The sequence below is a fragment of the Carya illinoinensis genome, chromosome 5 (genome assembly GCF_018687715.1).
Source record: "Carya illinoinensis cultivar Pawnee chromosome 5, C.illinoinensisPawnee_v1, whole genome shotgun sequence".
NCBI classification, from domain to species: Eukaryota; Viridiplantae; Streptophyta; class Magnoliopsida; order Fagales; family Juglandaceae; genus Carya; species Carya illinoinensis.
In genome coordinates, this window is record NC_056756.1 from 16,106,683 (window position 1) to 16,224,927 (window position 118,245).

Below are 118,245 nucleotides of genomic sequence, written 5' to 3' on the forward strand. Positions count from 1 at the left end.
AAGAAGTTTTGATTTCATAAGTAAAGGTTTAGCGATTAACTGAAACTTTTTAATTAATGATTTAGTTAAACCATTTTGAGTGTGTGTGTGGGCAACTGGATATTCAACATCTATTCTTATTGACATGCAATAGTTATAAAAAACTTGAGATCTAAATTCACTTGCATTATCCAATCGAATGGTTTTAATTGGATAGTCAGGGAATTGTGCTCGTAGTTTAATTATTTGGGCAAGAAGTTTAGCAAATGCAATATTTCTAGTGGAAAGTAGACAAACATGTGACCATCGACTTGATGCATCAATTAAAACCATAAAGTATCTGAACGGTTCACTTGATGGTTGAATAAGCTCATATATATCCCTATGAATCCTTTGTAAAAATGAAGGAGATTAAAAAACAACATTTGAGATAGATAGTTTGATAATCAATTTACTCTGAGAACATGCAGAGCATGGATATTCATTGGGTAAGATAATTTTCTGATTCTTTAGGGGATGCCCATACGAATTATCAATTATTTGTCTTATTATTATTGATCCTAGATGTCCAAGGCGATCATGCCAAGTCATAAATATTTTGGGGTCAATGCACCTCTGGTGCATTACTACATATGATTCAATTGTTCTCATTTCTGTATAATACAATCTAGATGAGAGAGCAGACAATTTTTCTAATATGAACTTTTGGTTCGAAATTATTTTAGTAATGAGAAAATACTTTTTATTGTCTTCGTTGGTGGTTTCAATATGACAACCATTATGATGTATATCCTTAAAACTCAATAAATTTCTTCTGGATCGTGAAGAAAATAGAGCATCATCAATACAAAATTTGGTGCCATTAGGTAACACAATATAAGCTCTTCCGAAGCCTTCAATTAGATTCAATGAACTAGATATGGTATAAACATAGGTTTTACTCAATGTTAGATTTTGAAAATATTTTTTATTTTTAAGAATTGTATGAGTTGTAGCACTGTCAATAAGACATACATCTCTATTATTCATCTCAGAGATAAAAAGATCATCAGTAAAACTCATGATTTTACAAAATATATAAAACTTTCATTACTACAAAATATTGCAAAATTAAAAAAAAAATATTACAATAAGATAAAGAAAATACATTAATTAAAAATGAATACTTCCATCACCAATCAAATGATCAACTCTATTACTAGAATTCTCAAAGATATCAAAAACATTAAGACTTGTAATATCTTCTCCATCTATAGAAACTAAAGCATCTGATGGATCAACAAAAATTGTTTCAAACTTTTTTTGTTTTTTCTTTTATAGAAGCTTGGTATAAGTCAACCACGTACTTAGTTGTACGATAGGTACAAGACCAATGTCCAGTCATATCACGTCTATAGCATCCATCTTCATCTTTATTTAAAAGTTTATTTTGAGGACCTTTACTTTTCTCTGAGTTGAACCACTTTTGGTGATACGATGTATATTTATTATTATCCCTTTTAGTGTCGTCGCTTCTAGGACCTCTACTTCTATAGTTTTTCCTATCAAGTCCACGCCCTCGGTTTCTTTGAAAAGATGCACAATTCGCTCTTGAGAATTGTGTAAATCTAGTACCATTCACTTCAGAAAATGATATAGAACCAGTAGGACGTGATTGATGATTTCTTAACAAAAATTCATTATTTTGCTCAATCACTAGAAGACAAGATATAAGTTCAGAATATTTTTTGGACTTTCGCTCTCGATACTGCTGTTGCAGGAGCACATTCGATGTATGAAAAGTAGTATATGTCTTCTCTAACAAGTCATCATCAGTGACTTTTTCACCACATAATTTCAATAGTGAGCTAATTTTAAAGAGTGCGGAATTATACTCACTAGCACTCTTGAAGTCTTGAAACCTCATGTGCATCCAATCATGACAAGTTTTTGGGAAGATTATAGTTTTCTGGTGCTCATATATCTCCTTTAAATCATTTCACAAAATAAGAGGATCTTTCACTGTGAAATACTCAATTTTTAATTCTTCATGAAAATGGTGCCGAAGGAAAATCATTGTCTTAGCGCAGTCATGCCGGGACCCTTGATTTCCTTCTTTAATTGTATCTCACAGGTTCATCGCATCCAGATGGATCTCAACATCAAGGATCCAAGATAAATAATTTTTTCCAGAAATGTCAAGAGCAACGAATTCCAATTTTGTAAGATTTGACATTTTCTACATATATAAATCAGGAGCATAAGTATGTTTATATTATAAATAAAAAATACATTCACAAAATCAAGAGAATAAATATAGAGTTTCATTAAGTAATAATAAGTAATGTAACATTTCATATTCATTTTGGAAACTATAAAAATATATTGAAAAATTTACTTGAAGTAGAAGACTACTAGCTTCAAAATCATTAGAACTTTCATGCTGATAACGTACTGTTATGAAACTAAAAGAGAAATGATATTGCAAGATAGAGATGATATTGAAAGAGAAAGAGTTGTTATTCAAATGTAAAACTTGATAATATACAAGTGAATGATATCCATATATATATGAGTACAAAGGAGTAGGTATAGCTTAAGTCTTAATTGATGGCTAAATATAGGTCTTAATTGATGGCTCAATGGTCTTAATTAATGGCTCAATTGTCTTAATTAATTACTAAAAATTAGTCTTAATTGATGGCTAAAGATAGTCATACAAATAGGTTTATAACATCATATTTTTTTTAGCCTATAAGTTAATGATTTATTGATATTTGGTTCTAATTTACACGTCATAGATGAAACAAAAAGCATACATAATAACCATTTTGATATGAAAGATCTTGATGAGACTAATTTTATTTTGGGAATGAAAATACCAATACATATTATGCTGTTTTTCTTAATCAATTACATTATGTAGAAAAATTATTAAAGAAATATAATTATGTTGGATGCAAGCATGTTGTTACTCCCTTTGGTCCTAGTATTTATTTATTTTTTTATTGAAAATGATGATGATGTGGTTAATCAAAAAGAATATGCTAGCATGATTGGAAGTTTACGTTATGCAACTGATTGTACTAGACCTAACATTGCTTATGCAATAGGAGTACTTAGTAGATTTACTACGAAGTTTAGAAGAGACCAACGGTTTGCAATGGATCGGATAATGAAATATTTATCCAATACAAAACATTATGGCTTATTTTATAAAAAGTATCATGCTGTACTCGAAAGTTTTAGTGATGCCGATTGGAATACTTTCTTAGGTAATTCTCTTTCAACTAGTGGTTATATTTTTACCTTAGGTGGTGATGCTATATGTTGGAAGTCTAAAAAACAAACTATTATTGCTAACTCAACTATGGAAGCTGAGTTTATGACTTTGGCTTCAGCGAGTGAAGAAGCAAATTAGTTAAGAGATTTATTATGAGATTCCCTTATGGAAAAACTGGCTCTACCTATTTTAATTCATTGTGATAGTACTGTTACAATTGGTAGAATACAAAACCGTTATAATAATGGTAAATCCAAACCATTAAGAAGAAAACACAGTACTATGAGATCTTATTTGACTGATAGTGTTATTAACATGGATTATGTTAAATCTTGTGATAATTTTGCAAATCTACTAACCAATGCCTTAACAAGAGAAATGGTCTGGAATACATCGATGGGAATGTAATTAAAACTCATAAATTCATGACCCATGTATGGGGATACCCGACTTACGGATCAGAGATACTGAGAACTGGGTTCAATGGGAAAAATGAATCATATGATGGTCGTAAGAAATGCACTATTTACTTTAATTGAGATTTTTCCACTCATATGGTGTAAGTGCATTCATCCTGTAATGATTAAGAGGATGAGTTTTTTTTTTTTTTTTAAATACTCTTAATGAAAATCTGTAGCTCTTATGAGTAGGGTGTCAGAGTTACAAGAGCACCCCTTGAAAAATTTCACCTATGTGAGTATGGAAGTGGGGCCGCTCTCTATGAGAATTGGATTTTTTCTCAAATACACTCATAAAACCGGGAATAGCACAAGCCCGTAATGTTGTCAACACCTAGACTACTATGTGTGAACACTAATTTTTTTTTATTTCTCTTTAGAAGTTATAGTTCAAGTCTGAGACTACTACTAACTCTAAAGTGAAAATTATTGTTTCACTAAGTGATGGATATTCAAGGCAAAGCATACATTTGTCATCAAAAAAGCATAATAATCTTTATTTGTCTAGAAGTATCTCTTATATTTATATATTTTTTTATCATTAAAATATCGTGGGGAATGTTGGTATTTTTTGATAGATTGTCACTACAACAAAATTGAGATTTAGTGACGTTTTAGAATTGGTGACAGTCCACAAACTTTTGTGACGGTTTATACAAACCGTCACTAAATCTAGATGAGAATTCGTCTAACGTTCGAATGTAGGCAAATTTATGTTCGAACGTTACATGAACGTTCGAACATTAAAGATTTTTACGTGCAAACGTAATATTTTTTGGCGCCAATGTTTGAACGTTAATCAGTGACGTTCGAACGTTAATCAGTTACGTTCAAACGTTAGTGGGTGAAGTTCGAAAGTTAGATAGAGTACTTAGTAAATATGACTATAATTTAAATTTTATGTAGTTTTTAAATAAAATAATGCATCTTTTGTGAACAATTATTACAAATTTAAAAAAATTAAAATTTGAAGCACAATAATTTAATATTAAAATTGGATAAGCTAACTGTAGTATATTATATACTATATATAATATATAATACACTATATTATATACTAGTTAAATATATAATATATATTATATATCTAGTCTAGTGCTATATACTATACTATATATATAGTCTAGTGCTGTGACGCCCCCAAATCCCCACGCCCGAACACGGGGAAATCGAGACGTCCGGATGGTGACAACCCGGACCACCATCCTAACGACGTGTGCCAAGTGTGTGCAAGAGCGACAAAGTGCACAAGACAAACGCAGCGAGAAGCAAGTCAATAATTAAGTACCAGAATTTTTCTTAATGTAATACAAACTGTTTAAAACATACTTAAATAAAATATTACAAGAAACACAAATACAAGTTTGAAAACAGATAAAAAGCACAGCATCAGCAACCCGGCGGAGCCGCATCCTCGGGCTCAGCCTCCTCCTCCTCTTCCTCGAACTCTGCACCAAAAGCTACGGAACCAAGAAAGGTTCCGCAGGTAAGTATGACCCCAAACACTACCAGATGAAAATACATACAACCCAAACAACAAGAAAACAAGATCAAACAAACACACGCCCCGCTACACATATATTTTAACACGCACGCCAAAACCCAAAAGGCCCACCAACCTCCATAAAGCCACACCTCGCCATTATCCCAGATAATGGCCCAAACCACCATTTTTCCCAGAAAATGGATCATAACTGAAAAACCATACCACAACCCGCTCCGTATGCACCATGATCTCCCCTAGGGATCATCCGCACACCCTGGCTCAGTGCCACACCGTAAAGAACGGCTACGCGTGCGACACCTAAACGAGCGATGCCCAGACTCGTGCCATGCACGTACCGGGCCGGGCCATCCTCTAGCCCTCGCCAGCGAAGGGCCACGGGATCGGTGAATAGAGCGATGCCTGGACTCGTGCTCAGCACGTACCGGGCCAGACCCATCCTCTAATTTCCGCTCCCGGAGTCAGTGAGTAGAGCGATGCCTGGACTCGTGCTCAGCACGTACCGGGCCAGACCCATCCTCTAATACTACTCTGTCATCGCGCAGGGCCTCAGAATCGGTGAATAGAGCGATGCCTGGACTCGTGCTCAGCACGTACCGGGCCAGACCCATCCTCTAGTACCGAACTCGTCAGCGCCCAGACGACTACTCAGGGGATGTCACTCAGTATTGACCGCTCCCGAGTGACCAGAGGAGCTCCACCGTGATAATAACCCATCACGGCTTGGGCTCGTGAGACACACGCACCCAAACGCCAAAACGCCGATAAACATGATGCACATGCACGCGATATGCAACGCACACAAATAAAATGCAACGCACACCACACGGCCCAATCGAAACAACCAATAACAACCAATCAAACAAACACTCCGTCCTCAATCCATCCAACCCCCGAAACTCCTCAGACTCAGTCCGGAATCAACAACCAACAACAAACAATTAAATAAATAATTAAATAAATAAAACAATTGAATGAGCAATATATATTAAAATCTGAAAATAGGGTTTGGAAAATACTTACAGCGCTATACGGTATTTTTAGAAAGCTCGCGGCGTTGCTAACGGCGGAAAAACAGCAACGTCACAGTGAAAATTCACTGTGGCCGTGGGTCCGAAAAACCCACTTTTGAACGGGGACAAACTAGGACACGAGATTGATAGGGAATGGTCTAGAGGTGGTTGTGAAGCTAATGGAAGCGACGGACGGCCGTGGGTGGCGGCGGAATGGCCGGAAATGGCCGAAAATGGCAAATCGGAAAACAAGCTCGTGGGAGCTGCTCCGGTGGTCGATGGAGGCCGGAAATGGGTGGGTTAGGACGGCAAGAGGTCGGTGATGAAGTGGTGAAGAAATGGTGGCCGGAGGTGGAGCGACGGCGGCGGATCGGAGTGAAATCCGTGCGCCCTTTGGAAGCTTTTTCCGGCCAAATGGCCGGCCGGTTGGGGGTGGTTTTCGGTGGGGAGGTGCACCGGAGGGAGGGGAAGAAAATGGGACCGGTGGGAGGTCGGGAGGTGGCCGGACGGCGCTGGGCCAGAGGAGAGAGAGAGAGACGACGCGGGAGAGGGAGGGAAGAGAGAGAGAGCACGGGGGGGCCGATCGGGGAGAGAGAAAGGGAGGGAAAAAAAAAGAAAAGAAAAAAAAAAAAAAAAAAAAAAAAGAAAGAAGAAGAAAGAATAAAAAAGAAAAAGAAAAAGAAAAAAGAGAGGAAAAAGGGAAAAGATGTAGGGAAAAGATGAGGTCCAAACCTCATTCCGGAAAGCAAAACTAACCCGCCAAAAAGATTAAAAAAACACAAAACAACTAAATAAAACACAACACCAAATGAAATAAATTAATTTAAAAACCAACTTTAAAAACGCAAATAAATTAAAATAAATAGCTAATATATTAATTAAAATAAAAACAATTATTTCAGCGAAAATACACTCAAAAACGGGTCATCACATCCTCCCCTCCTTAAAAACAATTTCGTCCTCGAAATTGCAAGATCACCACCAACTTAAACCAAGCCACACAAACGCACATGAACCAACTGAGACCAAGATTAAAATACATACCTTCATCATTCAAACAAATATGGATACTGCTCCCTCATGTCTGCCACTCGCTCCCAAGAGAAGTCTTGTGCTAACGGATCTCCCCAAGCCACTTTAACCAACGGTATCGTCTTGGACCTCAATTGTTGCTCCTTCCAATCCAAAATCTGCGACGGAACAAATTCATAAGTGAGATCCGGTTGCAACTAAATACTTGCTGGGTCGACGAAGCGTGGCTCTTGCTGTCCAAAGCTTTTCTTCAGGGATGATACGTGGAAGACATCATGAACATCCCCAAAATAATCTGGCAAAGCAACTCTGTAGGCGACGGACCCTACTCTCTCCAGAATCTGAAAAGGGCCGACATACCTTGGATCTAGCTTCCTCTTTTTACCAAAACGCTTGACACCTCTCATGGGAGAGACTTTAAGATAAACCCAATCACCAACTTCAAATGACAATTCTCTCCTCCTGGTATCAGCGTAGCTTTTCTGGCGACTCTGAGCTGCCGCCATTTTATCTCTGATGATCCGGACTTGGCTTTGCATCTCTTGAATTATTTCGGGTCCAATCACCCTACTCTCCCCAACTTCATCCCAACACAAGGGCGACCTGCACTTTCTCCCATAAAGAGCTTCGTAGGGAGCCATCTGAATGGTCGCATGGAAGCTGTTATTGTAGGCAAACTCAATGAGCGGCAAATGATTTTCCCAACTCCCTTGTAATTCCATGACACACGCTCGCAGCATGTCTTCCAAAGTCTGAATGGTGCGTTCTGACTGGCCGTCTGTCTGCGGGTGATAGGCAGTACTGAACTTCAATTTAGTACCCAAAGCTGCCTGTAAACTCTTCCAGAACTGCGATGTGAACCTCGGGTCCCGATCCGACACTATACTCTTTGGTATGCCATGTAGCCGCACTATCTCCTTGACATACAAACGGGTTAACTTACCCAAAGAGTCGGTGTTATTAACAGGCAGAAAATGAGCACTCTTCGTTAATCGGTCCACAATCACCCAAACAGAATTCTTCCCACTAGGCGTTCTCGGCAAACCCACAACAAAGTCCATCGTGATGTCATCCCATTTCCACTCAGGAATAGGGAGGGGTTGGAGCACACCTGCAGGTCTCTGATGTTCGGCCTTTACCTGTCGGCATGTGTGGCATTTTTCAACATGTAAGGCGATGTCCTTCTTCATTCCATCCCACCAGTAATTCTTCTTCAAGTCCCGATACATTTTTGTACTGCCTGGATGAACAGAATAAGGGGCCGCATGAGCCTCCGCCATGATCCGCTCTTTGAAATCTGAGTCCTTTGGCACCACTCTGCGATCTCGGAACCGTAATATCCCATTACTATCCAAGCTATAGTGCAACGGCCCTCGAGACTTTCGAACTCTTTTCCTGATGTTCAGCAGCTTCGAATCCTTTCTTTGGAGAGCTTTCAATTCTTCAAAATCGGTTACCCGAATATCAAGAACTGATGATAAAATCTCCACTTGCTGCGAACTCTCTAGTAGGAGCCTTCTCATCCCACAAAGTAACGAATCCACTTCCGACGGCTCAGCTTCGTCTTCCAAATGTGACTTCCGGCTCAAAGCATCAGCAACTATATTAGCCTTTCCTGGATGGTACTTGATCTCACACTGATAGTCACTGATTAGCTCCAGCCACCGCCTTTGCCTCATATTCAAATTTTTCTGGGAAAACAAATGCTTCAAACTCTTATGATCAGTAAATACCTCACAAGCTTCCCATACAAGAAATGCCGCCAGATCTTGAGTGCAAAAACAATCGCAGCCAATTCTAGATCGTGCGTCGGGTAATTCTTTTCATGGTCCTTAAGCTGACGAGATGCATAGGCTACAACCCGTCCTTCCTGCATAAGGACACAACCCAACCCAAACTTGGACGCATCGCTGAAGACTACGAAAGGCTTATGCGGTTCAGGGAGTGCTAACACTGGTGCCGTCGTCAACCTGTTCTTTAATTCCTGGAAGCTTCTCTCACATTTATCTGACCATACAAATTCTGTATTCTTCCGAGTCAAGGCTGTGAGAGGTCCGGATAGGCGAGCAAAACCTTCTACAAATCTTCGATAATAACCGGCGAGCCCCAAGAAACTCCTGATCTCCCGTACTGTAGTCGGGCGTGGCCATGACAAAATGGCTTCTATTTTACTAGGATCAACTGCCACCCCGCCCCTGGAAATTACATGCCCGAGAAATTTAACTTCTTCCAACCAGAACTCACACTTGCTAAGCTTGGCATAAAGCCGATGTTCTCTCAATCTTTCAAGTACCAGACTAAGATGATACACATGTTCTTCAACATCTCGAGAATAAATCAGTATATCATCAATAAATACCACCACAAAAGAATCCAGATAAGGTTGGAACACCCGATTCATTAAATCCATGAAAGCAGCAGGAGCATTAGCTAGCCCAAACGGCATCACCTTAAATTCATAGTGTCCATACCTCGACCTGAAGGCAGTTTTAGGCACATCCTGCTCTCTGATTCTCAGCTGGTAGTATCCCGACCTCAGATCAATTTTAGAGAACACGGCTGCTCCCTGAAGTTGGTCAAATAAATCATCTATCCGCGGGAGAGGATATTTATTTTTGATGGTCACCTTGTTCAACTCCCGATAGTCAATGCACATACGAAGAGTTCCATCTTTCTTTTTAACAAATAAAACTGGGGCACCCCACGGCGACGTACTAGGCTGAATAAATCCCTTCTCTACTAATTCTTGCAACTGAGTCTTCAACTCTTTCAATTCAGCCGGTGCCATGCGGTAAGGAGCCTTATGCACAAGAGCCGCTCCAGGTTCCAAATCTATAACAAACTCCATCTCTCGCACGGGGGGTAGTCCGGGCAAATCATCCACAAACACATCGGGAAACTCTTCCACAACTGGAATGTCTGCCAATGACTTCTTCTCAGACGGCGTGGATACCATCTGGACCAAGAATGCATCCGCTCCCCATGCAATTTCTCTTCTTGCCTGTATCGCCGATATAATCATCGATTTTTCTTTCAATTTACTCCCCGCGAATTCCAGACAATCACCATCCGGAAGCTGAAAGCTAACTGTTCGACTTCTGCAATTAATAGTCGCAGAATATCGGTATAGCCAATCCATCCCGAGGATGATATCAAAACCCAACAGCTTGAACACTACCAGATCAGCATCCAAAAACCTTCCCTCAAAATTTAACGGGCATCCCGAAGCAACTTTGGAACACCACACCCTCTCACCATCGGGTAGGGCCACTACCATAGCCTTCGGCAACGGTTTCGTGACCAAGTTACACACCCGAGCAAACGTGGAAGACACAAACGATTGTGAAGCACCGGAATCAAACAAGGTACAAGCATAAAACTCATACAAACGAACTCTTCCTGAACCAAACACACAACCCATGAAATCCAAAAAACAAAGAAAGAGCCAAATGCACCAAAAATTAAATCCAACTTAAAATTAATTTAATCCATACCTGTGATTACTCCAACATCATGGGTCGCTGGTGCCTCATCATCTACCTCTCCGGGTGTGACAGCATAAACCCGGGCTTGCACTGGTTGTCTCGGGTTGGTTCTTCCACCGCGCCTACCTCCACGGTTCCCTTGAACCATTCTTGGACATTCTCGGGAAAAGTGGCCCGGCTGGCCACAAGTAAAACATCGAGCTCCACCAGAAGAGCACTCGCCCGCATGAGCTCTATTGCAAATTCCACATACAGGTACACGTCCTCCCATGCGAACACTTGAGGATGCTTGCGATCGAGTCCCGGACCGCTGAACAAACTTCTGGGGCGAACCCGAGCTACTTCCTTCACCAGAAAAACTCCGCCTCTTTTGTCCTGGAGGGGAGCCTATACCCAGATTATTTTCCCGCTCTATAAGGGTGGCCACATCCACTAACTCCTGAAAAGTGGATATCCGGTGGCTGACCACCAAACGGCGTATATCAGGGCGTAGTCCCTCCTGGAAACGCTCTGCTCGCAACTCCTCAGTGGCAACAAGATGAGGAGCGAATTGCTCAAGTTCTATGAACCTCCGGGCGTATTGTTCCACTGTTGCGCCCCCTTGGATCAAACTAGAGAATTCTCTTGCCTTTTGTTTTCTTACCGAGGCGGGAAAGAAGCGGTCATTGAACTCCTTCTTGAAACGCTGCCAGGTCACTGCAGCGAAAGATCCCAACTCAGCTTCCAGCATCACCCTCCTGGTATCCCACCAATCAGAGGCGATACCCTGCAAAAGATAGCTGGCGTAGAGTACTTGCTGAGCTTCAGTACATCCACACACCTCAAAGGTTTTCTCCAGGTCTCTGATCCATCTTCCAGCCTGAAGAGGATCCTCATTTCCAGTGAAGTGTGGAGTCCGATGCGCTAGGAAGCGCTCATAGGTGCATCCGGCCTGCACCATGCTACTTGACCCGCCCGGATACATCCAAGGCCCTCCCTGATATGGCCAAGGACCTCCTGGTTGTGGCCAATACACTCCCTGTGGCGGACAAGGCCCTCCGGGTGGTGGACAAGGCCCTCCTTGTGGTGGCCAAGGACCTCCTTGTGGTGGCCAAGGCCCTGTCTGTTGTGGCCTAATATTCTGTTGCATAAACTCCGTCATCTGCCTTATTGCCTCGGCTATGGAGTCATCTCTGGAGGTATTGTCCTGCGGTTCCTGAGTATTTTTCCTTGGTCTTCCTGGTCTTCCCATTTCCTGTCACAACACCACACTTGACCCTCCTTTAAGAAAACAGATAAAACCATCACAAAACCAACATAAACAAAAACAACACAACACATCAAGAAACAAAAGAAACCGGCATGTTAAAACATAACTAAATAAATAAAAACAAGCAAACAAGCTCAAACAAATAAACAAAGGAAACAACTATACTTAACATAATTTTTAAAACACAACTTTAAAACATTCTGGTACTACCTGCGGGACATGTGGTTTTACCCAGAGCCAAACCGCTCTGATACCACCTGTGACGCCCCCAAATCCCCACGCCCGAACACGGGGAAATCGAGACGTCCGGATGGTGACAACCCGGACCACCATCCTAACGACGTGTGCCAAGTGTGTGCAAGAGCGACAAAGTGCACAAGACAAACGCAGCGAGAAGCAAGTCAATAATTAAGTACCAGAATTTTTCTTAATGTAATACAAACTGTTTAAAACATACTTAAATAAAATATTACAAGAAACACAAATACAAGTTTGAAAACAGATAAAAAGCACAGCATCAGCAACCCGGCGGAGCCGCATCCTTGGGCTCAGCCTCCTCCTCCTCTTCCTCGAACTCTGCACCAAAAGCTACGGAACCAAGAAAGGTTCCGCAGGTAAGTATGACCCCAAACACTACCAGATGAAAATACATACAACCCAAACAACAAGAAAACAAGATCAAACAAACACACGCCCCGCTACACATATATTTTAACACGCACGCCAAAACCCAAAAAGGCCCACCAACCTCCATAAAGCCACACCTCGCCATTATCCCAGATAATGGCCCAAACCACCATTTTTCCCAGAAAATGGATCATAACTGAAAAACCATACCACAACCCGCTCCGTATGCACCATGATCTCCCCTAGGGATCATCCGCACACCCTGGCTCAGTGCCACACCGTAGAGAACGGCTACGCGTGCGACACCTAAACGAGCGATGCCCAGACTCGTGCCATGCACGTACCGGGCCGGGCCATCCTCTAGCCCTCGCCAGCGAAGGGCCACGGGATCGGTGAATAGAGCGATGCCTGGACTCGTGCTCAGCACGTACCGGGCCAGACCCATCCTCTAATTTCCGCTCCCGGAGTCAGTGAGTAGAGGATGCCTGGACTCGTGCTCAGCACGTACCGGGCCAGACCCATCCTCTAATTTCCGCTCCCGGAGTCAGTGAGTAGAGCGATGCCTGGACTCGTGCTCAGCACGTACCGGGCCAGACCCATCCTCTAATACTACTCCGTCATCGCGCAGGGCCTCAGAATCGGTGAATAGAGCGATGCCTGGACTCGTGCTCAGCACGTACCGGGCCAGACCCATCCTCTAGTACCGAACTCGTCAGCGCCCAGACGACTACTCAGGGGATGTCACTCAGTATTGACCGCTCCCGAGTGACCAGAGGATGGGCAACACCGTGATAATAACCCATCACGGCTTGGGCTCGTGAGACACACGCACCCAAACGCCAAAACGCCGATAAACATGATGCACATGCACGCGATATGCAACGCACACAAATAAAATGCAACGCACACCACACGGCCCAATCGAAACAACCAATAACAACCAACCAAACAAACACTCCGTCCTCAATCCATCCGACCCCCGAAACTCCTCGGACTCAGTCCGGAATCAACAACCAACAACAAACAATTAAATAAATAATTAAATAAATAAAACAATTGAATGAGCAATATATATTAAAATCTGAAAATAGGGTTTGGAAAATACTTACAGCGCTATACGGCAAGAGGTCGGTGATGAAGTGGTGAAGAAATGGTGGCCGGAGGTGGAGCGACGGCGGCGGATCGGAGTGAAATCCGTGCGCCCTTTGGAAGCTTTTTCCGGCCAAATGGCCGGCCGGTTGGGGGTGGTTTTCGGTGGGGAGGTGCACCGGAGGGAGGGGAAGAAAATGGGACCGGTGGGAGGTCGGGAGGTGGCCGGACGGCGCTGGGCCGGAGGAGAGAGAGAGACGACGCGGGAGAGGGAGGGAAGAGAGAGAGAGCACGGGGGGGGATCGGGGAGAGAGAAAGGGAGGGAAAAAAAAAAGAAAAGAAAAAAAAAAAAAAAAAAAAAAAAAGAAAGAAGAAGAAAGAAAAAAAAAAGAAAAAGAAAAAGAAAAAAGAGAGGAAAAAGGGAAAAGATGTAGGGAAAAGATGAGATCCAAACCTCATTCCGGAAAGCAAAACTAACCCGCCAAAAAGATTAAAAAAACACAAAACAACTAAATAAAACACAACACCAAATGAAATAAATTAATTTAAAAACCAACTTTAAAAACGCAAATAAATTAAAATAAATAGCTAATATATTAATTAAAATAAAAACAATTATTTCAGCGAAAATACACTCAAAAACGGGTCATCACAAGTGCTATATACTATACTATATATAGTCTAGTATATATTATATAACATATATAGTATATATATACTCATTATATATTATATATATAGTCATTACATATAATATAGAATATATAATATATTATATAGTTAATATATATAGTATATATTATAGTATATAGTTAATATACTATATATTATTATATATTATTTATAATAATAGAGTACATTTCTTTCACATACTTTCGAACGTTAGTGGGTAAAGTTCGAACGTTAGATAGAGTATTTAGTAAATATGACTATAATTTAAATTTTATGTAGTTTTTAAATAAAAGAATCCATTCTTTGTAAACAATTATTACAAATTTAAAGATATTGAAATTTGAAGCGCAATGATTTAATATTAAAATTGGATAAGCTAACTGCAGTATATTATATACTATATATAATATATAATACACTATATTATATACTAGTTAAGTGTATAATATATATTATATATATAGTCTAGTATATATTATATAAAATATATAGTGTAACAGCCCGCTAGAAATTTAACAGTGAAATTTCTATTGGTTTTAGGAATCTCGTAAAGACCCGATAAGTTTTCACTAATCTATTAATCGTATAGTTGATGTTATTACTCACTATGGTATCAAAAGTAGGTTTCGATTATTGGAGATAGTTAGAAAGTTTTAATAGGACACATGAAAAGATTTTAGCCACCTTACTCTTTCAAGTATACTCTCCATTTTTGGAAAATAGCCTAAGCTGATTTTGTGGATATTATTGAATAAAAATAAAAATAAAAATAAATATCTTGAGGTAATTTTTGTGAATATTATTGGGTAAAAATATTTTGAGTTGATTTTTATAGATATTATTAGATAAAAATATCTTAAGTTGATTTTTGTAGATATTATTGGATAAAATATTATGAGATAATCTTTTATAGATACTTTGGGTAGGAGAAAACTACACTCAACTCTCAACTCCAGCCTTATCATCTTCCTTATCTCGTCCATAAGTAGCTCCAAACTTATCTTCATTTACATGTTCTTTTAAAAGAATATCAAATACTTTCTCTCGGACAGATTTTAGAAGTTCTTTTGCATGCCCATTTCGAAGCTTTTGTAAGTGTTTTATCATAAAGTCTCCTTCATATAAGTTGTTCCTTTTTTAGTTTAGTTTGGATATCTTATTTGCCCCATTTGAAGATCCTTTGGTCAGTCAAATATTATATAAACTATAGAAAGGTCATTCTGGGAGATAAACTGGAGAATATGTTATAATTTGAAATTTTTGACCAAGCTAATGGATAGATATTAGTCTGAAATTTTTATGGAGTATTGTTAACATGTATATGTGACTATTGGTTGAGGAATTTTGCATGATTAAAGGTTTTGATGAAAGCTTTTCTTAGATTTAGAAACTTAGAAACTGGAAGAAGAAAAACAGTTTCTGTTTTGAGAAAGTTTAACTCTTTGGTGGTCTAAACCTATTCTAATGACTTTGATACTTTTATTGGAGGATTTTAAGCATCTTATATACATGTTATATTATTATTTTGAAAATATTTAATGTTAGTTTCAAAGATATAAAATTTTATGCAAAGAGATATTCAGATAAGCCAAAGTGTAGATATTCTTGGCTAAATTTATGTTTTGGTTAATTTCTAACCATGTGATCTTGAATTAGAAGCTTATATATGTTTTAGGACATCTTTTTAAACCATGTGATGGTTTGGTTTGAAGATCATACATTTATAAGTCATAGATCAAGAGATTTATCAAAACTAGTTGAGGAAAAAGTTTCTGTTTTTGGACTAAGTGTAAAACCAAAAACTCCAAATGTTATTTTGTGATTTGGTAACTTTAGTTTGATGATTTAAAGTATGGTTGATGTTAGGATGATATTATGAATATGTTAGAAGTAAGATTTGATTTTTGAAATTCTTGGAGATGTTTTGATTTAAGGTCAAAACTTGTGATTCAAGTGCTTGGATCTTTTTACAAAAAAAGTTTGGTGTTGATTATTAGCTTTTTCTAAATGGATGTTTTAAGTATGGTTTTGAACTTAGGATTGGAAGATATTTGCTGCAAAATTTTGGTTTAAGCATGAGTTTTGAAGTTGGAAGGAATTGTAACAAAAATCAAGGGAAATGACCTATGGATGTTTCGGCCATAGTGTGTTTTTCATAGTTGTATTTTGTTTTAAATTTTTCTGAGTTGATATTTAAGTTTAGGACAAAATTTACATGAGGAATGTAAATTTTGGAAACTTTTGGAGTAAGTATGCAAAATCCTTAAGTTATGGGTAAAACGGTCATTTTCCCACATGTAGAGAGTAAAAATGAAAATTTTACTCTTTAAGTTAGTATTTTCCTATATTTCAAATTATTAGTGATTTAGTTCTAACTTTTAGAATCACTAATTACAGTTCCTCGTGATCGCGCTTAAGGTTTTATAAGAAACGCGGAGATCGAGGTAAGTTAGCTTTTAACTTACTAGCAGTCTACTGTGTATGTGTGCTAAGTAAAGGAACTACAGTGTATATATGTATGTTATCATATATGTCATGTCATGCCAAGTTATCACGTAATTGTCTATTATACAGAATTTATTCTGTCATCAATTTTTATCTGTTACATAATATATTCTATCATGTATTACTGTACATTACAAGTATGTCATTTTAAATATATTGTCTATTATATGTTCTGTCATGTTACAAAATGTTTCTATCTCAAGTTGGTCATGTATTTCAAGTTATGTTTAAATCACGTTATGTTACGTCAGGGCTCCAATCCTTTCGTATTCCAGTCACGTTTCATCTTGAGTACATTCAGTTTGTGTAGAATACATGGGGCCACAACAACTGTGGAGTATGTATTTAACTGCATTGTGATGTGTAGAATACATGAGGCCACAACAACTTTGGAGTATGTATTTTACTGCATTGTGATGTGTAGAATACATGGGCCCACAACAACTGTGGAGTATGTATTTTTCATGTGAAGTCAAGTTTGCATAGAATACATGGGGCCACAACAACTGTGGAGTTTGTATTTACACGTAGAATACATGGGGCCACAACAACTGTGGAGTATGTATTTTTCATGTTAATTCAAGTTTCAGAGTAAGTTCATACTAAGTCAAGTTTCAGATCAAGTTCATATCAAGTCAAGTTCAGTTCATGTTTCAATTTAAGTTATGTCAATTATGCTATGTTGTACGCCAAGTTATGCTTTAATTACTTATGAATTTGATTATGCATTTATACTTTTACTGTCATCCATGCATCATTAGCATGTGTGGAAGTGTTTTGTTAACTTGCTGAGATTTGTAATCAAATCTCACTGTGGTAGTCTCAACTACCATTCCTCCCGAATGGTAGATCTTGTTACAGGATCAGGAGCTGACCAACTAGACACAGTCGACTGAACGACGGTGCGTCGTTAATGTTAATATAGTAGTTAAATTACTACTTGTACGATGGAGTTGCATCTCCAGTACTTTTGGATCATAACTATTCTGGACTAGTGTTGTGATCTTAGTTGTTCAATAGGTTTTTATGTATGAAGTATGTTTTAAGCATTTGGGATATTTTCAATTTGGTGCATAGTATTGCTAAAGAAAAAATTTATCCGCTGCGAATATTGCATATTGTTAGATGCATGTTAAGAGCATTGCATCTTATATGTCATGAACGGGGGTAGGTAACCTTGTGTTGCATGTCTTGACGCTTCAAATGTTCGTTCAATCCCAAACGGAATTTGGGGGCGTCACATATAGTATATATATACTCATTATATATTATATATATAGTCATTACATATAATATATTATATATTATATAGTTAATATATTAATATTATATGGTTAATATATATAGTATATATTATAGTATATAGTTAATATTATATATAGTCAATATACTATATATATTATTATATATTATTTATAATAATAGAGTACATTTCTTTCACATACATTCGAACGTTAGCGGGTGAAGTTCGAACGTTAGATAGAGTATTCTGTAAATATGACTATAATTTAAATTTTATGTAGTTTTTAAATAAAATAATATATCATTTGTGAACAATTATTACAAATTTAAAAAGATTGAAATTTGAAGCGCAACGATTTAATATTAAAATTGAATAAACTAACTGTAGTATATTATATACTATATATATAATATATAATACACTATATTATATACTAGTTAAGTATATAATATATATTATATATATAGTCTAGTGCTATATACTATACTATATATAGTTTAGTATATATTATATAATATATATAGTATATATATACTCATTATATATTATATACAGTCATTACATATAATATATAGTATATAATATATTATATAGTTAATATATATAGTATATATTATAGTATATAGTTAATATTATATTAGTTAATATACTATATATATTATTATATATTATTTATAATAATAGAGTACATTTATTTCACATACTTTCAAACGTTAGATAGAATATTTGGTAAATATGATTATAACTTAAATTTTATGTAGTTTTTAAATAAAATAATGCATTCTTTGTGAACAATTATTACAAATTTAAAGATATTGAAATTTGAAGCTTAATGATTTAATATTAAAATTGGATAAGCTAACTGCAGTATATTATATACTATATATAATATATAATACACTATATTATATACTAGTTAAGTATATAATATATATTATATATATTCATTACATATAATATATAATATATTATTTATAATAATAGAGTACATTTCTTTCACATACGTTCGATCGTTAGTGGGTGAAGTTCGAATGTTAGATAGAGAATTTGGTAAATATGACTATAATTTAAATTTTTTGTAGTTTTTAAATAAAATAATGCATCTTTTGTGAACAATTATTACAAATTTAACGATATTGAAATTTGAAGCGCAATGATTTAATATTAAAATTTGATAAGCTAATTGCAGTACATTATATACTATATATATAATATATAATACACTATATTATATACTAGTTATGTATATAATATATACTATATATATAGTCTAGTGCTATATACTATATTATTTATAGTCTAGTATATATTATATAATATATATAGTATATATACTGATTATATATTATATATATAGTCATTACATATAATATATATTATATAATATATTATATATTATATAGTTAATATATTAATATTATATTGTTAATATATATAGTATACATTATAGTATATAGTTAATATTATATATAGTTAATATGTTATATATATTATTATATATTATTTATAATAATAGAGTATGTTTCTTTCACATATGTTCAAACGTTAAATTTTAACGTTTGAATGTTAAAATTTAACATTCGAATATTACTTTTTAAACGTTGGAACTTATATGCATATACGTTCAAACGTGAAAAAATGCGGGAAATTTTCACTCATTTTTAAATAACGTTCGAACATTAAAATTTAATATTTGAACGTTACTTTTTAAACGTTCAAACGTCATATCAAATCAGAGTGGTTTTAATAAATAAACGCACGGGAGGAAGTAGAATCATTTCTTCTGCTTCTCCCGTGCGTGAAAGAGAGAGTGAGGGTGAGAGAGGATTGTGAGTTAGAGAGAGAGTGTGTGTGCTAGAGTGAGAGAGGGTTAGAAAGAGAGAGTAGAGTGAGAGAGGATTAATATTTTTGCTCTTTCCATTGATTTTGATAAGGAAAAACTCTTTTTTCCTTTAAATATTTTGCAATTTTATGATATTTATTTTGTGTTTATATATATATATATATATATATATATATATATATGTCTTTAACTAACTAGTGTTGTGATTTTTTTGAAGGATTGGTTGTTGTGACTTGTTCAAAACTTATGATTTGCAAGAGGATATTATGAGTGATAGGTATATTTCTAAACTTTATTAATATGTTTATATATTTTGTTGTGCTTTTGTTGTGGATAATGATGAATATTTTGATGTGTATAATGTGAGTTGATTGTGGATTTTGAAGGATTAGATATTGATATAATATTGTGAGTTGAGTAGTGAATTTTAATTGTATATATTGTGAATCTGTTTTGAATTGGATATTATTGATGAATTAGAAGGAATTGAATTGTTTATGTTGATGAATTAGAAGCAAATCTTTGTGATATAGATTATGTAATATGATGAATTAAAATGAAAAATTGTGTTGTGCGTATACTTATTCTTAAAATGAAAATATAAATATTTGTGTATATTTATATATTAAAATGAATATGTTTTACAATTGTGTATGTGAATTTGAAACATATGTTGTGGTTATTTTTTGTGACTATGTTTTGGTATTTGTGAATTGGTTATTATTGTACATATGTATATGTGATTTGTGAATTAGTTTAGTCTATAGGGAATATGTTTATATATTGTGAATTTGTGTATTACAGTACTTACTAAAATTATTGGAAATATATAAAATATTGTAAATTTAGTTGTGAATATGTTTATATATTGTGGAAATATATGATATCATTTTGAATAAATTTCTGAACTTTTATTGAATATGTTGGGAATAATTTATTAAATTATGCAACATGTTATTAATTTAATTTTATTTGTATTTCTTTTAAAATGTTACTTATTTTGCAGCATTGTTTTTTTTATCAAATGAGTATATGAGATCAAGACAATAAGAGTTGAAGTCTCTCTTAGAGCAACAGTCTGATTTAGAGATGCGTTTGCAGGAGCAACATAGAGACCATGAGAAAAGAATATCCAGTGAAGTTTAAGAACAAGTGCAGAGGGAGATGAGAGTCCAGATAGGGCGTGTTATGTCACCACAGTAGAATCGCGGTGGGCGAGGAAAGAAGAAGAAATAAAATCAATTCAGTTTTCTCATTGTATAGAACCTTTAATATCTAATTTTACAACTATATAAAATATTGTTAGTTGTTAATTTGATAGTGTAATATGATGATACAATTTGTATATTTTTTAATTTTATGAAAATAGTATTTTTGATCTATACGTTCAAATGTATATAACAAACGTTTAAATGTTGGTTCACATTAGAACTAACGTTCGAATGTAATTACACAGAATTACAAAATAACGTTCGAATGTACGATCCAATGTTCAAACATATTCACTCTCAAAACGAACACAACGTTCGAATGTTTAAACGATTTACGTTCGAACGTTTTGTTTGACGTTCCAACGTCAATATGATACGTTCGAACTATAACCAACGAATGTCAAATTTTCTCATTCGAATGTCAATCAGTCAGGTTAACGTTCGAACGTTCTGTTGGACGTTCGAACATTATATTTTGTGATAGATTTCAACGGTCACAAAAAATCTCACGTTCGAACGTGACATCAAACGGAAGACCTCCAATCGTCACTAAAAATATTTTTTGTGACGGTTGAATAGTAAATTGTCATCAATTGTTTTCTGTGACACACATTAGGTGACAGTAGTCGTGACGGTTTCGATCCGTCACCAAATGTTTTTAGTGACATTTTGGTCATTTTTTGTGACGTTTTTCTTTGTCACAAAAGACCAATTATGTTGTAGTGTGTATTTGTTAATAAGATTTTTTTTGTTAAATTTTAAACGAAATCATTGAAGTACCGATCAATCTGATAAAAATTTTCAAGATTGTTTTTAACGGGTCAGTAGAAACTCAGCTAGCCGTTTGTTTCTCTTTAGTTTCTAGAATCTAGGAGCAAGATATGGCATGCATTAACGACACATAATCTGATGGTAGGATCCGCAAAAACCCACGTTTAGTTTTTGAAGGGAAAAGAAAAGGCTTTAAGAAGTGGTACTCGGGTGTAGGAAGTAGAGAGAGAAAAGTTAGAAGCCATGTTTTCATCATTGTACCTAGTAAGAAAAAAATAAGATAGTACTGAGAATTTTTCAGATAAAAGGGTGGTGTTATTTTGAGAGGAACTTTTGGACTCAATAACTTGTACAGAATAAATTTAAACTATACAATAATCAGTTAGACTATTAAATTTTAAAAAATATAAGTTAAGAAGATGTTTACTGTATTAATTTAATTGAAACTTTATATACCAAAGAGGAATTGAATATTCTTAAACAAGACGAGATTTTCATATCTCAATTCACGCCGATTTTGTTTGAATTTTTTATTTTATTGTAATTTTTTATTATATCATTATATATTTCAGTAACAAAATTTTCCACCGTTTATGGTCCGTGGGGGAGGCCGATATGGCCTACTTCTTTTGCACGAGGGATATATATATTAAAGGGGAAGTCGATTTCGACAACCGCGGGATTTCAATTTTGCATTTCTCTTCATTTAAAGATGTGACATTTAATATTGATTATTAGAAACGATTTATTATGCTTTACTTATAGATTAATTATTTAAGATGTTGAGTGGATAATATAAAATAATAGTGATAAAATAATTTCTTCAATTCAAAATGGGCAGCCTTCGTATCCTGACAATTTTATGGAAAAAGAATTTTCTAGCACTTATCACTCGCCAAGCTCACGGTCTTCTGGTCCATTGTGTTCCTGGGCTTGATCTTTCTCTTCTTCTTCCGATCCCCATCTTCTTCACCTCTACCCTCCGATCCTTTTTCATGCCGTTTTCTCAAGACCTACAGCTAAGGTCGACTCGCCTGAGAAAAACCGAGTCTGCTCATCCATCCGAGTTTACTCACGTAAGTACGGCATGTCGATGCTCATAACAGGAGATGCTTAGGTTCTTTAGAACGCGTGTATCCACCGCTCAAAAGCGCCGCGAAGGAGGAGACATCAACGATTCAACACTATTAAGCTTTTCGAAGCCGACCGTTGCATTTACCCATGTGATGCATTTGGCTGCTCAAGCAGTAGTGAGGTATGCCATGGAAAAGCCTGGCTTGTAACATTGCTGGTATTGTTAAGACGTGTTTTGTAATTACCAACACCCTCAACATGCAAAAGGGATAAAAGGGGGTGGTCGGGTGTGTCCGGGACACTGATGTCTAAGTCAGAACGTTTCCATCCCTATAACTTGGTCGTTATGATATTTTTTGGAAAAGTAAAATTATCTGTAAACTTTTCAATAAAAATTTTAATTTTGTACTTTTTATATTAAAAAAAAATGACTATCGGTTTTTTAAGTGTTTAAAATATTTTTATAAATGAAATATTTTATTCATCACCTACGTCACAAACTATACATGATTTTTTTATTTTTTAAAAAATTTATCAAATATATTATTTTTATTTAAAAAAACTTTTAGGCTGTTAAAAGTATTTGTTAATTTCCAAACCGAACCAAACAGTCACTACATATGCATTTCCATTCCCGTTTCCTAGTGAAAAAGTGCCGAGTCGCAACGGTTGATTGACAGTTATGACCGTTCGTCAGTTCAGAATTTCAAATGTCATGTCAACTATCGTAACCGCTAAATCTATATAAAATAAAAAACAGAAGATCCCGCAAGAACGTCTTACAAATCACTCTCTTTCATAATTCCAAATTCCCTTTCAATCTTCATTGTCTCTTCTTCACCTTTGCTATTCACAAAGCTCGTTAATGCAGCAATGGAACCCAACCCCGAAGCCATTGGAATCAAAATCTACACTACTACTCCACCAGAAGAACCTACCCAAATCCCTTCCTCCCCACAGGCCGCTCCTCAAGTTGGGAAGAAAAGGCGAGCAGTTGCCAAGGGAGTGCAGAAAACCATATCCAAAACTTCAATGCTCGTTAACTTCCTTCCAACCGGAACCCTTCTCACGTTTGAGATGGTCCTCCCCTCCGTTTCCGGCAACGGCCAGTGCACGCCTGTTAGCACCCAAATGATCAATGCCCTTCTGGGCCTCTGCACCCTCTCCTGCTTCTTCTTTCACTTTACCGATAGTTTTCGAGGTCCCGATGGGAAAGTCTACTACGGGTTCGTGACCCCGAAAGGTTTGGCGGTGTTCAAGGCCGGGCTTGGCGTCGAAGTTCCAAAGGACGATAAGTACAAAGTTGGGTTATCGGATTTCGTCCATGCAATCATGTCGGTGTTGGTTTTCGTGGCGATTGCTTTCTCGGATCATCGAGTCACGGATTGTCTTTTTCCTGGGCATGCCAAGGATATGGATGAAGTAATGGAGGGTTTCCCTCTAATGGTTGGGATTATCTGCAGTGCCCTTTTCTTGGTGTTTCCAAATACTCGATTTGGCATCGGCTGCATGGCTTCCTGATTCTTATTACTGCATGGGTTTGATCTGCTGCGATGGATATAATTGTTTGTTTTTGTTCTGGATCCCTAGTACATATGTATATATGTTCGTGTATCAACTTTTGTAGGCTCCACAGTATTAGCAAATTAATTAATCAGGATTTGTGTAATCTTTTTGTTTTTCTTTAGTTACTCATGATATCTGAAACATTGCGATCTCAGATCTCTTGTACTAATGAAATTTCAGTGTTTTTTTTCTTTTTTTCCAAATATGGAAAGAGCAATTTGAATTTAACTAAATATTATTTTAAACTCTGTGAGTCAAATGCCCAACTATTAATCTAAAAATTTTAGAACTGTTAGATACTAACTTGGTTAAGCCTTTAACCCTCGGGATCATAATACTTAGGACGGTTGACGGCTTCACTCATTTATTAATATTCAATTATATACTTAACATCATGCTCATACATATATAGTATCAAGACATTTTAATTCAGTTTATAAGTCGCCCTTTTTGTGAATTAAACTCATGACATAGTCCATATTTTGATACCCATCGTTAAAAACCTAACCATTGATCCAAAAATTTTATAACTATTAGATATTAATTTAGTGAAGCCCTTAGACCTAAGGATTTTAACACTGTCGCACATTTGTGGCATATTGCAGGAAGGAATCACATGGTGAGAGTCAGGAGAAGTACTCAGGACTAGTGGTTCTCCTTGTAGTACCGTAAGGAAATCATATGATTAAGAAACGCTTTTTGACCAAATTATATCGAGAAATAGTTTTTCGAAAAAAGTATAGAACATTTTTATCTCACCATATTTTTTCATATATATATATATATATATATATTTTCGAAAAATTATGACACTTAATTGCCTCCATGATTTTGTCTCTTCAAATTAGTTACCTCTCGAGTATTTTAATTTTTAATAATTAAGGAAATGATTATTAATGAAATAATACTATATTTGTTTTAGATATTTAAAAATATGTTTGAAAGAACAAAGGGGAAAAAATGTAATTACACTAGTAATAAGTTTGAGGGAGTAAAATCATGGGACCAAATAACATACCTATATATTTCCTTTCACATAATGTATTGTGGAAACATATATATAATATCTTTTAGGGCTATTCATCTGGTCCGGATTTTTATCCGGCCCAAACCGGAATCCGGTTCCAGTTTTCGGTCCGGATTTGATCCGAGCCAGAACTCGGATTTGAAAAACCGGATTAATACGGTTCGGGTACCGGATTTTAAATCCGGGACCCGGGTTTTATAAACTGAAAACAAAAAACCTAATTCTAGCCGCCGCCCCCCCGACCCATTTCAGATCTCTCTCTCTCTCTCTCTCTCTCATCCCTTCGAGCACTTTCTTTTTGTCTGGAACCCGACGCGCGATCATCTCCTTTTGTCCTCAATCCCTGATCTCGCCGATGACTTTTCGGTAAGTCTCTCTCCCGATCTGTGAACAATCAATGTAAATATGGTAGATCTAGTGATTTGATGAACTGGGTCTCTCTGTGCTTGGATAGAACTAGGTCTTTCGGCTTTGAAGCATTTTTTTAGGATTTTTTTTTTCTTTTATTACTTTGTTGATTTGAGGAGTATTTGGGTATATATTTGGGAATATATACGACAATCTAGTAAACCTGTGTCAATCAATAAAAATGCAGTCAGGGGTCTAGATCCAAACTAGAGATTTGGGTGAAATTTTACGGTCATTTCATCTACGACTGTGACATGGCCACGAATTCTGTATGCTCAATACTTCACCGCATTTTAGTTTTGAATTTATGCTGTTCTAACAAGGATTATTCCAGAGTAGCATATGTTATATGTACAGATCAGGCGTAAATTTCTGGTAGGATTAAGTGATGATAAACGGTGAATTTATTTTGCCTGCCTGCCAAGGATTTGTGGCTATTCTCAATGTTTGGTGTATGCGGATGGTTCTGAAGATATGAATCTCAAATTTAAATGTGTTATCTTACTCCCCTGCTTGACCTACAACGAATCATGGGCCAGAGAAATCAAAGAACTCAACTTCAGTTTGACATGAAAGTCTTTTGTGCATTTTCTTACTTGGTTGAATGCTTCATCTTCTTCACCAATTTAAGGAAAGCTTTCAGATTGGTTATATGTGTGATGTGATCGTTATCAGGACTGTATTGGTTATATATGCTGTTAAAGATCAGAGAGAAATACTAATGGAAGGTTGCTGAATTCTTTGTAGTTTGCTGTTCTTGCTGTACTTTTTAGTTCACCATTTGGTGCGTTGTTAATGATTTTGAATAATGGTTTTGAATATAGACAGTTGAAGAATGTTTGAGGAGAGGGTTCTCTCTTTGTTTTGATGATAAGATTCAACCTCTTGAGTACTAAACTCATCCCATTAGATTATATCTTATTTTTTAAAATAATAAATTCAATTATAAGTATATAGATAATATCATGTACTGGTACTTGTGTGTGAAGTAGGCTGGTCTGTAATTGGTATGTGGGCATGTGTGTTGGAGTTCTTACTGGACTTCTTGAAAGATAAGTTTTTAAAGGGTTTGAAGTGGTTGTTTGACTATTATCCTTTCTATTAATTTATCCATATATATGCACTAGATACATTCTATATTTATCTATTTATAGTGCCATTTTCTCGTTTAAAGTTTCTTCTCTGAAGTTCATTTTGTTATTGCAGCTCTTGGAGATTGTTGTAGACACATTTGATACATTAGTAAGTTCATGCGCTCATTTAGACAGAGTTCTTCCATATGTTACAAATTTCCAAATCATAAAGTTTTTGGAAAGCATTGAAGATATAGTTCCAAGATAATGCAGTGATCGACTTCATGGGCAGTGCTTTGTCCTTAGTGTTCCAGATAAATGAAACAGGCTCCTGCAGTAAAATAGGACAATTAGATATGTAATTTTCATATATTGTAGTTGTGTATTGTAATGTAATGTATAAATATCAAATAATGTAATTAGTTAAAAAGGTAATTAGTTTTATTTTATTTTATTTTTGGAAGGAGACAACACTTATAACATTAACCAGAAATATTTTTTGTTTTATATATAAAAAAAGATGCTTTTCAACATTTTTTCTTGAAGAAGTTGTAATAGAATATAGGATTTTAGTTTTTAAATAAAAAAAAATTATGCCTTTCAACATTATCTTTTTCTAGAAGAAAAAAACATATTAACATGTAATAAGCTTTTGTGTAAAAAAAAAAAAAAAAAAAACCGTGTATAGCACGGAACCCGGATTTCCGGATTGTAAAAACCCGAGTTCATCCGGGTTCCGGCCCGGATCATAACCCGCATTAATCCGGTCCGGAATCCAGCCCGGATTTGAAACCCGGGTTCCGGGCCGGGTATACCCGAATTCTCGATCCGAAACCCGGATAAACAGTTCTGATATCTTTTGCTTTAAATAAGAAATGGATTAACGCGTCTAAAAAAATGGAACTTCATTAATTCTTTATATAATAATGATCGACATCTGTAATTCAAGGATTCCTTTTAAAAATAAATTCATACTTTGGGCTTAAAAACGTTTTATACTGTATATACTCGACACTAAAGAAAAAATCTATTTATCATCTATATTTTTATCATCCTCACATTATTTCATGACTTGGCATAATAGTATTAGATAATAGGTTCACAAGTACTGAAATATAATAAATAGTCTTCAATCATCTAATACTATATCATGAAATGATAAGAGAATGATGATTGATAAGAATTGAGATAATAAATAACATTACTCTCTTTAAAATGATATTAATTATTCGATTTGCCTTTATACTGCAGGATCATTTCACACGTACGTGAGAATTATTTCGTATGTACAAAAGTGTTGCAAGAGTGTTTTTAAAGGATAATGATATACCATCAACTATATTAATACAACTTAACTATTATTATATATTAAAATATTAATATTTTTTACTTTAATTCAAAATTTTTGTACTTGCTATTTCAAAAACAAATTGTACTTGCAGCAGTTCAAATTAAGTAAATAAAATATTAACTTTTTTATATTTAGTTGTAAACAAATTTTAGTATAGCTATTCTTATATATCATTTCCCGTTTCTAAATGCTGATGTGTCATTTACTAGCATATTGGAGTTTGTTTGTTTATCTGTCTGTTTTATTTTTTGAATAATATTTTGGTTTGGTTTTATTATCGAGAAAAGGCAAGCCAAATATATATATATATATATATATATATGAAACTCATTCTAAAAGTCTGGGTCATGGATAGGATTGCAAATGAACAGAACAGCTCATGAACAGTTTGAACTTGGCTCGTATAAACTTAATTCGAACTCAGTTAATTTAATAAATGAGATGTTCGTAAAATATACTAATACATATTCGAATATTAAACGAACAAAACTCGTATAAATTTAGCTCAATTCGATTTAAACTCATAAACAATATTTGTATAAGCTCAACTTAACTCGTTTGAATTCATTTTGAACTTCGTAATATGTGTTATATATGTATATGTTATACTTATTACATGGTATTTATATTTTATATACTTAATTATATATTATTAATGTTTTTATAATTTATGCTATTTTATCTATTTAGTATGTTCTCCAAGTGTGTTTAGGATAATTTATATAATAATATATGATACAATTGAACTTTTAATTTATTATATTATCTAAATATATTAAATAGTTAAGTTTATTGCATTTTTCTTATGTGTTATTATTTTTAATTATAACCATAAGTTAATTTACTTTTATAAGAAGTTATAGGCATAAGAATTTTTTAATCAAAACTATTTGGTTGAATAGTTAAATGGTTAGTGATTTTTTTGTTAAATTAAATTTTTTTTATTAATCAAAAGATAAGATTTAATTTTTTTTTTAAATAAATTTCGAGTTTGAGCTACTTAAACTCGAGTCATTTGTTTATTTTTAATTGAATTCGAGCCGAATTTGAAAAATATTAATGGTTAACAAGTCAAATTCGAACTAAAATATTCGTCAATTCAAGTTTTATTGAGTTTGAATCAGTAAACATACTAATCAGCTCATGTACTCTTAATCGAATTCAACTCAACTCTATTCGTTTGCAACTCTAGTCATGGACGGTCTATACTAGGTGATTTAGCAAATTGAGATCCCGTAAACTCCTTCCAAAATTTATAGATCATTTCAGATAGCATAAAACTAGTGTGCCGCCTGGGCAATACTGCTCAAATGTACCACTAGGTATTTTTTTTTTTAACTTAATAATTAAGAAATTGATTTTAAGTGTATTGGTGTATTTTTTTATTTTTTAAAAATATTTAAATATATTAAAAAATATGAAAAATAAAAATTTTAAAAATTGAACGGCACACCCAACGGAAGGGCTGGTGGCACAGTAGCGCGACTGATTCGTATAAAACGTGTCTATCGGCACCTAGAATACAGACTAACAAATTTTAAGGTTGACACAGTTTTCAAGCCCAGTGAAAACTCTAGGCTTGCAAACCATTTCCTGGCTGCAACATTGAGGATTTACTAAAACCGTTTCCTGGCTCTTTGCTGATGAACCGGTTGACTCTCTTTGGTTGATTCAAATCATTCTTGTTCTATTACTCATCTCATGGATTTGTCAGGCAGGCTGGCAAAACTAATTACACAAGCATGTCCCTGTATGAAGTGAGATACAATGATTGAAATAGAAGGAACTGTGAGTGGATTCGTACAAAAAGGGGATCAACATTACAGAATAGTACTTATGATCCTAAAACTGAGTGGAATCTGTACAAGCCGCTCTCTCTCTACACATAATAAAGATCCTCTGGTGCGAATTGCGCATCTCTACAAACTCTAGACTTGGTATTTCTAGTTTACAGCCATGGTAACGCCCCTATCCAACCCTCCTCCCCACCCACCCAAAGCAAAGAATGGATAAATAATTTTCTTCTTTCTTACCCTCCGTGATCTGTTGAATCTCCATAAAATCTCTCTACGGTTATTGTCTCTGGCATCAACTAATGATGCTCATGGATCACCACAGCACCTAGCACCATTTCCTTCCTGAATTTTTTGCCATAAACAGAGCATCTCCCTGGGACCTTGGTAATGCGCCACAACATAACCATCTTTGCACCCCTCATTATGGATCCTCTCATCATTCTCATACCGAACTTTCAAAATTTCCTTCATCTCTGCAATCCAGATGCCCATTGCCACATCCTCTAGCTTGAACATCTGTGACGTCACATTCGTTTTGATCAGATTGTGAACAAATGTTAAAACTACATGTCACATAAACAACTGGTGAGTCCAGTTTTAACAAACTCCCCACCTGAAAAAGGTGCTACAAAATGGTAGATTATCTTTACCATACCTTTAAATTTCCTTTTTGGTATCTCCAATAGATTTCTTTTGCAATGTCATGTGACACCACATAACCAGGACCGTGTGCCCAAGCAGGATACCTCTCTTCAGGCCATTCCTTCAGATGTTTAGACAATGGAAATAGACAGAAATGAGAAGCAAGAGGCTGACATCCAAACAATGTATATACTTCTAAAATCCCAAGTAAATTAAACTTAATCCCTATTTTTAAGCCTTTTAAAATAAAGGCCAGCCAAGAGAAATCTGATTATTTAGTAAAGTTGGTAAATAATTGCGGAAAAATATGATTGGCAAATTGTTCACATCAAGGAATTGGAGTTTTGACGCTAACTCGCACACAAAAGATATATAATGCTAATTGTTTCCCTCCCCCCTAACTAAGTGTGTAGCAAGCTTACATGGTACTGATGCTCTTACTTCTCTTTATTACCGATGTGCTTATAATAAGAAAAATTCTAGAATGCCAAGAAGTTCTACACACCCAGCAAGATCAAATAGCAAAGATGAAACCACTAGAAGTAAATTTTTTTTTTTTTGATAAGTAAAAACCACTAGAAGTAAATTACTAAAGCAAACATGAGCTTTTCAGACTTAAGATTTACCTCAGGACTGATATACCACTTGCTTTCAGGATTGCGATGTGGCCGGGAATCCGAGTTTATGAGCCCATAAAGCAACCCTAGAGTCACATTGATCCTATTTAGAGAAGCCAGCACTTCATCTACACGTACAAACGCATCATCATCTGTCTTCATGACAAATTTTGCTGAAACAACCTCGGTCTGTTGAAGAGATGAGGTCAAAATGAGGTAAAAATAAGATTATCCTTTCTTAAGAAAAGACAGACTTTACCCCAAAGACGCAGATTGCTAAAGTTTTCCATGTGATGAGGCTGTAGTAGTCAACAAAAGGCATCAACTGAACGTCTCCATATGTCCGTGCCTCATCCCATAGTTCCTCATTCACTATTTGGTTTTTATGCTGCAACCCAAGTCAAACTTAATTAAAATTCAGCAATAGGAAGGTTAAAAACTTATTTTTCTGTAAAAGGATCAGGAGGAAGGGAAGGAGAGAGAGAGAGAGGCAACGGGAAGCTACAATTTTCATTGCAACATGCATCAATGGCAATTTAACACTGCCCAAGGATAGTAACAACACATTGGAATCGAGTTTGTAGACCTTTATGAAGCACCTAACATGTTTTGGCACTAAGCATTATGAGCAACCTGTTATATGCATGCCATTTTACCCAAATATCAAGATCTATTCATAGAAGAACCATCCTTCACATAAGAGATCATTTTTTGAAGCAAGTAATCACCAAGCTCTTTCAGGCAGAAGACTTGTCACACTGAAAATGTTGTACAGATCATAAAAGTAAGTTCAGATGTGAAGCTCACCAAACCAACGAAAAATCGCACGGCAGCTGCCCCTGACCGCACTGCAGGATACTGCATCCACGTCCTTCGAACAGCCATCCTACGCTTAAAATTGTTTGCAGTAGAGAAAACCCCAATGAAGAGATCCAATGGTCTTTGTGGAGAGAGAGGAGCTGATTTGAGTGCTTCTAAATCAACTACATGCTCAGAATCCTCTGATGTAGGTAAACCACTGGCGAGGACAGAAATTAACTTCAGGTCTCCAGAAATTCGTATTTCACTTACAAGCCATGGCTCCAATGTCTGGAAAGATAACCGGCCAAGACAGCAAGTAAATTAAAAGAAACATGCATCTATCCACATCCAAAATGCAACTGGGGCAAGTATGTAATGAAGAAAATAGGAAAGGAGAGGAGAAGAAGAAGAAGATTACTTCTCGGACAGCAAAAGATGTTATGTGCTTCCCATCAACAGTCATCTGGATCCCCTCTGATCCCACTCTAAGTGTTGCAACAAATGGATAATTTTGCTTGAAAGGGAAGTATTTTTTGGTCTTAGATCCTTCTTGCACAGTTGACGACTGTCTTGAAGTATTAGAATGCCGGCTAGCCATGAGGAGCTTGTTATCATCTTTCCCTATCATCTTGTTGCATTGATCCAAATCATCCACTGGCGTAACAAGCTAATAGAGTTTAGCATACAATGAAAAATACTAATAATGTAAAATGTTAAATATTCCTCATGCAAGTAAAATGGAAACAAAAGGTAAAGCATTCAGAAATCATTGCAGACTATAACATTCTAGGAAAACTACACACACAAGCATTGCTATAACCGAAGCTGAATAAAAGGTATAGATTGCCATAGTGAGCTGAATCATTTTATACAGCACTATGATGAAAAGAACAGCACTGTCTAAAAGAAAAACAGATCAAGTCATTATTAACAGGTTGAATTTCCATTTGTTGCAAACAAGTTAAACGAGAAATCTAATTTTTGAAGATATAGCTATTATATCAATGGTTTTTATGAATAAAACCCTATAAAAAAATATTAAATCAAAGTTGCATTCAATAAGTGGAACAATTCGACAGGTATCTGTACCTTTCCTTATTTTTTCAGGGGCAGGGGATGGACAACGCTCCTCTTCACCCCAATCATGAGCTACAGCCCAGGTGTTTTGGACAATTACTGGGTCCTCGGTTATCTTATCACCATGAAGCCTTACATTGTAATGCAAGATGATGGGTGGATCAGGCTCCCCTGGAAGTGATTCCCCAGTTAAGTCAATACGGAAATTACCAAGAAGACCATTTGGAATTCCTATGATTGTAATGGCAGAACCCTGAGTCAGGCCACAAGGAACCCTCAAATTATAACTTTGGTTATCAAGCTCTGCAGCCTTCATTTTATTAAGAAAATGAGGACACTGCTTCTCTTTTGCTCTCCCATGTGAACTTTCATTAGCATATTGGAGTCTTTGCCCTTCAACTGAATCTATAAGGCTGTTCCATGCACGTCCAGCTTCCTTGATAGCATCTAGTGCATTTGGTAAACCCTGAACATGATTAATCAAGTGCTTCAAATGGTTCCATGTCTGCAGGGTTTTTTGCTCTTCACTGGAGATGTTCCTTTGAACAAGGAGACTTAGGACTATGGTATCAGCAGAAACAACTGTAGAAGCATTCTCTGGATTTTGAACAGCAGGTGGAGCTCCAGCATTCAGCCACTCAAGAGGATTAGTGGCATTGGAGGAGAATGGACTTGGAAAATAACTGTCCCCAATAGGATTTTTCATGACTCCATATCTCATGATCAGCAACATAAACAACGATGCAAACAAAACACCACCCAACCATTTTTTCATTCTGCTGATCACCAATGCATCAACGGCTTTGAACCTGATTTCCATGTTAATGGAGCATAAAAAAACCTAAGGGCCAGCAATTTATGATCACAATAATGTGCATCAAGAAATAAACCGTGCTCTGAATGCAAATAGGCAACAAAGAAACCTCATCATAAAATGCATAAGCATAAGGATTTTCACTTCTTAGAAGTAAATGCCTCACATCTTTTCATTCTGTGTCTCTTGTCATCTGGCACCAACTGCCAGGTTATGCAACCATATTCTTCTGGCCTGACAATTGATTGCTCAAGTTCTCTAAAGTCTCTCAAATCCACTACATGAGTTACTGATAAAGCATCTGACATGAGACACTCACATGTACCTACATTGAAAACAACAGCCAGCAAAATATGAGTTCATGAACAAAACTAAATAATCAAAATACATATACATCTGTGCATTAAACCATGTGAAGAGTATGTTGGAGATAAGAGAGTAGTAAGTTTGGTAGAAGAGTATGTTGGAGAATTTCTGGTGGCTTGTTCTTTCAAGAATGTGGATGATGGTTTTGGGTGGGGTTTTGCTGGTGTATATGGGCCCAATGTTGATACTGATAGAAGATTTCTATGGGACAATATCGCTGGTTTGTGTGGTTGGTGGGAGGGCCCATGGTGCATTGGTGGTGATTTTAGCATCACTTGTTTTCCAAGTGAACAGTCGGGGAATTCTCGTATTTGTCCGGCCATGGCTGATTTTTCTCATTTAATTTTTGAACTGAGCTTGGTTGATTTGCCTTTGGCAGGGGGTGATTTCACTTGGTTGAACAGGAAGGCATGGTCTAGGTTGGACAGATTCCTTGTCTCTTCTTCTTGGGAGGAGCATTTCCCTGACTTATGAAAAAAAGGCCTTCCAAGATTAAGTTCTGATCACTTCCCTATTTTATTGGACTGTGGGGGTATCCATGAGGGGTGGAGATATCTTAAATTTGAGAACATGTGGTTAAAAGTTGATGGGTTTGTAGATAAGGTGAGAGCGTGGTGGTCCTCTTATAAGTTGTCGAGTACACCCAGCTTTGTATTAGCTGGTAAATTTAAAGCTTTGAAGAAAGATCTGAAGAAATGGAATGAGGAAGTTCTTGGGAACATTGCTGATTAGAAAAAGTCTCTTTTTGAGGAGCCTCTTTGTTTTGATGAAAAGGAGGCTGTTTGGGATCTTTCGGTTGATGACAAGGAAAGGAAATTTGGTGTTGCTGCTGAGTTGGAAAAAAATTACCCTTATGGAGGAGATTTCCTGGCAACAAAAGTCCGGGGCTCTTTAGTTGAAGGAAGGAGATAAGTGCACCAAATTCTTTCATAGAGTTTCCAGCTCTCATCGAAGGAATAATGCTATTGAGGAGCTTCACTCGGATGGTAGAATTCTTTGGATCAATAGGATATCAAGGATCATATTGTTAGTTTTTATGAAAAGCTCCTTAAAAAGCAATATTCTTGTTGATCTAAGGTTGATGGGCTGCATTTTGATTCGATTGACCAGACTAGTGTAGTTTGGTTGGAGAGAATGTTTGAAGAAGAGCAGGTGCTTAACGTGATAAGAGGAATGGACAAAGATAAAGCACCGGGACCAAATGGCTTTTTCATAGCATTTTTTCAGGCTTGTTGGGACATCATTAGGGAAAACGTTATGAAAGTTTTTCTTGAATTTCACTCTTTTATGAAATTTGAGAAAAGTCTTAATGCTACATTCATTGCGCTTATACCTAAAAAGGTTGGGTCTGTGGAGGAGAAGGATTTTCATCCCATCAGTTGTTAATGGGGTGTACAAGATAATCTCGAAAGTGCTTACTAACCAGTTGAGTGTGGTTATGGGGAAGATCATCACAAAGTTCCAAAACGTCTTTGTAAAGGGAAGGCAAATATTTAATTCCATTCTCATTGCTAATGAATGCTTGGAAGGTAGAATAAGAATTGGCGTTCCAGGCATTCTTTGTAAACTGGATATGGAGAAGGCTTTTGACCACGTAATTGGGACTTTTTGATATATATTCTTGGCAGGTATGGTTTTTGAAGAAACGAATGGTGATCATCGCAAATTGGTGTTGCATGTGTAGGAATGGGGGTGAATCGGTAGACCATCTTTTACTACATTGCGACGTGGCTAGAGGGTTATGAAACGAGGTATTTAGTAGACTAGACTTGGGTTGGGTTATGCCTGAGACAATAATGGCAGTTTTGCTAGCTGGACAGATTTAAGAGGCAATCAACAAATCAAGGTTGTATGGAAGATTATTCCTATATGCATCATGTGGTACGTGTGTGTAATGCCCCAATAGAAGGCCCAAACCACATGGCCTATACTCCAAAAGGACTAGTCAATGATATAATTGGAGCCCCATTGGAACCTTATAAAAAACAAGAGCTTCTTCTTCCCAAGCAATGTGAGATCTCATACACCACCTATCTTTAATCTTATCATATAGGGGTATCACAATCTACCCCCCTTAAATTCCTGACGTCCTCGTCGGACCTGTCCGTTGTAGGTGGCACAGCTCAAATCCCACATTTATGGTTAGGATAGGCTCTGATACCATTTGTAACGCCCCAATAGAAGATCCAAACCACATGGCCTATACTCCAAAAGGACTAGTCAATGATACAATTAGAGCCCCATTGGAATCTTATAAAGAACAATAACTTCTCCTTCCCAAGCAATGTGGGATTCCATACACCACCTACCCTTAATATTATCATATAGGGGTATCACAGTGTGGCAGGAGCGCAATGATCGGACTTTCAAGGACAAAGAGAGATCGAGGGAGGAACTTATAGCTTTCTTTTTTAGAACTCTTTGTACTTGGGCCACAACCACTAAGATTTCCATGATTTCCTTGTATCTATGTTCCCTACGTAGTTAGGGCATTCTTTGTACTTCACATGGCTTTGCTTATTCTTTTATTAATACACTTTAATTACTTATCCAAAACAAAAAAATATATGATTTTGGAGATAGGTGGTGCAAGTGGATTAGGATCTATTTGTCCAAAGGGAGAAGAATCACTTTAATCAAGAGTACTCTATCTAATATCACAACCTACTTACTTTCTTTATTTCTTTTGCCTGCAAGAGCGGCTAATAGAATGGAAATGATCTTTCATGATTTCTTGTGGGGTGGATTGGAGGATGAGAAGAAATTCCACTTGCTTGAGTGGGACAAGATTTGCACTGCTTTATCTTTGGGAGGTTTGGGGATTAGAAAGCTGAAAACTTTCAACAAGACGCTCTTAGGGAAATGGTTGTGGCAGAAGGGGATGCTCTTTGGAGACTTGTTATTGATGCCAAATTTGGGAGCCTATGGGGAGGGTGGTGCTCAAACGAAGTAAGAGGGGCATACAGTGGGGGAGTGTGAAAATTCATCCATAATCGATAGGGGGAGTTCTCCAGAAATTTTAGATTTGAGGTGGGTAGGGGTAACCGGATCAGATTTTGGCATGACGTATGGTATGACAAGGCTTTGAAGATTGCTTTCCCTTCTCTTTTTAGAATTGCCTCGAATAAAGATGCTTCCATGGTGGATTATATGAACAATTCTACTGGTCTTATTCAATGGTCAGTTAGCTTTATTAGGGATGTCTAGGATTGGGAGGTGGGGGACATTACTAATTGTTACAGCTTGCTTCATGCTTTCAAAATAAAATCAAGAGGGGATGATAGATTGCTTTGAAACCAATTTGGTAATAAGAGATTCACGGTTAGATCTTTGTACAAGGTCTTGGCATCTCATTCTTCTACTGATTTTTTTCCTTGAAAAAATATTTGGAGATGCAAACTGCCTCTCAAGGTGGCCTTCTTTGGTTGGTTGGCTTCTCATGGGAAAATTCTTACTATCGACAAATTGAGAAAGCAAGGTATCGTTGTAATGGACTGGTGTTTCATGTGCAAATGGGGTGGTGAATTGGCAGATCACCTTCTTCTACATTGTGATGTGTCGAAGGCTTTGTGGGATGAGGTTTTTTGCTAATATTGGCATTGCTTGGGTGATGCCTAAAAGGGTGATGAATCTCTTGGCCTATTGGAATGGGATTCAAGGCAATTGTCAAATAGCGGTCGTTTGGAAGATGGTACCTCTTTGTCTTATGTGGTGTATTTGGAATGAGAGGAATGGGTGGCGGGTGCTGTTTTGACAATAGAGAACGCTCAGTGGGAGGGATTAAAGATTTCTTTTATCATACTTTGTTGCTTTGGGCTTCGATTATTGTAATGGATGGGGCTAGTCTGAATGACTTTTGTGCCGTTTTTCAACTTTAGTTTGTAATTAGGCATTTTTCTCTTGTATACTTCCTGCGTACTTGGGCTATGCCTAATTACGTGATTTAATAAAAATTTTACTTATAAAAAAAAAAAAAACTCATGTATGCCTCCAATGTACCTGGCTATGCCCATCTTTATTTTAATAAAGCTTACTTATTACCTATAAAAAAAAAAATTAAACCATGTGAATAAGAGGTTACCTAACAGATCATGCATGAAAAGTAACATAAAAGATTTCTCAGTCTTGCTATTTACATAATCAAAATAGTTATATTGAAACATGCAACCCATGGGGAGAGTTGGAAGATAAGCCCTTGTTGATATTATTATCCACGACAATTTAAAGTGGCTAAGCCTCTCAGATAATTATCAAGATGCAGTACTTTTTTTTTTATAAGTAAATAAATTATATTATCAAAGAATAGGCAAAAGCCTGATACAATGTTTAGTTGCCATAGCTAGGTATGATCAATGGATATAAGGATATCAAGATGCAGTACTTCAATTACATCAATTACTGTTTTCATTCCAACATAAACCTAAATTTGCCATTGTATGGAGGATGTTTTTTAAATAAAAGAAAGCTGTGTTCATGTGTCTTGGAGGAGTATTTTAAAGATTAAGACACCTCCATGAGCAACGCTTTTCGCTGGCATACCCTCCTTAGGTAAGATCCTAGCCATGGATAACCTAAAATGAGTCATATCACTGTAATTTATTGGTGTTGCGTGTGTAGAAAGAGTGGAGAACCTGTAGCCCCTTTTGCTCCACTGTGAGACTGCTAGAACCACAACTTTTTTAGTAGAGTTTGGTTGGTTTGGGCTATGCCTAGAAGGATAGTAGACCTCTTTTTCAATTTGAGAGGGTTATATGGTTGTCCACAGATTGCAGCAGTGTGGAAGATGGTCCTTATCTGCTTAGTGTGATGTATTTTAAGGGAATTATGTTATACCTCATACTGATTGATGAGTGTGGGTGGCACATGGAATCTAAAATTGCTTAGGAGGGAGAAGTTCTTACTCTTTATAACCATTCCAATAGGGCTCCAATTATACCATTAACTAGTCCAAATGTGGCTCGGGCCTTCCCTTGGGACATTACAAAATGAATGATGGAAATTTTGAGAATTGTGAAGGATGATGGAAGAGCTTAAAATTTACCCTTCACTACATTGTTCCTTTGGGTCGATATAGATTTTAATGGACTGAGTTCCCATTATTTTCTTGCATCTTTTTCTATTTCCAATTTTATGTTCCTTTTGTATGTTTCATGTGTACTTGGACTATGCCCTTTGTGTCTTTAAATAAAATATTTGTTTACTTATAAAATATATATATATATATACATGTCAAATGTGTTTGGCTTATGCATACATATATACCGTATAAAGACATATATATTTTATTTGTGCTATATTGTTTCGGCACCTTACTGAGCCCTTCATAGCGAGTGGTTACATTCTTTTCTAACACCTATATTATAAATAGTATAACTTTCTATGACCAGGCGAACCAGATAGCAAGTGCAATAGTTTATTGGTAAGATGTGATCAACTAGAGGCCCTATTATTCTAGTGGTAGTGATATCACCCAACAGAGGAGCACGGGACCACACTATTTCAACCATTTTCTAAAAGTATAATTTGTAAAATTGGAAACAATGACTCTGAACAAAATTAGAAAAATTCTTTAATATAGTCATTTTGAATTATATTACACTTCATTTTCTTACTCGAGACCAAGTCTCTTTTAAAATGACTGAACTGCCATTCTAGTACAAGGAAACCATTGACCCAGTCACAGCTAAAAGGAAAAAACGTAATAATATAAAAACTTAATTTAGTAATTCAAAAGCTCAACTATAAATGTTATTAATTGCTGAGAAAATGGGGGATTTGAGGGGAAAAGAAATGAAAAGAGAGGACTGAATTAAAATTTATTTATTTTATTCTTCACTGCAGTCAACAGAGGCCTCTACCAATTAAAGCATGTTTCTTCCATCCGACTTCATTGCAATTTGCAACAGAAAAACTAATTCAAGTGTTAATTTTCTCTACTCCGTTTCAACTTTCTCGGCAACCAAACAAAGCTGGTGTAAACTAGAAGGAAAGAAAACTAAGGCACAGGACAGATCCGAACGCATTAAAGTTTAAATGAAAAAAGAAGAAAGAAAAATAAGAAGAGACCAGAAGAAGCAACCGCAGAGGATAAAGGAGCAGAAACAAATGCTTGAAAGTAAAGCTGAGGAGTTGGAGAGTAAAGTAAGTTACCGGAGAAACATCGTCGGAAAATCAATGCCGGAAAGCGAGAGGCGGAGATCGGCGAGAAGAACGTGGGGCGACAATCCGAGGGAACAGAGAGAGAGAGAGTCTACTAATGCAGGTCGTTATTTGAAACTTAACGTCTAGTGGGAAGGGAAAGGTGGGAAAGAGTCGGAAACTGCTGGTTGTGGACTCTAGTCTTCCCTGTCCTCCACTTCGACAACAAAACCGCCTATGGACTCTGGAGAGAGTAAAAATAAATGGAACTTGCGCTTTGACCGTCTTTCCCCCTCCTCCAGTCCCCTCCTGGCTCCTTCCCTGTTTCATTTCTTTCTGAATTTTATATACACAATTAAAATATCAAATTATCTTTTAAGGATTATGATTTCGCGCTGTATTTTTAAGTAAATAAGTTATTGTATTTTCAAATTAATGTGTAGTACATTAAGATTTTATTTGTAATATTTAAATTTTTATTTTTAAATTAAATTATATCATATAAGTACTTTATAAAATATGTTCTACACATTGATTTGAGGATAAAATTTTTAGTTATAATAAAAAAAATTTATAAATATCTTTATTTTATTTTATTTTATTTTTTCAAAAAATAAGAAATTATGATAATAAGATTTTATTAATATTTCTAGAAAGCACACGAATGGATTAGAATAACTTGAAATAGATTTTTGCTACTCATCATCCTCACGTATCACATATTATTTTTATTTTTATTTTTTCTAGTTTTAATTTTTCTAAATTAATTGATTTCTTCTAATTTTTATCTATACATTATATATTTAATAAAAGAAAGAATTAAGAGAAAAATTATATGTAAGGTATGAGGTGGGTATAATGTGTAGAAATTTTTCCTAAAATAACCAAGCCGCAACCTATCATTCATCCAATTGGACAAAAGAGAAATACTACACAACCTCTCAACACTCCACATTCCATTTTTTTTTTAATTTTTAATATTTTTTTAATATTTTTTTTGAATTTATTCTTTTTAAATTAATTTAATTTTTTTATTCATTATTTATATATTAAATATTTGATAAAAGATAAAATAATAAAAATTATAAAAAATGTGGAGTGTGGAGTGTTGGGAACTTAGGAGGTTGTAAAGATTTTTTCTGGACAAAATTGGATCTCTAAAATATATTCAAATTTTAGTATTTTAGATAGATAATATCATTATCTTTATTGAATATCTACTAATATTAAAAAGATTCACATAAATGGCACTAAATATTGTGAATTCTAGACCTTATTCTTTAATAAAAAAATTTTTAAAAAATCATAATCTCAATTTAAATAATAATAATAATAATAATTAAAAAGTCTCGTTAAATCTTTAACGTGAGGTGTCGGGATTGAATCATTAATTTCCGGTATATACGGAAGAGAAAGGGCGAAAAGCTATAACAGCTAGATCTACAATCATATACTCCTTTTGTTTTAATTTTTAATTTTTTTTTTCCCGGTGAAATGTAACTCTCAATTGAGGAGGGAGGGGGGGACCACATGGGACAACGTGACAGCGGACCTCACGAAATATTATTTTGAAAATAGCAAAAGTACAAAATAAAAAAATCTCATTGGTTTTCACAATATAGCTGATTTACTTAATTATTATAATTTTTTAAAATCTTTTATAAAATAAAATAAATAATTTAATTTTTTAAAATTTTAAAATAATAAACATATTTTAATAATATTTTATTTAATTTTTAATTTTTATCACATCTTTTATCTTCAAAAACAAATCAGGCTTGTGCAACCTTCAACAAGTCACAACAACATCAGACCTTTCGGCATTGCTAACGTAATTACGGGGTTCCACGTTAAGCAAACCCAATGCCACCGACAGGCGACAGGCCACCTCCTTTGATGTCGAACCTTCACTAACGACCAAACTTTTTTTTATTGCTTTAATATTACTCTTTTGATTATTTATTGCCCCTTTTCTTTGGCCTTTTTTACTGCAACGGTTGCTTATAAAACTACCACCCAATTAAAATTTAATTATTTATTATTTTGCCTTTTTAGTTAGGTTTTTGTGTAAGCTGTGTGAGGCAGCACACGAGCAATGCATAGCATTTTGTTGATGGATTCAGCGATCGAAGATGTTTTTTCTTTTGTTTAAATTAAAAAGGACAATTCCTATAATATGAGGAAGGCCGACGGAGATTGACCATTCCCCTTTGTGACGGCTTATAATTCAAGCCACTCGAACTCAAACCTTTATTGACTTCATGTTTTCTTTTTTTTCTTTTCTTTTTTTTCTTTTCTTTTTTCTAACGGGGAACTTGAGCTACAGGCTCAGAAGTCGGCAGCACTTCGTCATTACAATATTATATACATATATATATATATTACTTTTATCGTATTTTCACTTTCGCCCTACTTCGATGAAGTGAAATTATCTATTGTCTATTAATTTTTTATTTTTTCTATAAAAATAATTGAATATTAATCAAAAAGTGATAAAAATGTGTTAATAAGATAAAATTGATTAGTCAGGAGGCGAGTACCCCATACTCGGTACACCCACTCGACTCCTGCCTAGGAGGTGTGGGATTACCCGCCTGCATCGAGTGAGCAGACGAGCGGGTGCTTGCTCCCAACAATAAAAGAGTGGGGTAGATGTTGGGCTGGGCTTTGGCCTCGCCCAGCCCATACATACATATATATATATATTAATTAATTATATATGTTAAAAACAAAAATAAAAAAAACTTTAACTATAAATACGTAATTTTTATCTCTCTCCTCTAATTTATCTCATTCCTTGTTGTCCTCTCTTTTTTTCCTTATCTTCTTCTCTCTTATTCTCTTATATTCTATTTTTCCTCTTCTTTTCACGCCACATTGGTCATTAATCATACTATCTTCTCTCTTTTTTCTCCTCCTCCTATAAGTTGGCTTCTCCCTTCATTGTCATAGGTTACAACCAAGATGCAATCTACAACAATAAAACCATGACTTGTCTATAGATCTCTACGACCCAAGATCACAATTACCACCATGGATATGTACGTTAAAGACTCATGATTGCGACCATGGGTCTAGAGTTTTACGACTCATGGTCGCGGCATTGGCGGGTCCAGATTTGAAGATATGTAAGATTTGTTGGATTTGTAACATTGTTGACATTTTGTTTGGTTTATACAATTTTCATAATGATTTTGTTAAGATTTTTTTTTGTGAAAAATGTGTTATTGGACATAGTGACTGGAACAGTTATGACATCAATTTGCCCACCTGACAAGCAAATGCATATAGTCACCCTATCCAAGCGAGTACAAAGTGCAAGATGGGTGGTTACTTGCCTTATAGCATTGGCAATAGTCTCGTCATTGTCTAATACAAATATAAAATTTTGAAACTGAAATTTATTTTCCTCTGCATCGGACTAGTTATACATAAAAAGTTTAAGATTTCATGTACAGTAAATCTCAGCCCCTTATCATACATAGTGAGCTCCTATAAAAAGACTAAAATTATATTTTATTATTTTATCTCTTTTACAACCTATTCAGCTCCTTTTTTTTCCTTTTCTCTCTCGCCCATTCTTCTCTCGCGAGCGTGTTTCTGAAGTTTCCAATTTAGGACGAACTCCCACAGGTCAGCTTGTTTCTTCTTTTTTCGAACAATTGTTAATTTGTTATGTTGTCTTCGCTCTGGTTGGTTGCTAGAAACGTGAGGAAAATAGAGAGTTTTCAAATTTTAAAATTTCTTCTCTCTGGGCCTTTTTATTTTTGGTTTCTGGTTTGGAAACAAAATGAGGAACTGATTGATGAGCGAGAGATTTGAAAATATCCACTATTTTTTACAATTTTCTAATATAGTAGGAATATATTTATTGTGAAGATATTTCATGAACTAGAAAGAAATTCAATGTCATAATTTTGCTTCTATGAAAAAATAATTGAAAAATAATAATTTTATTTTTTAATAAAATTATTAATTAATATATGAAGTGTATTTATAAAATATTAAAAAAATTATTAAATATTATTAAAATATATAATATTATATTATTATTTAAAATTTAAGATAACTAGTCTAATATAGACTAATCTAACTAAAAGTCCATAATTTGACCAAAAGATTACATTAAAATTCTATTTAAAACTTGACAACTGCTAGTCCATTGCCTCTTAATAGAGCGGGAAGCACCTGTAAAAACAAAAAAGATGAAAGTCTTAACTTTACTGGCAATATTCAGACAGGAGGATTTATCCCCTTTAATAGACATTGGCCCCAGCATAATAGAAAAAAAATGACTACCAGCTAGTCAATGGACCGGCTCGTCAATGCTGAATAGTAAAAAGATGGCCGATGAGAACAAAGCCCAACATAAACCGTCCAGAAACTCGAGATAATAAAGAAAAGATTCAGCTGAAAATTTTCATCCCGATGAGACATTCACTCTACTGAAACTGATGTTACCTTCCTAATTAAATGTGTGATGTCGTACGCGGATGTCCATCTTTCTTTAAAGGGGACAAGCCAAGCAAGACTAAATAAAAAACCATAATTATATATATATAGAGTAATCTTATGTCTACAAATAAATTATATAAAATAATATTACAAATTAATGTAATTTTATTTGATTTATTAAATCTATTTTATAATAAAAATAACTTTATAATCTAACGAATAATATAAAATCATATTAATTTATATAATTACTTTTGTATAACTTTTTAATAAGTAAAATATTTTTTATATATATTGGTGCGAGCATTTACCTTGAATATCACCGCAATCCAACCTATTTCCTCACTCTTTCCTTTGTCCTTCGTTTGGATATATCTTTTTGTTTGTTTATATAACTTTAACCTAGCTTATGGTTTTTTGTTTTTAAAATTGTGAGTTTTGTTTTTAACTTTAACTTTAACCTAGCAAATGAGAGGTTTGGATAATGGCTAAATTGAGTTGAGATGAGATGAGAGTTAAAAGTTAAAAAAAAATTATAATAATCTCAACTCATATCATCCCATTTAATCATTATAATTTTTTTTAAATTTTTATATAAAAAAAATATAATAAACAGTTTAATTTTTTTTTAATTTTAAAATAATAAAAATATTAAAATATTCTATTTAATTTTTAAATTTTATATTAACTCTTTCTTATTTAATCCCTCTAGCCAAATCTGATCTAAATGTGAGGAGATAAGGGATGCATGGCCGGATGCTTGACAGTAACCGAGTAACGTACCAGTACGAGCTCATCAAGTAAACGAGAGGAGATAAGTGATTCATGGCTGGTTTGCATTATTAATTATTAATTATTATTTTATTTTTATTATTTTATAATATATATTTTTTATTACTACTTACAAAATATATGAGACTATTCAACCGCAACCTTTATCCGGCCTTCAAACCAACCCAAGTCAAAGTGAGCATTTCTCCAACAACTGACACTTGCATATGTGCCGAAAACAGCCATCATAGATAGAAGTTGGATGAGGGGAAACGATGCCATAAATTAAAATATTTTTATTTGAAATAAGATAATATTAATTATTATATCTACATTATCAATTAGGATATATAATAATTAACTTTGTTTAGGATAAAAAAAAAGCTCTGCTTAGGACTGTTGGAGAAAAAATATCATTTTATCATTTCCCTCAACGTATTTTTTTAGATAATACAAAATCTAATTTAAATTGTAAAAATATTAATTATTAATAGACGAAAATATCTATATAATTTTTAAATAATTACAATTTTTAAATTTTCAAAAATATAGTTATAATATTTGAAAAATCAAGCAATCGTCATTTCTATCTCAAAAGCACTTTATTTATTTATTTTCAAATAAATGTAATATATTTAAAGTATTATAAATATATGGTTACCAAACAGTACTAAATAACTTTTTAATAGTATAACTTATTGTTAAAGACCAAATCATTGATCCAAAAGCTTTAAGACTGTTCGATACTAATTTGGTTAAACTTTTAACCCTTATGATCATAACATTCAACCATGCTTCTGAATTTAATGTCTATGGCGGCCCACTCTATCAATATTGACCTGGTAGTAGCTCTTTCCCTTTTGGCGACTTGACTCATCTATTAGTATTCGATGATTTAACACCATGTTCATATATAGTAGGCATTTTTAATCCAATCTATAAGTTGCCTCCTTCGTAACTTGAGCTCATGATATGGTTCTTATTCTAATATCAATTGATAAAAACCCAACGATTGATTCAAAAGTCTTATAACTGTTTGATATTAATTTAATTAAACATTTAATCTTCAAAATCATAATACTTATTTATTAAGTTATAAACTCTAAAGTTATAAGTTATAAACTATATTTCTCACCACAATCTCAAACATGCACTTAGTTTATATATATTCACTACATACAAAATATAATCTACCACAACATGTGTTTATTAATATATATATATATATAAATTATTTTATTTTTAAATCGACGTGTATATCATATCATCCATAACACTTAAAAAGATAAAATTAAAATTTTAATTTTAAAATTTTAAAATCTATGTTTTAAATCAAGTTATATCATAGATAAAGAGTCATGTGTTGATCAATGCCGTGCAAAGGCCATAGTAGTATATATCATCGATCAAAACTTAATTCTCTCTAAAGAAGTTTCGTTCTAATGCTTAAAGATGTGTAGGTAATTATATATATATAATCACGTTTTAGTTTTTACGAACTTTATATTTTGTAGTAATTTATTTTTTTCGAGAACAATTACATGTGTATACAATATTTGAGTAATGTTAGGTATATTTATAATTTTATTTATAAAAAATTTACAAGACTTATTTTATCAATTTATTTTGAAATTTAAATTTTATAATTTTTAATATATCAATAATTAACACATAAAAAAGTAAATTTTTTATAAAAAATTTTTAAGTACATTTAACATTTATCAACGGTGTAATAAATCCATAAAGCATTAATGCCATTAATGGTCACATGGTGAAGAAAAAAATATCAAAATTAAGTTTGGCCAAACTAGGGTAAATTTAATGATGAGGATTAGTATTTGTTTCCTTCGATTTGAATTAATCAACGTTCGAATCCAATTGTGGGCCCAAATCAAGTGCCACAATAAAAATCACTTGACTTTTTATACGGGGGGTTGGTTGCAATCTACGTCCCATCATGTCCCACGACTCATGCTGCATTTTGTGGTTCATTCCTTTGAATGGACTTGAGCATCAATAAAAACTGTTTGACAAAAGGATACTTCCTTTCAATAATTTGGTTGGGATGTGACGAGTTTCTTTTATTTGAACGAGTGGTGAATTAGAGTCACCTGAAGTTTTCTATAGTAATTTTTTTTTCAAATATTTTTAAACCTTTAAATTTTTTTTTAAAAAAAAATTCAAAAACTCATTAAAAAATATTTTCTTAAACTATTAATTAAAAATATAAAAATAAAAAACAATTCGGTACAAAAATTCGATGGATATCCTCGCGCAGTGGGAGTAGAGTTTTTCGATTTGAATGATACATCATTGAAGTACATATTTATCAAATGCAATAAGTAATAAAATTGTAAGATCCGGGACAGAATTCGAAATTACAAAGGAAAAATGATTTTAAACACGTACTTTAGACTGTAAAAAAAGTGAAACCCACCTAAAAAAATTCAACTCTTGATGGAAGGGGCCGGGTTTATGTTAGCAATAAGATCCGTTACTCAGACGTTAAGAGGCGAGAGACGACGTACATGCATGTAATTAATTCTTCGCATAATGGACAGCAAAGAATTCGCTAGATCGAGCCGTTGGATAGGCCAGAAGCGAGTCCATAATGAAGACCTTGATGATGTACAGCTAGCATGCAATGTAACGTGCGGGATATCCTTGAAAATCATTTACATGCAACCAAAGTTAGGTAGTCCTCGCGTGCATTGCGGACGTGCGGTCCCAGAGTTAAGCCAAGCAAAGCCATGCAGAGACCACCCTGAGCCCACGCGTGAATCGTGATACCCCATATAAGTGCGAATTAATTAAGCTCCGGCGCTACCCCCTTCCGGGATTCATGATCAACACGTTTGTAATTGTGGCCTGTTGGTCGTACCCATGGCGCATCCAGAGCTCACAGTCACACTTTCGTACTCTTTTTTTTTACGGTTTACCTACGTACCATGGCCCCATTTGGTTGGCACTTTTTGAAAACAAAAATGTACGTTGGTTTTATTTCTATTCTCACGATCAATGAGAAATAAGGCTTCTAAATTAAATATTATCCAGCCTAACCATCGATCACTTCGTTATATATTTCGTATAAGAGCATCCGGATCTTAATCATGAGAGAAAATATTATACATGGAAAGTCCCATGAAAATAGTTTTTGCGACTGAAAGTAAATTAGTGGTCATCATTTAAATTTTATTTAAAAAGAAAAACAGAAATGAATCCAAGTAATTAACGATGTAAACACAGTACGTAATATCCTTTAGTACTACTGATCCTCAGAAAAATCTCTAGAACTTGGCAAACTGGACATCAGAAGCACATCTGCGTTTTGGAAGCACCGGACACTCGATGATTTCAGACCCTGAAGTGTCCACACACAGGTAAACTTGGTAAAGTTGGCTATGGCCTGCTGAATCCTTGTTGCACTCAATCCCAGGGGCGTGTCCAACGGCCTTTGTAATGGCCTCTTCAATGCTGTCTAAGCTGTAAAATCCATCATCTGGTTCAATTTCAGCATTCTTCAGGATTTCTAGGAGGTTTACTTTTTCCTTCAGTTTGAGAGCTGCTTCGAAGTACTCGATCTGGTCGAGTTCAGACTCTGAACAGGTCCCATGTTTTTCCCATTCATGTGACCAGAACCTAAAGCCATTGCTACTCGGGCAGCTAAGTGATGGCCAATTCTTTTGTAAACTGCTCATGAGTTCTGAGAGCTACAGCAGCCATTATGCAAAGAAAACGAATCAGACAAGAAAGTTAAACGTACGTTAGAAAAATTAAGCAGCACGAATCAGACAAGAAAGTTAACGTACGTTAGACAAATTAAGCAGCGCCATATAAACTTCATGAGCATGAGGATCATGTGCTACAAGAGGCGTGAAAGGATTCAATTCCGCTTTATAACGTTTTTTATGGTTACCCATGGTGTACTTGGTACAGATCAAACTATATATGTTTCATCCGTTTGGGTTCTTCAAATTGATTTATAAAAAACTGGAATGCGTGTTGGTATTAGCATGTTCATATACACTATAAGAAAATTGGACGGTGATTGCCACTTATTTTTTTGTAAAAATAACTAATTCTTATTAAAATAAGTATGTTGTAACGGAAAGAAATCATTCAAGTAACTGCTCAGTTTTTTCCTGTCTTGTTTCCTATTGTCTTGCCCATAGTACTTTCGTGGAGCATTGAGCAAGAAAAATCAAATCCAGACTTTTTTAATTATCAAGTAACAGATGAATGGAAAATCTCAAATGTTGGAGATTTGTTTGAGGCCTAGATCTGCATTTCTCAATTTTTGATGATCTTGCCTGGATGTGCGTGGTACTATTTAATGAAATTTGCGAGAACGTCTAGATAACAAGCTTTCAGCTACTTGTGTCTTCATGATACATAACTCTAAAACCTATTATCTGTCTCGTATTGAACAGAATTTTGTTGTATTTAATTATTAGATTCAATTTCAACTGTTTAATCATTTGTAAGATGAGGCTTATAACATATATATATATATATATGCAACTACCTGAGATTTATCAAAGACGCTGTCTGGATCGCAGTTGGACGGATATGAGCCATCCTTGTAGTTAGGCCACAGTCCATGGATGCCGAAATCTGCCGCAGGCTTTCCTGTCTTAGGATAGCAACAACTTTGCTTTGTGTCGCAGTAAGCTCCTGGCCACTGTAATGATGGTTGAAACGAAAGAAGAACATAATCATCGGCAGAAAGAACCATAAAGCTGCTGTTTACATATTAAATTGGAAATGAGACGCAACTAACCTGTTGAACGAAGTAAAAGAAATCAAACTCCTCTGAAACACAAACAACTGAGAGATATTGTACTATCAAAAGATTGATCAAGATTGACCATTTGAGTTCCATATCTCTTAACTCTTTTGCGGGGTTTTCTCTCTCTGAGAGAAGAAGATCAAAAGAATAACAAAAAAGAGCTTTGCGGGATTGATCAGCTTGGATCGAGTTTGCAAGAATGATAAATGTAATTGGGTTGGATCGTTGAAGCTTTACTTAAAGGCCAAGGGGAAAGGGTAAGTTATAAACAGGATATCCGGGACAGTAGATGCTTAAGGGTTTACAGATCTCCATTAATATATAATTTCTTCGTTTGCGTAGACATCGTCCCCACGTCTGTACTTGCTTAGCTTGCCTTTTTGAATTTCCTTTGATCTTATTTAAAAGCATCGATTGTTTTCCTTCATATTCAATGCATAAATAAATTACCGGGACCATGGTATCAATAGTCTGATCAGATTAAGTTTTGGCTCACTAGAGTTGAGAAATATTCCTTATTAATTATTACTAATTTCCTAGCTAGCTTCCCACTCTTTTAAATTTCTTCTTTTCACATTTTCTTAGAACTTTTCAAAGTTCCACCCGCCATTGGCCTTTCCAATTTTCGGATATTATGCATCCTTTTCAAGACCTAGGTCCAGAGAGTGTATTCGGCTTCCCTCCTGTAGCTCAAGAACAGGACAGCATCTCCGGTTATTAAAGTTACAGCCTTCCATGCCATCAATAGAAAAAATAAACGGCATTGATTAAGTTTAACCTTTTGTGCATATACAACAGATCAAATGTTATTTCAAAGTTTGAAAACTAAGCTGGCTACCTTTGGATACTAATGAGGTGATCTTAGATAATTTGTGAATAATAGTAAAAAAATAATGATAAAATATCGGATAGTAGTAAAAAATAGTAAAAAATATATGAATATAATGATAAAATATTGAATAGTAGTGGAGATCTTAGAGCACTCCACTACTCAAACACAACATAAGAGAGCATAAGATGTTTAATATATACTTTTTATAGATAAAAGAGATGAAATAAGTTAGACAAGAGCATAATTAAACTAAGTTATCTATAAAATTAAACTACAACCTTCGACAACATTATACGTATTAAGTGAGAGTACTGCCATTTCATCCATACTTACAATTTTGCCCAGATAACTATACATATTCATGTGTCAGCTATTGAGATTGTGAAAATTCTAAAACTTGAAATTTGAGATTTCAAATTAAAAAGAAAGAACTGATGAAACTCATGTTTAATAAATGCTTCTTTTGGTTTTCAATATTCGTAAAATTAAACTAGTTTTTTCATACAAAAGTACTAGTCGGACTAATTATACAAATATTGAAAACCAATAGATCTAGCCATATTAATTGAGAAATGGAAAAAATTAAGTATTAATTTGTAATTAAATTTTAAGAGAAATATAAACTTTATGTAATTAATATTGTGAGATTTTCCTACTACTTTCATCTCTTTTATCTATAAAATTAAAATATACAATATTAAACATACTATCCACTTTCAATTTTTAAACGTTAGAATAAAATTACTGTAAGATATGCACAGGAGGTTAAACATGTAGGATCTCATTTTGGCAGGGTGCTCACCGATAAAACAACATCATTTTGTTAAACTTGACCCTATCCATCCGTTTATTTTTTCTGTTAATGAGGTGTAAGCTAGTAGTTTTAATAACCGGAGATGTCCTGTTCTTCAGTTAATTAATTAAGTTGTACGTGTTCGTGTAGTACTAATGATCATATGCTTAATTCGATTATTTAAAGCTTGCAAAGCAGCTTATCACACTACAACACATATGGCTTTTTGCGGCGAGTAATTCTGCTGGGATAAGGAATCCATTGCATAGGTATCGATTTGGGCAGTGAATAATCCATCCGTTTCGAGGACTATATGTATCTCGCAGTGAGTTTGCAAATATTTGCTGCAATAATTAGTGGCCGCAAAAATAAGTGCAGGAACAACCCCTCACATTTGGTAGTTCTCGTTGTCGCCAAAAGGAATGGCCATCAGTAACAGGAAAATTTCTCCGCAACCACAATATTCATTTCTGTGTGCCAGCAGTTACTAAAATCGTGGCATGGTGTGAAATTTGCTGCGATATTTAGCTCCAATAAATTTCCCTGTTTCCAACAACCAGCATGCACCGAAGACTCAATATGGGAGCGCAAGAACTGAAACCCTATTGCGACAGTGTGTAGTTGCCGCAAAATGCCCCTGCAAGCCCCTTTGGTTCCAGCAAACTTGGTATGGCACGGCAGATTCTGTCGTTATATCTTGGATATTGATGAGTCAAAATGACCGCGTAGTGCATCGTTTATAATTTTAATGGCCAATTGAACTGAGTAAACCCATTACTGCTCAAGTACTCTGTCTCATCTCTTCTCTAAGTTGGAGATTTCACAGCCGCTCACTCAACGTGATTATGTTGCCACGCCTAGGTTTGCCTATTTGCCACCGCCGTCTGATCTCCCTGCCTCTCTCTCTCTCTCTCTCTCTCTCTCTCTCTCTCTCTCTCTCTATTTTAGTCTCTCTCTTTGAGTCTTACTTGGGCTCCTCGCCCCCTGTTTGTAGGCTGCCCCACCATTGTCTCGCCGTACCCAGCCCACTGCAGTGCAGCACATCCTATGGTAAGATTTGATCTCCATCCTCCCATAGATTTGCTGTTAAATGTGCTATAAGTGTATATAATTGTATGCTAAACAGTATAATTATACCAGTATATATATACTAGCGTATATCGTTTAATTAATATATATATTTATATAAGTGTATATAATCATTGTATGTTAAACGCATACGATTAATCTGTTCATTTTTGTACCCATGCATGATTTCAACTATCCAATTTTCTGCTTCGAATAGATTTTTTCCCCAATCCGAACTACCCACATGATCATTTGTATGTTATAACCTAGAACAACACGATTGAACATTAGTCTAGCTTTTCGGTTCACGTTGAAATAGAAAATTTTGTGCTGGCCAATTATACCACATGGCTTGCGATGGTTATATAAAGGGTGAATTAAATTAATTCATGTTTTATTTATTCTTGATTGTTCTTGTTTTATATAAAGGGTGAAACAAGGGTGAATCCCAATTTGCATGATCGCCTGGATTTTCCAGGGAAAATACCAGTTCATCAGTACCTGGCTCTTTTCTTCAGAATTTTCCAAGTCAAGCAATATCTTCATGAAGACCATGCATATAACTGCCCAAATATGCATATTTATATATATAAAGCTCATTTTGATTGGATCATGCGTATAATAATCTATGGAAAGTCCAGAATTAATTTACACGTTGAGATTGGATTTTTTTAAGTATTTGGAAAATGACAACATAAGTAATTATAATTGGATTTCATAAAGTAATAAAATTTTGTAAATTGGCAAGTAGTAGTATTTTTTTGGGGGAACATTATTCTGAATATACAAACCACTAATGTATAGCGTCATGACCATCCATATAGTATATGGCGTGATAATTGGTGGTTCGGTCTTCTATGGCGTCTCATGTACATATATAACACATACTGGCCCTACCACAATATGCATAACAGCATTCAATGCTAGAAGATGTCATGGCCGTATGTCTCTTAATCCGAAAAATCTAAAACAAGTACCTCAAGTACTAGTCATGTAGAAATTAGTACAACATATAATGGGTGAAACCAAAAATTAGCATTCCCTATTAAGGCTGGAACAAGGGTGAACCATCACTTGACTTTTTTTTACCAATACATAAACTCTAGTATCCAGCATGCTATTGATGGAGGGCTAGGACTATTATACTCTTTTATGCTTTCCATGATTATTAGCATATAGTGAAGGAGGACAGTTACACGAAAAGTGTGCACGCACGTGTACATATTTTCCCAAAGTATGAACATCCATGCATATTGATCTGAGCAGTTAATGTACCTTTAGAGATCATCAATTGGTTTTAACATAGCAAATGAATTTTTTGCACTTTTTAGTAAATATGTTGTATACCATTTGGTACTTGTTCTACTATTTGGAAATGGTTTTGTTTTGATCAACATGCTTAATTATATATTTTTAGATCCGCTTGGTTGAAAAAGTCAAAACTTGATTCTGTTTCAAATGGACAAGACTTGGATGCACGTGCCAAATAGGTTCACGTCATGTGAATATGGTGAAGGGATTAATAAACTCCTCGCAATGGCAAAAGCCCATGGACCTAGAAGGTCTACCTTCAAGTGTCCATGTCAGAGATGCCATAATAACATTTTCTGCCCACTTAATAAACTCGAAGATCATCTATTCACCATAGGTATTGTTCTAAGTTATACACATTGGATATTTCATGGGGAAGGTGAAAATTAGAGTGTGAATTCGTCAGATGATGAAGCTGATATCATTAATGAGGATGGGAATTATGTTGATGATATGGATGAGATGATAGACGACATTCGGGCTGCATCATTCATGTACCATGCAGGCGGAGAACATGGTACTACTTCGGCACCTTCAATGAGTGATGGGCAATCAAAAAGTTTCCAACAATTGTTAGAGGATGCGAGACACCCACTTTATCCAAGTTGTCAAAAGTTCTCAAAGCTTTCATTTATAGTCAAGATGCTTCATATTAAGACAATTGGTGGGTGGACTATCAAGTCATTCAACATGGTTTTACAATTGTTAAAAGCAGCTTTTCCAGAAATTGAGATACCTAACTCATACCACAATGCCCGACGCTTAGAGCGTGGTTTGGGTTTTAGTTATGTCAAGATCGAAGCATGCAGTCAACGCATGCCCAAATGACTGCATGCTATTTTGGAAACATGACGCAGACAAAGAAATATGCACTAAATGCAAGGAGTCAAGGTGGGTATCAACCAGGGTGAAAAAGGGGAAGATTCCTCATAAGGTCTTGCGATACTTTCCTCTTAAACCGAGGTTACAAAGACTGTTTATGTCAAATAATATAGCAAAATCCATGAAATGGCATAAAGAAGAACGAGTTGATGACCACAGTACTCTAAAGCATCCTGCTGATTCTAAGATGTGGAGGCAATTTGATAAAGACCATCGTTGGTTTGCAGAAGATGCTCGCAATGTCAGACTGGACCTAGCTAGTGATGACTTTAACCCGTTCAATAATTTGAGCAAGCCTTATAACCCCCGTATCTATTGTTGTCATTGCTCATTCCTAACCCCAAAGCACCAGGAAACGATATCGATGTTTATTTGCAGCTTTTAGTTAATGAATTAAAAGAGTTATGGGAGGACGGTGTAGATACCTATGATGCATCAACGTCTAATCACTTATGCTTACAAGTTGCACTTTTGTGGATCATAAATGATTTTCCAGCATATGCCAATCTCTCAGGCTGGAGCACCAAGGGAAAACTGGCTTGCCCTTTATGAAACGAGGAAACAGATTCCATGTGGTTGAAATATGGGAGAAAATACTGTTATATGGGTCATCGTCGTTTCTTGCCAGCTACACATAGTTGGAGAAAGAAAAAGGCTGCTTTCAATGGAAAGGATGACCATAGGTTGCCTCCTCCAGAGCTCATGGGACATGATGTACTCCAACAACTGTTACAGGTTGGCAATGTGGAGTTCGGCAAAGGTTCTTGAAAGTGAAAACGTAGACAAGATGAATTGAATTGGACTAAACAAAGTATATTTTTCCAATTACCTTACTGGTCATTGTTGCCTTTATGACACAATCTTGACGTTATGCACATTGAAAAAAACATTTACGAGAATGTGTTAGGAACTTTGATGGCTATTGAAGGAAAAATGAAAGACACTGCTAATTCACGTAAGGACTTGATGGAGCTTGGACTAAGGAAGGAACAACCATCATCTACTGGGTACTTCATGGTCCTTGGAGCCTACACGTTGGATTTAGATCAGAGGAGACGTTTCTGTGAATGGCTTGCGGTTGTTAAATTTCCAGATGGTTTTGCCTCGAATATTGCAAGCTGTGTTTCAATTCGTGATGGAAGATATCAGGGATGAAAAGTTATGACTGTCACGTCTTCATGCAAAGATTACTTCCAGTTGCAATTGGTGGATTTTTTTTGACCTGATATACATCTTGCATTGACCAAGTTTAGTTTATTCTTCCAGGCCCTGTGTGCACGGACAGTGACATTAGAAGTATTGAAGCAACTACATGCCGACATTGCAATCATCCTCTACAAGCTTGAGATGATTTTTCCACCTGCGTTCTTTGATATTATGGTGTACCTCGCCATTCATTTACCCCGCGAGGTTTTCTTTGCAGGGCCAGTTCAATATAGCTGGATGTATCATTTTGAACGATACCTGGGAAAATTCAAGCCTTATGTCAAAAATATGGCTCGCTCGGAAGGGTCAATTACTGAAGCCTATATCTACGTTGAATGCTTGACCTTTCGTTCCTTGTACATCCATGATGTTGAGACAATATATAATCGGGACGATCGAAACAAGGATATGCATAAGGATACTGAATCTGAATCTTTCTCTACTTTCTCACAAAAGTTACAACCTTTGGGCTCCCCTACCTCCAATCATCTTGAGCCAACATTACTTGCAAAGGCAAGTTGGTACGTGCTCAATAATTGTGAAGAGATTGGCATGTACCTTGAGTAAGCATTTGGTTCTTTCAATTTATATCAAGTCTTGGGAAATATATTTTAGACCCCAATACTACTTTGTTTTAACTACTTTGTTTGTTTTGTCGATATGTAGGGAGCACTATTTGAGGATGACAGAAATTTCATCTGAAAATGTAGAGCGCAGACATCAATCAGAATTTCCAGATTGGTTTCGCAGTCGAGTAGGTTACCTATATAATCAAGGCCCTAAAGTAACTAAGTGATTTAGTTTTGTAGATTATTTCTTACCTTTTAAACCCCATTATGGACAGATTCAAGAACTGTGTGAATCAAATCTTGAGGTTGTCTCTGATGACATGTATGCACTCGCTTGCGGGCCATATACATGAGTTGCTTCTTATAAAGCTTGCATAATGAATGGCACAAGATTCCACACCGTGGCTCGTGGACAATATCGCCGAACCCAAAGTAGTGGGGTGGTTGTTAATGCGTTTCATAGATCTCAACCTATTGATTTCTACGGGGTTTTGATTGACATATTGCAATTGCGGTACATGGGTTGGCGTCATGTGTATTTGTTTAGATGTGACTGGTACGATGTCGGTAATAAGAAGAGAGGAATACGTGTACACCATCACATTACTAGTGTCAAAACATCTCGCAAATGGTACAAGGATGAGCCATTTGCTCTTGCCTCTCAAGCAGCCCAAGTGTTTTACCTTAAAGATAACAATTTGGGTGGTAATTGGTCTATTGTTCAAAGGGTGACCAATAGAAACATGTATGATGTTCCAACCATACAAGTAGTCAATGAGGATTTGTTAGATGAGCAGATTGTTGATATATTTGCTCACTAAGAGAACGAAGCTGGCTACGTTGAAGTAGCACCCGTGGACAATGCGTCTGGCGTCACGCTTCCCTTGCATAGATCAGATGTAGAACCAATCCATCTTGGTGTTGAAACAAGTTTGGATGAGCCAATATCCTTGCCCGATGATGATGACTTCATTGACGATGACCCAGCTGAGAACAATGATAATGATAATGGTAGCAGTGAGGGGACACTAACGGGCAGTGACACTTCGTCTTCCAATGGTGTGCATTGCGACAACTGGTTAAACCCAACATATTTTTATCCATATTATAACATTAATATAACATGTTACTCTGTTTTATAGATGCTTATATTCTATAAAAATATAGAATAGAAAGTTTTTTATAATCATTGTTCTGTATAGATGCACAACATAAACTTTAATGCATTTTTCTCCTCTAATGACATGTATTAACTATCATCTCATGCAATTTCTAGGTGAATGAAGTAATGAAGTGATGGTCAAATAGCTGATACGCCCAGTAGGCATCTCTCTTCGCTCCTCCACTAACAAACCTTTTCTATTTGAATGATTGTTATATCTATTATAATGTCAGAAATTAATAATTAGTAACTGATATATTAACTCTAGTATATATATGTATTTTATGATGCATGTTGGCAGTTGTTTATCATTTACAACCGTGTCTGTATGGAAAGGGTGATATTGTGTGAATATTATTAGAATTAGTTTAATAATTGTGTTTTTGCTCCATCCAAAGATAGACTTTAAAAACTGCACCAAGCAGCCATCATTGTGGCTTATCAATTCCACGCCCTTTTTCGTGATGTTTCTAAGAGGAGATGGGGCCATTGCAGTGAGGAGACCCAAAACCATCTCCTCATTGCAGTTTATACATGTCTTATAATTGGTTTAATTCATATAGCCAATGTTCTCATATTTAATATATTTCTATACCTACCATATTTAATATGGTAGCATCTTTTTTTTTTTGCTATGCCGTAAATATGAAGCTTTTACAATTGTTTGTACTGTTGTCATTTAGGAACTAACCCCAATGGTATGGGATTGTATGTTTGATCAATATAGGTGTTCGTGCACTGGACATGATGTTGTGTATGAATGCAAAGCCATTTTCATGGAGAAGTCTACAACTGTAAACTGCTTAGCCAATTATTTTAGATATTTCAGCCCCCTGTTTTCATGGAAGGCCTTCAAACACTGCCCATCGTGAGACACTGCACCCTGTTCACTAGACGCCTTGGTTGTGTATATCGTATATATCAGGCATCATGGTGTGGATGATGGCAGTGATCCGAGTGTCAAAAATAGAGTCGTTATGTATGACAACGTGTTTTGTATCCAAAGTGTAACTGCAATACATGTATATATAACTGCACTTGGAGTTGTAAATGTATGGTCTGGTAGGTGTAACACAATACTCTTGTTCTGTCAAGTATGCTACTAATTGATTGAGGAAATCTACTTTATTTGCTTGCACTATTCTGATCCAAGTATCTACATTAATATGCATAATATATATATATATATTTGATGCATATAAATATGTATTTGCATATATATATATACATATATATATATATATATGCAATAATATGTTTATATATATATGCAATAATATGTTTATATATATATGCATACATATGTTCTGCTCCAGGGTATATAGAAGCTGCTTGACCACAAGTATTCCAAATTGAATGCTTGTCGCCAACTACTTGAGAGGTTATATATAACTTCTATTATATATATATATATATTAGAATATATATTGGCTTATACATAGTTATATATATAACTTCTAATATATATTAATTAATTATATATAGATATAATTTTATATAGATATTGATACAATATACATTAAATAATAAAACATATATATACATTAATATATTTAAATATAACTGCAATATAACCAAAATTGAAATATAGATGTGACACTGTTCTCTTCAGTACTAATTATTGCCCAGAATATAGAGGAACAAGTAAATAATCTGTCTATAAAAATGAAACGAAGAATACGATTGATTGAATAAGCCTGAATGGCAAAATGTACATATGGCTAAAAAGTTGGTAAAAAGAACCTATTAAAAGTGGAGGCTAATTACACGTGTGCTACTTCCCCACAACTAGCTAGAAACTGCTTCATATGTCTCTACAACAAAACTCTAATTAGAATAAAAGAATTACATTAACTAGGAGTTGATGGCTACAACCTATAGCTGTCATCTAATGTCAGTAGATATACAGCAATCCAAGTCTACCAGTATAGCCCATGCTTTTGGCCTTCATCTAGCATTCACTTACGCGAGAGAAGCAGATCAACTTGAAGTGGGAGAAATTTTTTTACCAACCCTTGGCTCCTCATATCTAGGGACCAGGGTAATTTCTGGTCATTACAAACAACTTGTGAGATATTTTGCTTAGGGAGCCACACGTTTTGCTCCTCCATTGTTAGCAAGACTTGGTTTATTTCTGCACGTCCACATTAACAACTTGCTACAGCATATACACATAACTTGGTAAGCTTGGAGTGACCACTTTAAGAGATGTTTGCTTACAAAACTGCTTGGTATTGGATATTGGGTACCAGGTCAAGCTGATGCATGAAAATGTTTCTTATTCCTCATTCATGTGTAGGAGAAATGAATCAAGCAATTAAAGGTAGAGGTCGAGGACGAGTGTTGCCTGCCACACTTCGTCCACCTTGTCAAGTACCAGCAGCTTGGAGTTTGAGAGATGAAGTTGAGGTTCACTCTGATGACTCCACTCAACCTCCAGATGACCCATGCTCAGCTAGGTTGCCTCCATGTATTTCTGCAGAGGTGAATAACACTGCTGAGGGTAAGTATACATATTTATACTCAACATTTTCAGTATATATGGCTAGTTAACAACTGAGCTAGTTGTGCTATGGTGATGGTAAGATATAAGCACTAACTAACTCTATTGTGGTTGTGCTATAGTGGAATTCAGTAGTAGTACTAAACATGTTAGGGGAGTAGCGACAGGAATGGAGTTTGAGAGGTTGCGCAAGTATGGGAAGATACCATTGGAGATCAAAGATGGTAAGATAGGCCCATCTTGCAACAACCGAATAGTCTACACAACAAGAGTGACCTGGGTTGTGAGACACTATGCAGATATGAGGCATATTAGCTGGAGTGTTGTTGACGGAAAGGGGAAGGAGGAACTTATTAAACGTGTTAAAGTATGGGTTTCCAACTTTAATGATTTATATAACCGTTTCATGAGTGGCTTTCTTCTAGTTTTCTAAGTATTAAATATGTGTTAATATGTGTATTTAATCTGTGTTAGCTCATTGTCCAACAGGTGAAGTGTATACTTAGTTTTTCAGAACTTAGGATTTGTGTATATAATCTGGCTTATATTTGACAAAATTAACATGTTAGAGAATGGTTTAAAAATTGCAAATATGTTTATAATTAGGCTTGACTACACAGATTTCTTCATATGTAGTGTAGCACATCTATCGTAGCACATGCCCTTTGATGAGGATTTGTTTGAGCTAATTAGGATATTGAAATATGGAAAGTCCTTTTAACACTTACACGAAACTATAGGCTATCTTAAATGCAATAAACAGTTCCAGATATAAATGGAAACATTATATATTAATAGAATATATTTAAGACAAAGCAGTTAATGATAGGGTTAATATTAAGACAATGTATCCAACTAACAGTAAAGGACTAAACATGGGTGCTTAATACACAAACATATATAGGCTGACTTTGTATTAGATTGGACCAAGAAAAATCATCAAAGGACAGTGACGAGTCAGCTATCTCATTGTCTTATAATGCATTTCATTACAAGCTACACCGTAAATATAACATTTATGCAACACATGAGGAGGCATTGGCAAATGGAGGCAGCTTGGTGGAGCATGATGTTTGGGAGTGGCTATGCCGTCAGTGGTCGAGTGAAGGATTTAAGGTAAATTTAATATTTTATGCTCAGATGTTATTCATTTAACTAGAAATATGCTCAGTGAAATTAATATGAAAAGAGTAATGCCTTTCAAAGTCCTTGTTGTCCAGAAAAGAAGCAAAACTAATTAAACATATTGAATATTGTTTATGAACTAGTCTTGGGAAGATTAGATGATGCCATATGGGTAAAATAAATTTTGTGTTTGTAGGGGTTTGTTGTGGTCTCCCCTACCATCCTCAGAACAAATCGATTAATAGTACTAGGACAATGGGTATGAGCACAAGAATATAGAATTTGCTGCACATCATAAGCACCAAGAGTTGATAACTGCAGGAACACATATAATTTTAGATGTTAGTAATTATATATACATCTCATGCTGCTTTTATTGCAGAAAATGTCCACCCAAAACAAAAAAAATAGGAGTAAACAAAAGGTCAACCACACAAGCGGGCGGACATCATTTGTTGTACTAATGAAAAGAAAGGTATGGTAAAATCTAGATGTTATGAATTTTAAAGTAATGAGGATTATTTGAAATGCAACACGATGGCTTATATTTAAAAGGTTTGCTTATGTTTAAATGTAGAAGGAGAAGAATCTGATTGATTTCTATAGAGAGATTCGCATTGGTCGAATAAAAAGGACAGATTTATTACACCAACAACCGAGGAGAATTATGTGATCGAGTGGCTAATAGTGCATTTATAACCATCTGAAATATACTTATGTCATAATGTATATTTTTTACACCTGAGGTTATGGGTCCAATATAAATTTCAATCTGATAATTATGTTCATGCAGCCATATTCTGAGGGTAAATGCAATGAAAAAAGAGAATCTGTAATATTTGCTTGCTTACAGGCGACATACTGTTTATTATCAATTAAATAGCTCAAGCCAAAACAGTTTTATATAGGAATGTGGACACATTTATAAACTGTGTTATGATTCATTTCATGCTGCTTTTTCCATATGTTAGCCTTGGGACAGTATGTGTTAGGTAGAAGATGAGTCCATATTCTATCTAGCTAATGGCCAATGTTTTTTATCCATAGAATGAGATGGTTCAAATGATGAATGCGAAGGAGCCAGACGATCAAACAGATGAAGCAGCAGCAACCATATTTAGGGAGGTTTTGGGATATAGGTCAGGCTATTCACGAGGGCTGGGACACTCTGTTTTACTTGATTTGGCCAAAATGCCTGGAGTGCCCAATGAAGAATATGAACGTCTTGCAACGAAAAATGCAGAAAATCAGAAAATTGCATAGACATATAAAAATCGGCTTGAAGAAATACAAAATGGTTTCCTGGCTATGAGGGACCATATGCAGGAGTATGAGGAATGTGTAAACAATCGTATGTCAGGAGTTGAGACAGAATTAGAGTCTCAGAGAGAGACTCGAACAATGCCTTAGCCAGCAACATGCTAGCAGTGCTCCACTTTTGAATTTTGACAACCAATTTTTGCTACACTTTTGATGGAAGTGGTCATGGGGGGGATTATTTAGTAGTCTTGAATTTTGGTCAGCCCTATTAAGGATGTCTTGCTGGAAAGGGTTCTACGTAGCATGTAATTTTTTTTTATACAATTGTTTGTGATTGCTTGAATTAGTAAAACAATTGGTCTCCTATGCAAGTGAGTCAATGATTTGTATAAAGTCAATAGTGCTTTGCAACTTGCTATTGAAAAGATATTCTATCAACTTAGCATAGGATATGGGAGTACTGGACTATAAACAAATATTGTCCTATTTAACTATATGAATATAATATAGAATTCTGATGTCCAAGTAGTAGTATTCAAATGAAGATCAGTTAGTGACCAAAAATATGTACAAGAGTTTATTCATAAGTAACTCCTGTATATATACTTATACATATATATAAATATATATAAGAGATATAGTGAAGGGAACTTAGCATACCATTTTGTTAACGTGGCAGTGAACTCATACCAGGGAGAATTTACTTAAAAAAGGACAGTTCACATGCATGCTCATATAACCTACGTTAATGTTATAATATATGACAACATATTTTGCAGTCAATGATGGAGTTGGTTTTTGTTTATAAATGACAACTATCCAATTAAGTGTCATCACATAAACATATAGTTTCTGTGATGGGTAAGGTTTCCAATTATGGCTATCATATAAAAATCCATCTGTATGTGGGATGCCAATTTTCCTCTATTTTATTTCATTACCTATTACTGAGTATCTAACTTGGCTATTGATTTTAACATGAACTAGGGATAAAATCTCATCAGCTAGTTATGAAAAATGAGACCAAAACATTAAGGTCATATAGTGCAAGGTAATCCATTCTTAGGCAGTTTCTTGATGGTCTGAGTTTATGCTAATTCAATTTGTTAACAAAGTCTGAGTTTTGCAACAGGTCAACCAATATTACAAATTCTAAGGGCAAAGCTAAATTGGTTGTGCTAGCCAAGACCCAAAAGTCTCCTCCATTCAAGACATATCATAATCAGGATTTGGTACATGTACATGTAGATATGATAGTAGGACTGTTGGCATATAGTGGAAATCCCCGTATGAATGTTGTAGTGAGACTGCTAAACTAAGTTATAATCTTATATAAATTAAAAGGTAATTTAGATGTGGTTTATTTGACAAAGATTGTTCTACCTCTATCATTACATGCCTTTAGAGTGAGTTGGTGGAATGATGATACAAATAATTATTTATGCTAATTTGTTTGCTATATATATAATTGACTGTAATGTAAAAGCTAGATATATAGTCGATTTAATATGTATGTCAATTGATATTCACAAACAGATTCCATGTGGCACCAAATACACTTACACGAAACCATACTCTGTTTGTTGATGACATCTCCACTCTGTTTTATAGTGTGAAAACCCTATGTGCAAGCCCAATGGATTGAAGATAACAAATTGTGTAAAGGGAACAAAGTAGTAAAGCTTCAAGGTGTCAAACGTAGAGCCTTCAAAGTAGCCAAATTCAATTGTAATATTCTGAGCAGTTCCATTTACATATGGGCGTAGCTAATGAATTAAGCACCAACTATAAGCAACACCATTTTCGAACAGATTTGGGAAATTGCATTGAAAATTGGGTGTAAACTTCTATATATAATACTGATCTCAAATGGCTCAAATGTCGGCCCTAGATCTTCCATTATGTGTTTTCAATGGTCATCTAGATCTATAAGATCGAATCTAGTAGATAATCAAGTTAGCCACGGCAAAATTTCGGGGTTAAATTTTCATCCCCATTGGGTCCCCAAACCAAATAGAAACAGTTTCCAGCAAAATCGATTGCTGCTAACATTGAAAACGCCGAGGTGGGGTTTGGGAATCATACCATCGTTGAAACCGGTGGATGATGTACCATGGAAATTCACCTCTGCGGCTAAGAACTCGCCGGGATGATTTTGCCCAAAGCCGCGATGAACATCAACTCGGGTTGATCTCTTTATTCTGCGGCGGTGAGATTGATCTGATGACATCATCTGCGGCAGTTAGCGCGGCTCTCTTCTCAGTAGGTAAATCGGCAGTAAACGGAGTTATGTATTCGGCGATGGAGCTTGCGGTGATATTCAGTGCTAGTGTCACGTTGATTTTACCGCATTTGCTCTGTGAAGAAGAAAACGTGGATTCAGACATTTATCCACAGTTTAAATGCTTATTGAGGCAAGAATTAGTCGCCGCAAAAAGCCTAATGTGTTATAGTGTCGATCATCATCGTGTACCAAATTCCACACGAAATCTAACTACTTGCTATTTGAATGCTTTTATTTGTGAGGACGTTCCAGAATGGGCACTTAAGTTTGCATATTATATATATATATATATATAATTAGAATATTTGCTTTTAGCAAAAATCCAACATTTGAATTTTCTCTAACAGAAAATCAAATTTAAAACGATTTATGAACAATTTTCTAATTCTTTGCTCTAATAAAAAATTGATAATTTTAACACACGATTGATTTATGATATTTGTTCTAATTTTCTAAATATATTTTGGTATAGGAAAGAACATTTTGTTTTATTATCTTATATTAAAGATTTTTTTGAAAAAAATATTCAAACTAAACCTCATCCCATTCAAATGAACAATGAGATTTTAGAATTTTGTAAAAAAGAAATCATATATATATATTATATGCATTGTGGCCGGGGTGGCGTGCAAGTCAAATTTTCGTTAATCTGGCGGTACCGTACACGTTAGGTTACTTGTAGTAGTACTTGGGATATATAGACTGTGCTTGATCATGATATCCTCCAATTGCCTTACCGAACATGCATGCATGCAGCATCTGATCTTCACGAAATATTGCATATATTAATTATTGTTTTTGATTACGTACTTACGTATAATGAAAGGCTACAAGAGACCAATTAGGATTTGTTTTGGTGCCTCCAAGATTCCTTGGTCTCGAAGATTGTGATTTACTCCCGAGACCTTAATTACCTCCCAATTTATTAATACACAAAATTAAGAAATATTAATTAGAAAAGCATGTGCAAAACCAGACACTTCCTCGAGTATTGCTAGGCGGTCTGTCTTTTTAGTCGTTTTGTGGTCCAACATTATCATGTTCGATCGTATGGTCAAATTGCTTATTTTATCGCAACGAAAAGTTGGAACTGATCGGTGAGTACTGCTATAGCTGCGCCCTACCATGAATACATATTGTAACAATCGTATTTTTAGTACATTTTATTAATATGATTGGTTGTACTATTTTTTAATATAAAATAATTATTTTAATCAATTATATCAATAAAATTTATAAAAAAATACGTATAAATAACTACATGATACAAAACAGCTCGATCTCGATCAATGAAGGACTCGTGAGTCATGTTCACATGTTGATCTGGATTCATAATACGTGTATTTAATTGACTGATTAACTATTGAGTACGAAATTATGGTTATACATATATATTATATATATCTATATATATATTATATATAATATTCAAGAACTAATTGACATGGTCTCCATGCGCGCAGCATCTTGTGATCTGTTAATCAATCGGTGGTATTATTCTTTGATTGCTGCCCATGATGAACCACACGGAACGTCATGAGAACCATTGCCTTCAATTCCTTAATTCATGATCAGTTAAATTTGTAATTAAAGTTATTTCAAATGTGGAAAAAAGGTGAAGTTATCGAAAGCAACTATATATATTTGCAGATAAAAGATGCTGAGAATAGAAATTGGTTTTCGATAGATCATGCAGACCTAAAAAGGAATCAACGTCCAAATTGTTTGAATTTTGTGGCCGGGTCCATTATATAATTTAATTTATTGGCACTAACGCCGCATGCAGTTAATTAAAGTAAATAGTAGGCATATATGCATGGTCATCATGTTCTTTAACAAACAAGTTGACTTGCGCGCACGCAATAATAATAGTAGTACTACTTATCTACCATCTACCTACCAGCCTGGTGATCATGATCATTATCATCCATATCCTACACATTTATACAGGCGCAGATCATGCTCTATATGTCCATGTGATATATATAATTGCATATACGACACATTAGACTTGCGTACGTATTGATATATATATATATATATATATATGAATATCTTAGATATAGCAGCAGCTTGGAGATTAGGTTGGGTTTCTTAATTTGCCAGCTTATATTATATTAACAGCATGGACAGCATATGATCTCTAGAAATAAAACCACGAAAATTACATCCACTACAAGAATAAGGTCTTGTTCCAGCAATTTTATGTTTGATGGAACAAAAATTATTGCAAAAAATCTTTATTTGCAACAATTTTTATGTTGTTGCAAAATTTTTTACATCAAAATTCGAAATTGGTCTTTTGCAGCACTTTTTGGCTTTTTACGTCGACTATAAATTGCTGCAATATTCAAATTAATTTTTATGGCGATTTTTGAACTTCTTGCAACAAAAAAGTCGCTGCAACATCTCAAAAACAAAAAAAAAAACTTTTGCAACGGTTTTCAAATTAGTCAACAAAACCGTGCGGTTTAATTTATACCCACTGTTTTTCACTTTCCCCCCCTACAGATCTTCACGCCTCCGATATATACATCTTCAGTACGCCTCCGATCTCCGCCGTCGACCCACGGAGCTAGCAACCCAACCAAGCTCCGGCCCTCTCTCGCCGTCTACAGACTGAAGACCAGGGGAGCCTCTGCTCCGGGATCGCGTAGATCTGACGACGAAGCTCACGGCTTCTACGGAAATGACCCCGTTATCGGCGGCTTCGTTCGGAATCACGATCCCGAAGATTTCCGTCTGCCCCTCACTCTCAGATCGGCGACGGACGGTCACTGAGTTCGGCCGCTCCTTTTGGTCGGCTTCTAAGGGGAAGGCAGAGGATCGAAGGAAGAGGCAGAGGATCGAACAAATTCTCTTCATCTCTCTCAGATCGGTTTCGTACGGAATCACTGAACTCGGCCACTTCGGCGTCGAACCAGTGACCTTCTTTGAGCAGTCTTGATGCGGGATGGAGGAGGACAAAAAGTGAATATTCTGGCCGGTGGAATGAAATAAAGGGGAAGACCAGTTCTTTTCCTCTCTCTCGGATCGGCGTTTTGGACGGAGTCACTGAGCTCGTTTTCAGTCGAGGATGCAATCGATAATTGCAGCGGCATCTTTGGGGGACTGCGACGTTGTAAATCGACCCAAACAATTAAGTGCAGCGATTACAATCGGTTCTCCTAACGGCAGTTGCAACGGCTTTCCTCTGTTTTTCCCATCAGTAAAAAACGATGGAAAACATCTGTAAAGCCAACGATTCACGACATTAGCTGAGTTCCAGCAGTTGCAACGATTATATGGCGTCCAACATGCGACGAAGCCACGATTGTTGGTACAGTCCATCAGCTGCGAAATATAGGGTGATTTCCGAAGGATTCAAGAGCTGCAACAGGGCGTATCCTTTGTAGTGATCATTACGTTGATGTTCAGGTGATCGGTAGAGAAAAGATAAAATATGTCAGTACTTTATAACTAATTGATACAAGAGGATCCAATTCAGATAATGTTGAGTTATCAGATTGTATGATAATAGCGTTGAAATACCTTGAGGTGGCAAATCAGTACAAAGATAACAAGAAATCATGATTTTTCCTTGATTAAGACAATTTTGAGCACATTTCAATAAGTTGGTCATAACTTTGAATACGGATATCAGAATCGCATATATGATCCCAATTTAGAAAACTCTTTCCACATGTTAATTGCAATATGAGACATATATAATGAAAGAAGACGAAACAATTAACATGTGGAAAGACCATGCAGGGGCACAATTATATTCACAGTTCAACATGATCATCTGATCTTACCATTTTTTATATATCCAACTGAATATTTTAGAAGGAAAGAAAGAAAAATACTCACAAAATGAGTTTGACAATATTTATTAATGTTTTCATGAATTTATCAATTAAGTAACAATATTAAATGTATAAAAATTTATTTTATATGTCTATTTATTTCACTTAATTCAAATCCTTATATAATTTAGCCAATAATTCTAGAAAATCCAAACGACACATAACATGTATGCAGTACATGCACCATATATATATATACTAGGTACGAGCAACGTGCAAAGCACGTTTGCTTAGTTAGTTGAGACAAGGTTTTTAATAAATAAAAATTTGATTTTTTAGTTAAAAAAATTAATTAATGCATAAAAAAGAATGTAGTAGTCCTTCGGATCACCCAAATTCGTTGAGAGTTCCACCAAGCTTTGAGTGTACCCCAAGTGCACAGGGCCTTAGCGATGCTACATGTATTCCTAGCTAGAAAAACGTATGCAAAAGGTAGGAACCATAAGCTTTAAACCTGGAATAACAAAGAAGAGTCAGTATGTGTGCATGCAGAAGGCAGTACTACATCAATCTGAGTGGCATTAATGGAGATGCATATATAGCACAAATATCTCTAAAATCGATTAACTCTAGCTTGTTTCTTTAACATGCAGTTCAAACATAGTATACATATATCTCTAGCATAAGAATAGAAAGGCAAATAGAGATAAACTTGGGGGAATAAGGGAATGTCAGGGAGCACGCAGAGAGGAGGAACAATCACATAACAGGGCGCTGGTAAGGAAATTGGAGCCCACAAAAGATAGATGCAATATCCAATCTGGGCGCCCAATTTTATCTTCCCACGTCCATATATGAAGGGGCAATACTTGGAGAACAATATCTGAAACATGCCTTCGGACCACCTCTTGTGTTGAATAAGAGCTATATCTAAGGTTGTTGGGGCAACACCCAAGAAGGCCTTCCTATCTGATTATAATAGAGTGATTTCCAACCCCTACATTGGATGGTCAAGCCAGTTACAATGTCTTCCACTGGGCACCCATATATCAGCCCCATCTGCAAATTCATAATTATATATTTTCAAGATTAGAAGTTAGTTATTCCACATCTACAAATACACACACACACACACACAAAGGCACCCAGAGATCAGGGAAATCACCTTTTTCCCCCATTGAGTGTCCTTTTCATGGCTAGAATTAGCAAGGACTTTTCATGGCTAGAAAAATGATGATCCCTATATTCCTCTTTCAAGTATACATTGATTTAGATGAGAAAATAATAGTCCCAAAAGAAGTCACTTCGATTCTGTAATGATTATTTTAGATTTAGTTCCATTGATAATTTACAAGGTAAAATCAATAACAAAGAAAAGGAAAAAAAAAAAAAGAATGCAAAAGAGAAATAGCTAACAAGTCTATGCGGACACTGCAAAAAGAGGCTTTCATGCCAACAAATCATCATGCAAGCTGTATCGTTCATGCCAATATCACACTTCACCGATTTTAACACCCATCCCCTGTATCGAAAGAGCTTCTTCGTAATTCAGCTCATACCAAAAAGTACAAATGAAATTTATCGAAGACAATTATATAGCACAAACTTTATGATCCACCTCTCCACTTGATTCCACTCTTGGGAGGCCATTTCAATTAATTCAATGCAACTTCATGACTATGCATTATCGGCGTCCGAATCACTCCCATAAGAACTCCCTGAATTTCAATCTGCATCCAAACCTCACTGTAAATCATTTCTGCAAATAAAAATTTCTCAAACCCACCAAGAAGAAATGAAACAATGGGTTATACCACTTGATGAGGAATGACTGTCTTCTTGCTGCTCACAGGTAGCTCCTACACATACACAATAATTAGCAAGCAAAGTTAGCATAAAATGCCCAAAATTTTGGATCAAAATTAAAACAATCCCCGTATTCTAGAATTTGTGGAATTTCTCTACCCGATTGTTTTTGCCGTAGATTCCCATGAGAGTTTGACCCTTGATCTTGCTAACCATCTTCTTTCAATTGGTGACAAGTCGATCGAGCTCCCAAAGTGTCTTGGTGTCCACGGCCTCAATATCGAATTCTATCTCATCACCGTGACCGTTTCTCTTCTTTATTATCTGCACCCATCCAGCTTCAAATGTTCGTTTCTCTTCCTTATTATTTGCACCACTTCATTACACGAACATCAACTTTAACGAAATCTAGTGAGCAGAGTTTTTGTCGAGCTAGCTATCGTCGACCGTGGAGAGGTGGTTTTCGTCGAACCCTAAGAACACATTCAGAAGCCTCGCACTCTCTCTCTCTCTCTCTCTCTCTCTGGGCTTTGGTTTTTGTTGGAGAAAGGAGTGTTGAGTTGCAATGAAATCCGCAGCATCTAAGGCGCGGTGGAGGAGATTGAGAGGCGAAGAGACTGAGAAGAGAGTAGACGAAGAGACTGAGAATGAAATAAATGCAGTATTTGATGGTCGATATGTTACATTCACAATACGTTGTCAAATGGCCACAAACGGTGGCTTAACTGATACTTAACGGTAACTAACGGTAAAGTAAGATTTTCTGTTAAAACAACAAAATTCCGTTTTATAGACACTTTTTATATATAGAAGATATATATATATCCTCGGATTCGAGAGAAAAGGGATGGGGCCGTACGATATCATTCAAAATCATTATTATTTCCCTTTTTTTTTTACCCCCCCGAATAGAGCCGTTTTTAAATTGAGAAATGATTTGTGCAGTCGGCAAATGCAGTCAGCGTGCAGTCGCTTTGGAAAAAATAAATTAATATGGGACCTATATAAAAAAAATTATTTTTATAACTTTTTTTTATTCATTCTGTACAACCATAAAAAAAATATTTTTATAATTTTTTTTTATTTATTCCGTACAGCCGACTGCATGCCGATTGCATTTGCAGACTACGTCTAGCAAAGCCCTTTTAAATTTCTTTAACTTGTGGGAGTTTGAAAGAAGAAAATAATGTCTTTAATAATGTATCATGCATGCATGCACATCGATCTCGTATATATTATATCATTGATCATCATAATTTATTGAAATTATAAATATACTATATAATCTAATTATTCAAATTAAGCATGAAACTTAATTTACTAATTATTCCGTACTGAATTAGCCACATATTTCTAATTTGATCATGACTTTATTATAATTGTTTGATATTGACACTAGCTAATTAGTTCAACTTAAAAATAAAAAATAATATATCCAATCAAATTATTAATTTTATCCAAAATTATTTGCAGTCATATATTTAATGTGGGCTTTTTTGCTTTATTAACTTTTGTCATTTTACTTTGACGTACTTTATTTTTTAGTAGTTAGTTATTGGTCCCTAGATCTCTTGATCACTGAAGCAAAGCTTGTGAGACCTATTAATATTAACATAGAAACAAAGAGAGGCTATAATGAGATATATAGAAGATCAAGTCCCTTTTTTTTTGTCTTTTTTTTTTTCCCTGAAATATTCCCAAAACTAAATAATAAGAATTCAGAAACCCTACTGTCAACACTCTCCCTCTCAAACTCTCTCTCAGAAATCCTCCAAATCGCTGAAAGATGAGTCTCTTTCTCCTCCTTTTTCCTTCTCTCATTTATCCATCCTTCATTTCTCTTCCTTTCCCCCTCTCCTTCCCTCCTCTCTCCATCTCTCATTCCCTTCTCTTCTCACTCTCATTCCCTCATTTATCTTATTTTCTTAATTTATTTTGTTTTCTTCGAGGTTGAAAAGTCGCATATATAGTTCTCCGGCACCTCTTGTGAGGCATGAGCAGCACAAGATCCTTCCTGAGCCGATCGTTGGGAAGATAATGGCAGATCACCAAACAGATTGTTCAGATTTGACTTTCATGGCCGATTTCAAAGTTTATCGGAGTAGATCTAAACTATAATTTTATCATTTTCACATTTATCTTTCTGCTTTCATTGTTGTTTCATTTTGTTTAGTTAAAAAAAAAAAAAAATCATCTTTTGGACATTTTTTCCATAGAGGTTAACTCTCATCCTCCTATATATTATGTAAATTAAAAATAGACCAAATAAGTAATAGGTTGGAGTTTGTATAGGAATTATTGAATTAATTAGTTGTAAATGATCTGCACTTATAATTACTGCACAAAATCAATATAAATAAGTTTATTAAATAAAAAAAATACTTTGTGCAATAATATTATTAATTCGGAGTTCTTGAAACCCTAGTTTAGAGAGAGAACTTCTGGCTTCTCTCTAGAAACCCAGCCCAAACAATAACCAGATCAAAGGGGATGGGGGCCTCGGCTCCATCCTCCCTTCTTTCCACCCTCCACTTTCTTTATGTTTTAATGGCTTTTAGTTAGCTTTGTTTTAAACTCTTGGTTTTGGTGTTTGAATAAGCTCTCAGTGAAGGTTTGATGGTGGAGCTATGTCGTCGTGGGTCATGTGCCAAGGCTAAGCCCTCGATGGTTCACCCTTAAACCCCTCTCTCCGGTTGTAAATAGGTGACGTGCTGCTGGTGATGCACATTCTAGGTGTAGGTAGGAGAGTGGACTCGGTGGTCGGAGGATCGGCCTCTGGTCTTTTGGGGTGAGTGGCCGAGCAGTGGCTCTTGCGGACGTGCAACCCATTATGGAAGTTGCTCTCTTTTGAAGTGAGCAAGGTGGACTGGATGGTGGATGGTTAGTAGATGCTCTGTTTTTGAAACTTCTAACAAAGGTGGCGTGGGCTGGCTTTGTAGCGCAGAGGGCTACTCTCGTGGTGGTCGTTATGGCTGCTAGAGTGGCTTTGGTGTTGCAGGAAAGTGGGGGAGGTACATGAGCGGTGCGGAAGCATGGGCTGACCAGAACGCCAAGCGCGACTGAGCAGAAAAAACTTTAGGGTGCAGCATGGGCTGACCTAAAAGCCTAGCATGATGAGAGCGAGTGCTTTGTATGGTGGTTATTGTAATGTTTTTATTTTGTTTCTTAGAATGAAAGAAAGGAAAAATAAAAAATATAGTCTCTTGGACTACAGTCTATAGAGTTTTGTCCTCTAATCCGTCTTTGACGATATATGAGGTTATGTCATTCTGTCTTTGGACAGAGTTGTGCGGTATCTCAACCTTAGGGTTTTTAGAGATTTGCAGCAAGGACTAGACCATGTCAATCACGGTTGTGTACTGATGTATTACTAATGTTATAGTTGACTTATAATGTATGTTTCAGGTCCAGTGGTAATGTTCCATTTATTAATGAATGGTGATAAATTATTATTTCAAAAAAATAATATTATTAATTCTAGTAGATCTATTATACAATAAAAGCCTTTAATAAAGAGAGGGACTTTTTTTTAGTGAAAAATTGACTTCATTCATTCATATAAAAAAAGTTACATCCATGATCGGATACATACAAGCAAATTTCTAAATCAAAAGTCAACTATTGCGTTTGGAGCTCCACCTGTACATAAATTCATTTGTGATTGATTATATAGTCTTAACTACTATTGTAGTTTTTTACAGATAAATCGTTTAAGAGATAACATTCTGCCTAAAATAGAGACTCATACCCCACCCTACAAATAATTAATTAATTAACTATTGACAATTAAAATCGTATGATTGGATGCAAATTATTTACTTGCGTAGATCTTAGAATACTGTTCATCATATAATATACTCACCACATAAGAGATTCTTTCATTTCATTTCATCATTACAGTTTTTATCAAATTTTCACACAAAATATAATAAACAATTTTACATTTTCAAATTCTAAAACAATAATAATACTTAAAAATAATATTCTAATAATATTTTATTTAACTTTCATATCTCAACTTATTTCATCTCAAGCCACCATCCAAAATGCACCCAAATCCTCTCGACAATAAATATATAATTGGATTTTCTTTTTTTGTTCAAGAGGCTCTCATTTGATTCGCACAAAAGTACCTTATATCAATATTTTTTTTAGAAGAAGAAAACCACTTCATTCATAATGTTTGCAACAAAGAACGGATACAAGGAGGGACTCCCTCCAGAATAATGCTCTCCTCATAAAGTCTTATTGCATCCTTTGCAAGACAATGAGCAATACAATTAAACTTTCTAGAAAGAAAATTTCCAGACCAATGTTGAAACTGTTGCAGCATCAATGTAATATTAGAAACCATCATTCCCACTGGACTCCCCTGATTTACAGTTCCATTGATATCATTGATGTCCTTTTGTGCATCTCCCTTCGGCATAATTCTAGATAAACCTAGCTGTTGAGCAATAATAACATCCTTGAGAGCAGCATAGGCCTCAACAAAATAAGCATCAAGGAACATATCATGTTGGGATCTCAAAGAAAACACTACTTTCCCATTCCAGTCACTTACTATAACTCCTATATCAACTCAACAAATGACTCTGCCAATTGCAACATCTCAATTTGCTTTAAAGGTATGAATAGGAGGTAACTTCCATTAGAATTCAGGCAACATTTGAATGCCTCTGTCTACATTCTTTGTCTAGTTACTAGATATAAATTCAATGGATATCTTGACTAGAGGTTATTTCAGTCCTATTCGGTCAGTCTGGAGGAGGTTTTATGGATCGGACCGGATTGGACCTATTCGGTTCAGGGTTTTTACACCCTGGACCGGACCGAAATGAATAAGGACTGATTCTGTTTGATCCCATTCGGGACGGGCCAGTTCAGTCGGTCTCTCGGTCCCATTCAGGGCAGTCGGTCTGGTCGGTTTGCTTGGTCCCAATTGGGCATTTGGCCCAATTCCTATATCCTATGTTTAATTTTTTCGGCCCACTAAGCATTTTATCCAATTTTAAGTCCAAATAAATAAATATATATATATATATATAAAAGAGATCTTGAAGGGAAAATAAAAATAATCATTAAAAAAAAATCATCTATATACAATAAATTTGAATAAAAGGATTTGCTTACAAAAAAATTATAAATTTTCTATATCCATGATTCCATGTTAGTGCATAAAGGACTCCTATTTCCTCTGCCTTTGAGGGAAGTCCCAATTTCTCTAATTCCATCCATTATAAACAACTTAAACAAGATTATCAATCATTCATAGTAATAAAATTAAAAAAAAATAGAAATAAAGAAATTAAAAACAATCCATAATCAGTAAAATCCCTAATAAGTAATAAGTAATAAGTTATAACTAATAAGTAAGTACCAAATTTATTCTCTGTTAAAAATTCTGAATAGAAAATGATAAAAAAAAAAAAAACAAATACAAGTAACAATTACATAAATACACAGTGTCACTTTCTTAGGTCTTAGCCTCTCATATTTACTAATTTACATCTAGGACTGTTCATCCGGGTTCCAACCCGGGAACCCGGGTACACCCGGGCCGGAAACCGAGTCTGAAATCCGGGCTGAAACCCGGCCCGGGTTAATCCGGATCAGACCCGGTTTGAAACCCGGATGTACCCGGGTTTTGAAATAACCGGATTCCGGGTTCCGGGTTGAACCCGGCTTTTTTGTTTTGTTTTGTTTTGTTTTTTTTTTTTTTTTTTTTTTCAGTGGGCATAGATTATGTGATTAAGACTATAAATAGATCACGTTTTTCCATTTTTCCATTTTTACAACAATTATCAAGATACAAACCAATCATAAAAATGGAATGCTATAAAAGTTACAAGCACCCACTTGATTAACAAACAATATAACAAATTAAATCTGGAAAAACACATCCATAATAAATCTGGAAAAACAAGTATGTTAAATTATTTAACTTAAATATAGATAAACCAGGTATGAATAAGCTAGCAACAAGAAGAGAGCTCTGTAGTGGATTATGGCAATTTTGAGCAAGCAGCCAATTCCAAAATAATCAGAAATTATCAGATGTTTCTCATTGCATGTGCTCCTGTTACTGAGTTGAGTAATCAGCCAACATAACAGTAAAGGTTCTTGGAATAAGTTGTCCCAAATAGCGCTCCCATCAAACAGAAAGACAAAGTACAAATGGGCTGCATTAGTCAAGAAACAGAAAGGATATTATTTGTTGTTGTTTTTCAGAAACAAAACTTATATAGAACTGTTAAAACAGTGGTGTAAAGTATATATATATTTTTTTTAATGAGACATGTCCACTCTCACAACCATACAAAGCTGTTTGCTTTCAGAGAATTGAGCAGAATTAAAAATGTGAAAGTCCCAATTAATTTTCTTATATTTCCTCAAAATCATAAAAAGGTTGTGCAAGATTGGCAAATGTGAAAGTCCCAATTAATTGAAAAAAAAATAAATAAAGAGATTCTATGCAAAGGCTAATGTCCATGAATGTTTCTAGGAATTAATTGGTGGGATTTAGTAATAAGTAAGATCTTCTCATTTTTACTTAAAATGGATATGTTTGTTCAACACAAAACATGAGACTTTGACATAGTCTGATATTTCATAAAAGCAAAATCTACTGTGAACAGAATTTATTTATCTATCATAAAAGCAAACGTCACAGCTCTATCATAGTGGGTTAATTTCCAATTTCATTCAGCCATTCTTCTACATATGGGATTTCAATTCTCTCTCAACCCAAATGAACAGAGACAAAAAATAAATAATACTACATGTACCAAAGCCATACATCTGGTACCTCTATTTCTAGAAAATCCAAACAGATAGGAAACAAAAAAAGGCAACATATAAGAAGAAAAATCCCTTAATGCTATCGGCAGAGAAGGAAAAAAAACAGAGAAGAAAACAAACACAGAAGAAAGAAAATAAACCCTAATGCTATCGGCAGTCTAAGCTAAACAAACACATTATATAAGCATCTACTTACAAAGATCAGCACGGGGATGACGATGAGGCACGAGGGTGAAGAAGCTAGAGTTTCGGAGAGACTCAGAGAGGGACGATGGCTATGGTTTTGGAGAGATTGAGAGAGGGTTCGGCGCGAGAGAGAGGCAGGAGATGGGTTTGGCGTGAGTGAGACGGGTTCAGAGGGTAGGGTTTTTTTTTTTCCACCTTATATACACCCGGTTAACCGGGTTCCGGATTATAACCCGGGTCTCATAACCGGGTCCAGACCGGGTAGTACAGTCATAGGAATGCGGGTTTCAGCCCGGGTCAAATCCGGGCCGAAACCCATAACCGGGAACCCGGTTTTTCGGGTTCCGGTCCGGGCCGGTTTTTAACCGGCCCGGATGAACAGTCCTATTTACATCAATACAAAACACAAATATAATATATATATATAAACACATCTAGACTAGCAACCAAATGAAGTTCCTTTCCTGCTACAGCCTATTGCTAAAAAATAATAAAACACATAATAAAATCAAATCTACAAAGTTGCTGCCTCCAGGCTTCCAGCGTTGCTACTACTTCCCTGCTACTGCCATAAAGCTGCTACTTCTTACTACTGATGCACTGCAATTTGCACATGCCACTTATAGTGAGAGTTTGAGCATACGAGTTATGAGCAACCAAAATATGTTATGGTCTCTTACCCTTATAAAAAATAAAAAATAATTATAATAATCAGATACATTAAATATTATGTTAGCAAAAAACATATATATTTACATGAAGACCTTTCAAGTTGCTTAAAAAAATAGAGTTTAAACTAATCATTTAGATGTCCAATAATACTAGACCCATGTGATTTCATTACTGGAAGTCTGGAACAATTAAAAAAATACACATCATTCACCAAAGTACCAAACAAACCTCAAATTAACTATATAATAATCCAAGTATTAGCATGTATATATATATAATATTGCATTTGCAATGTCAAAAATATACAGCAATATAACATATAATTAATTTAATGATGCATTTGATATATGGCATATAAATGCAACATCAGCTACTTTATTACAAAAATAATTAAAAACATAAGTAGTTTTAAAATTCAAACATTAAAAAATAAATATATGGCAATAACCCACATGAACAAAGCCTTTAAGAAAAATTATAACCAACAATCTTCTCACCTTTTTAATCTTTAATTAGCATTTGGGCCGGTAGGCATTAAATTTGATGCCTCTACAAAATCAGCAAATTTTCCTAAAAATTTAAAACAAAACAAGTTTAATAAAGTTACGCAATATATATTATAAAACAAAATAAATGTATTATATACTCATATCCAACTACTTCTCAAATTCCTTCACTCCATCCATTAAAGTCTTAAGGCTTATTGGAGTAGAAGAAGAATGAAACCAATTTTGTGCACATATGAGACCTTCAACACTCATCAGATTTAAACTACTTCTAAAAGGGTCAAGCACATGGTCATCAGTGCTAAATGTAGATTCAGAGGCCACAATATATACTAGTATTGCAAGTACATTGCGTGTAACATTTGAAAGTACATGATATCTAACTGAATTCACTTTTCACCAATTTAGAATGTCAAAATTATCATCTTGATTCTCACATCTTTCAGCTAAATATCTATCAACCTCTGACTTACTTTCTAAACTGTCTTTTAACTGTAACTGTTGCTTAAATTGTACCATCAATTGTGTCTTTCTACTCTCATTCTTGTTAGCTGAAGGACCTACATCTTCATGTGGGGAACTTGTTCGCTGAGGAGAACATCCTTCTTCATTTTCCTTGTATGCCTCATACATGTGGATAAATGCATTTCTCACCCTCCAACTGAAATCAATTTTTTTTGTAGGATCATGTGCATACATTTGTCTCAACCCAAAATCAAGATATCGCATCTTGAAGTAAGGATCAAGAAGAACCCCAACATATAGCAACATATTCTGATTTTCCAAATTGCCCCAATACTTTTCAAACTTTTTCAACATGTTCTTCACACTCCATGTTAATAGCATCTTTAATACTAACCAACTCCAGGAAAAAAATATTGCAAGTTACATATTCACTTCCCGAGAAGCGTAACATTGCATCGTGAAATAATTGAAGAAACCTCACAAATAACTTCACCTTCTCCCAATCAAATGCATTGGGAAGCCCTAACTTCCTTGACTTTCTTTTATTAACCACATCTTCATCATCAACATCGTCATCATCATCATCTTGAATACTACCAAGGAAACACGGATCTTCTTCCTCCAACCGATCAAAAACTTTTCTAAATTTTGAAACCCTCTCTAACATAAAATATGTGGAGTTTCACTTAGTCGGTACATCTAAACAAACTTGGCTTTTGGATTGAATATCTTCCAATCCCACACATTTCTTAAATATACTCCATATTTGAGGGGAGGATTTAACATATTTCACAATACCCCTCACCTTCGCAATAGACTCATCATATTCTTTCAACTCATCACGAACGATTAAATTCAAAATGTGGGCATAACATCGAACACGCAAGAATTCATGTTCCAAAACCGTGTCTCTCCTATACTTGGTTTTTTTTTTTTTTAAAAAATGGCCTCATTATTAGAACGTGTATTGTCAAGAGTGATTGCAAGTATTTTATAAAAAAAATGGCCTCATTATTAGAACTTGTATTGTCAAGAGTGATTGCAAGTATTTTTGGTCGCCCCCAATCATGCAAACATATCTCTATACACTTACCAAGTGTATCACCCTTGTGATTTTCAACTAAAGAAAAGGAAAGAATCCTCTTGTGTAATTTTCAGTCATCATCAATAAAGTGTGTTGTCAAATACATATAGTTTAGGTTTTGCACGGATGTCATGTGTCCGTGGTGAGGGAAATTCGCTTCCCTTGAAGAACATTTTTCAACTTTTATTTCTCTTTAAAAAACAAACTAAAGTAATCTTTGGCAACCGTCATACATGATGGAATCCCTAACCACTTTGGGCAAACCACAAACATAAACTTTCTGAAACCCTCCCCTTCAGCATGCCTAAAGGGAAACCCATCAAGAATAATCATCTTTGCTACAGCTTGTCGGCAAGCCTTAATACTAAATGAAATGGGCACAAATCCCCCACTAATACTTCCTTCCTTCACCTTCCAATTTAGAGTCATCTTGAAATTATCCATCTTCTTAAACAGACATTTTTTACATTGCTTCTTAATGTGATACTTCATAAATTTTGTACCTTTGGTCTTTGTATCACATGCATACGAAACACCACAATAATTGCAAGCAGCCCTAAGTTTATTGGGACCACATTTTGGTATTTTTGTAAAGTGATCTCAAACTATTGACCTAACTTTACCACTTTGTGACCCACCAACTGATCTATTACTTACATTGGATGGGGGTGGAGGTGGCGGTGGAGGCATGAGAGACTTAACTTAAATTCACAGGAAAAAAAAATAGATTTGTTGTCTCATAATGATAATAGGTAGAAAAAGAAGAAGAAAAGAAACATAAACAGATTTGTACATCACAGATTCACAATACTGCTCAATTTCTTTCTTTTTAAATCATTAATTATTTTAAAAAAATAAAAGATGCGTGTGTGATTAGAGAAGAGATGCCACTCATGCCAACATTGATGGATGACTATATTCATTATGTTTTAGTAGGAACAAAGTGTTGCTTATCTGATAATATGTTTTGATTTATCTAAGTATTGAAGAAGGCAGTTGTCCATGTAACTTATAGACTATAGTCATTACATGGACAACTGTCTTGACCGACCAAACTTAGATGCTTCAAATTTAGTTACTTAAATTCACCGCCCATAAAAATTTGAAGACATTTAAATCTCCATGTTTATATTTCAGTTTATAATTAAAAAATATGCACTATGGTTCTTTTTTTTTTTTTGAAATAATCACTTATTATAAGATGATCATGTAGCATATTTTAAGCGATGACCATGTAAATGATTGACACATCAAACTACTTAAAATTGTAGCATCGGCAAATTTGATTAAAATTAACATGATCTTGTATGATATATAGTATTACTCTAAGATAAGGAAAATGATAACTGCATAATTCTTTTTACAATATTCATTATGTTTTATTATGACTATATATTTTATAACTTTTAGATGACTACATATATATGGTAATTTCTTTTAATTGTCTCAAAGCATTAGAGCTAGCTAGCTACATTAACCAATATTGTTTGTGCTTAACTTAACTTTGTGCTGCTCATACATGTGGCACTTTAGGTTTTTAAATCCCGACCTTTTATGAACATATGAACCTATACGGTATTCTTTTTTTTAAATATTCATTGATGCATTCACTATATGGTCCAATATCTAATTTTCTAAAACAAAATAAAACATATTATTTCATTAATTTTTTTTTTTCTGATTTGGACCAACCCAGTTTTTTTTTTTTTTTTCCATATTCAGACCATATAGTGATACATAAATATAGAAAAAATCCTTTCTAAAACATATTCTGATCTCCTAGAAAATAATGAAACCAGTGACCACCACAAATTCACTGGTAGACTTGATTTCACTAGCCAACCCAAATGATATCTATTTGGGACAAAACGGAAAAAAAAAAAAAAAAAAAAGAAGAAGAAAAAAGTGTTTCATTTTCTTCTAAATACAAGTACAAATTACAAATACTTAAAATCAAAACAAATTAATCAAGATAACAAACAATAACCAACATTTCTAGTAAACAAAATTTATCAGAGAGAGAGAGAGAGAGAGAGATGGTACCAAAGAATAAGGACTCAAGTAACCAGCTGAGCCTGCTGTGAGCCTACGACGGAGAGGCAAGGCCGCAAGAGGGGGGATCGCGACGGAGGGGAGTGGACCTAGAGTTTCTCATGCGGGAGGGGAGAATTGGAGAGAAAAGGGAAAGTGAATCCACACGCCGGGGGGGTCTGAGGAGACTGGATTGCTGAACGAAACGGCATCGTTTGGTTCGAAATTAGACTCAAAGGGCACCGTTTTAGGGGCATTAAATTGAAAAAAAAAATAACTAGGTTGCGTTGAACGATGCCGTTTCACACAACCCAGCTATTGTTTTGCCTGTAGTGACTAAAACGATGCTGTTTCTGGGAAGGCAGCTCACATGTGTTACACATGTGATTCTTTTATCTTTTTGGCACATAAATTAGTTTAAAAAATAATTTTAATTAGTAAAATTAAAATTAAATAAACTATTTAATGTGGATTATTTAATTAACTCAGTATGATAATTATATTTATGATGTTAAATGTTAATTGCTAATTTGTTACTAACTTAGAGTATGTCAATGACTCAATGTATTATATTTTATGATTCTATGAATCTATGACAATTTTCAATTTTTCAATATATTAAACTTTTAAGTTTTTACATTTTGTATATTTAGTATGATTAATAAATCATTGTATTAGGTAAATGATTAATAAATCATTGTATTAGCCTGTAAGCTTATTAGGTATATATAGTTATAGTGATATTAATACTATACCATTATACATATATATATACTATTAATTATATTATGTTATAATCCTTTAACTCTTATAATATATTAATATATACTAATACTATATATTATTAATTATACTATTATAGTGTTCTATATATTATACATTGATACAAATATATTATGGAATATATATTACATATTATAAAATTATACATATATTATAATTTATACCATAACTCTTAATACTTAATAGTATTAGTAATACATTAAAGAATATAATAATACTTTAATACTAAATATATATAGTTATAGACTTATAGTGATTAGTTATTATAATTAGTATAGCTATATAATAGTATTACTGTATTAGTATTAGACTACTAGTAATATAATATAGCTATATATTAGTAATATTAGTTATAGTGTATTAGTGATTTAGTATAAGTTATAACTATATTAATTATTAGTATAAGTATAAGTTGTATAACTATAGTCTATAGTCTATATTAAACTATTAGTATTTATTTTATTTTTATACCATATTAGAGTCTAGACTATTAGTGTTAGTAATTTAGTATAAATATTAGTATTAGTGTAAAATTATACATATATTATAATTTATACCATAACTCTTAAGAATTAATAGTATTAGTAATACATTAAAGAATATAACAATACTTTAATACTAAATATATATAGTTATAGACTTATATTGATTAGTTATTATAATTAGTATAACTATATAATAGTATTAGTATTAGACTATTAGTAATATAATATAGCTATATATTAGTAATATTAGTTATAGACTATAGTATTTAGTATAAGTTATAACTATATTAGTATAAGTTGTATAACTATAGTCTATATTAGACTATTAGTATTTATTTTATTTTTATACCATATTAGATTCTAGACTATTAGTATTAGTTATTTAGTAGAAGTTATAACTATATTAGTATAAGTTGTATAACTATAGTCTATATTAGACTATTAGTATTTATTTTATTTTTATACCATATTAGAGTCTAGACTATTAGTATTAGTAATTTAGTATAAATATTAGTATTAGCACAAAATTATAAATAATAGTATTAGTTAATAATTACTTAATGGCAAATTAGTGATAGAATTAGGTTAGATGAAAATTATACAATCAATTATAAAAAAAATTAAATTAAATTTTATTTGGTCCGGTCGGGATGAAAAATCTCTGGACCATGGACCAGATCAAATGACTTCGGTCCAATAAAATTCAAACCGAGACCGACCAGGACCAATACCGGTCCAGTCGGTTTTTTCAATCCGAACCGACCGATTATCACTCCTAATCTTGACAGCCTCATGTAGCAGAACATTAGGATCCAAGAATTTCCCCTCAAACACATAAAGATTCCTTCTTTTCTAAATCTGATAAGCAATGATTGCAAATCTAGCCATCTCATCTTCATCAAGTAGTGTAAACAGATGACCAACAATTGTGTGTACATAGAAGCGTTGAATATGGTAAGCCACATGTGCTGATCTATATATGTATCATTAAAAATTTCGTCCTAAAATTGATCCATCACATCTTCTTCTTCTTCTTTTTTTGGATGTTGGGACTACTCTTTTGGCCGGAGCTGTGTAAAGAGTTTAAAAACGTTTTTTTTTTCTTTTTTTTTTTCTCTCTATATTTAAAGTGCATTTGGAGAGCTTACACAAATTCAGAGTTGATTAGGCCTTAGGGGCATCTTTCATTCAAATTACCAAACACGTTGACATAATTTTTGTTTGGGTAATGCTACCAAGCCATCTAAGTTGCCCATTAATTTGGTGTACCCTTATGAGTGCAAATTATACTATTTGTTTTACTTTTTAGTTCAAAATTTTTTTTAGCATGTTTAAACATTTTAAAAAAAAATACATTAATAGTCACTTACTTAATTATTAAATAAAAATATATATATATTAGCAGTCAAATTGAGGGACAAACTCACGAGACATAATATCATTTTCCTTTTTGTTTTGGATTTTCATATATGAAACTTATTTCCATCCAACAATCTGCTGCAGCCTGCGGCGGGTATACATAAATTGACGATCATTACAGTGGTTACTTGAATTGATGATCAGTGGATGATCAAAGAAATTAAACAGATAACATGGATCGTTCACAATCTTAAAATGAAGGGAACTCAATCGCTGAACTGCATTTTCCCTTGGGAAACACAGGACATTCGATGAAGTCTGACCCAGAAGTATCCACGCACAGGTAGATCTGGTAAAGCTGGCTGTTACCCGAAGCATCCGTATTGCACTCTATCCATGGAGTATACCCAATTGCTTCTTTTATGGCTTCCCTGATGCTTTGTAGGCTGTACGATTTCCCATCTGCCTCTATTCCTGTATATATTATATATATTTTTGTCTCTAATAAGAGCTTAAAAATACTAATTGATATGAACTAACTATATACGTGGTGTAATTAAAAAACCAAAATCAAATTAACTGAAATAAAAATGAGAAAAAAAGTATATATTTATTGATCGAGTATCAATGTTACCTGCTCTGTTAAGGGATTGGAGGAGGCTTGATCTCTGTTTGAGGTTGAGAGCTGATGCGAAGTATCCATGTTGGTCGAGGACAGACTGTGAGCATGTGCCATGTTTCACCCACTCGTGTGTCCAGAACCCTACGCTATTGCTGCTTGGGCATGCCAGTGATGGCCAATTTTTTTGCATACTGCTTGAGAGGTCTGATACCTAACCATTATAAACAGGCAAATCAAATCACATAGAGGATATAATTTTTTTTTTTTTTTTTAAAGAAGCTAAAATACTCAACACACACAATCAACCATACTAGCTATTATTGCTAAACTGAGGATGTCCAGATTAATTGCTTGGAAAATGGAAACCTATGCTTCAACTGTATTTTGAAGCTGTTTTGGTTCTATGTAATTGTTCTGTCTTGTGAATTGTGATGTTTTTAGACTAGAGCAGGGGTTAACTCTCTTCTGTGCCGTTGATTCAAGCCTTGCAACTCAGTACCCCATGTCCCTATCTTTCCTGATCTTCTGCCATGTGTATGTGAAAGCCCTAATTTTGTGAACATTAAAGTGCATGCTCAACTGTGCTGGCCTCTGGCTATTAATGGCCAGGTAAGGTATCCAAATGTGGCCAATCAACTAACAAATATCATGGTTTTTGTTTGTCTGTTTTTTGAAAAACTACATTCTAATCATAAAAACACACTTCCCCTCCACGAGAAGTGGGAATTGGCAAACAATGCAGGCGAGACTGCATTCATGTCTATAATAATCTGGTTGATTTTGTTTTCTTTCCTCGTCATGTATATCGCATGGACGGCCTCGGTTTCTTGTACTTTAGTGGAAACTATTCACGAAAATGGTAAGAACAAAAAATCCGATAATTTTGATGCCAAAAAGAGCATCATAACAAGCCCCACCTCAAAATATCTCTTGCATCTCTTCATAATGGACTTCTAATAGGATCAAATTCACAGCCATTTATATATTGTATGGAATTGGGGTAGGAAGTAGTTACCTCAGCTTGATTGAAAGGGCTATCGGCATCGCAGTTTGAAGGGTAGGAGCCATCCTTGTAATTAGGCCAAAGCCCGTGAATGCCGAAGTCTGCTGCAGGCTTCCCGCTCGTTGGGTAGCAACAACTCTGCTTTGTGTCACAGTACGATGCTGGCCACTGTATACCAAAAATGGGTAGGAAAAAGAAAGCAGAAAGCAATGAGATTCTGTCAAATTAATACCGAGGTTAAGCAGAAGGTATTAGAGAATAGACGAATTTAAAACTCGATCACCTGCTGGACAAAGAAGAAGAAATCGAAGTTCTGGGAAACACATTGAAGCGACAGACATTGTAGTATCAAAAGCTTGAACAAGATCGAACAGTTGGGCTTCATCTCTCTCTGTGTCAGTCTATCTTTTGCTTTATGTGGGTTGGTATAATGGTGAATAAAACCTCAATGAGAGATGTAATTTATAGGGAAAAAAACGGCGAGAATCTGGGTACAGGACATGCTTGGGGACGGAAATTAATTTGTCGGATCGTTTGGACTGCGTAACGCTTGACGTGAAATATGTCGGCTAGCCTCTTTTCACATGCAATGCATATTCATTAGTGCAGGCCTCTTCTTTTTTTTCTGCGTCTATTTCGCTTCCAGCACCCAGCACCAAAGTGGGCCATCATACTCGTAGTAGCCTACTCAACCATTTGTGATTAACGACGTCAATTCACGTCATTTATTTTCTGAATTTATAAAATCTCATTTATAGTTAGAGTATTTATCTTCTTAAAAACTCATTTTGGACGTGAGATCAAAAGGTGAATTATATTTTCTGTTTGTGTTAGCAAATGCATTATTTATTGTAAGATATATTATAATTATAAAAAATATATATTTTTTAATACTAGTTAATACGATAGGTCTTCAAATTAAATGTGTGTTAGGTGGGCTAATAAGCATATTTATAATTAGATTTTTTTCTCTATTTGGATGATAAAAAAAGAATGAAAGCCCATATATATATATATATATGGAGAATTACAATCTTTCCTTTCTGTGTTACTAGTACCGACCAGTGGTCCAAGTATGAAAATATTAGTGGTTTAGATCACTTTCATGTGTCCAACCTAACAAGAGAAGGCTGAAGAAACGTAGAGAAGTTAAAGATCAAAGGGAGCTGGAAATTCTCCAAAAATAATGAACATCTTGTCACATCAGATATATAGTCTGAACTTCGAATTTACACTTGTGATCATGCCAAATCAACTGAATGTGAATTGCGATGATCATCTTTATAAAGAAACTACTGTGCATGCGCCCTTAATCCAATAGCATGCATGTGAATTGCGATGATCATTATTGAATGATGATGCAAATATTGGTGAACCAGATAACAGGCCGGGTGTGGACCATTTCATGAATATATAAGTTCTGATCACAAGGACTTGGACCATATTTCTATATATGATCATATAACTTGTTAGCATATATATATATATATATATTGAATCAAATTTTCATGACAACAAAAAATTATAGACCGACACGAAAACATGATACGTACCAATTACAAAATTTTCAAATTTTCATGCACAAAGATATTCAAGATCAGAAATTAATAGATGTAGATCAGAACGTTGACAAAAATGAATAGAATTGAGTACTTCACTCATTGCTGCATGCAAGTTTCAATCTCATCCTACGTACGTAAATGTGAACGTGTGTGAATGAGTACTCTTTATAATTTCTTGTGCACAATAATGCTGATGGAGACTAGTTAGGCATGTGAACATGAGAAAATGAACATCAAATACTATTGTTCTTATATATATATGTGTGTGTGTGTTACAAATTAACGCTCGTGATATATACATACTTATATATCCAATACATGCATGGGGACGCTACCCCTGAATATTTCAGCCCTTCAACTTCAAACTGCAAATTAAAAACCCCTCGTTCTAGGAGGCCGGAGAGGTCACTGTGGGCCTCTGGCTCGTATTAGAAAAAATTAGGCAATTTCACAATTTGGGTGTATTGTTTAATATTGTTGTAATTATATAATAAGAAGTCAATCACAGTACCCATTATAATATTGACCTTCTTATTATATATATCAATATAAGGGTGGAGGTTGTTGCAAGAACCAAGCTAACTAGTTGTCTGCATATATAAAAAGAAGTATTTCAAAACTGCTTAGTTTCTTGAAGCCAGGCTAGGAAACTCCCCATCTCTAATCTGGAGGAGTATATGGTCTATGAGGGATGTTTTGAAGGATGGGTTAAGATGGAGAGTGGGGAATGGGCATAATATAAAGATGTGGGGTCAGAAGTGGCTGCCAACGTCTGAAACATATAGTGTACAATCACCCATCAGAATACTTGATAATGCTGAATCAAAAGTATGTGAATTAATTGATGAGGAGAAAAAAGAATGGAAGGAAGATATGGCCGGTTAAGGAAGTTTTCCACATTGAAGAAGCTGTGCAAATATGTTCCATCCCTATAATTAGTCGATTGGGGGCAGCAGATAAAACAATTTTGGGGCTTCAATAAGAATGGTAAATTCACAATAAGAAGTACTGCCTATCATATATGTTGACCTGCAGAGGAAGGAGAGTGAGGGTGGGACATCTTAAGAAGGTGATAAGGCTGAACAATGGAAATAGATATGGTCTCTAGAAGTATCATGTGCTTGTAAGCACTTTATATGGAAAGCTGCCAATAACATTCTGCCTACAAGAGTTAACTTGTGTAAGAGAAGAACAATTGATGAACCTAAATGCCCAATGAGCCAAAGAGAAGAGGAAACTGCGATCCATGACCTTTGGAGTTGGCCTGCTGCTTCTGCTTCTGATGTATGGGCAGAAAATGCAAGTCCAGTTAAGAGATGGAAGACTAGTGGGATTGATTTTGAACAACTATGGATGGACATGTATAGAGGCCTTCCCAAGGATAAATTGGAAATGACAGTGGCTGTCGTGAAGAGAATCTGGGGTAGAAGAAATGAATTTATTTTTTAAAACAAATTTACTAGCCCATGTAAGATTGTACAGCTTGCTGTGGCAGGTCTAGTATACTTCCATGAGGCAAACATGATGAAGTTTTGATATGGTTTGAGACAATTATATTCAATCTTACTATGGTATTTTGTAAGCTATACAATTATGAATATATGATTATGACTTAAATAGTTATAATTTTTCATATAATTGATGTGATCTCTTGTTGCACTATTGTTTGTGAATATAATGTTGTCTCTAAATATGATATTTGTTTTTATATATGAAAACAATGCTTTGTAAAGAGGGGAATAGATTATAGAATTAAATTTGAGAGAGTAGATGAACATAATGTCATATCTTCCGATTAGAAATTTGGTACTATAATTTTTAATTATATATATAGTTTGGATTGAAAAAGTCAAAGTATTAGATTCGATTAATTGAAGTCCGAAACTTTACTTATCTCTTTATCCGTATCTTAATCTCATTTTTATTACGTGCTTTAAGTAGAATTTTCATATTCTTGTTATATTGTCATTTAATCTTTTCCCTTAAACTTACATCTTATAGTGTTTCTTTCGACTTCCTGTAAATTGACACCCTAAACTATACTATAATACTGCGTAATAGTTTGGGCGTAATCAACTTCCATGAGGCAAACATGATGAAGTTTGAAAGGCAGAAGCAGGGAGGATTAAGAGAAGGCAATGCTGGAGAAAACCAAAGGCAACATATGCGAAGTTAATTTCAATGCTGCCCTTGATACAAAGCACCAGAGGATGGGGATTGGAATTAGTAATGTTGGAACTGTTGCGCCTCTGGCCTGTCCAAAATCATACAAGATGATATTTAAGTAGTTTAGTAAATTGCCTACATCCACTGGAGTCTTTTTTACTGAATTTATACGAAATTTACAAAACTCTACAAATTCCTCTCTCACGTCCACTCTTTCTCTCTATTTTCCCACTCACTATCTACGCAACTAAGCTCTCCCTTTTATAGGAGAGAGCAGCTTCAATCTCTGATTTCGGTGCAGCAATTGATGGCAGAATTTAGGGTGTCATTTGCTGTAGAAACTATAGGTGGCTGTGGGTGGCGCCTAATACTCCAAAATAGAGAACTGTGCTAAGTTTGGGGGGGTTGGTTTCACACTTAGGGTGGTTCAACAATCACCCCCTCCACCCAAGTGTGCCATACTAGGCTGCTTGCAAACTGATTCATTTTTTAAATGAATGCACATCATTCTTTGACATGAGAGACTCCTGCTATCGAATACGTTCTAATGCACCCGAGGGTGCTTAGCAGTGAACAATATTGATCAAGTTCAAACAGTATTGGAACTTGATCCCTGTAACGACTTTCGTCAACATATATGCTGGATTATCTTCAGTGCCAATCTTCTGAAGTATAATGTTCCCTTCTTCCAATATCTCACGTACAAAGTGGAAACGGATATCTATATATTTTGTTCGAGAGTGATATACTTGATTCTTGGCCAAATGAATTGCACTTTGGCTGTCATAATAAACGGTAACCTCTTGCTGCTTAAAACCCAAATCTGTTACCAATCCCTGTAACCAAATAGATTCTTTCACGGCTTCTGTTACAGCCATGTATTCAGTCTCAGTGGATGATAGTGCAATTGTAGACTGCAAAGTTGATCGCCAACTAATTGGTCCTCCAGCCATAGTGAATACATATCCAGTTGTCGATCGACGTTTGTCAAGATCACCTGCATAGTCTGAGTCAACATATCTAGTTACTAGACTATCTTCACTTTTCTCGAACTTCAAACCAATATCTACGGTTTCTAAAATATACCATAGAATCCACTTAGCCACATGCTAATGAACCTTTCCAGGATTATGCATATAGCGACTAACTAAGCTAACAACCTAGGAAATATCAGTTCGTGTACACACCATGACATACATTAGGTTTCAAACAATACTTGCATATGGGACATTTCTCATGTAGTCCCGCTCTTCATCATCTTTAGGAGACTGCAATGCACTGAGATTAAAATATAGGGCCATAGGAGTACACACTGGTTTCGTCTTCGAGTCGATGTTGAAGCGTTGTAGTATTCTCTTCAGATACTACTTCTGAGTAAGGTGAACTGTATCTTTCACCCTATCTCTGCTAATCTCCATCTCCAGTATTCTCCGTACTTCTCCTAGATCTTTCATTTCAAACTCATGGCTTAACTGAGTTTTTAAGCGATTTATCTTCCTCTTGCTGTTACATGCAATTAACATAATATCTACATATAAAATCAAATAAATGAAAGATCCATTTGCAAGTTTTCTGAAATACAATGGTTCAGTTTAGCCCATCAAAATTTTTATCTCAAACTCAAAATTCTCATCTCATCATTACAATTTTTTCAAATCTCCATATAAAATATAATAAATAATTCAACTTTTTCAAATCTCAAAACAATAATAATATTAAAATATAATATTTTAATATTTTATCTGAAAACTCAAAATTCTCATCTTACTACCAAACCATACCGTGATCGTATTGGTAACGAGTGTATTTCAGATTCATCATAAAACGGTCAAACTGCTTATACCATTGCTAAGGTGACTGCTTCAAGCCATAGAGAGAGTTCTTCAGACTGCATATCCAATTTTTTTTTCCAGCTTCTTTAAAACCTTCTGGTTGAGACAGATAAATCTCCTCTTCCTGATCACCATGTAAGAAAGTTGTCTTTACATCAAGCTGTGCTAACTCAAGATCATATTGTGCAACCAAAGCTAGCAATATCCGAATAGATGAATGGTTCACAACAGGAGAGAATACTTCACTGTAGTTAATTCCCTCTGTCTGAACATAGCCCATGGCTACCAACCTAGTTTTGTATCGCAATCCATTTTTAGTAGCTTGATCATCTTTCTGATTGAAGATCCACTTACAGCCAATTGTCTTCTTTCCTTTTGGAAGCGGCACAAGCTCCCAAGTCTGGTTCTGGTGAAAAGACTGCATCTCTTCATTCATCACCTTTGTCCATTCAACTTGTTCACTAGACTATATGACTTCTCTGTAAGTGGTTGGGATCTCACCCCCTTCAGCTAGTAATGCATATGTCACATAGTCTGTAAGACGTGTCAGTACATGTTTCTCTCGTCTCGGTCTGTTGGTTGCAATTGATTCTGGTTGACATGGAGGTATTATGACTGGACTATCAACCTCATCTTGTCCGTGCTCTCCATTTGTTTCTCCAGAATCATTTTGAGTGGAAAACTCCACCTTTTGCGAATCACCAGGTGTTTCGCTATCATGGTTGCCTTCATTGGAATCTTTATGCTTATGTGACTTAAGCAACTCAGATTTGTTGAATGTAACATCTCTCCTGATGATTACCTTTTTAGACTCTATGCACCAGAGTTTATACCTTTTTACACCAGTACTAAAGCCTAAGAATTTTACTTTCTTGGCTCTAGGATCAAGCTTACTTTCTTTAGCATGATAGTAAGCAGGACATTCGAAAACGTGTAAAAAGTCAAAATCAGTAGCATGTGTACCTCTCCACATTTTAGTGGGTGTCTTCCCGTCATTGGCAGCTACGGGTAGTTGGTTGATGAGGTGCCAGGCATATGTCATAGCTTCAGTCCAAAATTGTTTACTGAATCCAGCATCCAGCAACATACATCGCACTTTCTCTAGTAAAGTGCGATTCATTCATTCTACCACACCGTTATGCTGCGGTGTACCTCGTACTGTGAAGTGTCTGACAATTCCCTCTCTCCGACATACTTCCATGAAGGGGTCTGAAGTGTACTCACCTCTATTATCAAATCTGAGCTACTTGATCTTTCTGCCGGTCTGAGTCTCAACCATTTTCTTCCAATCAAGGAAGATTTTCAGCACTTCATCTTTATTCTTCATTGTATACACCCACACACGACGAGAATAATCATCTACAAAAATTATAAACCAATGTTTACCTCCCAAAGATGCATTTTGGAGAGGTCCCCAAGTATCGGAGTGTACATAGTTAAGTATTCCATGTGTATTGTGTATAGCGGTTCCAAACTTGATCCGTCTTTACTTCTCCAATACACAGTGTTCACAGAAAGACAGTTTACCAATCTTGGCACCTTTGAGTAAACCTTGCTTCACCGATGTTTGCAAAGCTTTTTCTCTTACGTGTCCCATACGCATATGCCAAAGACTGGTGGTGTCAGCATCAGTCTCATCTAGCTTCTCACAGTATGTGGAAGCTCTTCCTTCAACTATACTTCCTTACAAGAAGTACAAGTTTCCTCGCCTCAAACCCTTCATTGCCACTTGAACTCCCATTAGTACTTTGAGAGTTTCGTTTTTAATGGTGATTCTGAATCCCTTTGAATCCAGAGATCCCAATGAGATGAGATTCTTCCACAAGTCTGGAATGTACCGAATTTCTGTCAGAGTCTTGATGTTGCTATCGTGCAGCTTTAACCGAATGCTACTTATTCCCTGAGTCTTGCAGGCACTGTCATTGCCCATAAGTACTACTCCACCCTCAATCTTTGTGAAGTCAGTAAACCAGTCCCGATTGGAGATGATAGGTACATCCGAAATCAATGATCCATTCATCAGAATGACAAATGGATGATAAACTTGTCAAGGAAAAATCTGAATCATCATCTATGTTCACAACATTGGCTGTGGTGGGTTGATTCTGTTGTTGCCCTTTCAGTTTGGGACAATCTTTCTTCTAGTATCATTTGTTGCGACAAAAGGAACACTCGTCTCTGGCGAACTTTCTTCCGACTGATGAACCACTTGATGTGGCTCGAGTTTTCGATTGAAAATCTTTCTTCTTTCCGGGATACCTTGACTGTGGTCTCCCTCTTGCTGTTAGTGCTTCACTTGATGTATCTTGTTGTACCTGCTTATCCTTTTTGCGGTACTCATTGCTAATTAAAGAACTAGATACATGGTCAAAGCTAATCTTTTCCTTCCTATACAGTAAAGTAGTAATTAAATGCTCATATGTATCAGGCAAAGAATTTAACAAAAGTAAAGCTTTATCTTCATCTTGGATTTCAACATCCAAGTTTAACAAATCAGTAAGAATTTGGTTATAACTATTCAGATGTTTAGACATAGAAATACTTTCACGAAATTGGAATCTGAAGAACTTTTTCTTCAAGTGCAAACGGCTCTCAATGCTCTTCTTCATAAACTTATCCTCTAATTTCTACCAAAGTTTCTTAGCATTTGTCTCTCTCATGATAAAATACTTCTATTCTTTGGTAAGGCATAACCGAATTGTACTATAAGCTTGTGTATTAAGCTTCCTCCAATCCTGTTTAGTCATATCATCTGGTTTTCCGTCCAACGCAATATCCAACTCTTGTTGAATCAAAACATCCATGACTTCACACTGCCACATGTCGAAGTTGCTTGTTCTATTAAACTTCTCAATTTCAAACTTGGCGTTTGATATATACTGTGGACCGACGCCCAGAGCTACTAGCATTTTCAGATCTCCTATCTCTTCCAGATCTTTCCATTTGAATTTAGAACATTTAAACACAAAATTTCAAAATTCTAACCGTAAGGATAAGTCCAGAATGATCCAAATAGTTGGAAAGCACTATTTGATAGTTGAAATCAGACTCCAAATAGCTTAGATCAAGCTCAAAATGGATTTAAAAAACGAATGGTCCTGATCGTCTGGCGCATGAGAGGCACTCGCGGCAGCAATGCGACTTGGGGCACGTGTAGGACACGCAAATTCCTTCTAGGGCGCTTGGGGGTGCGTGGGCATGTGGATTTCATGCATCTTCCTTCTTCTAGCGCGTGAGGGCGCATGAGATGCTTGTGAGTCACGCGCCTTCAACCTCTGGGCGCGTGTCTGCGCATGGGGGCACGTGGAGCGTGAGGTTCAATCATCTTCAACCTCCAGATGCATGTTTGGCGCATGGGTGCACGCTCCGATCTTCTTGGGGTGCGTGTGAGCTCCTCCGACCTCCATTTTTTATTCCGTTTGTAGCAATGGATTCGTCTCGACGCGAGGAATACCCTGGAGTTGTCAAAAGTTGATTTCTGGACAGCGCGAACCAGAGCTCTAATACCAATTGTTGCGCCTCTGGCCTGTTCAAAATCACACAAGACGATATTTAAGTAGTTCAGCAAATTGCCTACGTCCACTGGAGCCTCTTTTATTGAATTTATACGAGATTTACAAAACTCTACAAATTCTCTCTCACATCCACTCTTTCTCTCTGTTTTCCCACTCACTGTCTACATAACTGAGCTCTCCCTTTTATAGGAGAGAGCAGCTTCAATCTCTGATTTCGATGCAGCAATCAATGGCAGAATTTGGGGCATCATTTGCTGCAGAAACAGTGGGTGGCTGTGGGTGGCGCCTAATACTCCAAAATAGAGAACGGTGCTGAGTTTGGAGGCGGTTGGTTTCACACTTAGGGTGGTTCAACAAGAACTTGTAATGGTGACACGCATCCTTGCTTCGATTTGTTCTCAAAAAAAGTTTGTAATTTCACATTTTCTTGCTGTCGAGTGTAATGCTTTATCGAGGTCTATGGAGCTGTGTAAGGAACTGGGTTGCGGAAAGTAACTTTTGAAGGAGATCATGCAAAAGAAGTTATTGAGGCAGTGCAGTCTAATGGGTAGATGAGTCATAGAGGGGACAGGTTGTTGAGGACCTGAAGACACTGCTACTTTCAAGCTCTCACTGGACCGTGCATGGCATTCATACACATGAGAGGGTAACGAAGTGGCCCACAAACTAGCAAAAATGACTGTGCAAGCTGAAGGGGATCTATGTTGGATTGAAGAGGGACCGCGGAAAATTAATCAACAGGTTGTAAATGACTAAGTTTGTAATGATTTGACCATATAATAAAATCATACGATATATTAATTTTCGAGGAAAAAATATACAAAGTATATATCATTTTCGTTAACAATATTATAGTATATTGAAAATAAGTTGGCTAGCTAGTACTACCACCTTTTATTTGCCAAGTATATATAGAAAACGCACATTAATTACAACTGCAAACAAGAACATTACGTTACAATCTCACTTGAATTCTTAGTTTACTATATATTAAAATCGATTGCTTGAATTTTTCTTCATTTTGGGAGCCAAATTGCATCGACAGGTAGAGAGTCCTCCCTCAATTAATTATTGCGACGTGCTAGAAAGCCGGGAACTTAATGGCAGAGGCACAATCCTCGGTAGTTCTGGGTAGCACCGGACATTCCGTGAAGGTCAGTTCATAACGACCGACACAAAGATAAATCTGGTAAAGTTGGCTATTCCCCGATGCATCAGTTTTGCATTTTATCCATGGATCGTACCCAATAGCTTTGTGTGTAGCACTATGTATGCTACTTAAGTTGTAAAATCCCCCATTTGGTTGAATTCCTGTTTAGATATACACAAAATAAATGTCAGAATAAAACTTGAATCTGGTTCACTGAAGACTGGGTAAAGAGCATGGGAAATTACCAGACTTTTCGAGGATTTGGAGGATGTTTACTCGGTCTTTGAGATCAAGAGCTGCTTTAAAGTACGCATGTTCACCTGGGAGATACCTAGACTCTGAGCAGGTTCCGTATTTATACCATTCATGTAACCATAGGCCTGTAGTACTGTCGCTGCATGCATGGGCACGCTAGTGATGGCCAATTTGCTTGCATTTTAGAGGTCAGGTCCGAGATCTGTACCGTGTAACCATCATAAACAATATATAATGTTGAACTTTAATCGAGGCATGCATGCATGAACATTATGTATGTTAACTTACTAGAATATATTGATCACCCCTGCATATATGTTGCATGATCATTTCATTAATCTCATAGGCCAAACTAGTTTTTGATCATCTGGTATATATGTACCTTGGATAGATCAAAAGGCCGGTTAATGTTAGAAACATTGCAGAAGGTCTCGGATGAGCCATCTTTGTAATATGGCCGAAACCCACTGATGCTGAAATTTGTTGCGGGTTTTCCTGTTGTTGGGTGACAACTTTTCCTTGTGACACATGAGTGCGATCCCGGCCACTACATTATTAGAAGATCAGTGGATGAAAAATTTGTCAGCGTCAACATGCATTTTGAATTAGAAGTGAAAAGGAAAATGCGTTTCACTGATGATCATGAAGATAAAGTTTATATTTGAGAAACTCGATCGATCAAATTAGTACTCACCTGCTGTACAAAGTAGTGGAAATTATATCCAAGCGATGCAGACGCAAGTGCTAAGCATTGAAGCACTAGAAGTTCAACGAAGAAAGAATGGTAAGATTTCATCTCTATTTTTCTCTGATCAGCTTGGTGTGGTATTGCTTCTGTGCATGTGATCATGCAGTTATAATACACACACACACACACACACACACACACACACATATATAATCCTGTTCATTCTAGATAGATATATATGGTTGAGGCCACCATGCAAGCTGGTGTTCTTGATGGATACATTTATTGGGTACACAAGTCTCATGATCCTGACCACGCATATATTTATATATAATAAAATACCCGATCGAGATCAATTAATATTCTTTGGCGGCCATGTGAATCTTCATTATCAATTCGGTTATTAATATATACATTTCCAAACTGATTACTCTTTGAACCCCATTTTGTTCGAGTTCTCCCCTCGGCAAGATCGAGCAGTTAAATATTGTAATTGGATGACTATGTTATACCCTCCATAATGGGAATAACATATTTCTCCTCTAGTACTTAAAAAAGAAAGATAAAAAAAGAAAAGAAAATGATGATGATCTACCACCTGCACCATGACATTATATGCCAATATACATTTTTGTTTGTTAACAGTTTGGGGAATGGAAGCTGATCAATGGCCTGGCCTTTTGGTTCTCCCAGGAAAACAAATTTCCTTTAATTTGAACCCATTTTAAAAGAATAAAAAATTAAAATTAAAATTGAAAAAAAAAATCCAGTTCTAAGAGTTTTAAAAGAAAGAACAAAATTTTATCTAATTATATCAAAACAAAGAAAAAAAAAGGGTCATCAAAAGCATTCTATTCAATTCTAAAAAAAATAAAATAAAAGAAGTCTAAAAAAGAAACCAAATTCTTTCTTTCTTTTTTCTTTTTTTAACATTTATTAAGAATAGTATATATAGGATAATTAGTACTATGATAATATTTGTATTATATATATTAAAGTAATTAATGTCGTTCAAATTAATTCTCCAATATCTAATAATATAGATAACTTATACCAAAAGGGCAGAATATTGACCATCAGCCATATATAGCTTGGGTGTCTGCAAATGGGATAATATATACTTCCAAACTGTACATTAACAAGTACTGTCGAGGCTGTGTTGATGTGTGACAAACACATGACTTCTTGCGTTTGGTGCAAATTGCCAAATATTACTTGCATCTAATTAGTTATAACCAAATTAATTTCTGAAACAAGAGGCTTTGGGAGCTTAGAGTGATAAAAAAAAAAAAAAAAAAAAAAAAAAAAAAAAAAAAAAAAAAAAAAAAGAGAGATGCGAAAACAAACATCCCAACATATCCTTTGTGACACTTATATTAATGGCCAGCCCACAGATTATATTTTTAATGGCACAAGCAAATATAATAGACTGGTGATCAGGCAGGGCTACATGCATTAATCCAATAAACCATATATCATCAGCAAATGATAATTGAGAAAGTGACAAATATATATCCCGCCAGTCTCTCATACTATATCAGTATATATAGCTAGCTAGAAGGGAACTCAACGTTGGAGGCACATCCCCCACTTGGGAGCACCGGACATTTGATGAAATTCGACCCAGAAGTGTCTACACAAACATATATCTGGTATAGCTGGCTGTTATCCGATGTTCCAACGTTGATTCTAAGCCTGGAGCATACCCATTTGCTCCTCTTATCGCTTCGCTTATGCTGCTTAAGCTGTAAGATCTCCCGTCTGGTTGGATTCCTGTCACATTTCCCCCCCTTAGTTAATATAATTTGAAGAAAACACAAAAAGATCGATGCAGGATATAACAACACAATGAGTGGGGCTTGATGCTAACTTGCTTTTGATTTTAATATTTAAGCTATATATTTAAACAGACTAGAAAAGATCAAGAATATAAACCCAAATTATCTCTTCATATATATGCAGTATTCTAACAAAGAGATTGCATACCTTCACTTCCAAGTATTTGGAGGAGGTCTACTTTCTTTTTGAGGTTTAGAGCTGCTTCAAAGTATCCATACTGATCAAGGACAGACTCGGAGCAAGTCCCATGTTTCTCCCATTCGTGTGACCAAAACCCTGTACCATCGCTGCTTGGGCAGGCCAGTGAGGGCCAACTTGTTTGCATCCTGCTGATGAGATCTGAAATCTAACATAGATTGGGAGATTTGTACCATTTTTAATAATTTTCCAAGAAACATGGTTACAGTACCAAAGTCGGCAGCCATGGTAATTATCATGTACGTAACATGTTATGATTAGGACAAGTATTGTAATTAATGTTAGGTACGTACCTCGGATCGATCGAAAGGACTGTCGGGATCGCAGTTGGAGGGGTAGGAACCATCATTGTTGTTAATTGGAGGGCCGCCCACGTGGGGCAGACCACTCCTCTGTTCTACCTAACGCATGGCTTTACATGCATATTAAAGGCTGGCCTTTAAAGCCAGCCGTCTAGGGGGCTATATATAGCCCCCCTCTTTTGATTCGAAAATCATTAGAACTCAGAAAAATCTCTCTCTCTTGTTTTTTCTTAAGATAATATTTAGGCTGTGGATTGTTAAAGCGTTACTTTAGTAGTACGCTTTACCACTAAGTGAAAAAGTTTGTCGATCTGAAGAAACTTGTGAAGCAACTTTATAAACTGAGCTTGAGGTACTTTCCGCTGTGCATTCTAACATTGGTATCAGAGCTTTTAATAATTGCTTCCAGTTTCTTTTTGGCATATGCATGTAAACTGTGATTGTATTTTTTTTTTTTTTTGATTTGCGCACATGTGGTGCTGCATTTAAAAAAATTTTGGCCAAAGCCGCTGCAGTGGTGCAGTGCTCACCACCCACACATGGTGGTGCAGCGCGCACCACCCCTGCACCTGGTGGTGCAGCGCGCACCGTAGGGTGCTGCACGGCACCCCTGCAATGGTGCTGCGCGCACCACGGTGCTGCAAGCACCCATGGAGCCCACAGTGCATGGTGCACCGTGGAGGCACCCAGTGGTGTTGCAAGCACCGCCTCGGTGCTGCGCGCACCAGAGGGGTGCTGCCAGCACCAACGTGGTGCTGCGTGCACTAGTGAGGTGCTGCAAGCACCACCCAGCTTCCTCTGGAAGCGGTTTCCGACAAACAGTGGGGCCAGTGACCTACAAAAAGGGCAGAAAAAGGGAGCTGTTTTTCCGAGTTACTGTTCACGTGAACAGTAACTGCTGGAGGAAGAAGATGACTCTTAGGTCATCTGCTTCCATATGGGCTTGGGCTGTTTTTCAGCCCACTGTTTCAGCCCACTATGTTTTTTAAAATGAAATGGGCTGGGCCTTTCGGCCCATTTGTTTGTTTTCTGTGTATTTTTTTTTAACCCAAGACCTCTTTATAAACGAAGGAGATGGGCGCACCACTGGGTTGTGAATATCCTTTGGTTAGATGGGGGTTTTTTATTAATAATAATAACAATAAAATAATATTAAAAAAATATATTAAAAAATTTTTTTTTGGCATGATTCAGTATATGCTTAGATATATTGTTATATTACATGTGATCTTTTATTTAATGTTATAGATTAAATGTGATAACATGTGAATATTTGTTTATTTTCATGCTATATTTTTTTATAATGTCACATTACATGTGATCTTTTATTTAATTTTGAGATTAAATGTGATAACATGTATGTGTGTATTGAACATGTGGAAATGTGATTATTTTATCATCTATGAATGTTAGACTTGAATGTTTAGACATTAGTCTTTATTTCTTTTAGTGATAAAATAGAAAAATCCCACTAAGTAGTCTTAGTTAGAATTGTCAATGTGAATGATAGGCTGAAAGAATTGCAGTGACCCCAGTAAAGATTGTAAATGCACTGTATAGCCAAAAGACCATGGTGACCCCAGTAAGAACTGTAAATGCACTGTATAGTCAAAAAGACTACAGTGGCCCTAGTAAGAACTGTAAATGCACTGATGGAACAAGAAAAATGGACTGTAATGATCTCATATGAACCATCTTTGTAGGCTGGCCCAACAGGTTGCTATAGTCTGGCTGTCTTTGTAGACTGGCCCAACAGGTTGCCATGGTCTGGGTAGCTGTCCTTGTAAACTGGCCCAAAAGGTTACTGCGGTTTTAGTAGGTTATGTCTTTACATATGACTAGGCCTAGATGACTACTTAAGATAGTGGGAGTATGGTTGAGATTTATGATGATAAATTCTCCCATATTTGTTTTTTAAAATTTGCGCGGGAATTGAACTAGAAATCTAATAATTGGATATTGTGGCGCAAGAGATGATTTTGAAGTTTAGCGATTTTTCGATCTTGCGACATGTCTAAATTATTATTTTTCTATCTTGAAAGGACGTGGCAGATTTCTTAGGTGTGTGTATAATATCCCTTCTTTGCGTATTGTAGTGATATGACATCCAAGACTATAGTTGCCAACTTAAACAAGGGGGAGAAATTAGATGGGGAAAACTATGACATATGGCATCGCAAGATCCAATATGTCTTGACATATGGCATCGCAAGATCCAATATGTCTTAGATGAGCAAGAGGTATTGGAGGCTTTATCTCACACTCTTACTATGCCCGGGGAAGGAAACTCGGAACAATACAAGATAGATCAACAAGCCTATACCCAATGGGCTAAGAAAAATCGGTGCGCGCGCATAATTATGTTAAGCAGCATGCACAATGATCTAATGTGTGAGTTCGAGGTCTATGACACTGCCCAAAGCATATGGGAGGCTTTGAAGTTGAAGTTTGGTGGAACTTCAACCACTAGGTTGTGTGGATTAACCATGAGGTTCAACTCCTATAAGATGCGCTCTGACCACACGATGAAGCAGCATCTTAGGGCTATGTCAACTATGATCCGCGAACTTAGATCGGCAGGAAACAACCTGACAGATGAACAGAAAGTACAGGCAGTGATAAGATCACTACCGAATTCTTGGGAGAATATGAGCCAGAACCTGACGCATAACGAGAATATCAAAGATTTTGATGATGTCTCGCGTCACTTGGAATTGGAGGCTGAGCGCCTAGAGGCTGCTAAGCCCAATCATACGACCTATGTGGCTAATGTTGGTCTGCGCAAGGCATCAAGGCCTAAGCGCAAGAAGTCCAAGAATGGAGTAGCTGCTGGACATATTAAAAAAGTGTCAGGAACTTCTCAGGGCACCAAGAGAGGCAAGCGCGGGAAAAACAAGTCAAAATTAGAGTGCTTCAACTGCGGAAAGATTGGCCACTTCGCTCGTGACTGCACTAAACCGAAGAAGGTACACTCTGACTTTTCTCGCATTTTTTTTGTAACTAGCCATGTGATGGTTGCTGACTCCTATCCTTTGTGGACTGTTGATTCAGGAGCGACCGAGCACATAGCGCGAGATAGAGTCGGATTTGTAGAGTATCACCGGATTCCAACTGGGAGCCGTGATATCAAGGTGGGAAATGGAGCTAGCGTGGAGGTACTGGGACTTGGTACTTACAAGTTGGACTTGCGGGGTGGCCGCACTTTTTTCCTCCACAATGTGCTATACGCTCCTGAGATTCGACGAAACTTACTTTCAATTGTTACTCTATTAAAACTTGGTTTTTGGATTGTTTTTTAAAACAATTATGTTTCCTTTCATTTGGGTCATTTGTTTTATGGTAATACTTTTCTTCAAGACGGTTTTATGATAATGAATTTGGTTTATTCTAATATAAATAAATCTATTGCTTTTCTTTCTTCATCTATTAATAATTTGGATTCATACACATGGCATGCTAGGCTTGGCCATATAGGGCAAGATAGAATGACTCGATTAACTAGAGAAGGCCTGATAGGCAATCTCGCTAAAGTCATCTTGCCCACATGTGAACATTGTCTAATGGGAAAAGTTAAGAGAAAACTGTTTGGAAAAGACACTAGGGCATCTTTTCCACTACAATTAGTCCACTCAGACATCTGTGGTCCAATGAGTGTGAGGGAAAGACACGAAAGTGTCTACTTCATCACTTTTATAGATGATTTTTCACGTTACGGTCATGTCTACTTAATCTCCCATAAGTCTGAGGCATTGGAATGTTTTAGGCGATATCTAAGAATGGTCGAGAATCAGTTAGATAAGAGTTTAAAAACTCTAAGAACTGACCGAGGACGAGAATATCTCTCTGAGTAATTTAAAAGGCTCTGTGATGAAAAAGGAATCAAAAGACAGTTAACGATGCCAAGTACGCCACAACAAAATGGCGTGGCGGAAAGGAGAAATCGAACACTACTTGAGATGGTTAGGTCAATGATGGCGCAAGCAAACCTACCAATTTCTTTTTGGGGGGATGCACTTTTGACTGCTACCTACATTCTTAACCGAGTGCCCTCCAAATCAGTAACTTCCACCCCATATGAACTATGGACCGGCGAGAAACCCAATTTGAGTAACTTGCGGCTATGGGGTTCAACGGGTTTTGTTCATGATCTTTCTCATAAGTATGGGAAATTAGGCTCTAGAGGGAAGAAGTGTATCTTTATAAGGTACTCAGAACACTCTAAAGGGTATGTGTTAATAGGTGAACAAACTGATGGAAGTGTAACTGAAATTGAATCACGAGATGTGGACTTCATTGAAAATAAATTTCCAAGTAGAGGTGAGGTTGATAGGAGTTTAGAACTTCATGAGATTGTGGAATAAAAGGAAAGTGCTCCAAGGAATTTAGTTGAGAATGAGGAATAAATTCTTCAAGCTCCTACAAATGATAAAAAGGACTTAAATCCGATTGGGAGCACACCGCTTGTCAATCAATCACAACAACCTCAGCCGCATAGAAGCACACGTGAAAGTATTTCCTGTCGTCGTTTTGAGATTGAAGGGGAAGCTTTTATGGTAGCTCCGCATGATGATGATGAGCCTAGGACAATTCATGAGGCTCTCTCATCTTCTACTAAAGATGAGTGGATGAAAGCTCTTAATGATGAAATTGAGTCTATGAAGACTAACTAAGTCTAGGATCTGGCTGATCTACCGACAGGGCGTAAGACTATTGGGAACAAATGGGTTCTTAAAGTCAAACGCAAGTCGGATGGATCGATAGATAAGTACAAAGCTCGCTTAGTGGTGAAAGGATATACCCAACAGGAGGGTATAGACTATGAGGAAACTTTTTCACCAGTGGTGAGGTTTGCTTCAGTTCGCCTGATTCTAGCTATAGTAGCAAACATGGATTTGGAACTTTACCGAATGGATGTTAAGACAGCATTTCTCAATGGAGAACTAGATGAGGAGATCTATATGGATCAACCAACGAGTTTTGTGGTCAAAGGTCAAGAGCACAAAGTATGCAAGCTCAAACGATCAATATATGGCCTAAAACAATCATCTAGGCAATGGTACCTCAGATTCCATCGAGCCGTTCTTTCGAATGGGTTTACGATGATCACAGAGGACCATTGTGTCTATGTCAAAAGGTCTAAGAAGAGTTTCATTATGTTGTCATTATATGTTGACGACATACTACTAGCTGGAAATGATAAAGGGTTGATAGTCACCACAAAAGAGTGGTTATCCTTCAATTTTGAGATGAAGGATATGGGTGAAGCAGAATACATTCTGGGAGTTAAGATCTACAGAGATCGCTCAAAGAGACTTTTGTGTTTGTCCCAACAGACTTACATAAAGAAAGTCCTCGAGCGTTTCCTATTGAATGAATGTAAACCCATTGACACCCCTTTTGCAAAAAGCGAGAACTTATCTAAAGAGTTATGTCCTAAGACTCAAATAGAAAAGGAAAAGATGGCCCGTGTCCCTTATGCTAATGCTGTGGGTAGTCTGATGTACGCAATGATGTGTACTCGGCCTAACATATGCTATGCAGTTGGCTTAGTGAGTAGATTCCAATCTAACCCCGGACTGGCTCACTAGAAAGCAGTCAAGAGGATTATGCGATATCTCAAGGGAACTGCAGACTATGTGCTGTGCTATCAAGGTTCAGATTTGCAGCTAAAAGGTTACAGCGATGCCGACTGGGGCAGTGACCTAGATGAACGTAAATCAACCACTGGGTATGCCTTTCTGCTCAACAATGGCGCCATTACATAGAGCAGTAAGAAACAACCCTGTATAGCTTTATCCACCATGGAGGCAGAATACATAGCTTGTTCTGCAGCAGTTCAAGAAGCTGTTTAGTTACGGAGATTCCTTAAGCATTTAGACATTGGCACGGATTCTTCAGATCCGGTGACAATATTCTGCAATAGCACGGCTGCTCTCGCATATGCTAAGGATTCTAAGTACCATGGAAGAACCAAACACATAGATATCAGATATCACTACATCAGAGACATGGTAGCTCAAAAGGAAGTGGTTCTGAAACACCTCTCTACAAGTTGCATGGTTGCTGATCCCTTGATGAAGCCCATAGCAAGAGATGTCTTTGAGGCTCATGTTACGAATCTAGGATTGCGTAGATTGTAAATGTATTTTGTGTTTCAAATGACATTGAGATGTAACCTTTCCTTTGGGATATTAATGCAATATAATTTAGTTATTGTCTTTATCGTATTGTCTTTCTAATTCACACACAAGATATGTCAACAGGCTTAGATCGGCTCACTCACACTAGCGATCGCCTCTAGCGCTTGAGAAGCGAGTAGAGATGAGATATTGTGTTCTTACATACTTGTCCAAATGGATAAGTTAGTTGACACAAAGATATGTCGATTTTAGTGGGAGCTAAGATCAAGTCCAATAAGAGGACTATGCATGGGTTACCCCACAACCTATGTAGCCTGTGGTTAACCAAATGTGAGATCCTCTTTGACGCCTTGGAGGCGAGCAAATAGAGGAACTCGGGTTAGACGCGTAAGGAGCGGCTAGACTAAGATCTGTACGGTGTTGATATAGACATATGCTCTTTAAGAAAGAGAAATCCACCGTAGCATGTGTTTCATACTACATGTGCTTATTCGACCAAATGAGTAAGTGAGTAAATGGTTCCCCTCTTTCTCACTGTGTAAGTCTCATTTTTTTTAAATATCCTTTACTTTTGACTATGTCACAAGATGGAGGTTATAATGTCTGCTACTTTGGCATGTTGTCTATGGCCATGATTAATACGGTCTAAAGAGGCATTGCTGGGAAAGCGGTTTGACCAAAATTGAATGATATGAGTGCAAAAGGAAGATTCTTCGATATCGTATCTTCGATAGTGTTTGCTGACGTCAAACTATGATGCTACATACTGGTAGCGACTAAGGTTGTGAACATATTGAAATGATTTAGAGATAGTCAAGCATTGTTCTGAGTTTTTCTGAAACTCAAGAGGGTTTCCAAAATGCTTGAACTGATGCGATCGAATGAGTTTAGGACATAACCAAACACTTTAGAGATGTTACTATACTAGTCTTCTCTGGGAGAGATTTAGTGTATGTACTCCCACCTTTCTATAGATATATTTGGTGGTCGCACGACCTATTTACTTGTATGAATAAGATTGAGAACATTAAAGAGATGCTGATCTGGGATCATGCCCACTGTGTGCAAGTGGGAGATGTTAATTGGAGGGCCGCCCACGTGGGGCAGACCACTCCTCTGTTCTACCTAACGCATGGCTTTTAAGCCATGCGTTACATGCATATTAAAGGTTGGCCTTTAAGGCCAGCCGTCTAGGGGGCTATATATAGCCCCCCCTCTTTTGATTCGAAAATCATTAGAACTCAGAAAAATCTCTCTCTCTCTTGTTTTCTCTTAAGATAGTATTTAGGCTGTGGATTGTTAAAGTGTTACTTTAGTAGTACGCTTTACCACTAAGTGAAAAAGTTTGTCGATCTGAAGAAACTTGTGGAGCAACTTTATAAGCTGAGCTTGAGGTACTTTCCGCAGTGCATTCTAACAATTGTAATTAGGCCAAAGCCCGTGGATTCTGAAATCTGTCTTGGGTTTTCCGGTTGTTGCGTAGCAACAACTTTGCTTTGTATCACAGTATGATCCTGGCCACTGCATTAGAGGATCAGGTGAATCAAGAAGTTTTGATCTTAGGACAAACTAAAATCATTTATAACATAAACGATGAAACAGAATACTAAAAATCTCTCTTTCGAAACCTACCATTCACTCACCTGTTGTACAAAATAGAAGAAATCGAAAGCCTGAGAAACACAACCAATTGCTAGATATTGTGCTAGCAACAGCTTGATGATGAGGATTGAAGAATTGGATTTGATCATCTCCCTCGATCTCTCTCGCACTGATAGTTTTGGGCTTCAATTTTTCTGGAGATGATCAGGGATAATCTGCATGTATGGAATGTTGTCAATGGCTGTATTTATAGGCAAAAAATGTTGTATACTATGGACACTGCAGAGAATATATGGCGCAGCATATCCTTACTAGCTACTATTATATACTGTTAAACTAATTGTTCATGCGCGTGAACATGAAGTCTGCAGAACTAGTACTTCACGTTCTTTAATATTTTATATTTCGTGCACTTATATATATGCTCTTTGTTATCTTAATCTCCAAAACTAAGCAACCCTGAGTTGGAAAATTAAAATAAAAAACAAGCTGATAAGAAAGTGTACGTTTATCTCAAGATATAGCAAAAACAAAGAATGAGGACTCTGCTATTCCCTGCATCCAAGATACTGAAGACAAAGTTTCTATCTATTAGAGGCTGAGCAACAACTCTGCTCCACCACCTGCTGCTGCTGCTGCACTGCACCTGCTGTACTACTTTTGTCCCATGTCAATGGCCACTACACTGACCCACCTTAGCCGCACATTGTAGTGGAATAGGACACATTGTACATAGAATATTCCTTATTCTTTTTGTATGCATTATACCAGCTCAATGTATATATATTATACTACCAGCTCAATGTATATATATTATACTGCTTTGTATACTCAATTAGTAATGAAAATCAGAGAAATTCTCTCTCAATCTTTCTTGCTTTAATTCATCCTTCTTGTCATCTTTCCTCTCAGTTTTGTCATGGTATCAGAGCAGATCTTATAGTAATCTTGCTTCATTTTTCTATTCAGTCTTCTTCACAATACATTCATAACATTCATCCATTTGTTTACATTCAACTCCTTCAATGGAAGAAGAAAGTTCATCCAGCACCCCACCTGAAACAAACAACCCATTACATAACTTCCTACCCACTGAGAATCCAAATAGCCCCTTTTACCTTCATCACAGTGACAATGCCAGCTCTGTGATTGTCTCTCCACCTCTTACAGGTCCAAATTACCTCTCTTGGAGTAGATCATTCTCACTATCCATCTCAATCAAGAATAAACTTGGATTCTTAGATGGAACCATCACTACACCAGAGTTGATTGACCCCTTGTATCTCCCATGGTTAAGATGCAACAATATCATCCTTTCATGGCTTCTTAACTCAATATCCAAAGAGATAGCTTCCAATGTCCTCTATATCAGCTCAGCTAAAGCAGTATAGGACAAGCTGAAGGTGCGTTTTGCTCAACCAGATAATGTCAGGACCTACCAACTTCAACAACAGCTTGGCACCATTGTGCAAGGAACTCAAACTGTTAATGAATATTTCACTCAGCTAAATGCAGTCTGGGAAGAACTCAACATCTATAGACTCGTGCCCTGCTGTTCATGTGGCCTTTGCACTTGCAAAGCCTTGAACTCAGTAGTTGAGGTTCAGCAGTCTGATAATGTCTTCAAATTCCTTATGGGGTTGAATGATTCTTATGAGAACATTAGAGGACAAGTCATACTCATGAGTCATGTCCCTTCTATAGATAAGGCTTTTTCTTTGATTCTACAAGAAGAAAGGCAGAGGCAAACACGGATTGTAGTAATACCACCAACTGAATCTTTAGCTTTGGCAGTTTTTAACAATCAATCTAAGAAAAATGAGAGACCTGAGCTCACTTGTGGACATTGTGGAAAAATTGGACATAGCCGTGACAAGTGTTATAGGTTGATAGGATTTCCACCAAATTTTAAGTTCACAAAGTAGAAACCTAGACACTTCAACAATCAAAATTTTTCTGCTACTCATTCAGCTAACCAAGTAATTTCCCAAGGGCAGGACAAGGAAATGATGGAAGCTCCAAACTTAACACTCTCGCAGTCTCAAATCCAGTAGCTCATAGCACTGGTCAATAATCAAACACCACAGCTGACTCATAAGCAATCATCTCAAGCACCTCAATCCATCAAGACCACCTCAAACTCGAGCAACAACCCTCTTACTCACTCAAATACGGCAGGTATACCTTCTTGCTCCTTTGTAACTTCAGAATCATCAACATTTGGCACAAGTCACCACTCATCACTTGTGCATCATCAATCATATGAACCTGCCAACATCCATTGGATCATTGACACTGGAGCAACAAACCATATAGCCTGTTCTCCATCCCTTCTCAAAACCATCACTTGCACTGCCAATGCATCAGTCTAATTACCAAATGGGACATGTGTAGAGGTCACGCATATAGGTGATGTCCATCTCTCAGAGTCCATCATTCTCACAAAGGTCTTATGTGTTCCTTCCTTCAAAATCAATCTCTTATCTGTCAGCAAACTCATTCTTAACCCTCATATTTGCCTCATTTTCTTAGATAAGTTTTACTTTATACAGGCCCTCTCTTCATGGATGATGATTGGACTAGCTAAACTCAATCATGGTCTATATTATCTCCTTCCAAACCATTTTGGCTGCAGTACTTCTCAACAGATTCCCAAGACCCTATCAAAGCTCTCAAATGTTTCAGCTTGTAATACTGTTGATGAACAGTCCTTTGATTTATGGCACCTTCGATTAGGACATTTATCCAACCAAAGAATTAATTTAATTCATTCCTCTTGTCCTAATGTAAAAGGGTGTGATCAATTATATTGTACTGTTTGCTCTTTATCTAATCAGAAACGTCTTCAATTCCAAACAAGCATTACTTCTACAGTTTATGTTTTTGAGCTTATTCACTGTGACATTTGGGGCCCATACTCTCAAGCTTCCTTGAATGGACATCATTACTTCTTAACTATTGTTGATGACTTTAGCCGAGTTACATGGGTATACCTAATGCAATTCAAATCAGAAGCTAGATCTCTCCTACAGTCCTTTGTCCTTATGGTTCAAACTCTATTCAACTCCAAGGTTAAAAATGTTAGAACTGATAATGGATTGGAGTTTCAAATGTCTGATTTTTTCAATTCCCATGGAATTTTACATCAAAAAATATGTGTGTACACACCACAACAAAATGGAGTTGTGGAGAGAAGACAACAACATTTAATCACTATTGCCCAAGCTTTACTGATTCAAGCCTCACTTCCCATAAAATTTTGGGGAGATGCAGTTTTAACAACTGCAAATTTGATCAATAGAATACCTTCACCCATCATTCATAACAAATCTCCATATGAGATGTTATTTTCATCTAAGCCTGCTTAAAATCATTTGAGAGTCTTTGGGTGTCTTTGTTTTGTGTCTACACTCAAACATAATAGGACTAAGTTGGATCCAAGAGCTCAAAAATGTATCTTTCTTGGATATCCAGCAGGAATTAAGGGCTACAAAGTGTACAACCTTAATAATCAAAAGACCTTCATTTCCCGAGATGTAGTGTTTTTAGAATCTGAGTTCCCTTTCAAAAACACAGATTCTAAGAAACCTGCACCTTATTCAAGCTCATAAGATGTTAACATTCCTCCTCCATTGCCTGACCAGCTATGCTACCCTCAAGAACTTTCACAAACCACTTCCCTCCAAACACCTCCACCTCAATCAGACATTTCCCTTCATTCTCATTCTCAATTAGAGGCCTTCACTCCTTCCTCTCCTTCACTCAATCAACCTGAAGACACTATGGTATCACCCTTACCCGTGCCTTCACCACACACTCCACTTCGAAGGTTTAACAGAATAAAGTTTAAACATTCTTACTTGCATGATTATCACTACCAACTTGTCACCAATCCATCTCATTCATATACTTTTCCCTCTTCCACTGAACACCTAATATCCCATCACCTTTCATACTAGCACCTCTCCTCCTCACATCAAGCCTATGCACTGTCACTTACACTCATCTCAGAACCAAAAACTTATGAGGAAGCTGTGGTTCATGAACATTGGCAAGTTGCCATGGTTGCTGAATTGAAAGCCCTTGAAGCAAATGGCAATTGGTCCATTGTGTCCTTACCTCTTGGAAACAAGTCAATTGGTTGCAAATATGTCTACAAAACCAAACTAAAATCAAATGGCACCATTGATAAAAACAAGGCAAGGCTTGTAGCTAAGGGTTATATACAAAGAGAGGGGTTTGATTACTAAGAAACATTCAGCCCAGTAGCAAAAATAACTATTGTTCGTGTATTCCTTGCTTTGGTTTGCAAATTACACAAGTCCTTATATGGCCTAAAACAGGCCTCTAGGCAATGGAATTCAAAATTTACAGCTTCTCTCCTTGACTTAGGTTTTAGTCAATCAAAATCAGACTACTCTCTTTTCACCAAGAATGATGAAGATGGTTTTGTGGCACTCCTTGTATATGTTGATGATATCATTTTAGGGAATAATTGTTTGAAGGCCATAAAAACCATCAAAGACCACTTGCATAGGCACTTCAAGATTCGAGACTTCAGACATCTAAAGTACTTTCTGAGTTTAGAAATTGCAAGGTCAGCAAGTGGCATTCATGTGTGCCAAAGAAAGTATACTTTGGAAGTCCTTGAAAGTGCTAGTCTACTTGGATGCAAACCTGTTTACACTCCCATAGAGCCAAATCACAAACTAGCACACTCCTCAGATGACTTGCTGTTGGATATCACTGCATATAGAAAGCTAGTAGGAAGACTCATTTACTTGACTATCACAAGACCAGACATAACATATGCTATCAATGTGCTTAGTCAATTTCTAGACAAACCAACTCAGGCACATCTTGTTGCAGCTCATAGGATACTTAAGCATCTTAAAGGTTTAATTAGGCAGGGAATTTTTTTCTCTTCAAAATCATCATTGCAGCTGAGGGGATATCGTGATTCAGATTGGGCAGCCTACCCTGAGACTAGGCGATCCGTGACTGGTTTTTGCATGTTTATTGGTGATTCAATGATTAGTTGGAAAACTAAGAAACAAGCCATTGTATCAAGATCTTCAGCAGAGGCAGAATACCGAGCATTGGCACATGCAAGTTGCGAGATTGTTTGGTTAAGAGAGCTCTTGAAGAACTTCAACATAGTACATTCACAACTTGTCCAACTCTATTGTGACAATCAGTCAGCCATCCACCTCACCAAAAATCCAATTTTCCATGAAAGGACCAAACATGTGGAGTTGGATTGTCATTTTATAAGGGAGAAAGTCATAGCTGGAATCATTGCACTCATTCATGTAGCTTCCAAGTTTCAGCTGGCTGACCTTTTCACAAAGACATTACCAGGTCCATCTTTTCATTCACTATTGTCCAAGATGGGCACCTTAAATATATATGCCCATCTTGAGGGGGAGTCTCAAGATATAACAAAAACAAAGAATGAGGACTCTGCTATCCCTGCATCCGAGACACTGAAGACAAAGTTTCTATCTATTAGAGGCTGAGCAACAACTCTACTCCACCACCTGCTGCTGCTGCACTGCACCTGCTGTACTACTTTTGTCCCATGTCAATGGCCACTACACTGACCCACCTCAGTTGCACATTGTAGTGGAGTAGGACACATTGTACATAGAATATTCCTTATTCTTTTTGTATGCATTATACCAGCTCAATGTATATATATTATACTCTTTGTATACTCGATTAGTAATGAAAATCAGAGAAATTCTCTCTCATTCTTTCTTGCTTTAATTCATCTTTCTTGTCATCTTTCCTCTCAGTTTTGTCAGTTTAGAAGGCCAACATGATAGGAGTAAACTGCTGCCATTATATATATATTGATGATCTACAAGCTTGTCATATTAATGCGTTTGGAGTTGAAGACGATTAATTAATTCAGGTTGGGAATTCGGTTAACCAAGCAATACTGACTCGACGTGGTACATAGCTAGAGGGGTTATTAGCATTAAGAGTGGATTAAAATGGTGAGCTTGGAGAGGATGGTGGTCTCTTTCGATGGTGGGTTTTATGCAAGGATGGCAATATGTGATACGATTTGTGAACTTAATACGAAGACAACACGAAATTAGCAGGTTTGGATTTAATGTTAACGTATTCAGGTCAAAACGGGTTGATTCATTAAGAAATGATTTATAAATATGTAATAATGAGTTAACCCGCTTAACCCTAAATCAACCTATTTAGATTTTATTTTAAAATTATAATTTTATTATTTTTAAGTTGTAATACTAGTATTTTTTAATATGTTTAGGTTTTTATTGTTGGGATTGTAATTATGAATCTATGCTCATATTTGTTATTGTAGGGTTTGTAATATTGGTTTGATTATTTATTAAAATTTGAAAAATATTGAAATTTTTTGTTAGTAGGACATAGTCTTATTTTTTAAAGATATTATGCCTACTACTAAATATAAATTCTAATTTTTATGTGAAATTATGTTAATCTAATCAAATGAGTTAGGCGTGTTAGTTTAACTCATTTACATGCAATGAACTGTATTGTGTTGACATAATTCTAATTAATTACTAAACGAGTCAAAAAAAGTGACATGACATTATCTATTATCTAAATGAGATGAATTAGGGTTTGAAAGTTTGATACATCTAGGCTTTAGCTTGACGGATTGGATTTAGATTCATCTATATAGTCAAATGTTCATGACTTGAGAAGACATGAATACGATCCAAAAACATGAATTGTCATCCCTAATTTAAGGTTTTTGACAACAAAGTCTCTTATTTGCTTGAGCTATAATTTCAACGATAATAATGCTTTTCTTAAATTGTCTCGTTGAATTAGATATTTAATTCTACCATTCTACTATAGTTAGTCAAGTTGGCACACACCTTATGCATCCCTGCTAACATGGCAGGATATTTTTATAAAGGTGAAAAAAAAAGGCAAAAGATCAAAGAAGACGTGGGGACCGGCTTGTAATGAAGCTTGCTTTCTCGTTGACAAAAAAGAACCAACTTTATTAATATAAGAAAAACAATAAAAAGGATTCGTTTTGTACGTGATGCTCGACTTTGTAATCTCCCCTCCATTTGCCATTTCTCATTCTTTGAATGTCAAATTTGGAGCTCATTGATCAAGATGAAAGGCAATAGATTAGAAAATTGGTTGGGTTCTTTGTTGATGAATATGTATAGAATTGTTGGCTTTTTTATAATAAGGATTTTTAAAAAGGGCAAAGATTATTCTCATTTTTGTAACTAATTTATTTCTTTTTCCTTTTTATTTGTTCAAAGAAGATGTTCTCAGCTTCCCTTAGGATCACCCACCTCTTGAAAGTTTTATACTTCGTTGAAAGCATTTCATTTGAAGCTCTTATGCTTATAAGGCAAGTTGAAGCCCTTCAAATCATTCGAAACCCTTCAAATGATGAACATCATCAAATGTATAACACATGGCCAATCTGAGAGTTTTGGAACAAATGACTTCAAATGATGTTCCACCAGTGTTCGAGGAGTTCTTTTCAATAAAGCGGTCTGCTTCATCCGATGATGAAAATGATAAGCACCATTCGCAACCCAACCTCAGATCCATGACCCAAAGAGGTAGAAAAAAAAATGTTTGGTTGCTAAGTAAATTCGAGGTAAAGGATGGGAAAGATTGAAGCTTTTTGTGGGGGTATTTTTGCAAGGTGTACCTAGAAAGGCAACGGATTTGAAGGGGAATGGTGGCTATGGTGCTTTCAAGTCTTTCCAAAGAGAGAAAAGTGTTGTGAAGAGCAATGCATAAGAGGTCAAAATGCCTTCTTCTCTGGCACGGGAGGTGGTGCCAATTGTGGGGGTGGCTACGACAAGTTCGTCGGCTGTAACATCCACTGGAGGGAGTGATGGAAATGATAGAAGAGAGTAGAAAGAAAAATAGAGAGAAGAAGGGGAGGTGAAGAGCATCCACATTGGCTTCATCAAAGCCATCTTCAAAATTTGATGAAAAATACAAGTTTTCCATAAATCTAAAATCTTCCTATCTATAATCTCACATTGGATTAGCCATTGGATTCATCAAAATAATAATATGATATTATTTTTTTAATAATAATATTATTTTTTTCATATTTTGCAATTAAACTAACTATATGTAAATTAATAATTTAACAAACACATATGTAATTTAAGGAACCAATAAACACATATACCCTGCTTCTATATATTTTTGCCTTTTATTAACTTATATGGATATATATATATATATATATATTTATTTTTATTAAGCTCATTACTCTAGTACGTATAATATGCAGTAAATGCAGTAAAGCATTTGATGAATTAAAATGCAGTAAAATATTCAGATAATGAGTGTACAGTAGCCTTTCATATTTGAAGGAAATCGGGCAAACATTGTAGGTCAAAACTTCCCATTATTTGATTTGATTAATCCAATGCAGCTCTTCCTCATCCATATTCATCATTTTATGTATTTGGCTTGACTTTTGATGAAGCCAATATCAATGCTCGAAAATCTAAGAGAAGGGAAAAAATGCATAGTATAGAGATTTTCATCCAATTTTTTTTGTCTATATCCATTTTTCTTTTACCAATCATACTGTTTCTATTGCCAGGTAGATGGGGGGTGCGCAAGGGTGCACCAAATGGTCAGCAAGTAGAGTTTTCCTTAATCCTAAAAAGAGATAGATGCATAATGAGAATTTATAACATTTAAAATTGCTTGCGTGTGATTTTAAAATAGTGTAATCTCATGTAAGCATTTAATGTTGCACCTTTCTCGTTGTTTCAGACAATTAAATAAAATAAAATAAAATTAATTAGAGATGATTTCAAATGCTTGAGGGTGTGCTCATTGGCACATGAGAGAGGATAAAGTTTGCTCTTGGTTCCAAACAAGAGAATGAGCTTACTTGGAGAGCTTTACCTGTTGCAATCTGTACTCAAATTCTCTACTTGGGTCCATATGTATCACATAATAAGAATTGTGAATTGAGAGATTTTTTTCTCTAGGCCTCAGGCCCAAATGCGAGGGGCTCAAACTAACTAGGCAACCCCCTCAACCTAAAGAGGGCCTCCATACCCTAAAGAAAGGGGAACGAGGGACACACAACCCTAGTTCCTCCCTTTAGCCACCTAGCTCTAGGAGAGGGGGGGTTTGAGCAGGCGGGTTGGCTATTGCTGAAGAACCATGATCTCCTGACATCAAGCAAGGAGGGAGGAGAGATCTGACGTATCGTACCTGCCACCAAAAATACGGGACAGAAGGTCATGCCGCATTTATGACCTTTGACTGAGGTCGTGTTGGAAGTGACATACACCTTTGACAAAGGGAATGGGTGTCTGACCCTATGAATCGGGTATATAAGTTGATTCTCAAGTACTATGAACTCTCTCTGAACTCTTTACTTTCTTACACTTTGCTTTAAGATGATACTGACTTTGGCATTGGAGACTCCTCATCCACCACCACGGCCACATCTCACGATGTTTTTTTTTTTTGTGTCTGCTGGCCCAATACAAAAGACTTAGAGTTGCTGAACGCCCGACCAAAAAGCTTGCGAAATACGACGTTAACATGTTGGGTTTGAATATTTTGTTAGTGAAATTCTTCTACTCAACAATCTTACAACACACCTGCTAACGCGTGTGGTTTTTTTCCCACCTGCACTAAACGAATGGCCTCGTCTTGGACGACCACCATAAC

At 35.8% G+C, this 118,245-nt stretch overlaps 5 protein-coding genes, 2 long non-coding RNA genes and 1 pseudogene across 9 annotated transcripts; 1 reads left to right on the top strand and 7 right to left on the bottom strand.

Annotated features, from left to right (window-relative positions):
• The first annotated feature begins 23,814 nt into the window (after positions 1-23,814).
• On the top strand, positions 23,815-24,703 carry LOC122308916 (protein DMP9-like). Its single transcript, XM_043122197.1, has one exon. The coding sequence runs from the start codon at positions 23,891-23,893 to the stop codon at positions 24,536-24,538; it is 648 nt and encodes a 215-aa protein (XP_042978131.1). The 5' UTR covers positions 23,815-23,890; the 3' UTR covers positions 24,539-24,703.
• A 5,488-nt stretch (positions 24,704-30,191) lies between these two features.
• On the bottom strand, positions 30,192-41,024 carry LOC122311209 (beta-1,3-galactosyltransferase GALT1). Of its 3 annotated transcripts, none has more exons than XM_043125655.1 (9): positions 40,706-41,024; positions 34,356-34,514; positions 33,388-34,184; positions 32,717-32,952; positions 32,305-32,586; positions 31,757-31,885; positions 31,507-31,686; positions 30,894-31,001; positions 30,192-30,754 (listed from the first exon to the last, which is right to left on the bottom strand). In XM_043125655.1, coding segments are annotated over exons 2-9 (1,944 nt in total). In that variant the 5' UTR covers positions 34,358-34,514; positions 40,706-41,024; the 3' UTR covers positions 30,192-30,544. The 3 variants fall into 3 exon arrangements, with proteins under 3 accessions (XP_042981589.1, XP_042981588.1, XP_042981587.1); XM_043125654.1 differs by adding an exon at positions 38,555-38,596 and having other exon boundaries at positions 33,388-34,514; XM_043125653.1 differs by having other exon boundaries at positions 33,388-34,514.
• Positions 41,025-49,080: 8,056 nt separating this feature from the next.
• LOC122309344 (ribonuclease 3-like) lies at positions 49,081-51,032 on the bottom strand. Its single transcript, XM_043122818.1, has 3 exons — positions 50,700-51,032; positions 50,445-50,600; positions 49,081-49,629 (listed from the first exon to the last, which is right to left on the bottom strand). The coding sequence occupies exons 1-3, from the start codon at positions 50,799-50,801 to the stop codon at positions 49,207-49,209; spliced, it is 681 nt and encodes a 226-aa protein (XP_042978752.1). The 5' UTR covers positions 50,802-51,032; the 3' UTR covers positions 49,081-49,206.
• Positions 51,033-60,191: 9,159 nt separating this feature from the next.
• LOC122309562 lies at positions 60,192-65,931 on the bottom strand. The gene is made up of 2 exons (XR_006242457.1): positions 65,505-65,931; positions 60,192-61,007 (listed from the first exon to the last, which is right to left on the bottom strand). It is a non-coding gene; the product is annotated as an uncharacterized LOC122309562 (long non-coding RNA).
• Positions 65,932-70,715: 4,784 nt separating this feature from the next.
• On the bottom strand, positions 70,716-71,420 carry LOC122311870. Its single transcript, XR_006242894.1, has 2 exons — positions 71,306-71,420; positions 70,716-71,221 (listed from the first exon to the last, which is right to left on the bottom strand). It is a non-coding gene; the product is annotated as an uncharacterized LOC122311870 (long non-coding RNA).
• Positions 71,421-85,738: 14,318 nt separating this feature from the next.
• On the bottom strand, positions 85,739-87,740 carry LOC122309266 (ribonuclease 1-like). The gene is made up of 4 exons (XM_043122671.1): positions 87,578-87,740; positions 87,307-87,462; positions 86,304-86,502; positions 85,739-86,143 (listed from the first exon to the last, which is right to left on the bottom strand). Exons 1-4 carry the CDS (start codon positions 87,677-87,679, stop codon positions 85,920-85,922), a joined length of 681 nt encoding a protein of 226 aa, XP_042978605.1. The 5' UTR covers positions 87,680-87,740; the 3' UTR covers positions 85,739-85,919.
• A 9,495-nt stretch (positions 87,741-97,235) lies between these two features.
• On the bottom strand, positions 97,236-98,633 carry LOC122309268 (extracellular ribonuclease LE-like). Its single transcript, XM_043122672.1, has 3 exons — positions 98,469-98,633; positions 98,157-98,321; positions 97,236-97,976 (listed from the first exon to the last, which is right to left on the bottom strand). Exons 1-3 carry the CDS (start codon positions 98,622-98,624, stop codon positions 97,884-97,886), a joined length of 414 nt encoding a protein of 137 aa, XP_042978606.1. The 5' UTR covers positions 98,625-98,633; the 3' UTR covers positions 97,236-97,883.
• Positions 98,634-99,850: 1,217 nt separating this feature from the next.
• On the bottom strand, positions 99,851-117,095 carry LOC122309267 (annotated as a pseudogene).
• Between the last annotated feature and the right edge of the window lie 1,150 nt (positions 117,096-118,245).

Bases quoted from the DNA above. Each gene is read 5' to 3' on its own strand.
- LOC122309268 (XM_043122672.1), bottom strand. From the start codon at position 98,624: ATGATCACATGCACAGAAGCAATACCACACCAAGCTGATCAGAGAAAA. The intron at 98,322-98,468 runs GTGAGTACTAAT...CTAATAATGTAG, and splicing joins TCCACTACTTTGTACAGCAG to TGGCCGGGATCGCACTCATG. The intron at 97,977-98,156 runs GTACATATATAC...TACACGGTACAG, and splicing joins GGCCTTTTGATCTATCCAAG to ATCTCGGACCTGACCTCTAA.
- LOC122308916 (XM_043122197.1), top strand. From the start codon at position 23,891: ATGGAACCCAACCCCGAAGCCATTGGAATCAAAATCTACACTACTACT.
- LOC122309344 (XM_043122818.1), bottom strand. From the start codon at position 50,801: ATGGAACTCAAATGGTCAATCTTGATCAATCTTTTGATAGTACAATAT. The intron at 50,601-50,699 runs GTTAGTTGCGTC...CCATCATTACAG, and splicing joins TCTTTTACTTCGTTCAACAG to TGGCCAGGAGCTTACTGCGA. The intron at 49,630-50,444 runs GTAGTTGCATAT...TGGCTGCTGTAG, and splicing joins GCGTCTTTGATAAATCTCAG to CTCTCAGAACTCATGAGCAG.
- LOC122309266 (XM_043122671.1), bottom strand. From the start codon at position 87,679: ATGAAGCCCAACTGTTCGATCTTGTTCAAGCTTTTGATACTACAATGT. The intron at 87,463-87,577 runs GTGATCGAGTTT...TTTGGTATACAG, and splicing joins TCTTCTTCTTTGTCCAGCAG to TGGCCAGCATCGTACTGTGA. The intron at 86,144-86,303 runs GTAACATTGATA...TAATATATACAG, and splicing joins CCAATCCCTTAACAGAGCAG to GAATAGAGGCAGATGGGAAA.
- LOC122311209 (XM_043125653.1), bottom strand. From the start codon at position 34,195: ATGGAAATCAGGTTCAAAGCCGTTGATGCATTGGTGATCAGCAGAATG. The intron at 32,587-32,716 runs GTAATCTTCTTC...TTATCTTTCCAG, and splicing joins CATCTTTTGCTGTCCGAGAA to ACATTGGAGCCATGGCTTGT. The intron at 30,755-30,893 runs GTATGGTAAAGA...GTGACGTCACAG, and splicing joins ACCAAAAAGGAAATTTAAAG to ATGTTCAAGCTAGAGGATGT.